The 137,315-nt window shown below is 38.7% G+C and overlaps 1 protein-coding gene across 5 annotated transcripts; it reads right to left on the bottom strand.

Annotated features, from left to right (window-relative positions):
- On the bottom strand, positions 37,642-89,444 carry RBM26 (RNA binding motif protein 26). 5 transcript variants are annotated; one of them, XM_021416903.1, is made up of 22 exons: positions 89,226-89,444; positions 76,391-76,509; positions 75,698-75,834; positions 74,936-75,024; positions 74,133-74,371; positions 72,080-72,340; positions 70,711-70,950; positions 69,314-69,481; positions 68,821-68,961; positions 67,768-67,879; positions 66,811-66,970; positions 65,086-65,250; positions 62,349-62,480; positions 61,375-61,446; positions 58,219-58,347; positions 56,116-56,190; positions 54,225-54,395; positions 49,132-49,236; positions 47,655-47,864; positions 46,489-46,575; positions 41,094-41,207; positions 37,642-38,345 (listed from the first exon to the last, which is right to left on the bottom strand). In XM_021416903.1, the coding sequence occupies exons 1-22, from the start codon at positions 89,294-89,296 to the stop codon at positions 38,256-38,258; spliced, it is 3,087 nt and encodes a 1,028-aa protein (XP_021272578.1). In that variant the 5' UTR covers positions 89,297-89,444; the 3' UTR covers positions 37,642-38,255. The 5 variants fall into 5 exon arrangements, with proteins under 5 accessions (XP_021272578.1, XP_021272594.1, XP_021272586.1 ...); XM_021416919.1 differs by having other exon boundaries at positions 69,341-69,481; XM_021416911.1 differs by having other exon boundaries at positions 74,160-74,371.

Here is a 137,315-nt window from a genome sequence, read left to right as displayed (position 1 = left end):
TTCCCTTCCCTTCCCTTCCCTTCCCTTCCATGTTAAAAAGATAAAGAAATAACATGCACAATAATTTTAGGCAGTCTGACTTTAGAATTTGAATACTATTAATTCAGGAAATGATGGGCACTCGTCCTACAGTCTTTTATATAACTATGTGTATGTATATGTATATGTGCATAACTGTACGATTTTCATGTGATATAGTTAAATGTTCTCTGCTGTGTTTGTTTTCCTTTTGCTGTTAAGTTTGTCACAAATAGCAAATAATTCTAGATAGAATGACTTTATATTCAGCAGTAAGTAGGAGTGTTCTGCTCAGGCCTAACTCACATCCTAGGACAGGATAAAACTAATTTTTGGTTAGCTTTAATGCTAAGCATGGCAAAGCAATCTCCTTAATTTAGATAGTTGTTTCTACTTCACTGGAACAGTTAGGTCTGCTGTTTCCTCAGCAGAAAATAGTGGATATAATCCAAGGTCTCAAAAAATAGAAAACACTATCTAAATTGAGACAAATACACAGTTTTTTCCTTTGAGAACCTTTGGAAACATCTCCATCCCTCCACTAATTTTACTGGAAAATTAAGTAAACATAGCATTTTACCAGACACTATGAAGAAAATCAGATCTGTCTTAGCTGAATCCAGGACACTGCTCTTGTAGGAATGAGTCACTCATAGGGAAATTTCAAGCAAAGGTCAGTGTTAAGCAGATAGTTTTCAATTCTCTGTTTCAACAAGTTATGAAGGTAGAGCCTGGGATGCAAATATACACAAACTCACCCCGTAATAGTTTTTTATTTGTGTACTGATAGATGAAGTCAAAGTGGTCTACACTTTTCTGTCTAACTACTCTTATGGAGGAGACGGAGACTAAAGACATGCTTGGACATGAATCACAGAATCACAGAATCGCAGGGCTTGGAAGGGACCTTAAGAGATCACTGAGTCCAACGCCCCTGCTAATGCAAGTACCCTACAGTAGGTCACACAGGTAGGCATCCAGACAGGTCTTGAATATCTCCGTAGAAGGAGACTCCTCGGCCTCTCTGGGCAACCTGTTCCAGTGCTCTGTTACCCTTACCATAAAGAAGTTATTTTGCATGTTAGTATGGAACTTCCTATGTTTAAGTTTTAGGCCATTACTCCTTGTCCTATCGCTACACACCAGCAAGAGCCTGGCCACATCCATTTGCCTCCCACCTCCCTTTAGATATTTATAAACATTTATCTGATCCCCCCTCAATCTTCTTTTCCCCAGCCAGGAGATGCTCCAGGCTCTTTATCATCTTTGTGGCCCTCCACTGGATTCCTTACAGGATATCCCTGTCTTTTTTGAACTGAGGACCCCAGAAATTGACACAATAGTCTAAATGTGGCCTCATCAGGGCAGAGTAGAGAGGAAGGAGCACCTCGAGGAGCACCTCCCTCGACCTGCTGGCCACAAGATTTTTAATGCAACCCAGAATACCACTGGCCTCCTTGGCCACCAGGGCACACTACTGGCTCATGGCCAACCTGTTGTCTACCAGGACCCCTAGGTCCTTCTCTGCAGACCTCCTCTCCAGCAGATCATCCCCCAACCTATACTGATGCATGTGATTATTCCTCCCCAGGCACAAGACTCAATGCTAGCTCTTGTTAAACCTCATCAGGTTCCTCCCTGCTCAGTTCTCCACTCTGCCCTAGTCTTGTTGAATGGTAGCACAGCCTTCCAGTGTGTCAGCCACACCTCCCAGCTTTGTATCATCAGCAAACTTGTTGAGAGTGGAAACTATCCCTTCGTCCAGGTCACTGAAGAAGATGTTGAACACAGCATGCTGTTGGACCCAGCATGAACCCCTGGGAAACACCGCTAGTTACAGGTCTCCAACCAGACTCTGTGCCACTGATGACAATCCTCTGAGCTCTGCCAGTCAACCAGTTGTCAATCCACCTCATCATCCACTCATTTATCCCACATTTTCTAAGTTTCATGACAAGGACGTTGTAGGAGTAGGTGTCAAACACCTTGCGGAAGTCAAGGTACACAGCATCCACTGCTCTCCTCCCATCTACCCAGCCAGTGATGACATCATAGAAGGCTACTGGGTTGGTCAAGTCCCTTGGTGAATCCATGCTGACTTGGTGTATCTGTAAAAATAATTATTCATCAAAATTACTTGCTATGAGTATCAAAACAGACTATGAAAATCTTTCTAAGAAACATACTGTGTAAATTCACTTCTTATGGATATTTCTGAGGTTAAAAGTTAGCTAAGAAAACAAAATATATTTTCCATGTATTTTAGTTGTAGGATTGACCTACAGTTCTTCGTGGGACTTCACAATGAGGTATTCACTCATTGGCAAACTCCGCAGTCCCTTCAAGTAGTAGACATTCAAAAGACATTACAGAAAGCTTAGGCAAAGCAATTGAAATGGAATTGTTCAAGAAGTACTGCTTTACCTGCAGCAAACCAATACACATTGAGAGGTTTCTGATTTTTGTATTATGCATTTAGCCCTAACATGGGTCAAGAGGAAGTGGACTGGAAAGCGCCCCAAAAATTGTGAATATGGAGGAGAACAGGATGTTACTTTTACATGAGTATGTCTTTTAGTTTGAACAAATGCTCATAAGAGTGAACACTTCTTTTATGAGGTTTGATCTCCTAATTGATGTACCTGTAGAAATGTGAATCCTGCAAATACTTGTGCTCAAGTCTGCTCGATTTCACGCACAAGCAGCAGAGCCAAAATGGGACTAGTAACACCTAGTGTTCAGATTATGGAATGCCTTTGTAGAGCTGGGCACTCTGTGCCTTGTAAGTGAGCCGGCATATAATGCTTGTGCTAAGAGAAGGATGTGAAACACTGGCAGTAGCAAAGACTGCAAGTAATAAAAAGTGCTTTTCTAATTGGCTGCAATGATGTTCAAATTTTCTAATAAAAAACATTCACACACATCACAAATAAGTCCTGGGTGGAATGTTCCAACAGAGGTATTTATTTGGTATACTGAGTAGATTACATTTACAAGGTTATACTTCACAGCAGAGAAATCACTCTATGTGGAGTGACAGGGCAATGACCTTATAACCATACAATCTCTTTTATAGCAAAGCACTTAGGCACGTGAGTATTGATTTCAGTGGAGCAGCTTGAGCTTAGTATTATGGATGTGTATTGCAGAAATGGGTCGTGGAACAGTGCAGAAACAAAGCAACCTTTAGGAAAATATTTATGGCATCCAGGTGGGGATCAAGTTCAAGTGAAAGAGCAACACTGATTGTTTGCTTCCTTTTTCCTAGTACTATCCCCTTATACTGAAGGTGAAACTGTCAGAAAGCTTATATTTTAAATGTGCTAAGAATTACATTCTCCATAAGCGTAAATGTGCAGTCAAGAGAAATATACTGGCAACAATTAATTCATTTTTTAATTAAGAGATTTCATACTATTTGGTATCGTATGCCATGCAGCTGCTAGTGTTTACTGCATCTTTCTCTGTGTGTGTGTTTGGCCCTTTCTTCCTTGAAAATGTTCTCCTCCGAGTATTTCTTTTTTCTCCTGTTCTGTGCAGGGATACATGAGGGACCAAGATGAAACCTGACTAATATTGTTTGGTAATACGGTTGTTTGCAGTTTATTTGTTCTCTGGTGGATTTTATTATAGCTGCTGATTTTTTACTCATTAGTTTAATGGTGGTTATTTTGCAGATTTCTTTTATCCTGTATTTTTTATTGAATCCTTATTCACAATACCACAGTGATTTGAATATGCTCTTCATGATGCAAAATTTAATTAGATACTAAGTAAGTGGCCCATTAAAATATTATTCAGATTGTTCAGGGAAATGTTTTGGTAAACATTTTCTTTAGAAGTTGACTTTTTGGTAAGGGAAATGGAAAAAGACAAATGAATATTACTGTTTATTTTGTCTCTCAGCATGCAAAGGGTGAGACAGATCTGAATTACATCTCCATTTGCGGTGGGGGAAAGGACCTTGCCATTAGAGGAATTCATAGCATCCATTTATTATGCAGTTCAGGTCTAGATTGGCTGTAGCGTAGTCCATCAAAAAGTATTTTAGGGGAAAGATGCTCATAATGTAGCAAGGAGCTCCACTGTTTGAATGATGATGATGATGATGCACTGCAGTTGCTGAAGCCACATAATACACATTGCTGGAAAACATCCTCAGAAAGATTTGAGCTGGTAAGAAAGATATACATTGTGTGTATTTAAGTATGGCTCCATTCACTAACAAGAGAGGCTTTAATTATACATGGGTTTTCACAAACAAGTTAGTTCAGAGAGCGTTCAATTCACAAAGGTCTCTTTCTCTATACTCTGGGCTCCCAGTTCTAAGCAGTTTTGCAGCTATTGAAACAGCTGCACAATTTTTGATTTGGTCATGGATACTTTTAATGTGCACATAAAATGAGAAGGAGAGGGAGGGAACATCTCTCTGCCAGCTCCACGCAGAAAAGTGAGCCAGCTTAGTGTCTGAAGAGTATTGAATGGGACTATACTGACCTCATGGAGCTGCAAATCAGACCTCCCTAAATCACACGCACAGCTTTGATGGCAAACAGTTAGCCAAGTGGCAGCACATCCTTTGGTGGTGAGAGGGAGGGAGGGAGAGATGGAGGCTTGTTAAGTAAAGGGGTGAATGGGAAGAGAAAAGGTCAACTGTTCGAAGGAAAGAAGAGCACTTGAAGCAAAGGGGCTACAAGAAATGTCAGAAATAAGAGGGGGAAAAAATTCTCTCTTAAGACTGTATACTGAAACCTTTAAGCTGCAGCCAGAGGCTGTCCCTCATTCCCCAAATTAATGATTTGTTTTAGTAGCACAAGACTTCTTTCAGCATTAAAGAATGCCCTGCTGTGGAGCATCAGCTGCTCTCTGCTGAGGTGTGGCCATAGGGAAATATAGTCAACATTTTAGTTATAATGATCATGCAGGCACAGTGTGGAAGCATTTGTATCTAGGAAGCATGTCTAAACCAATGCTACAAATAAGGGGAATGTTAAATCAGGAGGCAGAGCTCCAAACTGGAAGACCGCTGTAATCTTTGACAGTACTGTTCAGCAGACCAATAACCCTGCTGTGGGAAAAGCTCATCTGGGACTTGAACTGGAATGAAAGAGAGGATCTTAGGCGGATATGGAAGATGTGAGCCCTTCAGCATGGCTAGTGGGATTTTTTTCTTCGCTGAAGGACATCTTAGTGGACCAAAAAGGAAGGCAGATCCAATAGGATCTGGATAGGCAAGGTGTCAACAACCAGGAAAGATGAAACAAGATACTTATAGCCAAGACTTTCTTCAAAGAACTAACCTTCAGGTTTTCTGGCAGTTCCAAGAACAGGAAGATTTTCCATCATAAGTGAATTCCTCATTTGTTATGAATTTACATCGTCAGGCTCACCTCTCATGAGCCGTCTGTAGTGTCAAGCACTTACATTGCAACCTTTCTCCTCTGGGGCAGGAATAGGAACTCCTAGCTATATCTGTGAACACTTAATTCTACCAAACTTGTAAAAATGAAACACCTTGTCAAATGTGGTTAAAATTGGGTAATATGTTTGAAATTATTAAGGTGAGAATGACAAATACATATGCATACATGTGAAAAATGTGCACATACGTGGATGATCACAGAGATACGTATCCTTGGGAAAACAGATACATTATAACATTTCAGGCTGGAGAGAAGACGAATTTTTTTGTTGTTATTCTGAAATTTTGAGAGTTTTAGTTGTCTCATCTGAATCAATAAGATTGTAACAAATCAAAAAAGTTTGCAAATTAACTGCATGTTTTCTTATATAATGTTTGCAAGACTATCCTGGTATTGCCTGCTTTGGGGTTCTCAGATCCTTCCAAAGCTTTAATGGAAAAATGGCACCTAAATCTGAAAAAAAAAGTCCCCCTTCCTAAAAAGAAAACTAAACAAAAATCAAAACTAAGAGAACATCAGCTATGAATAGAGCTTTCTAGATAGTTTTTCCTCTCTCCCACATCCTACTGCAGCAGTTGGAGTCTCTGGGGAATCAGAACATCTTTCTGCTGTAGGGATTTTATACCAGGACGTAATGCAGTCTTCCCGTGTTTCCTTACACAGATGGACAAGACAGCACTGTTTCTGGAATCAGGTTCTTCTCCATTTCCCTTCTTTATTTTTCCAGAAGTGTGTGGATAAAAAAATTGCATCGTCGGGAATTTGTGCCTGATTGCCATGGGACTCTTTGAAACTGTGTTAGAGAGAACCTGGAAATCATTCTTCTTGTGAGATCCAGATGAGAAAGGCAAAAAGGCATTGCAGGAGATGAAGGTGGAAGAGGGTGACTATTAAGCTCCATCTGATGCTTGCTCCCTCGCTCCCTCTCTCTCCCATGCAAAGATGTTCAGCCAACACGCTTTTTTGGCTTGCATACAGAGAGCAGTGGTTTTCTCTTGTGTGTACTGTTTTAGGATTCAGCAGTGCTTGAGTAGAGTTGCTTTTAAATGTTTATATTTTATTCAGAAAGCTTAATTGGCAGTTTTTCCTATCCTGCTGCAGCTATGGATAAGGAAAAGTTAAAACTGTGAGCAAATTACCACTGGCAAGTAATTCTTAAAGCATGAGGCAGCACAAATTCTCTTTAGAAAACAAGCAGTGGAGGGCCATAGCGAATGAATGGTGAAGTCAGGTTTTCATTGCACTCGTATCACAGTAATATCAGTGAGAAGGGATTCTTGACCTCATATCCCTTTCATTCAGTGTAGTTTAATCAGGTAATTGTCACTCTTTTTATGTTTTGAAGAGAAATGGACTTACTAATGGTGCTTGACATAATCTGTATTGTGATGAGTGTTTTGGGCAGGTCTGCCTCAATATACTCCTTTATAAAATATGTGGGACGCTGCAGATTATATGCTTGAGACATCTGTTCATCTTTCATCAATGATTCCAGCACAACTGTGAGATCATAGAATCATAGCATCCTTAGAGTTGGAAGGGACCTCTGAAGGCCATCTAGTCCAACTCCCCTTCAATGAACAGGGACATCCACAGCTAAATCAGGTTGCCCAGGGCCTTATCCAGCCTCGCCTTGAAAGTCTCCAGGGACAGGGCATCAACCACATTTCTGGGCAACCTGTTCCAGTGCCTCACCACCCTCACTGTAAAAGATTTTTTCCTTATATCTAACCTAAATCTACTGCCTTTGAGCTTGAAGCCATTTCCCCTTGTTCTGTCACAACAGACCCTGCTCAAGAATCTGTCCCTTCTGTCCTGTAGCTCCTCTTTAGATACTGAAAGGCAGCTATCAGGTCACTTCTCAGCCTTCTCTTCTCCAGGCTGAACAGCCCCAGATCTCTCAGCCTGTCCTCATAGGAGAGGTGTTTCATTCTGTGAATCATTTCTGTGGCCCTGCTCTGGACATGCTCCAACAGGTCGATGTCTCTCCTGTACTGAGGTCTCCACATCCGGATGCAGTACTCCAGGTGAGGCCTCATCGGCACAGAGTAGAGGGGCAGGACCACCTTCCTTGCCCTGCTGGCCACGCGTCTTTTGATGCAGCCTGGGATACACTTAGCTTTCTGAGCTGCAAGGGCACATTCCTGGCCCATGTCCAGCTTCCTATCCATCAGTACCTCCAGGTCCTTTTTGGCTAGGCTGCACTCCATCCTTTCATCCCCCAGCTTCTATTGCTAGTGAGGGTTGCCTCAACCCAGGTGCAAGGTCTTGCATTTGGATTTGTTGAACCTCGTAAGGTTCACCTGGGCCCACTGCGCAAGCCTGTCTAGGTCCCAGTTCCTTTTTCTCCTTCCTTCTTTTCTCTTCCCCTATTCCTAGATGTCTGGCAGAATTCTTCATTGAAGACACTGCATCCACAGGGTCTGGTATTCAGTGCTGCAAATGGTTGTTATTCTGCCAAACTTGCCTTTTATACTGAATTATATATCGTAGAAGTGCCTTCTTCAATGAGCTTTGGATGTTTCCCTTGTGGTCTCAGAGTGAAGCTGTGCAAATTATTCTCCCTCCTCAAGAGGAACTTAACCAGAGAGTTTTTAGGGAATGGTTTAGCAATAGGATCAAATGTGAAACTGTGGGGAACTCAAGGATGTTCAGTCAGAACCAGGCCACTTCATTAAATGACTTGGTCAGGTGCACTGTATGTCTCTCTGCTTCTTCCTGTCCCTCTGTACTCTATCATCAAAATTGCTGTGGTGTGCCAAAGCCATGTGTTTTCTGTAAGTTTGAGGAGATGGTTTCTCATGCAGGTTAGCAAAAGTATCCTGCAGAAGTAACTGCCACAGAAATTAGGTAGGTCCCTGTTGAGTCTACCTTGCTCATCCACCTGAGTATCTTGGGATACCCTCATTAAATACACTCCCACTTAGGTCAGTAGATGGTATTGTTACTCCCGTGTTGGAGTACTATGCTATACAATGAGTTCCAAAAAAGTGATTATATTGGTTGTTCTCTTTTTGTGCTTTCTCTTATCTCCTCTTTTGAATTTATTATGAGAGATCAAGTAGGAACACTAAAACCTAGGGGCTGATTTGGGAGCTAATCCAAAACACAGGCCTTTGTGTTAAAACTTATACTGAGTTATAGTTTGAGGTGCTGGAACTGGCTGCCCAGGAAGGTGGTGGAGTCACCATCTCTGGAGATGTTCAAGAATAGGGTAGATGTCACACTGAGTGACAAGGTCTTTCCAGCCTTAATGATTCTATGATAGGGAAAATCTTAGGAGAAAATGGTTATGTCATACTGCAGCTTTCCAAGTGGTTTCATGTTTTTCTCTTCTCCCTCTAAGTACTTTTGATCTCAAAAGGCGGAGACGTGGGAAACATTTTATTAAATCAATAGGTCGGTAGTTTTCTCTGGAGTCAGGGAAAGACACGATGCTGGCATGTAGCCATTTTAGGTTGTGGAAAAGATAGACGGAATTGCGATCTCGTAGTAATGGTGCTCTCTGCATTTATACTTTAACATACTGCCACTTAGTGATAGGAATGCAGTATGGCAAGAAAAGCAGCTTTGCTTCCACCAAGTAGATGTTTGCTGTTAATTAACTGATTTTTTTTCTCTCTTTTAGGTGTGTTGGTGCAAGGGGAGTGAGTTTGGCTTCATTTCAGTTTGGTTTGGTTTTTTTTTTTTACAGAATTTTTTGTTTCCATTCATCAGAATTTATGAAGCTGGTCCTAGCTGAAGTCAACATATCTCTTACATTGAACTCTTGTAATTGTGTATTTACACATTCTTTTCATTATATCAGATATCTTTCTGTCATGCTTTGCCTACAGCCTGAATCCTTCAGCCCTCTTTTATATTTAAAGTTGGTTGTGGGCCTTATGTATGGAGAAAGGTTGCCTGAAGCTTACCAAATCAGGTGAAAATTAGCCTCAGAAACAGGGCAGAAAAAAACTGAGCTCTTAAATTTTGTCTTGATCTTATTTTGACTCCCAAGGTATGCTCTATGGATTTTATTCTGTGTCAATTTTCCAAGAGTGTAAAAAACCCTTCTAGGAGAGAGAGAAACTGATTTCCTGTTTGACATTATTATCCTGAGCATGAGATTAAATAACTCATCTTGGTTATGTCACAAAAAATGCAATATTCTCTGACTTTATTTTCATTAAGAAAATTTGGAACTAATATGGTCTTCCTGATCTATCAATCCATTGCCATATTACAGAGAGTTACTGGGTAACTTACTTTCCCTCTTGCATGAATTTAACAAGCTTCACATTAAAATTGTTCTTCCAGGGAATCTGCATCCATCCTTCATGCTGGAAAGCTTTCTTTTTATTTCCTGCTGTAATCTGTAGAATAAACTATTGTCATCTCTTGCATACATTTATTATGAGCCACACTTATTTTTATGACAGGGCTGAAACTTAATCTGTTATGTCTCCAGAAGTTACTCTGATACACTTCTAGAAGACAGTCTGTTTTGGTCCTTGCTTCAGTCTTTTAATTTCCTCTCTAAATATGTGCTTAAATCCAATCCTATTGTGTCCTATATTATGATAAAAAAAGTGAAGATTTAGGCTCCCTTCCTTAACGTTCACACAGAAGAAGAACGGGATGAGATAATGTTGCTATTCTGTTTTACATTTGTGTTAGCTCAGTGATGAGATTAAGTATCAAATTTGGGGGCAAGTTCTATTACTTTAGGTTTAGAAATGATAGTAGTCAAAAATATCTCTTCTGATTGCTTTGTACTTTACCATCATTTACTGTAATAATTGCAAAAGTAAGTTGTGTAATAGTTTTAACCCATATTTTATGGGTCACAAATGGGCTTTAAAAACACTGCTGTCTTGCAATTTCATCTAATTATTTGATAATGCCAATAGTAAATTATTTGGTGCTCATATACTTCCTAATATTTGCTACCTACTTCATTTTAAAGAGAAAGTACATTTGAGACTATTTGCTAGCACTTTTAAGAATTGTACACATAATAAGCAGAACATTGCTCCAGCATCGAATGCTCAAAGCTCTACCATTACACATGGTGGATTGGCATCAGATCTACCAACATCACTTCAGATCAAATGTCCTGGAGTTACTGACCTGCACAGAGTTGCCTCCTCATCCCTTACAGATCTCAGCAGAATTGCTTTGGGTTCATTTGGGTGTAAGAGAGGCCAGAAACTGACTTTTTTGTGTCTTTAGCTTCATTGGAGTAGGTAGGTTGGCAGTTCATCTCTTTTGAGAATGCTCTATCTTTTCCCTGAAGAAGAAACCCATCGCTACAATGCGTGCCTTGTGCCCAGCTATTTCCCCTAGGTCTCCTTAAGCGTTGAAGGTACAAAATGATTCAGGTTTTACACTCAGGACAGTTGGTAGCAGCCATCTCACAGAGCTTCAGGAATCAGTAATGAAGAGCAGAGTCAGTTGCCCTGCAATTCCCTTTTTTGTCAGCATTGAAAAGTAGAAACGTCAACGAGTATGTTTCTCCTGAACAGTTTTAAAACTCTCCACTAGAACGGAGGTAATCATGTTCTGCATGTACCAGTATAAGTCCATCAAATATGTGGGAAACTACTGGTTCAGAAATCCTGTTCTGGCTCTGTTTGTTCAGATAACTCCTACCCATCAATGTAGAGCTTATATAAGACTTTTCTTTTTTAAAGTAGAAGTCAAAGAGTGATAGAGAGGCCATAAAATCATTCTGAGAACACAAGCATAAAGGATATAAATTTCCCTCTTCCTGGATAATACTGGAAAACATGAGGGTGTTTATCAACTCATTTTGTAGAAAACTTAATTCACTTGGTGATGACTGGCCTTAAACCATGAATACCAATCACATTACCATCTGTAACTACATGCAGAGTAGATTGTGCACTATATTTCTGATTAAATCCATTTTCTATTTGCTTGTCCACTGCAGAGATGCGAAGACCACCTTTTCTGTTCTAAATTATAATCAATTTGGGCAACTCAAATGTTTCCACACTACCACAGACTCAGCTACCGCCTGTGAAAGAGAAATCCTGACAAAATTGATGGTAAATTAAATCAATCCAAAGTACATTCTTTAAGTCCAATAAAGCAGGATTGGAAAGAAAAAGATGTTGACAAGTTGACAGTAGTTTCACTACTAATGCATTGTGCTAAAAGTTCTGCATAATATTGGTTCTGCCACTGACAAAACAGCTTAGAAGTAATCACCACAAGAGCCAGTGTAGTCTTGACTGAAGCTTTCAGTACTTCTGTGAGCGAGGGTGTTCTGAGAAAGTCTGCAACCAATGTCGTAGCATTTTTAGTAATAGCATCCAAACTCTCTTTGTAGACATTTGTAGACAAATGTTTTCTTGTTAAATCTAGCTAGAGACGTGTCATGTGTCTTTGCATGAGGATCCAGAACCCTTTCAAATTCTAAAAAATCTTCTAAAAATCCTATTACATTGAACAAAGCATGAAAACATAAAAAATATCAGTTTCAATCCTGGCTACCAGTAGAAGTGGCTGAGTCACACTAATCAAATTAATCCTCAAAACTGGGGCTTAAGGAGTTCTCTTCTACAGAAATCAGCACAAGTAGTTGCCTGTTCGGTGTGTTGGGAGAGCACTTTGCATTATCAGAGACATGAAGAAAAGCAAAAAGCAAAAAAAAAAAAAAAAAGTCCCAGATCCAAGGGTAATTGGTATCAGTATCACTTCTTTTCTGGTTCAAACTCCCCTATTTTCACAACATTGCTCAAGCAGATGCCCCTTACTAAAACTGCTGCTGGAGAGCCTGTCAGATGGAGGGGACTCGTCAAAGCTGTGCCTGGAAGCTCACAAGGCGTGTTGGCACGGTATCTGTGTTAGCTAATACCATCAGCATCTCTTTCATGAGTACTTAAATCATCCCAAATTTTTTAAAAGACTTGTCATTGTTTCTCAAGTAGATAAAAGCTTCATTGCATTTCAGGCTACCGGTGCTGCCTTCTTCATGAGTTAGGTGATGTTAAACACCACTAAAAATTGATAAAGAATCAAATCACTGCCTAATTTACAAACTAGCAGTCAACTGACACCGCATTAAAGGGCTGATCAGCCTTCAAAATTATTGCAGCATGTTTATTTTTTAGATCATTTTTAGTCTTTGAAATGTCAAGTGCAGTGATCCATCTGAGCTGCAAACGTGGAGGAACATACACAAGAATGTCATCCGCTTGGAGAAGAGTTGAAAGCAACTGCACATGGATTCATTACAGAACTTACACCTGCTCTGCATAAAATGCATAAAGAACAATGTAACCAGTCAGCGTCAATGCTGTTAATTGGTTTAACTTTTGAGAGGGATACCCACCTTGCAGCTAACATGATGTTCGAGGATGCAGGAGAGCCAGGGAGTGCCCCCTCCTGCTCCTTCTGCTGCTGAAATTCATGAAGCTGCTGCTACAGAGCACGCTCACCCATTTCTGATGCAAATCCAAAGCTATACATGGTATGTGCTTTTAAAACAAGAGTCCCAAGCAAGTGTCCTGAAGCCATGTTCAGGCTTCGTTAAAGAGATGAGCTTCTGCAGACACAGGCATCTGAAATCAAGTGCACATACTCACCAGTACAGAGGTGGCTGGGAAACTGGTGAACGCTGGGAACGTGCAGCTCAGCTTATGGGCTCAGTAGGGATAATTATTTATTGTGAATTGTAATGGTGTTACATGAGAGTGTCCACTGAATTGTGAGGAATTTCTTGAAAGGCTCTGCTCATTACTGGATCTATTGCAGAAGCTCATGCTGTAAAAAACTTAACAGCGTAGCTCTTTGACCTCAAGTGATTTCTGAACAGTGCCTAAAGCTGGGAGAAAACAGAACCAAATTTATACACAAGAGTGAAAGAGTGGAGTACATAAAAGCCCTTCCAGAGTTGAAACTTTGAGTATGGACGACATCTAGAGAAGGTTGTGAAAGTGCTGACAGTGGGTACCAACAAAAAAAAAAAAAAAAAAAGAAAGAAAACAAGGAGAACAACAAAAACATCCAATGATGCTGTGACAAAAGTGAAAGAAGGAAAAAATAAAAGGCAAGGAAGGAAGGAAGGAAAAAAAAAAAAAAAAAAAAGAAAGAAAACAAGGAAGAGGGTGGTCTTATTTCTGAATCATTTTCTTGTTTTTCTAATAGTTTTCTGTTAACTTGGGCAGAAACAATTATAAACTCATACTTGACATAACCTGATACATGATACCTTTATATATATGACTGCATCTGAATGGCAAGTGTAAGATGACACTATTTTCCAGAGTTGAATGTCTTGGTACACTGTGGTTTCTTTGAATGAAATGGCATAGAAACAATTCATTACAAGATCAGCTATTATACTGCGTGAAAAAACAGATCCTCTCTATCCCTAGTATCCCCTTTAAGCAGCTTAGTGTTCTATATGGTTTAAGGAATTTTAAAATGCTGTAAAACAAAATACTGTTTGTATCTTTCAAAGTAATCTGAAAAACTACATTTTTGATCACTCACACAGAGAACAAGTAGAAAATTAATATTAATCAGCAATTTCTAAAAATCATGCAAGCAAGAACAGAATGATATATAACAGAACGATGGATACAGAATTCTGTCTTGGCAGGGCTGAAAACATGCATTCATCATCATTAAAATCTGTTATCGAATGTAGTTAATACATTAAAAATAAAACACTGGTGATACCATTAATGCTACCCAGACAGCTTATATTAAGTTTTGTATATGAGTATCTGTTAAAATCCTGGTGAAATTAATAGGTGTCAAAATCCACGCACAACGTTAAAGATGTGCCTTTGCTGAACGTTATGGACTCAAACATATGCCCTTCTGAGTTTGGGTATCCATGTGATCTTCAATTATTTTTTCAAGTCTTGTAATTACAATACAAAACTACAGATTTAATGGATGTGCAGTTTTGTCCCCAATGTGCTATCATCAATAAATGTTTACCAGAAGCAACAGACTCAAGAGAAGTGTTTTTGGAGGCATCTCCAAATGAAACTCCGTAATTAGTAGCCATTTTATCAAGCGTCTAGAATAAATGTGTTAGAAGCACTAGGTTTAAATGAAACAAAACCAAGAAACAAATAAAACAATCATTTTTTATCCTTAAGTATGAGGTTTAAAATGATAACTATTCTAAGCTTAATTTGAGCTCTTGTCTTTGCTGTGTTTATAACCTAGAGTGTTTGTACTATTTCACAGGAGTAAATATTCACTATGTATTGTTCTGGCAACTTCTGATGACAGTTTCTCCATCGTGGTTCAGATTCTCAGATACTGTCTACTTGAATTTCAGTAAGGCCTTTGACATTCCTGCTTAAGATCCTCATCGAGAAGCTGTTGACATATGGAAGAGCAGACAGTGAGGTAGATTGAGAACTGATAGAAAAGTCATGCCAAGTGGTTGGTGATCAATACTGCAAAGTCTGCTCAAAGACCAGTAACTGCCCCTGGGGTCAATACTGGGTCCAATTCTGCTTAACACCTTCATTAATGATCTGGTTGATGGGGCAGAGTGTACCCCGGCAAGTTTTCATATGACACAAAACTGGGAGGTGTGGTTGATGTGCCAGAGGATCGTGCTACCACCTAGAGAGACCTCAAGAGGCTGAAAAATAGGAAATGAAGATCATCAGGAAATGTAAAGTCATGTCAGTCCTGCACAGGAACAACACCTGGCACCAACACATACTGCATGGAAAGCAGCCTGACAGAAAAGGACCTGGGGGTTGTGGTGAATACCAGAATGAGCTGGCAGCATTCTCTTGCAACAAAGGCAGCTGGTAGTATTCTTGGTTGCATTGGGCAGTGTGGCCAGCAGGTCGAGGGAGATTATTCTGCCCCTCTGCTCAGCACTGGTGAGGCCACATCAGGAGTACTGTGTCAAGTTCTGTGCTCTCCAGTGCAAGAAGGTACCTGGAAATACTGGAAACAGTCAAATGGAGAGGAACCAACATGATGAAGGGTCTGGAGCACCTCTCCTGTGTGGAAAGGCTGAGAGAGCTGTGACTGTCCAGCTTGGGGACAGTCCAGAAGGCTCTGGGGAATCTTATCAACATCTGTAAGTACTGAAGGGAGGATGCAAAGAGAACAGAGCCAGGCTCTTTTCATTGCTGTCCAGTGCCAGGACAAGAGGCAACGGGCATTAACTGGAACACAGGAGGTTCTGTCTGAACACCGGGAAGCTCTTCTGTGCTGTGCAGGTGACTAAGCACTGGCACAGGCTGCCCAGAGAGGCTGTGGAATTTCCTCCTTGGAGATCTTCAAAAGCCACCTGGACAAGGTCATGGGCAGGTGAACACAGGTCTCCTTGCTTGAGTAGGTTGGATGAGATGACATCCAGGAGATGGCATTAGCTATTGTTTTAAATAAAGTTCTTATCTAGGTATGTGACAATGTGCTCACATGAACAGATACATGGATGATTTTTACTTTCAGGTCTCCCAAGTTAAGGAGGAATTACTTTCAAAAGAAACAGGCTTAGTGTGCATTTAAGCACTTAAGAGTTGTTGTCAGTTTTTCAGTGTGCACAAATACTGTTATTTTGACAGATCCTCCAAAGCCTGGAAAATTACAGATATTTACCGCTCAATACAGGAAATGAAGGCATTTAATTTTGTTCATAAGATAGTATGCAGGTGGGTGTATTATTTTCACTTTATGAAGTTAGGAATCAGGTATAGCACACAATCATCAATGGATCACTGACTCAGACTTTTAGAACACTTTTAAGTTTTCCCTTGTTTCCAGCCTGTTGAACTCTTTACTTGTGCTTATTCTTTCTGACATAGAAGGAATGAGCCCCAAAAACATGGGGAGAAAAAAATACACTGGATTTTTCATTTAATTTCATAGAAACATAAGTATACTAGTTTGTGTTGCTCTGTGAATTTCTCTGCCATTGTTACTTTATTCTTTGTCAGCCGTGTTTCACATTTTAGAATCATAGAATCACCAAGGTTGGAAAAGACCTACAACATCATCTAGTCCAACCATCCACCTACCACCAATATAACCCCACTAAACCACGTCCCTCAACACAACGTCTAAACATTCCTTGAACACCTCCAGGGACAGTGACTCAACCACCTCCCTGGGCAGCCCATTCCAGCGCCTGACCACTCTTTCAGAGAAGTAGCATTTCCTAATGTCCAGCCTGAACCTCCCCTGGTGCAACTTGAAGCCATTCCCCCTTGTCCTGTCACTAGTTACATGAGAGAAGAGGCCGACCCCCAGCTCGCTACAACCTCCCTTCAGGTAGTTATAGAGAGTGATAAGGTCTCCCCTGAGCCTCCTCTTCTCCAGACTGAACAATCCCAGCTCCCTCAGCCGCTCCTCATAAGGCCTGTGCTCCAGACTCCTCACAGTTTCATTGCCCTTCTCTGAACACACTCCAGCGCCTCGATGTCGTTCTTGCAGTGAGGGGCCCAAAACTGGACACAGTACTTGAGGTGGGGCCTCACCAGTGCTGTGGTCAGTTTTGCTTAATTAGCCCCCAAATCTCCAGTCTCTTTCTGAGAAGCCTTTTCTTGTCATGCCTACCCTGACCTTCTCGATTCCTACCTGCAACTCTGAATCACGTCAGGAGTGGTGCAGATAGAAAACACGGCATTTTTGAACCAGATGATAGACTCTTTCTGAAGTGATGGAAACAGAGGAGGAACTCACACTGCAGCTTTCTTGTAGTTCAAAGTCAATCAACCATGTGACACAGTTCTATTGGAAATTAGGCTTCATTAGTTCTGGTGCTCATGGAACTACTTGTTTTTAATTAAATTACTAAATGAGGGATTACGTGCAGAGAGTGCACTGATAGTGTAATTGCTTCCAGTGATGAAATTCAAATTTCAAGCCGTGAGCTTCTGTAATACAAATGAATCCTTTATTTAGCCAGAATGTAGAGCTGCAGTCAGTTAAAAATAAGGTAATAGCTTCACTCACAACAAAAGGGCTGCTCTGACATTAGCATGGTGATTGTTCTGTGACCTTTTCAAATAAACACATATTTAAACATGCACTAAATACCAATGCATGAGTGGTACAGACATTAGAGCTAAACAGTTAGCTTTCTTCATTTATAACCAGAGTTTATGAGACTCATAATATTTTAACATTCAGAGTTTTCAAAGGTGGTAAGAGCCACATGAGCACATGTATTCTCACCTCTATAATAATATTGGCTATAGAACTTGACTTGGTGAACTCATGGTTGAATTACAGCTCAGCATTTAGCAAAGTGTTGCAGGAAGAAGGTGCAACAAGCAAAAAACCAAAACATCAGGAAATACAGGAAATGCAAGACTGGAACATGGATTTAGGGATTCATGCAATAGAGAATTGGCTGGGCATTGTTTTTTAAGAAGACATCAAATCTTAATTTAGGAATGTCAATCATCATCTAAATTACCCTTGTTAAAATTCACTCATTGGGTTTGAAGATGTTTCTCTTTTATGCCAAATGTGTCAAGTTACTACTACGCCTTCTTTTTTTTTTTTTTTTTCCTAAAAATAAGAACTGCTTACATCTGTCCATTTAGTAGGTTTTTCATTTTTATTTTTATTTTGGCAATATATTGCCAACCTGTTGTTGTGAGCTGACTGGTCAACAGCTAAGTGCCTCTGGGGTGTTCATTCACTCCACATGTGGTGGGGTGGGGGGGGAGAACTGGAAGAGTAAAGGACAGTTTAGATAAAGACAGTTTAATAAGTGAAGGGGGAAAAGAAGATAAAATAAAAGCACAACAAAAAACAAGTGATACAAAGGCAATCACTCACACCTCCCACCAGCAGACCCATACCCAGAGAGTCTTCGAGTAGCCTTGGGAAGACCACCCCACTGGTGTTAGTGCTGAGCATGACCTGACAAGGACCTGGGCCAGCCAGATCCAGTAAAGATTTTTCTTCTTTTGCTCGTAATAGAAGTAATGAAAATAAGAAAGCTGTGTGTGTTTTACACACCTGGAAGACTTCTAGCTTAAATTCCATCTAAAGGTATGATACATACAGAAGAGTAGAAACAGAGACCTTTGTTTTGTTTCTTCATGTTGAAGTGTCCCCTTTCTTGTATTCCTTCATTAATGCCCTTCTTTCTGACATGTCTATATTCACATCTTAGTTAGAAAAGATATCTGGCAACTTTCTTAGAATATAGTAATGTAAGAACTGCTTTCTCTAAGTTGGTATTCATCTAAGTTCAAAGGCACCTTCAAGCGGGTAAGAACTACCACTGTAACCTATACTGTCTGTTTCTTTACAACATGCATATGTAAATCCAATTTACTTTAGTATATGTATGAACCTCAGCTTATTTTCCTTCTATGTGAGTGTGTTGATTCAGGTATAAATGCATTTTTTTATTATTTAATATGTTTTCTTATTATTCTACCACCTTACAGCCACAGAGGCCCCAGCAGCTTCCATTTCTACTTCTGGCTATTAGCAGCGTTTCAAAGCAATCATTGGGTGCCTGTCCTTTTAGTACCTAATTACACTTTGTAAGGGCTTGATTACCAAAATACATTAAACAATAATTAGATAAGGTTAATTTCCATCTAAACTATAAAGTTGAAAATATCAATATAGCTAGTAATTGGCCTTGATCAAGGTAAATAATGTCCTCTTTTTTTATTTACATTTGGTTTTCCCCATAAACTGCCTACTGGGTTATACAGAAGTAAGAGGCTAGCAAAAATCTGAATCCCCATCCATCAGTATTAATCTCACACTTTACTGAGGCCCCATCCATTTATCTTTCCGACACAAATTAGAAATTCAAGAGTTTTAACAAATGAGCCTGCAAATGTAAACTTATTAGGCCATATATTTTTACTACACACTGTGCAGTGCCCTCCACAAAGCTGTCCCTTCAGAGAGTGTTTTCCTATTTTGTGTTATTGATGGCAGCTAACTAATCACATTTTTAATGTTGTCTTTGGGGAGGGCTGTTTGAGTGAATGTGGAAACTAAACTACCCAGAATAAATCTACCTTATTAAATGCTTGAAATTATGTGTCTTTTACAATAAAGAAACTCTCGAACATTGTTACATTTGCTAACCTTCTTTTTGCAGAAATCAAAAGACTGGGATTAATTAAAATAATACATCAAAACAGGGGTTTGTACAGAATGTGTCTGCATGTGAGAGAAAGGCCAAGAAAGACTGGTTAATTGGTCTCTTCATCCTTGCTCTCTCTCCCCCCATCAAAATATCTTTAAAAATTGCTTTAAAACTAACTTTTTTTTTCCTAATCTGAATGTTGCCATTGTCTAGGCCCGGGGAAAATTTACTTGTGAGTGGATCAAAATGTGAACCTTGAGATGCAGCCCTCCTCCTGCCCTCACTGCACAACTTTGTCAAAGCTCCTGCACGTCAGGAAGATTTTCTGAACAAAGCATTTCAGATTTTACACAATCAAGCTGTTTCACTGACAACTAATTCCTGAAAGTTTCCATTGAGCGGCATGTTCAGCTTCCTGTCTGCTTTTCTCCAGGCATATCTGTTCAAGCAAGTATGTCTTTAAATTTGTAAAATTTAGAAATGCCTAGACAAAGAACAGATTGGAATGACATAGACTATCCTACGAGATCACATTTAGAACTTTCTAAGATGCACAGATAAAAATCTTTGACCAAAGATATCCATGTGGCTTTATCTCATCATTCTTTGCATTTAACAAAACAATGTAATTACTTCAAAGATCTTTATTTGCTAAAAGGTGGGTTAAATCATTTTAACCAATGATCAGTAGAAATGCTAATTATCTTTTTATTGCTCCCTTCCCAGCAGCAAATACAAACACGGGCAATATTTAAAATCTCATTTTTAAAAATCAGGCACATGATCTCTTTCCAAGCTCTGAGCAGTGAAGGACAGCTGGTTGGATTTGACTGGGACCTTTAGGGCTGCTTGAAGTAGAGCATTTCATTAGTAACGCACAGAAAAAGTGGAGATCATTTTCTGGTTTTCAGATACATTGGAAATGAAACAATTTTATTCTTTCGAATGAAAGTATGAATTTTAAACATACTCCCTTATAAAAAGAGAAGCTGATAGTTTTACAAACAAGGCCCAAAATAATAATCAATTTGCTTTACATGTGTAACAGCACAGATGTCTACTTCTGCACAAGGCACCAATCAAAACCATTTCAAATTTGTCGCAGTCAGAGTGGTTCCACAGAAATCTTTATATCCTCCAGGATAACAGCACTGTAACTCTCACTATCAGCCCAAAGGTAAGAGAGACTTTAGCACAGGACAAGAGTGAGCTGTGTGACTTTTATTTCAGTTTTTTTCTAGTCTTTCAAGTATCTTAGTGCAATGGATCAGTTAGTCATCATTTTTCTTTTCTTAAATAGACTTCATATTCTACAGGGCTTGCCAATCAATTATTTGGATTGCTTTGTTTCATCTGTATTTTCATTTTAAACATAAGGTTTTGCAGCTGTTGTGCCAAGCAGATTTGTTAACTACAACTAATTTTTTAGCTAATTAAACCCTATTGCTTGTGCTACAGAGGAGGTCAGGCAGGATGATGGTAACGGTCCCATTTGGTCTTACAATCTGTGAATTTCCAGGGGTTATATATGTGTGTGTATATATATATATATATATATATAGTTTAAGAGTACCCTCAGCATGAGTTTCCCTGTTATAGAGCAGAAATCTGGGAAAGGTTACCTTATGTGTGCCTATATTGTAAGACAGTGGGTAAAACCACACACATTTTACCCATAAAGTAAATCACTTTTCTTTGTTTATGGAAAAAAAAAATGACAGGCAATTTAATGTATCACTTCATTTGCATATACGCACAGACCATGGAGATGTGTATGTGGGACCTCCTTTCTCTGTGTGCTTAGTCATTTGCATTTAGTGATAATCAAGATCTAAACTCATGGAAAGCAGGTCAGCTTTGTGTAATAGAATATATAGGGATGGACAGAACAATCATCTCTCTTACATGCTGATGAAGTTAGTTGCAATCTAAAGCAAAACAAAAAGCAAGTTAATAGGAGTTTGTTTATTCTAACATCCAACCTAAGAGACTGAACTGAGGAGAAACCTTTATTTACCCAAGCAGACCTGGGAAAATGAGAAAATCCCCATGAATTACATGAAGGTACTTACAGAAGCAGGGGAGATTGTTTTTAATCAAACATCAATAGATATCTAGTTGAAAGATAAATGGAAAGTGTACATTTTATGAGAGCTGAGGGAATATGACAGAACATTTTCCATTAATAGTTGTTCAAAATTTTAAACACATTTCCTGCCCTTGCTCTGTTGTGTTTCTCTGACTTGCCTAGCAAAACATTTTAAGGGTAAGGATATGGTCAAGGAGGATATAGAACTTGAAGAAATTCTGCAATATATCTTCTGCAATTATAAATCACACATTTATATAAATCAGGCATTTACATCAACAAATTGTTAGATTCCAGGATTTAATAATAGAACTTCCATGTTTCAGTACCATTAAATCAGAAACAAAGCAAGAAATTCTCATCTTGTGTTCTTGTGAAACCGGAGAAAAAGCACAAGATAGAATGGTAACTTCTTCTATCTGTATGCACAGATCTTCCTAAGAGCAATATGGTGTGTAAATCTAAATATTTAATTCAGCTCTACTGGCTTTAACATATCTATGAGATTTCCAGATCAAATCATTACAGCGTAAGTAGAGACAACAGCTGATCAATACGTATTAAACTCACAGTTTAATAACATGGTAGCTATGGAATTTTTATAATTCTCTTAATATGAATAGAATAAGTTTTGAAACTAGCACTTTCTTTAACAAATAGATAAACCCTCAGCCTCTTTGATCACAAAGATATCTCAGGACACTTCAGCTATCAGGCTGTATATTGAAAATGGGACAAGCTGGAAAAGAATGTTAGTTACACCACAGACCAGTTGAAGGTTACTGGAAGTACCCTCCAAGTTTTAACAATGTCCTGGAAATCTGAAAGCCAGCTCTTTGTCTGAGTCTTCCTACAGAGGTTACAAGAGCTGCTAACTCGCTGATATTCATAATACAATCTGCTAGCAATGTGGTTGTAGTTTGTCAAGTGAAGAATGAAGTTCCTTTGTTAGCTGAAAGTAATTTCTTGAATTTCTTTTGCTCTTCAGTCTGATGCTGTGGGTCTGACATATTAATGAACAGTCTCATTCAAACACTTTTGTCTCCATCTTTTCCAAAAACCTTATTTTGCAAATATAATTTATATATATAACACAACGTATTGGTAAATTTGAGAAAAAGGGCAGAAGAACTCAACATTTGAAAGATGTTAAGAAGAAAGGACAGGAGGTAGTGTGATGTGAAGGAAAGATGTGAAGAAGAAAATCAATACTATTTTAGCAATCACAGATAAGCAAAATGTATTGAGCATACAGTATAGCATGAATTATTTCTCCAGTTGCATTTTTAAGGACAGTAGAATTTGGTGGTAAAAAATGAGAAAAAAAAACAAGACAATGAAGAAGGACAGTGATCTCCAAAACACTAAACTGTGAAAATAATAACTTAAACCACTGCTGTTAAATACATCAGGCTTTGTCCATCAAAGACCTTTAACAGTTTAGCCTGCTTAGCCTAGTAAAATGAAGCCTGTGATGATATATGACAGCTGTTTACGAATGTATCAAGGATACAAGTAGTGAAGGGAGAAAGGCTATTTAAAACACTAGGTAGTTAACTATAGTATACTGGGATGTAAATCAGTTTAGGCTAGAAAACACAGCTGCTCATCATCAGAAAAGACATATGTGTTGTTTGTACAATCCTACGAGAGAAATAGATTAAAATGTCTTGCATTTTAAGAGAGGTCTCTGTCAGCTTCTGAAAGGGATCATGCCTTGTGACTATTGCTGCTACTAGTGAACTGCACTTGACATGAAGGCCACTGTAAGGACCTTCCCGCCTTCAAGAGATGAAAATATATTTAAACGCATTGTAAGCAAAATGATTTAGTATTTATTTTTAAACAATATTTCAGATATACGGTTAATTTGATAAATAATCATTTTCTTCCTTCCAAAGCATTTTTTTAAAATACATTTTAGGGCAGCTAGAAAAAATATCAAATATTTGTGCATTTCTGAATGTCAGTTTTTCTCATCAGGTTCTTTTCAGAGGCTTTTAGCGGTCTTTAAAGATTTGTATGGACCATCCAGCTTCTTAAATGTTGACTAACACAAATACCAAAGAAAGGAATGATTTTGATATGTAAGTGGTTGGTTTTTTTTTCTTGTTGTTGTTTTTTTTTTTTTTTTTTGCATATTTGTATAGATAATCATGTGGCTGAACCTCCTCTCATCAAAAGCAACAAGACATTCAACTGTTTTAATTGGTGACCTTTTGGTATGTGTTATAAGAATGTAAATTGCACAGGTAAGTTAAGAGAAGGTGATTTGAAATAGAAGCTTGACAGCAGTGACCAGCACATTTTGAAAGCTAACTCAAAAAACTGAGTTTTGAAAAATCACAGTAATTTGAACAGTACCTCAGCCATCAGCTTTCAAGCAGTTCAAAAACAAGTATTAAATCCAAATGAATAGAGGACCTCTGTAATGGGCTGCCACAAAAGAAATAAGAATGTGTTTTTATTTACTACTCACCTTTGGAGAAGAAAATCCTAAGTCTTCATTTTGAAATAATATAAATTCCTCCTGCATGTAATCAACAGCAGAGACATTTTCAGGGTTTATAGGAGGACAAGACAAAATGGTGAAATGCAGAGGCATATACCAGTAATAGACTGCAAAATCAATTTAAGAAGTGCAACTGCAGTTGTCTTTCCCAGGTTTTTAATTATGTGTTTGTTTGCCATGGTGGCCTAATTTAGTCAAGTAGATGAGCCAACATTAAAAGCTGGTAGGAGAGGTAAGTAATCCCCAGGGTGGGCTGCTTGTGAAGAGAGTTTAAAAGCTACATGTACAGAAGCAGAAGCCAACGCAAATTTGAGAAGGGGGTCCACATGATAAACGGTAAAAAGCCAGCAAATCAAATTTTTCACAATTAGTTGAACAACAACTGTGACAGGTTTGGCGCTTAGCATTTTCATTTGTGTGCTCAAATTTGGTTATCTGTCCTCTTTTATGCAAATGTGATGTGACAGGAGAAGCTGGGAGCACTCAAGCAGGCCGATCACTCACAACAGGAGCTAGGTCTGTACAGCTGAGAGGCCTGGATTAAATGGACTGAGTGCTGATGGATAAATGACATAAGCCGCGCTGAAAGCCTCATGAAGTGATTTAGAACTTCTTGAAGACGATATCCAGAACACAAATTATACTTTATCCTCAAATTTAAAAAGAGAGGGGAGAGAAACCACCAGCTTCTACCAGTAAATAACCACACTTGTAACCTCACTAAATCTAAGACGCTTGTTGCTTAGTAGAATACAAAAGTTACAAAAACTACCTCTCATGATTGCATACGCACCACCACCTAACTGCAGTCACTACAGTGGTTTCCTGCCTGTGGGGGAGACCCAAAAAGCTGATTAAGCCATTAAAGCATTAGCTCGTGAAATACATGTACAAACACAGAAAACACTTTCACAATGTACGTGCAAGTGGTTTGGTAACAAAAAATATCCAGTCAGAGAATTCTATCCTGCTGCAGAAGGTATAGTAATTAAGGTGATAAATTGTACTTGAAAGCATACTTGCACAGGATAACTTATTTGTGTATAGCTCCTCCTTTGTCAGAAACTGCAATTCTCTAGATGGGTTTGCCAGAAAAATATCACAGCTTGCTCATTTAAGCATAGAATCATGGAATAGTTTTGGTTGGAAGGGGCCTTAAAGGATCCGCCAGTTCCAATCCCCCTGCCAGAGACATCTTCCACTAGACCATGTTGCCCAAAGAACCATCCAACTCAGCAAATAGTCAAAATATCACTCTGCGTCATATGAGGCAATTTGCATTCCTACTGGGTTAATTTTTAAGATTATTGATAATACTTGATAGTTCAAGAGATACCCAATCCTTACAATAATAGGAAATTTTGAATATAGTATTTCAACTTTAAGATTTTTGGGGATCTAAAAGAGAAGAGAGTTGTTTTAAAGAAATTCTTTTTGCTGTTCCTAGCATACAAATAAGTGGCAAATAGTTATCAGAATATTTAGACTGTGGCAGCTCCTGGATTTAATGAAAGTAAAAAATACATCATGATCTTGTGAGATAAAGAGTTGGTAGAAATCTTATACTCTTATGAAAGAAAATCCACAAAAATCTTAAAGTTGGAATACAAATTGTCCATTACATTCAAAACTGGGAGGAAATAAACTGTTAAGTTCTTCAAAAGGCAATGCATACTTTAGCAAATAACACTACATATGACATTTGGGTACCCTGTATAGATATGTATGCATGTTGTTGCAAGACTTGAGATCTCTTTAAACTGATCAGCAGATTCATGGAGATAGCAGAAAACTACTTTTCATTGTATTTTGGAATTCCAACAAAGATTACAGTTTACCTTTCATATTATTTTCATTATTTTTCATTTTGAATGTTTCTAGTTTACCCGATTTTAGAAAGCGGCTACTGAAGAATACACAACTTTTTGCAGATAAGACAATACTTGATAGGGCTCCTAAATCATCAAGTGTTCAGATCACTTGCCAATCTTTCAGAGAGGAAGAGCAAGACAGGACCATTGATTCTTTGGACAGTTGGACAGGTATCTAAAAGGAGTCAGGCAAGAAAATGCTCAGCACAGCAAAAGTGCTCAATTCTAAAAGTTCAATTGACACAAGCTCCTATTAATGCAATCGTAAAAAGTTGGGATTCATACCTTCCAGCTTATTCTGCAGTCATTGTGACCAAACAGGATCCTGTACTCCTATACCACAATAGCTCATCATCATTCATTTCCCCATCTGAAATTACAATTTGTCTATTAAGTTGCTAGTGTAACTGCTTCCCAGCTTGGTCAAAGACAACAGGATTAAACAGTTTAAATAACAGCAAAGATCTATTACTTGGCTTACCCAGGCTAATTGATCTAACTCAAACAAACAGGTTTGCTAGTCTTTCAGAACAGCAACTGCCTACACAACGTACTTCACAGGAGTTCATAACAAACAACAAATTTAGAGACCCCTGAGCCACCCAGGAGGAAATACCAAGGCAAGGTTTATCTAAACTGTTAGGTACCTTGAATGCTCTATTAAAGCTCCAGCTGGAAGCCTCTGTGAAATCACAACACAGAAAAACAGCATTTCTTTGCGCCATTTTGTGGGTTTAGTAGTGTTTCCCAAATGTTTTATAGCAAGAGTTTTCTTCCGCAACAAATTGGGCTGCCTCACACATGAGAAGACAGTAGGTGAACTGTAGGAAGGGAAACATGTACACAACCAGTTGTTTAGCCTGCTTCAGAACTTGAAATCTCAGCTTCCATCTCAGTACCTCCATCTAGGTATTTAACAGTGGTAGTTTATTTCACTCGCACCTGATAAACTTTGACAAAATCGGCCTTGATGCTGTCTAACCTAATCACAAGTCCTATACATCATGCTGCATCCCTATACTTACTCAGCTCTTCCCACCTGGCTTGACTCCCTGCCTGGCTCAGGTCTCTAAATGCCATCAGAATTGCCTAAGTTCCCTTCCAACGGTTTAGCTTGTCTACACAGATCCATTAGTGGAAATGATGCCTTCCTGCTGCAGCTTAGCCTTAGGGCAGTTTTACCCAGCTGGCAAACCTGTGTTCTAGGAAGCAAAGTGCAGGCACTGCAGCTCATTCCTTCAGCTCAGCTTTCCATAGCACAATGGTGTCTGGGAGGAGGAAGCAGCTCATAAGTAGGCTGCTGCTACTGATTTAGCACAGTAATGACACAAGCCACACAGCCATTAACAAGAAACTACTATAAGATATGAAGGGTCTGACAAAATCCTTCCAAGGTTTCTCACACCTCCTCTGGAAGCAACCCTTAAACCATTTAAGAGAACGCCTTCCACACCACCGTCTGGTCAGTACCACAGGTAAATGCTGAAAGAGCAGAGCTACCACCACAGAATCCCTGTTCATAAGGCTATGAAGGCTACCTTTTACTGACTTCCAACTGGGTAAAGAAGGTCAGCTCTCATGCAGGGCCATGCAGCTTTCAATTTTGGAGGTCACTGTTTCACGTTTCTAAGGAGCCTGAGCAAGTGTGATGTTCTACTGTCCCTCTCAGCAATTGCTCTTCTGATCTCCAACTCCACATGCTGCTTGGTAAAAGCTTTATTAAATATTTTATCCTGGATCCTCTAAATAAGGGGGAAGAAAAGAGAAAAAAAAAACAAGAGTTGAAGCCAAACACATGTAACAGAGGGCAGCACCACGGTGCCATGTTTTGTAATGGAAGTAACTCAAGTTGAACCAAAAATGTGGGAAGAACTCTACTGATCCCAGCTGCTCACTCCTGCCCCAGCATACCCCACCATAGATGTCTCTTCAGTCACATGGTGAAGTAGATTAGGAAGATAATTCAGTTAAACTGCCTCATTTTTGAAAGCATAACTCAGCTCCTCAGTCACTATATTATCACACAAATACCCGTCAGGCACAAAAGATAGGCAGGAGGGACTAGTCACACTCTACTTTAATACTAGCGCAGAACACAAGAATGTTCTGTGCAACTTAGTTCTGACCATGAAAGAGTTACTCCTGCTCTACCTAGAAAATGAGTTTTTGAAAAACACTATAAAGATCAGTAGTGGGTAGAAATTATTTAACAAAAAGATTAGAAAGGTAAAAGATAGCTTGGTATTTGTTAATTCAGGGTGGCTCCAGAGAGTAATTCATAAGCTTCCAAATTAGTATTTTTAAGGAGGTCATAAAATGTGAACTTTAGTAACTGCTATAGCCAATCAAGATACCATCAATCCTGCCTTAGACTACTAAAACACTAGTAATTATCTACTCAAATTATTTTAAAGTTTAACAAAAGCTTATCTACGGATCGTTCTGTAGCATGATATACTATCATCTTAAAAATGGCCATGTAGCAAACGCTATTGGTTAAGCCTTTATTATTTCAGATTCTGGTTCTAGAATTTATTCCCCTGATACAAAGTTATTTCTTTGCTATTTTGCTGGTAAGCTATCTTCAATATATTCAGTGCTTAGTAAACATGAAGGAATTGGTAAACTTGAAGTGAAAGGCCGAAACAAGAGTAAACATACCAGTATTCTCCCTACATACAGCATTAAAGTAAATGAGGATGGGAAAAGAAATAGCACTTACTTTAAAACCATTTGAAAGGGTTCTTAGAGAGTTCAATCCAGAAACAATCTAATATTTCTTAGTGATTTTAATATTAATGTTATCAAAACATAATTTTAGCAAAGAAATATGGAACAGCATCGACCTATTACATGTTAACAAAATGTTATGGTGAGTTACATTCTGTGATTTTTCACTGCGTAAGACCACCACCAACAAAAAGTTCAGTTTCATTGTTATACTGACGGTTATACTTACACCCTATATAATTTTTCATAGAAAAATATTTTCATAATTAAAGCCAGGAACTAAATCTACTAACTAGCAGATCATGTGTTAACCAGCTCTCAGCTTCTTCCACCATAAAGGCTCTTTGCTACTTAATCTCACATTTTTCATCAATAGAATACTCCTCCACACACTAAATCTGGCTACATCACAGTGATAAATTTAAGTACACAATGTACAAGCGGGATGTTGGCTATGGGAATGAAAAAAATCTGAGCTCTAAAACCAGAGAATGTGCCTTCTTCAGATTCCAATAGTTTTGAACACTAACCACAGGATAGCCTGTAGGACTGCCAGTGTTCAGATGCCTGAATATTGCGAACAAATATTCACCAATTATTGACTTGGAACTGTAAATAAATTTTTTTTCTTCTGAAAGATACTGAATAAGATACTCCTGCATACTGCAGTAAAAGTGGTTTTCCATTCTATCTGTAAAAGGATTAACTGATTTTAAAGGTGTTCCAGACCATAAGTAGTTACTGTTTGATATCCATCCCATTCAATCAGTTGCATAGCGTATGGAAGCAAAGTTTTGAAGCACGAACAGATAACATTTCTCATCACTGTAATCATTTGAGAAATGGTAGTTTAAAACTCTTCTCTCTTGTCCTATCACATAAAGTAGGGGAGATTTAGATTAGATGTTAGGAGGAAATTTTTTACTCAGAGGGTGATGAGGCACAGGAAGAGGCTTCCCAGAGAAGTTGTGGATGCCCCATCCCTAGAGGCATTGAAGGCCGTGCTGGATGGGGCCCTGGGCAGCTTAATCTAGTGGGTGCAAAGCCAAGACATTTTATTATTCTGTGTTTTATTACTTCGGTACAGAAGGTCCACCCTTTGAGAATATCTGCAGTGAAGTTTTCAAAACCTGCTCACTTACAGCCAACTTCAGTATTTCTGTGTTCTCAATAAAACTTACAAATTAGATTGGCATTACGAAACTTTGCTTTATATGTGAATGATAGTAGTGCATATGGGGAAGTTTCGAAAACTTCGCCAATGAGAAAAATTAAGGCTGTAGAACTTTGCAAAACAAATAGCATCCTACCATTTTTCCCCATTTACTAGGGTAAGATGGAAAAGCATCACTAAAAAGTCTATAAAAATATGTATGAACATACTAAGCCTTTCCTGCTTGCCAAAGTGGTAGAAATACTCCTTGGGAGACGTATGATTTTAAACATTGTCTAATACCTCTCTGAGAACAGCAGCGGGTAAATTTTAAGCATCTATTAAATCTGAATGCAAACAGATAATTGCGATGAATGAAAGAATATTCTTTCAATCAGAATTTTCCCTCTGACAATCACTTCTGGTAAGCAAGGCCTCCATCTTTAAGTGGGCTCAAAGATGCTGACTTTTGAGAAGTTGTCCAGGGCTTTGTGATGCATACTCCACAGCTAACAACATGTCTGCCATCTCATAAGAACAAAAAGAAAGCTTACAGTAATGCCCACTTAGCTGTATTTGTGAGCTAGGAAGGGCATAACAAAATTAGAGATACCCCAGCACTTTCCAATACTGCACATATTTCCTGAAAGGGAAAGGAAAACATCACACAAGTATTCAAATTTGCACCCTTCCACATTGTTGGTCTAAACGTGATTTACGTACATGAATGCTGGACATTAAGAATTCCAGGCACAGAGATGCATAGGCTACAAGTAGCTTCCCAATTCACCCATGCATGACAGTACAAGATATACAACTGTCAGAATGAACAAGTATTTCAAGTTATAGTTAAAAAATTGCTTTGTGTAGTTATACTGCACCAGTTGGTGGAGTTACAATAGTAATTCTTTGATGTATTTAGCACGAGGCTACCATAAAACAAAGATAATTGGCTACATTGGTGAAATTACTTCACACTGTGTTAGACTGGTAATTTCTTTTGTAGTTTATACAAAAATAACACCATCTGCCCCACCCCACTCCTTTCCAACAATTAAATGTTGCTTACTTTATATGCCCTACTCCAGAGTATAAACAGAAAAGATTTTTTATGTAAGTCTTTGACAAACAAGATGGAGCTACACAAAGTTTTCTATAACTTCATCTGCAATCTATGAAAAGCTAATTCAACTCCCAGGGCAGAAAAGCAGGTGGATATATCCCTCTTGTAACACAGAAACATGGCTTTGTTTTATGAAGATTTAAACACCTGGAGTCATGTTTTTATCACTGGTACCTAAATCCGAAGAGAGATACCCTGTTTCAGTTCACACAAACAGAATTTCTGCTGACATGGTAAGGATATATACAGGTTTCTGCAAGAAATGCAAATATTAGCATGAGAACTGAAACAAGAAAAATATTACTGAAGTACTGAAAGGGAAGCAAATTAGTTCTAGTTATTGTCGGTTTCACTGGTGTAGTCATAGTGCCCTCTAGCATTCAGAAGAGAAAATACAGTCCTTTATCCCAATGAAATGAGTATCGAGTCAGAACTGTCCTTGTATAAGCAGGGAAAGGACAGTTTGCAAATGTGATCAAGAATATTTCTTCAGGTTAAAAACAAGGTACTTCGAGGGAATGGACAATCCTCTCAGCTTTTATGCACCATATCTACGGACCTGAGAAGCTCTGTAAAATGTGATTTCTGGCACCTTAAAGGCATTTGTTTACTCTATAGATCTCACATACATGCATTAGCAACATGCATGCGATTTTGACAAAAGGATAGGGATTTTTACATGCATAGATGAACATACATATTTGTGAAGTCTGTGTTTTCCCTACAAAGAGGAAAAATTTTTGTGTAAACGTCTTTATTGCGCAAAATTCTGTGTGAGATGAAGAATAAATGACAACCGTTAAAATCTAAGAAACTTTCTTCATTCCCTAGAGAGCAAATTATTGTATGGAGAAAAGACTTAGTATGCCTAAGAGCGGAAAAATCTTCCACATAGCAGCAAATCATTAGGAAAACATTCTGGAGAAGTTAGCGGTTCATTTTTTTTTTTTTCCTTTGCATTTAAAAAAGCAGGGAGCCTAAGCAGCAGTCATAAATCTTAATGAAATTTATTTCATTATGAAATGGTCCTCTGCACAGTCCAGGTTTTGAAGCCCATAAACAATTTTTTTATTTCAAATAATCTTAGGTAAATAATAGTTTGCTTTTTTCCTTCCTTTTTTTAAAGAAAAGTTTGTGTTAAATGATATAAAAAGATCTGCTTTCAAAATATTTTTACATATTTACCCAAATTATTATCCAAAATCTTAAGTGAAACTACAACATAGAAAATAACCTTTCAATTAGAAAATCAGTTTTTAAAAAAATACACGTATTAAACGATTGGGTGTTGCTAACTTTAAAGATGGTATTACCCTCTCCGCAGCCAAAAGGTCAAAATAAAAGCAAACATAAATAAATAGAATCAAACAACAAAAAAAGTATGTCTACTGCAGACATCTATCAGAAAAATGACTCTTGAAGTGTACAGGCCTCCAAATTTTTTTCTCCTATTTGCTGAAAAATACTAAAATCCTGTTAATCAATTAGTATAGACAGATTTGTTGAATGCAATATTACAGTCATTGCCAGAGAAAGGTAAGAAACTAAATTAACAGAGATTCCAAGGATGGTCCTAGAATTCAAGTATTCAAACTCAAAAAGATCAAAAATATTACAAAAAAACCTAGAGTCAGATTGGTTGATTTTCAAATATAAAATTGGTCTTAACAGCTTGCAATAAGAAGAAAATTAATCTTCACTCATGAGAGTAAAGAAAGACAACATTCAGGAAAACTTTAGCAACAACACGTATAGAAGGAATTTTCAAATAATGATCTATTAAGAAGAAGAATTAAAGAAAAAGTCCTTGTGCAGTAGCATGTTCTTGAAATCCCACTCACTAGCAATCCACGTAGATCTAAAGAGAATTCAAATAAAGACTGAAATCAGAAGAGTCTATTTCCATTACATCTATTTTTGATGCCTACAGATTCAAAGAAGTTCAGAATAACACATGCAAACACTTTAATATAAATAATGAAAATAATTATTTTTAGAACAGTATTTAGGCAACTGTGTGACGAAGACACTGGGGGATTTGCAAAGGTCTACATGAGTCCACAAAAACTACCAGTTCATTTCCACCAACCCTCAGCAAATCTGCAGATGACACCAAGCTGAGTGGTGCAGTCAGTACACTGGAGGGAAGGGAAGCCATCCAGAGGGACCTGGACAGGCTGGAGAAGTGGGCCCATGAGAACATAATGAGGTTCAACAAGGCCAAGTGCAGGGTGCTGCATTTGGGCCGGGGCAATCCCAGGTGTTTATACAGACTGGGGGAAGAACTCCTTGAGAGCAGCCCTGCAGAGAAGGACTTGGGGGTCCTGGTAGATGAGAAGCTGGACATGAGCCAGCAGTGTGTGCTGGCAGCCTGGAAGGCCAACTATGTTCTGGGCTGCATTAAAAGAGGAGTGGCCAGCAGGGAGAGGGAGGTGATTGTCCCCCTCTACTTGGCTCTTGTGAGGCCCCATCTGGAGTACTGCATCCAGGCCTGGGGCCCCCAGCACAAGAAAGATGTGGAGCTCTTGGAACGTGTCCTGAAGAGGGCCACTAAGAAGATCAGAGGGCTGCAGCACCTCTCCTGTGAGGAAAGGTTGAGGGAACTGGGCTTGTTTAGTTTGGAGAAGAGAAGGCTCCGGGGAGACCTCATTGTGGCCTTCCAATACTTGAAGGGAGCATATAAACAGGATGGGGTACAACTGTTTACAAGGGTGGATAGCGATAGGACAAGGGGGAATGGTTTTAAACTGAGACAGGGGAAGTTTAGGTTAGACATTAGGAGGAAGTTTTTCACACAGAGGGTAATGAGGCGCTGGAACAGGTGGCCCAGAGAGGTTGTGGATGCCCCATCCCCGGAGGCATTCAAGGCCAGGCTGGATGTGGCTCTGGGCAGCCTGGTCTAGTGGTTGGCAACCCTGCACTCAGCAGGGGAGTTGAAAATAGATGACCTTTGAGGTCCTTTTCAACCCAGGCCATTCTATGATTCTATTAATTATACTGGCTGAATGGAAAAACAGATTTATTTTTTTCTTTGTGAAATCTTGATCAAGGATGACAAATTTTTCAGACTTAAGAGATTTACTGGAAAGTAACCAAGCGCTGTGTACTAGAGCAGTAAGAAACAGCTCCACCTAGGACAAAATGATGAAGAACCATCAGAACTGTTCACTTTCATAATTAACCCCATTACTTTTTTTTCCCCAAAAAAATCTCAGATTTCTGATACTTGTTTCAGTTTTTCAAATTTTAATTTGTTAATTTAAACTTATAAATTGCAATAAAATTTAGGAGTACAAGATTATATCTGACCATAACATCTTCTGTTGCAACATTACAACAATGCTGAGTTACAAAAATGCAATGTGTCATTGAAGGTCTGCGTTTCTTTATGTTACTTGGTATAGTGGTACAACAGTGTTCTAAGTCAGTCGGAAAAGAAAAAAACCAAGTATGCCTCTGCTCATATCTGTATTTTGTGAGACCTTCTAGTTGAAGATTCCACATAAAAAAAATACAGGAGATATAAGAAGCTTCCATTCAAAACAGTTACTTTCAGTCAAAATTTCTTCCACAACTTTTGGTGATCTTTTATGTTTATGAGACAACCGACACTTAGAACTGTGTCCACTTCATCTAAATAAGTAAATAAAATGAATTAGATAAATGTATGGTTATTAAAAGCTATCCAAAAGCCAACAAAAATAGTAAGCTTGCCTAGTTTGGGGATCTCTGCACAGTAGGCTGTCAGCAACAAAACTGAACCTTTTAAGGTAGGGAAAATTGTGCTGCACTGTTATCAGACACCTAAGTTACCTGTATAATATTTTTGGAGTCCTTGTCTAGTTAAGGAAGAGAAACTGTTTTCAGGGAGTTGTTTAGAAAATAAGCCTATTTTAAATGCCTAAAGTTGTACTAATACTTTTCAACAAGTTCTTCTTCTATATAAGAAATAGACTTGCTATGACTTGGCTGGCAAGTCAGTCATTTGCCTTTGTGTTCTGGTAAGAAATATGAGTTTTCCAATTTGAAATAAGTGAGTTTTAAGAGAAAAATAACTACAACACTGGTAATAAGTAATACTTGAAAGAGGCATTCTTGCTGTTTTACTGCTTTGTAGACAGTAACTCTGAATTACTGACTCCCATTACATAACATTTTCTGTAATTTAACCAAATGTGGTTTACTACTATACTGCCATTTAAATGCATATTAGAACACAACTTATTCAAGTACTTCACCACCTAGCTTGAAAAGAAAATACTTTCTTAAATGTTTACCTTATTTTCCAAAGAAATTTGGAAAAGCTTTCTGGGCAAAACCAGTGTAGCCCGTTCCTGGTGTTTCAGAGTAGGAAAATCCATCCGCAGAACTGTTAAAAAAAACATACAATTATTTAAGCTAAGCACAGATGAGGCATACTTAAGAATGCGTTCAGAAGGATCAACTAAAAAAAGAAAGAAATGAAAATCAGCAGGATGGTTGGTTTGTTCAGTCAAACAAGCAAAGATGTAGCTCCAAATGACAAGAAACGTCACCTGAATACTATCCTAATAAAGATCTCACTGGACTGAACAGAAATTACAAGAGTTGGTTAAGGTAGTAGCAAAGGAAAGAGCAAAGCCAGGCAAGGAATACCAGAACAAAATAAAAACAAAAAGAAGAAAAAAAAGAGTTAAATCAAGAAAGTAATTTGATAGAGACAGAAATACATAGGGGCATCAATTTAGATTGCAATCAGAACATCGTTACCTTATGCAGAATGCCATCCAATTACAGATTAGTTGTGACTGAAACAAGCATTTGGATTGTTTTTTTTATGATCCAGGTGGTTTTCAATCATTCAAAATGACATAAAATAACAGCAGGAGATAAAAGAAATGACAGCGAGCATTTCCCCTGACAACTTTCTCTGATGAAAGTTTAGGTAAGGAAGGTGCTGAAAACATATTCCTCCTACAGCTAGACCAGGTTGCAGGCAATTATTACGAAATGAATCTTGCATGGATCTGTTACCATGCTGAATTCAAAACAAGCAAGAAAATATGGAATAATAATTTTTAAATTAGATGATATTCAGATGCTTCATAATAAGCATCCACGGAAAGTATACACGAGTACTTATCATTAGCTTGCGTTATGATTTACTGCCACTGAAAAGCCATGGTTGAGCCATAGAAAAAGTACACACACCAACCTTAAGGTAGTATGCACACTTGTTTCCCATGCTGTACCTTTTCTGCATGACAACATACTGAAAAATTCCACCTTCTGGACTGACAATCTGGCAGTCTTCAGAGGTACTAAATTATTAACAAAGAAAAGTAGAAACACTTGTATTTAACTCAGTGAACTAGAAGAACTCATTGTATTAAAAAGTTCTTAAAATATTTTATTTTGCCTTAAATTCACTGTAAAAGGAAACCACTTTCTCAAATACAATTTGTTAAGGCAAGATTTTGAACTTACTGTAACAAGCATGGCAGTCAATTGTGGTATTTCAATGTGAAACTAAGTCTGTACAAAAAAATTAAGTGCATATTTTTGCAGGAAGATATGCATACACACGGGAATGTAAAAAGAAACAGGATCTAGGCCTCAGAAAACCCTCCAACATCTAAAAAGCACAGAACAAAATGTCTACAGTGTGACCTCTTCTCTCTGGGATACTGCTATTTCTAATTTCCTCTGTTCCTATTTTGGAATTAAAAAAAAAAAAAAAACGGGGGGCGGGGGGTCGGGGGCGGAATTGCAGCTCTCCCTCACCTCTCCTCCAAAATGGAGGAACAGAAGGACTAAAGAAAAAAGACTCAAATACTATTCCCTGCGTCTTTTTGTCAGATAAGATTTTGCACTGTACTCATTAACGAGTTGATGGAAATAAAAAAGAACTAGTATTTAACAAACGCTTTTTCTTTTGCTAACGCAGCAGCAGAACGCCACCGAAAGGAAAAAGAAAGTCTGTTACTGCAAAGAGCTAGCAAGTTCCCCTTCCTAAGAAAAGGAGAAGCTTCAGATCCTACACAACACAATGCCCTCTTGCAGCCAATTAAGTATTTCTACAGAGTACATTTCATGTATGTACATTTTCACATAACAAAAGTACACTACAGTATGAACTCACTATCTGCCAAATACTACTTATGAAAAACATCATGATAGAACTACAGAAATAGAGGGATAAAAAAGTGTATTAGTGTGTGTGATCAAAGTTTTTACACTCATATCAACCAAATATTCCACTTCTTGTAGTCTGTATTCCTAAACTACATTGAAGTAGTGCACATGCTTTTGTGGACCAAGTTTTCTTCTGCAGCTGTACAGTGCAGGATAAAGAATAAATTCCTTACTGTTGAATCATTATTCTACTTAAAGTTTGACTTAAAACAGCTTTAAAATTCAGAAGACATCCAAAACCTTTGTACATCTGTGAGTTCAATTAAATGAAACTTCATTCTTTCAAGATTTTTTTTTTAATATTCAACACCATTTTAATGTGAAAGTGATTAGAGCTCTTTTTGTGAGTATGGGGGTGGGGTTGCCATTTGAAATGGTCTTTTTTCTTTTCTTTTTTTTTTTCTTTTCTTTTTTTTTTTTCATTATGAAGGACCATTGCCTTATCTTTTTTGGTTATTGCTTTTTTTTTTCTTTTTCTTTTTTTTTTTTTTGAAGACCATTCCATTTATTTATTTTTTAACATCTTAAAGTCATAAGGACTTATATGCAAAGCAGTCATACACTTTATCATTAAAACCCATAGGTAAAATACGTACACAAATCCAACAAAAGGCTAGTACATAGTAAAGCCTAAGCATACTACTATGCAATATTATGAATACATAACTTTAGAGACTTCAGTTTAGTACTGTTATCTATTCATTTCTGAAAACATTCACAAAGATTTTAAATGCAAATTTTCATTCCGTATCTGGAATAGAACAAAAATGATCTATGTTATAACAACTTCTGGTCATTTGTGCTTGACCAATTCAGTAAATTACAAAGAACCCAAAGAATTCTGTAACTTTCCGTAGAACTATGTAATAAAAACATTGCATATGTTCCTAGTATGATGTCTTTAGCAATCATTTTCTGAAATGTAACTCAAACATCAATCTCTCAAAACGTGTAACTGATCAGCTTCTTTTTAGTCTATATCCGAATTCAACTTCATCACAAAACCCCTTTTAATACAAAGATGCAGAAGTACATTAGGTAATACTAATGCAACACAGGTGCAGTTCTAGCACTGTCGTCGATCAGCTGAATCATCTTCTCCAGGAACGAGATTCATTATCTTCCTCCTCTTCGTCATCATCTTGAAGAAGAGAGTCATCCACCAAAGACTCTTCCTGAAACTTCAAGAGATAAATGTGATAGTCTGTTAATGTCAGAAAAGGTAAGAGACTGAAAGACAAAATACAATCCAGTTCCTTAAAATTTAAGGAAGAACATGCTAATTTATTTTTAATAGGTAAATAGTAATGCTTTCAAAAAGTATACAGTGTGTATAAAATATACATATAATTAATACATGATAAATGCAGCTGCTTTTTTTCCTTTTTTTAGTGAACTTTAAAATGATCACATAGTTCAAGAGATCTTCTGATTCTTCAGCATGTCCTCATGCCCAAACTTTAACATCTTGATGAAATTTAAGATGCTATACTGAAAACTAATGTTAGCTTGCCCTAGTTTATACTAACTATGCCTCTTTTAATCTAAGAGCTTATTCCACCACTGTATCAAAAAAATTAAATATTTTAATCAAGCTTAAATCCAGTATGCTCGATATCATAAAGATTTCAAAGTGTATTTACATAAATTTAAAATAAACATAAATGTTTTCAGATATGTCTAAAATGACAACACAGTATCTTGACAGACTTCACAAAACACTCTTCAAGTTAGGCTCTTCAGTTAAAACAAAGAAAATAAGAAGATTGGCAGATGAGCTACATCATACTTTTGCCTAAATACAGACACAGAGGTGTATATACAAACTTTTCCCTGTCTCAGAACTTTTTCTGATGACTGCACTTATCACTGCAATTTCTGCACTAAAGGACAAACTCAAGATCTCTGTCCCTAACAAAGTCTCCCAGCTGTTTAATTACACGTCTGTTCTTTCTTGCTTGTTTTTCTTGTCCCCGTAATTCTAGTTTTTGCTACACAATATCCAAATTCAGCAAGAGGAGTGAAGATTCATTTGTGAAGTTAGTGAAACCCTGGAAAATATGAGCCTGTAGGCTGAGGAATGCCAAGAGCTAAGCCTTCCTTCTCTTCAGTAAGCTCTTTTATACGAGGGAAAAACTACTATCTTCCTTCATTACTTTTGCCTACAGAAAGCAGCTCTTTTAACATCATGCCTATCAATATACGCAGAGTACTCTGAACTAGACTAAGACATAGCAGGCTTCTAAGGACTGAGTCTTTTCCACTAGTGTCTGGATGCCCAGCAGACTAAAATATGATAGCACTGCTGAAAAGGAGGAGTTCTGCACTATGCAAATGCAGAACTCTATGTGCACAAGGCTGACTGGCAGCAGAGATGATCGTAAAACCTGTAACGATTTCCTTACAGTGAACACATAGAGGGAGTATAAATCTCTGGACTGGAGAAAACGTGACTAAGAGGATGTATCTTTATCTAAAGTGCAGAAAAACATTTTTTTTTTAAATGATGGATTCAAAATATCAAAATCAAACACACAGATGGAAGATATGTCCAGTACACTTATTCCTGGTATTCACATTTAAACAATAGCATTCCCCATCATAGGATGTTATAGATGCTAAGTCCACTCACATTCCAAAGAAACCTATCAAATTAATGAAAGAAACACCTAGAATGGGCTTCCAACTGCAAAAACACCATACCTGACTCAAAAGGTCAAAAGAACTGCAAACCAATGATGATTAATGCTTCTCTACCTATGACTCTCAACACTTCTCCTAGGCATTGGTTGTTGATTCAGTATAGTCAACTTTTTGTTAGGCACTTGGATGCAGAAAGTAAGGCATCTATGAAATTCAGGTGCTTTCATAATGAAGTGGCTAATCACAAGGGATTTTCAGCAGCATGCAAGTCTAAAAGACCTGCCTCACAATGTTAGAAAAGACTAAAAGCCCTATTTCAGTATTGCTACAGAACGTCAGTATGCTGAATAATTCACTCCCCTCACCCCTTACAAAAGTAACCCTCCCATGCCTCCAAAACAGCAAACAAAAATAAAAAACAGAAACAAACCCACAAAAAAAACAACAACAAAACAAAAAAGATCCATCAATGAATTCTTCATTTCATTTCAGTCTTAAGCCCTTTTAGGTGAACTGACAAAATTTACACGTGGAAAAAAGATGGAAACCTTCAAGCTTATATAATACTGGCTATAAAACAAATTTATATGAACAGCATGATCAACTGTAAGCAGACAGAAACTTGATATATCTTACACAGGTAAGACTGAAATTCAGGCTGGTGACTACAGGTATCTCCACCACCCTGATCTCATCCTGCATAAGTAACAAATTTTAAACAACAAAACTACACAGAATTTTTGTTTTGTTTTGTTTTAACCAGCAAATTAATCTGGAGTTCTTGAACTCGTCCATCCAGGACCTGGAGATTCCAGCATCAGACTTCAATATTAACTTAAACAAATGCTGCAACCAATACAAATCTCACACAAACAATGACATTTAAATGCAAAATTTCCCAAGGACTGTTGAAAGAAAATCCATTACATTAAGACATTTTGTGAACATCAAGGGGATTAATTCAGCTGTAGAGAATTCAAATAAAATTCCACCCATGGTTTGGACAAATTCCTCAGTATTTCTCATGTAAGTTCAAACACACCCCACCTATTTTATTTTCTAGATATACACGCTAGAAATGAAACATGCTTGCAATGAATAGTGAAGTATTTAGACTGTCAATAGCCTGGAAAACAAGATTTTTTTTTTTAAATAAATAAATGCACTTTTCTATACTAAAACGTGAGTCAGATTCCAGATGTATGAATCAACAGATAATTTTCATTAAAAAAAAAAAAACAACATTTAATTTTAAGAAATAAATATGAGAAAAAAAGCAAGCTTACTTCTTCTTCGTCAGGTTCAGCTTCTTCTGTTTCAACAGCTGACATACTAGCAACAGGCTTGTTCCATGCCAACTTTAACTCCTGTCCTTTAAACCGAGACCCATGAATTGCAGCCTAAAACAAGTTTAGTCTTTTAGTTAAGTGTGTTTCAGGAGAAAAAATAACTTCATTAATACTTAAATGCCAGAAACAAGCCAACAGTCTGCTTTTTTTTTTTTTGAAGAAAATCCCAGTTTTAATATGTTAATATTGAATTACTGTTAATTGTCTAAAACAAAACTTTATTAACTACACATGGAATTCACACATCCTTTCAGGAAAAAGATCAAAACGTATTCACACAAAATAAGCATTGAAAAATCATCAATCATTTGGTGATACAACATACTGACCTTAATATTTTCCTCAGTTTTTAATCCTACACTGATGGGTACTTCACCTTTTGAAGACTGACACAAAACTATTAACACATTACTTACTGGAAGAAACAAGATATCCCACAAATACAAATAATTAAATATTAAAAAAAAAAAAAAACCTTTGTGATTACAACTTAATCTACTGGAAAGTGTTTCACTTCCTGTATAGCCCTTGTAATTGAAATATAAAAATTTTTAACTTATGGGATATTCATGCCTTTCTAAGTACCAGATCTATTAAGTGGCTGCTTTGGAAATAGTATGTTCAAATTAAAGTAACATGAACTAGCATAAATCAGCGTTAGCAACATTCCAAAATAACCGTCATAGTCACAAAAGATTTATAGTGCAATCTGAAAGCACAGCATAATGTGAAATGTAGAAACAATTACATGTTCAATGACATCTGAACATGAATTGTGTGATATTAAAGTCCCCAGGTATAAATTTTAAATCTGTACATATAAATTTATGATAAATTTAAAAGATTCTATGCCTATTAAAATGCAGCTCAGGAGCTTTTTGTCCATGGTCTCATCACAATATCACATAACTAGAATTTTTAAAAGCACTTATACGTGACATTTAGATCCAGAAACAACTTGTAATCTTTGGATGAAATTACTACTACATAAAACTCAACATTTTACAACAGGGAATCCTCCTCTTCCTTTTGGACTAGAAGAGATATGATCATAAAGCTTAAGCATTTTTTCATTTAAGAAAGTAAAATATTAGAAGCGTTTACTTCAAAATTGGCGTCAGCAGAGGTTTTTAAATGATTACATTCTATATCTACAATTTCTTCAATTACCAGCCTTAGAGTCTGCTTTACTAATAAAAACAAAAATTCCACTGCAAGTATACTAAGTATATAAGAATACCTTAAGAAAAAAAAACGTGACACTTCACTGTATTTGACCTAGCACAGTTTTGTAAGATTTTCATTTAATAATGATCATGGCATGGATAATCTCAGGAGCCATCATGAATCAATTAAAGGTCAACCAGGGAATCAGGCCCAGTCAGCATGGGTTCATGAATGGTAGATCCTGTTTGACAAACCTGATTTCGTTCTATGACAAGGTGACCCACTTAGTGGATGAAGGTAAGGCTGTCAATGTGGTCTACCTGGACTTCACTAAGGCCTTTGACACTGTCCCCCACAGCATCCTTGTGGAGAAGCTGGCTGCCCATGGTTTGGATGGGCACACACTGCTGGGTGAAACACTGGCTGGATGGTCAGGCCCAAAGAGTTGTGGTGAATGGAGTTAAATCCAGTTGGCAGCCAGTCATGAGTGGTGTCCCCCAGGGCTCAGTACTGAGGCTGCTTCTATTCAACATCTTTATCAGTGATCTTGATGAGGGGATTGAGTGCCCCCTCAGTCAGTTTGCAGACTTGCGGTTGTGTTTGCGGTCGCGTTGTTACGGGATAAAATCTCATTGTTTATGGGGAGGGGGAAATGTTGTAGTAGGCGTGTTGCGGACCTCGGTTTGTAACGCGGAAAGGCCCTTCCCCATAAGCTTGTTATTGGTTCGCCTGAGAGGCCGAGCCTGTGTCGTGGACACAGGGGATTGAGCTTCTTAGGAGCACAACAACTCCGTGTATGGCCTGTAGGAAGTGACAGGTCAGAAGCGGGAGATTCAATATGATTGGCCAGGAGCACCGCGTGAGCTTCTGGAACAGTCTAGCAAGAAGATAAGAAACACTATATATTTCTTTAGCTTTTACCAATAAACGCCATTTTGCTGCACATCATATTGATGTTGTGTGTGGTATTTGGCCAGGACCGGGTTTAGGTTCCTTTCGTGCAAGAACAATACAAAAAGGGGTCGCCGGAGCTCGGTAACAACACCAAGTTGGGAGAGAGTGTTGATCTGCCGGAGGGTACAAAGGCACTACAGAGGGACCTGGATAGACTGAATCAATGGACCAAGGTAAACTGTATGAGTTTCAATAGGGCCAAGTGTCGGGTCCTGCATTTTGGTCACAACCACCCCAGGCAACCCTACAGGCTTGGGGAAGAGAGGCTGGAAAGCTGCCTGACGGAAAGGGAGCTTGGTGTGCTGATGGACAGTTGGCTGAATATGAGCCAGCAGTGTGCCCAGGTGGCCAAGAAGGCCAATGGCATCCTGGCTTGGATCAGGAATGGTGTGGTGATCAGGACTAGGGAAGTCATCCTGCCCCTGTACTCAGCACTGGTGAGGCCCCACCTCAAGTACTATGTTCAGTTTTGGGCTCCTCAGTACAGAATGGACATGGAGGTGCTGGAGCAGATCCAAAGAAGAGAAGCAAGGCTTGTGAAGGGCTTGAAGATCATGCCCTACAAAGAGCGACTAAAGGAACTGGGACTGTTTAGTCTGGGGAAGAGGAGGCTGAGGGGAGACGTTATTGCTCTCTTCAAATACCTGAAAGGTGACTGCAGTGAGAGCAGGGTTGGTCTCTTCTCACTGGTGACAGGTGACAGGACAAGGGGAAATGGCCTCAAGTTGCCCTAGGGGAGGTTTAGGTTGGATATCAGGAAAAACTTCTTTCCAGAAAGGGTTGTTAAGCACTGGAACAGGCTCCCCAGGGAGGTGGTTGAGTCACCATCCCTGACTGTGTTTAAAAACCGTTTGGATGTGGTGCTCAAGGACATGATTTAGCGGTGGGTTGTTAGAGTTAGGGTAGTAAGGTTGTGGTTAGACTTGATGATGCTGAAGGTCTCTTCCAACCTGAGCAATTCTATGATTCTATGCAATTAGACACAGTTACACGAAAATTGAGAAGTTTTAATGTTAGCTGGACTGTGGATGTATCACACATGGATAATGAATTCGAATCCAATCCAAATCTCTCCACTTTCCACAGAACATTCCAAACTTCACCTCAAACAAATCTTCACCTTGAATACTTAATATTTTTCTATACCAGTGAAATGTATCATGGAAAAAGAACAAGCGCACACAATGTTAACTGGAATTGTTCTACCAACCATGTCTCCCTTCCATGCGTCCCTTCTCCTTTGCCAACACCTTTCTGCACTATTCTCTTTCTTCATTTCATATATATATAGACTTCTGCATTTGCTTCCAAAGTATTACTGAACTTTGCTTTTTGGTTACAGAAATTTAGCTATGACTGAAATGACTCTCCATGCCAATTTTTCTCAAGAAGTTTAAAAAATAAAACCCGTATTTTGTTGATAAACAGGTATCTGTAATATGATCTGTTAATCTTTTTGTTGTAAATCATACTCCATCTGGGAGTAGAGATGTCATCTGGACAGTCCATAAAAACAGATGATTGTTCTATGTCACCTATTTTTATTTTCAAAGAAGTCTATGTAAGAAATACTATAACTATTTAGACTACAACTGTAACACTAAATAATATGAAGGCACAAAATCAAATATCCTATGTTAGGAAGCATCAAAATAAAACATTCCAACCGTAACTCAATCCCCTCGAGAGCACAGTAATTATTACAGCCTTTATTTGTGATCTCATATTTCCCACTCCTCACAGAACTTTTGTTTACTATTTGTGTTTGTTCAATACAGACATACAGTAAAGCTGTGTATTCCATGCCAGTCATTATATACCATTTACCATTAATTACACTTCCTTTTTTACAGAATAATTTAGTCTCTGTACAGTCAGAGCTCTACACTGTTGCATATGAATGTTTCACATGCAGTAATTCGGTTTCTTTGAGACATCTTTGGCACGTGAATCAAATTATTTCTCAAAGTATTTAACCATTATGATATTGTAAGTTGTCAGAACTACTGCTCTTATTGGCTTCATTTCCACTGTACATATTTCTGTCCATCAGGTCATTGATCTCTTTGCAGATAAAGCAGAAGAGTTTGGTCAGGTATGAAAATTCTGTTCAAATAACCTCCAAAAGATGAGCTTTGTGCAAAAATATCATCTTTATTCAAAATACAACTATGAAATAAAATCTTTCTATACAACCATACCGTATATATTAATCTGCTCTTTTTCTTTCTGGAAACCCTGTTACTTTCAGGATACTCCTTCCCAACAGCGATGCAAGGATTTTAGAGAAAACAAAATAATTTGCAGTACAACTATGTTCACCATTTTGTGCAGGTTCATACACTGTTTGCACTATCAACTGAGTAAGGCAAGAATCCTGTTAAGCCAGATATGTAAAGTCCTAATAATCCATATTTAAGGTCGATGAATTACAACATACCTCAATGTTGAATTTTATAACTCTCTAAGAATTACTTCTATAATTCTATACTTCTGTAACTTCATTAAGAAATATGCTTTGGGAAAAGAAAAATCTTCATGCATAAAATTACATTTATACTGTCATTAATTTCCAGGCAAAGCTAAATCCAACTGATACCCACCAAAAATATAGACTCAGTCTGTAGGCTGTCAGTGAAACTACAGAGACCGAGTTCTTCACGTGAAAATAAATGGCAGTTAAATAAGGATATCTACCTATGCGTTCCCATATAACTACCTTGATTTCCCTCTAACATCCCGCTTTGTTCTAAGTATCCTCATATCCTAAGAGGTTCAGTAATCATAGAATCAAAGAATCACCAAGGTTGGAAAAGACTTCAGATCATCCAGTCCAACCATACACCTATTGCCAATACTTCCCCACTAAACCATGTCCCTCAGTACAACATCTAAACATTTCTTGAACACCTCCAGGGATGGTGACTTAATAGCCCATTCCTGGAAACGGCCACCAGCAACAGGTACGACTCTCCAGTTGCTCCATGTCATGTTCCTCTAGCATCACTGCCTGAAAAGTCCCCTCCCTGGACCACAGGCAAGGTCACTCTGCCTGCGTAACTTTTGACAGATTTCTTTAATCTAGAATTAAGACTTCAGTACTAGAATTCTTTAAAATGTTTCCGTGTAATTAGCTGCATTAAATTTAATCAAATATTAGAGTATATCGCAGTTGAATGCTGCCAATTATTTTCAATGAAACTATACTCACAGCTTCAGCTTCCGCTCTCGTCTTGAAGGTAATCACTGCGTGGAGAGAAGAGTCATCTATCTGGCAATCTTCAATTTCACCGTATTGCTTTTAGTATGAAAAAAAGAAGGAAAGAAAAAAAAGCTTAGTAAAACAGCCCTCTTCCTCTGCCCTCCCCCTCTAAAAATGACGTCCTAAATGAAATGCCTCAAAAAGCACATAAAGTTAGAACAGTGTACCCTTTCACAGTCTTAATGCCAATCAGAGTTCTTTGCAAGAAACAGTGTTACTTTTCTTTGCATTTTTAAAACACGACGTACCACAGTTTACATTTTCTAATTGTAAACATACAAGTATGAAGTAAAATTATGACAGAGAAGAGAGGTTCTTCTGCTTCAGTGCTTCTCTCTCGATAAGCAAAAAGGAGATCCTGAGATTACTCCGCTGGTTTATTATGAAACACTTCTACAAAAAGATGAGATATGGGAGAGGTAGCCAAAGTTTCCAACTTAGCTTGATTTCCGCATTTTAACTTCTAGCCCAATAAACTCTTGTAATGGTCTCTATGGTACTTTAATGCAGCCAACAGTGTAAGCTCCAATACCCAATGTATATGTACAGGTGGAGTGCACTGCTGAAGTACAGAGGACACGTGATAACACAGAAGCAACAGTCTTCTGGCAGACTCAAGCATAATATAAGGCTGTGGATTAAAAATAAGTTTATAATTCTTCACTGAGACTGGATTCCAAATGTCTTATGCCTGACCAAGTAGATTGTTGCTGTTGATCAACAGTAACAAAAAAAACCCTCATCTTAGACAGATTAATACATGAAACCTTTGGACGCCCTGCCGACATTTGTCAGTAGACACACGGTCCTCATCTGATTGTCCAAATCAGAATGGCAGAAACACTGAAAAAATTTTACATCACCTTGAAACTCCCCTCAAAAAAACACCACCAATCCTGACAAACTGTCTGTTGTTTCAGTTACAAGCAGTTGAATTAACAGTGTAATTTCTGTTTCACCTTTTTCCGCTTTTTTTTCTATAAATCATGAACAGGTATATCGCGTTATAGAGTCATTCCTCAATAATATTTCCAGATGAATTGAATCAAGCAAAAACAAGTCATTGGACAGAAGAACACCATCCCATGAACAGAAAAAGTGAAATTACAACATACCGCAAAATGAGGAAGAAGATCTTCTCTATCACTTTCTGTAAATGCAGAAATTTCTAATGCCCTAGGTCGATGATCCACAACAGCATGCACAGGAACTCCTCTGCCTCTACCCCGTCCACGTATTCCTCTACCTCTGCTACGTGATGCACCTCGACCTCTTGCATGAACCCCTCTACCACGAACTGAAGAAAGAATTCCTCGTTTGGCAGCCTAAGATATTTACACATATTGTGAATTTTAATAAATCAATCTAAATACTTAGTCAAAATTAACAAACACATATTCTGACATTTCCTAAAAAATGCATCCCCAAAGAAGATTTAGAGTAGCTCTAAGATCTTAAAACAGTATGTTAAAATAAGATGTTAATTAATAATGCTCATTGTTAACCAATTCAAAAATAGTACTGGAACAGAAAAAACAAAATATTAAAACAAAATAAGTCAAAAGAGGACAAATGCCAATGATATCCATCCATGAGGAGATCAATCTATTAATCTATGTCTGCTGTATTAATAAAATCATTCAGGGCACCTATGAAATATTATTCACCATCAGAATAATTATTGTAGCCGTTTGTTTTTGAATCATCACAGTTCAACTGGCTTGGCTTATTAGCAAACCTATTTTCACAATCATCAAAGCTGCACAACAACCTAAAGTACAATTTTAATGCAAACTAGCTGCACGTACATGCACTGTGTCCACATGCAGTTATACATAAAATACAACCAAACTTCATTAAGAGGGATTTATTTAAGCAACACACCACTCTGCTTTAGAGTAGAAAAAACGTAAGAGTATTATCCAATTAAGTAGCTACTACACAGTCACACAGGCATGATAGAATATAAAACAGAATTATTATCCAACCAATACTATTCATTATTTCTTAAACTAAGACACAAAGAATCTAGCACAGCCTCCTGTATTTTATTTTTTTTAGAAGCAAGTCCTTCAACAAAAAATACATTTCTGGACATTGAATGCTCATGAGACACTGTATTTGCTTTTTGGAGAGTTCATCTTCTCTCAAAAGTAATGCTGTGTTAACATTACTTTTTGGCTCTTCGGCCTTTTTGGTTAATGTCACTGAAAGGATGTTGATACTACAAAAAAAAATAGATCAGGCTGTGTTTTTTATTCTTTTGTACTCAATCACAGCACCAACTATAAACAACAACTTAAAAATACTCTTATGTCCTCAAGGATGTATTACTATCTTAAATCTGTAAAATACCATCTCATCTAAAGCTTCAGAATTTAAATAAATTAGTGATCCAAATTCAATCCAGTACTTTTTCTGCACTGAAGAAAAACCGAGAAAGTTTTTTTTTTTTAATACTATTGCTAACTGCCTCCATCTATAATATGCAACATAATATTGCACTGAACTGTTTGATACAATTCACAAGCCAGCAAAAATATATGAAAATACTTCATTAAAAGACAGACACAAAAGATGAGAGAAACATACTTCCAGCTGCAGCTCTGTGTATTTCCGTCTTAATTCAGTAACTTCCTCCCCAGCTTGCATCTTCTTGTATAAATCCAGTTCAGTATCTAGTAACTCTTTCTGCATCTAAGAAATTGTCACACCAAATTATTAGTTCCACAGTTTACGTTCTCTAGTGAGGAAGCAATCTTCTGATGAAACCCAAGAATCTCTTGCTATTCTCCTATCAGCAGGCTATTTCAGAAACAGTGCTTTAAAGATTGGCCAGGGTTGGCCTCCAGGTAAGCGGAAAGTCTGCCACCACGCTTCTACCCGGAAAACAAATTCCTAGAAACTCTACGGAAGGGGAACTTTGAAACTAGAATGCAGAGTGGAATTCTAAACTTAGCCAAGATGTGGCTTATTGATTCAGATCACAGCTGTAACTTTGGAGGTAAACTGCTTACAACTCTAGGATTGCACTTTAAAAAAATAAACCAAGCACAAGCTTAGGAGCCTTAAAGAGGCAAGATAAAACATCAACGAGTAGCAGCATGTTTTTGAGCTTAGTGACGTCAAAGCTTTTAGTCCAGCAAACAAAGCCAAAAGAATTTGTTCTAAACTAGAGATACCCAAGATAGAAAATGCAAAATTATATGATAGTAATGAAGTGATAAAAAGGAACTCTACAGGAAGGGAAAAAAAAAAGCATCATTATGAATGAATACACAATCTATACTCAGTAATGAGAAAATGCTCTTAAGATTATCACAATTTCATAATGAAAAAGCACAAATGGTAGTTCTGTTCAGACTGTAGTAGAAAAAACCACAGTAATAGTATCTCTGCTAACAAACGGTTGGTCCCTGATGCGCCAAGAGTTGCCCTTCAGCACGCAGTACCTTAAAAATAATGAGGAAGTTCAAAAATATGTAAAACACTGAAAGGTGTCTATTAATCCAAATTTATACACAGTCACTGTAACTGCAGAGGTGCAGGTGTCGGTACAGGTGCAGAAAAGAGCTTCATGAGACTATGAAAATTTTATTTGAAGTTTTGTTCCAAATTGGAAACTTGTTTTGTTTTTAATGGAAAAAGCGGCAATCAAATGTTCTAATGACATCACAAATGAAGGAGGAAATTATATAAATGACTATGAAATAGTTTTACATTTACACCCGTTGATTCAAAACCACAGCATGTAATGTATTCAAAGGCTGGTTGTCAAGAGATGAAGGTTTCGCAGTTGTGACAGTTGGAAACCAAGTATCACCACTGAATGATAAAGAAGGGATTTTTTTGTGTGTTTCTTTGTTTTTTTTCCTGGAAGCTTTAAAAGAAAAAAAGCCGGATTATTCAACTGGCAACTTCAATCTGAACCCCTTTCAGCCCCATTTTCTGATATCTACAGCAACCATAAAAATTCATCTCCTGTATAATGATTTCCACAGTTTTCAGAATTGCAAGCTGTTTCTCAAATCCCACAGTGTTGTAAAGCACCAAAGACTTCACAAAAATAGCCACATCTGAAATTTTAAAACGATCAGTAGTTAGAACTCACAAAGCAGCCAGTGACTCTGGTGTCAGAAAATCTCTAGGCTTTTGAGGTTTATTTCTAGTGCTCGTAATGAAGATTTCCCTTTTCACAGAGTTGTGCTTGACCTCAATAAGAAAATGCCTCCTTCAAGACATACCAGGAGGCAGCAAAGGTTTCTACACTCACGGGGAAGGGTGTTTTGTAATATGCATGATCTGGAACAAGACAAAAATAAGTGAAAACTACAATCACACGAAGACCAAGTTGACAAAAAAATAGGAATGTGGACTGCAGAGATCTCAAGATCAACACAAAGAGTTGAAGGCAGACAACCTCAAGCATGCACATACCAATACAAACAGGGGAGTACCTACAGAATAGAAACGAAGGGGAAGATCTCATTTATTTTCTGGAAAATCAGTGCCCCTCTGAAAAGCCTGTAAACCAATAAAATATTATGGGAAGCAAAGAGGAGGAATTAGATGTCTATGCAGTTCCAGGGCTACAATCTCACGGAGATTGCACAGAATGGCTTTGGTGGGAGGGGACCTTAAAGATCATCTCATTACAACTCTCCACTGTAGGGTAGCTCACGTAACTGGAGTGCTGCAGTGGACAGATGCTAGCTCTTTAGGAAGGCCAAGTCAGGATGCTGAGAAGGAGACACTGCCCTTTATGTCAGAGAGAGCAGCATGAAAGAATGTAGCTATGCCTAGGGCCATACGATGAGTTATTTTCAAGTTTCTAAGTCTAAAGTCTTTGTCCCCCAAGTTGCAAAACATGCAGGAAATAATCAGCAGGAGGCCTGCATGAACAAATAAAGAGCTCCTAACAAAATTTAAATCTAAAAACAAAGCGTAAGAGGTAGAAGCAGGCTCAGATCACGCAGAAGCAATACAGACTGCCTGCCTGAGCATGCAGGTACCTAGTCTGGAAAGCCAAAGCCCTCCTGGAGTGGAATGATCTGGCAAGGTGGCAAGGAACAAGAAATTTTTATGTAGCTGTATCAACAGCAAAAGGAAGACTTTGCCATGAAAAATACAGGGCCACTGCTCAATGTGGAAAGTGGCCTAGCAACAAAGGAAATGGGAACAGCCAAGGTACTCAATGTCTTTTTCTCCTCAGTCTCTACTGGCAACACTTGCCCTCAGCAATCCCAGGTTCTGAGACTGGTGGAAAAGTCTGCAGTGAGGAAGACTTACCTTTGTTAGAACAGATTCAACTTAGTCAACATTTAAGCAAACTGGACGTACTCAAGTCCCTGGGAACTGATAGGATGCAACCACAAGTACTGAGGGAGCTTTCTGAAGTCTCTGCAAGGCCAATCTCAATTATCTTTGAAAGGTCATGGCATTTGGGGGAGGTTCCTCAGAACTGAGAAAAACCAAATGTCACTCTGACCTTCAAGAAGGGCAAAGAAGATCTGAGGAAGTACATGACAGTCAGCCTCGTCACAATCCCTGAGAGTGTAATGGAGCAAATACTCTTGGAACCCATTTCCAAGCATGCTAAGAACAAGAAGGAGACTGGGGAAAGAAAATCAAAAGCAGCTCTGAAAATATTGCCAATTCCTAGGACTTTTGTAGTTCAAATTCACTCTGCAGGAATAACTTTTTTTTTTTTTTAATCTACGACCTCTAATAAATGTTCTCTCACTACACAGCCCAATTCTCTCTCAAACGTCAAAAATCCTTCCATCATCTCCAAAGAATACATATTTAAACTTATTATAGCAGTCGTTGAAGTTTGGAGTTATTACTTCTTGTTCCCCCACTATAACAGTTATTCCACTACAGCTGTAATTATTTTAAGAGATGGAAACCAACTTCCAGAAATCATAGTGTATGGCTCATTTTCAGAACAAAAATGCGCAGCTTCAATTTTTTCCTGACTGACTAATGAGATAAGAAGTTACAGTGAAGTAAGTACATACAAGTCATTCCAGTATTTATTTTTGGTATTCCCCCCCCCTCCATCTGCACATCACTGTAATTTATACTGCAACTACTTTTAATGCCCATATTTTTATGCAAAATGAAGTACCATTTCTTCTGCTTCAAACTGAAAACTTATAAACCATTTAAACTAAATCTGGTTTGTAACATTGAGCAGCCTTTTAAAATAGAATCCCAAACCTTGCAAGAGATGATTAAGCATTCTGAAAATTTAAGAACTGAATGAAAGCAGCAAGGAAATCTTAAGTGTTTTTCTGTTCTACTGGAAAATACACTACAGAAAAATCTGGCCTTTTATTATTATGTACATCATCATTTTGCAAGCTTTTAAAAATTCAATTTTATGCCTTTTATAGAAGTACCTGTTCCTGAAATTGTCACTTTCAGGCTCATATTGGTTCAACTGGTGCCAACAAACTTGCTGTCATGGTTTTAAGATTTTTGTTATTGGTATTCCACATCATAACATCATGTAGTGCACTGGAAGTAAAAGAGTTAATGCTCCAGTTCCATGGATTGTTGATAGTCTCTGGGTGCCTTTCTCAGAAGAGAAGAACTACAAATCGAGGAAGACTTCACTAGACTGTCCTTTCTTTTTCTGCTTGTCTCTGCGGCGTGCACTTCCTAGCTGTCTGAACTTCAGCATTAGAGTAAGGCCTTCAGTTTTGGACACACTCTCTCTCTCATTTATTTATTAGCTTCAATTTCAACTGGATTATATTGTGTTATCTCACATTCCGTTATCATATTTAGTAATTAGTTTTCTCCCTTAGCTCATTGCCGCTGTTCGGTTTTCAGGCCCACCTCCCTGCCTTTTCCCCATCCTCCTTCCCCCTATCTTGGCGCATGGGTCCGTGGGTACCCCCACCACATTTAGTCACTGAACCAGGCCAAACTGAGCATGAACCTTCTGACACTTCCCTTCAGGAACAAATACTTCTATGAAAAGCATATAATTGAATTTTTCAAAGCTAACAAAATTGCACTTGAAAGCAGAATCAAGAAATTGGTTACAGTAATACATGAGCAGAAAGTATAGGAGATAAGAGGAACTCCTCTCACAGGTTCAACTCAAATATTGATATCCAGATTAAAGGAAAACTAACCGGTATGATCTTATTTCTGAAAAATTCAGCAAATGTTTCAATTTCAGTAACATAAAAGAACAAGCAAACAAAAACATATGCACCAGTCTAGTAGTGAACTAGCTTCATTGAAGCAGTTAGTTTAGGTAGTACATGTGAACAGTGAATACCTCTGTTGCATAATGATTATCTTTTTGCACAATAAATACTCTTTTCATTATTTCTGTTAACAACCATTACAACAGCAACTGTCTATTACAAAAGCAATAGACTACACACAAAAGACTGAATAGGGCAAAAGGCAATCAGATTTCTATTTTGCTCTCTTCAAAATAACACAGTATCTGTGTAGCAGTGGCTCAAACTTTTAGGCAACAGCACAGTTTTTAAATTAATTATGTTCCTTCAAAAAAAGGGCAAAACCAACCTCAGTTCACAGAAGACTTCAAGATTAAAACAGCATATTTCCAAACACTTCTGATATGGCTGTATATTTTCATTATACTGACATAAGTATGTAAATTCATCTTATTAGAAAGCTGATCAAAACGTGAGTACCTGAGTCTTCGTTTTCATGCTTTTTAGAGGAGTCCCTCCTCCTGACGACACACCTTTTAATTCATCCTTTAACTTAGTAATGCTATTAGTTAAAATCTCCAGTGTTTTCATGATTTCTGCTTTGTCTTCTGATTTCATGGCTTTGTTTTTCTCCAGCTTTGAAATCAGCATCTGTCCAATTTAAACAAACAAAACAATGTTGCAATTTCCATTACAGACCTGTTTTTGAGTAATTACTATTAACTAATGGAAAAACAGAGTATTGTATTTCTTCTGATATCGTAGAATCAGAGGGGTTGGAAGGGACCTCTGGAGATCGACACCAACCCCCCTATACTAAAAGCAGGTTCCCTACAGCTGGCTGAGCAGGAAAGCATCCAGATGGGTCTTGAATATCTCCGAAGAAGAATCCACAACGTCTCCAGGCAACCTGTTCCAAAGCTCCGTCAACCTCACAGTAATTAAGTTCTTTTGCACGTTTGCATGGAACTTCCTGCGTTTCAGTTTTTGCCTGTTGCCCCTTGTCCTATCAGTAGGCACCACTGAAAGGAACCTGGCCCCAACCATTTAACACCCACAGTTTAGATATTTATAAACATCGATGAGACCACATCTCAGTCCTCCCCAGGTTGAACAGATCTAGGTCTCTACGCCTCTCCTCACACAGGAGATCTCCAGGCCCTTATTCATATTTGTGGACCTCTGCTAACTTCTTCTAGATGATCCCTACCTTTTTTGATCTGAGAAGCCCAGAACTGGACACAGTATTCCACATGTGGCCTCACCAGTGCAGAGTAGAGAGGGAAGATAACATCCCTCGACCTGCTAGCCATGGTGCTATGATCTTCAAAACTCAATAAAGGTGGCTTTTAACATCTTATATTCAGGTACTTAATCTTTGATTAATGGATTTGCTAATGAACATCTGGGGTTTCCATTTTATTTGCTCAAGATACTGAAATTATTTCAATAAAAATATTCAATCTAAATGACGTTTTTGCTTTTTTTCTCCTCCTAAGCTTGTGAGCAGTCATGTATACTTTTCTATATCAACTTCTCCACTTGTAAAGTACAGACTTCTCTTACACTTCTCCTAAAGAAGTACACATTCTGCACCTAAACCACATAATTTCAGCTAAAACTGTACCTAATTGTAGATGCTTGGAGTTTAAATGAAACTAAAATGAACATGACAAGCCAGATTAAATCTCTAAACATAATGTGATAATATCATTTCAGGTGACAACATGCTTATTTTATTCCAAAAATAATGTCTCCTATTTTATTATGTTGGCCTACAACATCAGAGGCAGACGGTGGTGGTATGGTAGTAGAGGTTGAACCTTCCCACCAATATTCCATCACATGTTGTTGCCGTGTGACAGATGGCAGCTGAGGGGCAGTCTGACCAAATGGCGCCTGATACGGGAGTGCAGATAAAGCCAAGGTGTGTCACTGAATTTTTACATGCAGAAAAAATGGCACCCACTGACACTCGCTGAACATTTATGGAGACCAAACAGTGAATGTGAGCACAGTGAAGCAGTAGGCAGTGTATTTCAGCAATGACGCAGTCATAGCAGCTATGAAACAGTGCATCACCTCCACCAGTGCAGATTTTTACAAGCACAGCACACAGGCATTTCACTGCTGGCAAGAATGCACAGGTAATGGAGTTGACTGTGTTGAAAGGTAGTGCTTTGTAGTTGAGAATCTGTTCTATCAAACAGTGTCACTGCACTATCAGTTGTAGTTTCCAAGGAAATAAACAGGAGGCATTCCTTTTGGAGCAACCTACATATATATCAATTTTGTAGCTTATTCTGAATTATTTTCAAGAGGATAAATTTTACAACTGAACTGCTGGCCTTCGCCAACGCTAGCAGTTTACCTTTTGTGTTTCAATGTGCTTCTCTAAGATTTCTTGCTTCTTTTTTCTCACATCTTGTTGAAGTCTCAGTGCTTCCTAAAAACATTAAAAAAAAACACAAAGTTTCCAGATTTTGCAAAACAATTTCAGAAGAATAATATACTGTATCTCAGAACTGTAAAGTACTAACTTAAAATACCAGGAAAAAGTAGTAACAAACTCAACCCTGAAGGGAATATTTAAAATTGTATCTTGGAAAACAAAGTGTCACCAAATAAGTGAAGAATCTAATGATCTTTATTTGCATAACTGTATACAACGTAAGTGGAAAGGTAAAATAACATACTACCACAAGATATACAACATGCAAGAGTTCAAACTTGCAAGGATGGTATCTTGAAAGAAACTGTGAATCTAGCCAATAAATCAAACAACCTCTTCAATGCAGTTCCAGACCAAAAAAAAACAATGTTACCCTCAGAAAACCATCTATTTTGCATCCACTAAAAACAGAATTGTGATGATGCAATGAGCAAATCAAAATGAATTAAATCTGATTAATTTGTGACATTCTGCACTCAGAAGGAAAAGCAGATCGCCATAGCTGCTGTGTTCAGGTCTTAACTAATTCTTCTTGAGAGAAAGCAATTGCTGCTTGCTCTCAGATAGAGAACATAAAACATCTTAGGCACCAGGGTAGTTGCAAGAAACTATAAAGAGCTTTGATACCAACATATTAAATAAGATAAACGAGGATTGGCAAAAGATGAATTTGCACTTCTCAATCACCAATCAACTATCAAACTGCAAGTGGATTACCATATACGAAGTGTAAGTGCACAAAAGCCACAAAAAAAGAAGTAGTAACAAGGTCTGTACGTGTCTCCTCAAATACTGACAAATTCTGCTGCGTGAAATGTTAGTTTTGCAATATAGTGTGCAATCATTTTTCTGCAAGGAAAGGGGAGATAAGACAAGGGGACAAATGTTCAGAAAAACTAGGGAGACAGAAAGAAAGAAGGGAATGAGTCCCACAAAATCATGTTTTTCCGCAAGTGCTAGTATATTATAATAGAAATTTCTGGAGACAGGGAAGAGCACAAGAGTAAAGAACCAACAATTTGGCATGTCTTCAATGTTTTCTCTCAAAAAACCCCCCAACAAACCACGGGTTTTAAGTCAGTAATTTCATTCCAAGTGTTTTTGTTTTGTTTTTGTTTGTTTGTTGTTTTTTGCCATTTAACAAACATTCAGTTTCTTATCTTGAAAGCTAAAGGCTCTGATTCTGAAAAAACATGTTTTGGGGGACAAGTATGAAATGAAATCCTCAAATCAGGAGTAATTTCTTTAAATTCTGGACCAATGTCACAACTGACATGCAGCAACTTCAAATTATATTAAACATTAGGCTTATATCTAAATATAACCTAATATTTAACTCATAATATGCAACTTAAAGCCAGTGAGATAAATATTTAGTTTTAATAAAGTGTAAGAATAAAGCCGGAATAGGAGCCTTACTGGGCTCTGAAAATCCAAAGCAAGCTAAACTACAATTAGAGTGATTCACTTAAGGCCAAATTTATGGCATTTATGTTTCACTCTCTCTTCAATACCACACAGAATTTAAAACAGATTAAAGAGAACTATAGTTTGGAAAAATAAAATGCCACGTCACATAGTTCTCAGTTTTCAGGTGAATAAATGATACTGTCACTAGAAGTGCAAAATATAACAAGAACAAAAAGCCTGTTTAATGAGAATAAAGGTCAGCTCCAGAAAGGCTTAAGAGGGAATACTGACTATACTATGACTATTCTACACTGCCCTCTCACTCACAATAGACAATTCATGCCTCAACATGGAGATTCTGTTTCCAGGAAAAAGTGTTCCACATTTTAAACTTCTAGAGTTTTAAATCTGCTTATACTGCCTGAACATGCACTGAAAAAGTAATAAAACAATAATGAATTTTCTTGACCTCTGTAAAGAAACCATTATAGTAAATTTAATCTTGCAACTAATATTATCTATGCTCAAGATAAATATATATAAGTGGACTATCTCTAGTGGTCACAAGTTCCCAATCTAGGTCCATTTTATAAAGAAGTATATTTAATTTACCTGTTTTTTCTTCTGTGCTTCATTAGAGTCTAGCACGGAAGTGGAAACAACAGGCAAAGATTTCTGTGCTGCCTTCAAAGCAGCAGGGTTGTACACAGTTTTTGTCAAGCCAGTAGAAGTGGATAAAACCTACAGAAGGAAATCATTTTATTTTTTTTGCCATTGAATTTCAATTTAAAAAAGAAAACATGACTGTCTAAATATATAAGTGTATTTTCTTTTGTCTGTTTTGATGGTATGAAATACAAAAATTTGGTGAAATAATTTTATTTGGAGTTGCTGAAGTTAAACAACTTTTGAAGAGGTAGCATCACATCAAATATATAAAAATTCTGACTATCAGTTTATAAATTCTTTCCACTGAGATTTCATATTTACTTCAAAGTCTAAAGATGTATAAAACTGTATGTATTTGAGCATAATTAAGGAAGCAGACCACCAAGATTTGCTCAAGAATAAATGATTTTTTTCTTTTTAATATTTTTAAGTTTAAAATACAATTTTATATAGCTGCATGAATTTTCTTGGCAAAATTCAACAATTGTAGAAAGTAAGGTCCAAAGTAGATAAAATAGCTCCTTCTCATAGGCAGTTTCTGCAAAGTACTGCTTGCACAATCAACATGAGGCAAGACATGCAGGGAAGTGGTGTTCATTATACAGCAAAGAGACTCCTATGCCTTACTTTTTCCTGTATGACGTATGGGTATTTCTCCATGACTTACTGAGAGCACAGCTGTCTGCTTTGCAACCTCTCTAGCATTTACTATTTACTTCTCTACAGTACGTGAGGACTTGGAATGTTATATTTCTTGCAACGTTTCCTAAAATACATTTTGGCCATTGGTCAGTATTAAAAAAATCCATGATTAACAACTGGAGATGATAAAGGCATAATCTTGTCTGCCTTGTTAGCAAATCACAACATTTTCAGGAGTTAAAAATATCTTATACATATGGAAAACTAAAAGACGCATGCAGAGTCTATTGGTCACCATGCAATCCATAAAACAGATACCATGCCCAGGAGCAGAAGAAACAGAAAGGACAGCCAACATTAGAAAGCCAGAAAAGATCAAGAGATCAGAAAGGACGCTTCACATAAAAGATTTTCATGTAATTATGCTATTGAGACTATTTCTTCCCCATATATAAGAATTTTCTAGAGTAGATAGTCAGACAGAAAAAAAAAAATCAAAGCATGTTATATATTATAAAAGCTGATATAAAATGTTCTAAGCAGGCAATCAAAAGAGAGAGGAAATTGTTTTTAAACTTATTAAAGCACATCAACATATGCACATCCCAACCATGTAGCTCCTCTTACAAAGTAGCTTTAAGACAGGTCACATTAAAAAGAGCTGACCAAGTAAAGAACAAAAACAGAGACACATTCCGTGTGCCCTGAACTCTCTTCATGGCAGAATGAACCACACTTAGTCATCTCCAAAAGTAAGAAGAGATGCTACAGCAGATGTACCTGCATTAACTAATAAAGAAGAGCAAGAAGCAACGCATTAACATCGTACGTCTTCTAATGCTACTCAAGAGGGAGAACACTGTGAATCTCTTCCTAAGTTCATGAACTGCAAATCCCTACTCAGATTTGAAAAGGCCTCACAATGGCTGTTTCATCACACTTCCCTCCTTAAGAGGCAAAGATACCTACTTTTTTATTGTGAAGTTCTTTTCATTTCCTGCATTCAGTCAGAAGCAGAAAAAACATCTACATTTCTGACAGCTGTCAATCTACTGATTTCTAATGGTCACAGAGCACTGTTAGAGTAACCTAAGCAAGGCATTCTCTTGCAGAAGGGAAGTAGTAGGTAAAACAAAGTCAAAACAAGTTTCAGACCTCTACTAAAAACGCAAAGGAAACTGTTGCTTCACCATCAGACCACTGAACAGCTCAGCACCCAACCCAAAGGAGCGTACTGTAAGGTAACAGTGGAAAAGCCTTTCGTAGCATGAATTCACTCTTTGTAGAAAGTTGTTTCAGGATAAATTAACTCTTGCAAGAAGTGGAAAAAAGTATTCCCACTCAAACTGAAGCAAACTTCCAATTTCTAAAGTAGGCATATAGCATATATGTAAAATGTTGCTCTCTGCAACTAATTTAGGTCAACAAGAATCCAACAGAATACAGCCAAGAAGCCAAGACCAGTACGTTTAGGCAGAATGCTTAGCTTGGCTTGACAAAAATTCAAAAGACATCTGTATTTAAAACTAAACATTAAATGTTGTTACATTTGTGTACAAAGCATAGCATTGTATATTTGTAGATTAAATGTTGTTACATTTGTGTACAAAGCATAGCATTGTATATTTGTAGTTAAGTTTACTATCAGCATGAACGGATAAACTGTAAGAGGAAAAAATGCAGTGGATGCTTCATTCATTGCATGTCAAGCCAATTCAGAATAGAAAAGGTACATAACTAGGCAAAGGAACCTCATTACTGGGTAAAACTTCCTGCTTCCAAATGCTGTCTCAAATGAACATTACCAATTACGGGGAAGCCCCTGCCCTAAGGTGCTAAACAGATCTGGAAACCAGCATTATGAACTTTACTACAACAGTAGCAAACTCCAACAACATCAATAACAGTTCTGAAAATTGCTACTACTGGGCAAAATATATAACTCATAACTACTGTTCAGATGCACCTCTCCCACCTTACCTCTCTTTGTCCTCTCTGTACTGATTAATTTTTACAAGTACTGCAAATCATAAGATCAAGTAAGACAGTAAATGTTTACAGCATCAGCTCTTAGGGAACACAAAAGTCCAAAAGCAGCTGTTTGGTGGCTTTGTGTTTATGTTTTGCATTTTAAAATATAAAAATTTACTTGATTTTTGAAATGTATTTCTGCATTTGTCTAACAACTCAGGATCTTGGAGCATTTGTGATCGTTTCCTTGACTGAAAAAATAGATGTACCATATTAAAACAAAAAACACAGCTTCTGTCCTAGTACATTTACTTACCCTCAGTTAATCTGAGCTTCTGTATATTAAACACTGTAAAACTAACCTTTAACAAATGACTTTATTCACACTTCTGAAATAAACTGCGTATTAACAGAAGGGCTTTCATTATGAAAGTAATTCTTTTGGAATTGAATGCGAGAGGAAGGTAATACGAGATATTCCCTTACCTTTTCAGTTGCTGGAGTAACTGGCTTTGACACAAAACCCAGTCTATCCTTCACAGATAATTTAGTCACATTCTAAGAAAACAACATAAAATTATCCCTCAAATATGTTTATGAATACTGTAAGTTATGGTTTCCTGTACAATTTTGAAAGTTAGGAATTTAGAAAAAAACAGGTTTACTTAGTAAAATCATAACAGTTCTGAACAACAACAAAATAATACCAAAGCTGTTGGAAAATGCATTTGCTAACAGAGTACTGCCTACAGATGCCCTTTTAAATACATTTCAGTTTCTGTGCTTTTATAAGCTGCTATTTGCAAGCATCATTTGCAGGAAATTGGGGTTTGAATTTAAATTCACAAATTCAAACCTTTTGAACTGAGAAAGTGCAGTGCTCTTCAGAAGGAAAACTGAAGTAGTGGCATAGTGCTATTTATGAGATACTTCCATCAAAATTTAAAGGCTATTTCATATGTGAGTAACATGTCAGATTCTGCCACGATGTGCATTGGTACTACAGCTTTCTTCTTTCTTAAGGGTGGTGTACAGATACTGAAAACACATTCAGATGACCAACTGTCTCAAGGGTTTAGCTGTTTAACAGATAGGAAATTAAAGAAGGATAGCTTTAAAGTTCTTAAGAGAGAAATTAACTTTAGTTTGAAATCTGAAAACTGCACTTTAACACAATACTAATGAAACATTTTCAGTCCTGTTTTTTAAACTATAGTACTTAATTTTTGTAACGTAATTTGGTTAAGAAAGCCAAATATCAGCGCACTTAGGAAAAACTGATACTGAAACATCACTCAATCAAATTATATGCACTTATAAGCAGTCAATGTCTATTTACACTGTATGAGTAACTTCCATTGATAGACATACTGGCATATATTTATACACTACGACCCGATCATAGAAAGAAAAAATTAGCGTGTGTGTGACTTTTATTCTTTTTGATGGATCTTACATACCTGAGTGACTTCTGTATTGGCACTCTGTGCTTCTGTAGGTTCAATATTACTTGCAGGTACTGGACCTAATCGCTCCTTGACTGACTGTTTCACTACTGGTAAGCTCGGTTGTTGAACTAAGGGCTGTATTACCTGTAACACCCCCCACCCCAAAAAGAGCACATTGTAATATCAGAAACAAAGGACTACTACATATGCAGTTCAACAAATGCAAAAAATTCCTGCAACAGCATTTAGATTTACATTTTTTCCTATCCATCAATAGGTTTTCACCTGACAGCAAATATAAACACATCATGAGATTTGGGATGTTGTATCGACTACAGTGCATACAGCTGTAACATTTATTTGGCATGTGCAGCTCACAACAGAGTTTCCATTAATTACATCTACTTAAGACTACCTTAATGTCCACGTCAGAACTGAATAAAAAATGGTATATGTGATTCCCTTCACAAATCTGTTTTATCAGCAGTTTACAGACAAGGGCAGAACACAAACCGGCATCATAAAGATTCTCACTTCTTACACTGATAGATCATCCCTTACCTTCTAAAAGGAAGACCAGAAGACTAGTGGGGCTGATGAAACAGAACAGAGCCTCTGAACATGGTATGTTCAGAACCTCTGAACATACCATGGCTATACCCTGACAGCGAACGTCTTTTAATTTGACAAAAACATTACAGTTAAATACCTAATACCAAAAAAAGAAAAAAAGAAAAAAAAAAACAAACACCTGACACTTTTGACCAAGTTTCCCACCCTATTTATGGCAAAAAAACCAGAACTAGGAGAAACCATCCAGATGTCACCTAATCCATTCCTCCACTAACAGAGCCAAGTCAGCTATGCCTGAAGTACTTTAAGAAAAGAGAATTCATACTAAGTGTAGCTATGATATAAAATATTAATTTAAATAAAAAGAGAAGTTAATGTTCACCCCCCCCCCCCCAAAAGCTTACAAATTTAAAAAAATACATGTTTATTCATTCAAGAATTTGCTGATTTTTGTATTTTGGTGTACAAGAATAAGCAAGTCCTGCATTTAGAATTTTAATTTCCTGTTTCTACCTTTTTGCCACTGACATAAATTCTCCATCTCCCACACTAGACTTCAAATGGTAGTTTCCTGACACAGTATGTCACCAGACATCAGGAGGAATTCTGTCAAACCACCAAGGTTCACACGCCAGAGTTGGTGTGCTGGGAAACTAGTGACTTGACATAAAAATCCTAAGAATATTTACAGCTGTATATTTGTGATTTTGCAAAAACATAACAAGTACGTTATTTCACGTTACAAGCCAGATATTTGGTTTTCAATACATTTAACGCTCTAAGCTGGGTGACATTATCAGCAAATAAGCTGATGGCAATAACTTTGCAACCTATGCTATTCAAGAGCTCGTGTCTGTACCCACATAAATGATATACAGCACTGCCCTCTGCTGGCTAATCATATGTAAATAAAGCTTAGAAAAAAATTATTTTGAGTTACACAGCTTCAGATCAAGAAACAAGGATATTTATAAATGTGAATCTGAACTCAAACCTAAAGAATGTCACACTAGGGAGATAGTGAGGTGGGTCTTCACCCCAAAAGAGCAGTTTTAGTACACAGTACATTTGTTATAAAATAAGGAGACAGAGGAAACTGTTACCTAAAATGCCTTACAGCAGGATTGCTCTTGAAAACTGAACGATGCTGACATACATCATCAAGAGAAAGGAAGGAATTCGAAACTAAGAACAGCAGATGAAAGAATCTTCTAAAAAGTCAACTGTTTATTACATAAATGTACATAAATACATCAATATTTCTTCTACAAAGGCTGTGTCATGTTCTCTAAGTGTAGAACATACTGTTCCACACTGCCGGTAAATCCATTAAGGTAGGATACAATTAGAAGGGAATTGCTATGCTGGAAGCTAACTGACAAGACTCTCCAACCGTGGCTTGGGAGAATCCAATTATGTTTTAGTGGAATTGAGGCCTGCTAACACATCCAATTTGACTTGCAGCAGGTTATGAACCAAAGCTCCATAACAGTGATTAGATTCATAGTCTTAAAAACTTGTTAATGCTGTAACTATGTACTTCATAACTACCAATAGGTGCTCCACTAAGCAAGTCAGTCCAAAAATGTGGAATGTCCCTATCTGTTCCCACAAAATTAGGCTAATGCTGCAAACTCCACTGTGAGAGCATTTCCTCTCCCTCTCTACATATAAGATATGAAGATAAGTAATTAAAAATATAGACATCTTTGGGTAAAACCAACTCTACTGCTAACTTCTTTAGCTGTATTCAAGTTGAAGAGGAAAAGAGACTAAAAGAGCAGCATATTTTGGGGAAAAAAATGGAGGTTGCCTTCCAAGAAAATAAATCTAACTTTACCACCTGTCTTAGACTCGCCAGAAGAAAAAAATAAAGAAAAACCTATACTAGTTAATACATTATTCAGATAGTAGTATCAAGCCTTATTTACATAAGATGACACCAGAGCTGCATTCTCCTAACTCAGACAAGGGTTTTCTTTCAGTACCTTACAGTCATACTTCTGATCTGAATTGAAAGAATCAACAATTAAAGAGTAATTTTGGAAAAGAATGACACCAAGTATTCCGTATTTTAAAAGTATTTGGCTTACTCCTTCTACAAACGTTTTAAAATAATGTTTAGAAGTAATTATTTTACATAAGATTCTAGATAGAACAGACTTCGATCCTCTACCTTCTGCGTGGTAGTTTGGATTTGCGGTGCACCTCCTTCTCGATGCCAGTAAACTTTGATGAAGCGATTATTCAGTACTGCCTCTGTACTTGATATAGCTTTCTTGGCTTCCTCATGTGTGGCAAACTGAATAAGGGCACCTTCTGGATCACCTTGATATGCAACCTAAGAGTTAAAACAGAAGAATTAAAAAACTTACTGTATACAGAATTTTTATTTGTGTTACTACAGTTACTACAAAATCACTAGTTCCAGAGACTCAGAAGTTTACAATTTTAAGCCAGTATGGCTCAGTAGATTTCTCATTCGTGATTCTGCTTGAAACATCTGGTGTCAAGAAGAAACCTTGAGATGACGCTAATAAACTTTAATACGCTTAAGTACAAAATCTCAGCAAACAATTTCGAAATGCAAATGTGTAGCTGTTTGAAAGATGAGGAAGAATCACTGGATGTGAACAAACACAGTGTCATATTCAGTATCAGAGCTAAACAACAAAGTTCAATTTAGTTTCCCTCCCTTGGACACGAACATATTACCTCAGATACCTTCGAAGAACAAAATTACATCTTCTGGAGGACAAGCACAGTTTGCAATCTCTGTCCCTCCATACCGTCTTTTTCACACCCTCTTTCCCTCCCTCTTCCCCCCCTCATTTCTTTCCTTACTGAATCATACTACCTGCTAGTACACATGTACTCACAAATATTTACTTAGCCATTCAATACTGTAAAAGCAATTAAGAGAGATTTCATAGAATCATAGAATGATAGAATGGCTTGGGTTGAAAAGGACCTCAAAGATCATCAAGTCTCAACCCCCCTGCCAAGTGCAGGGTCGCCAACCACTAGACCAGGCTGCCCAGAGCCACGTCCAGTCTGGCCTTGAATGCCTCCAGGCACTTCATTTTCCTCCAGGAATTTCAATTCCCTACATGTTCAGATGGGCATAGGAAGCTCATTCTCTATTGTATCAGTGTACACAGAAATATTCTATTACACCTCTTCACTCAATCTTTCATTCCAAACAAGGAAGTGTACACGAAAGCACTAGCATCTGAAACTTCTTGTTGATAAAAAGAGGATGAAAGATCAGACTGAGTAGTTTAGAGATTAGGTATGAAATACTGACATTACACACAGTCTACAATATGTAACATCAAAGCTAAACCTTAGTTATTTGCATCTCTTCTGTATGTTTCTCTAATTTTTTGCTTATTTATATTAATAAATATCTGTTTAAAAAAAAAAAACGTGAGTCACTCAGATACATTAGGAAGTAACTGTCAGGGACAAAACACCACAATTATGAGACTAGAAAGCAATTGTTACCCAGGGATTGTTTTCTGGATGAGAAACACGGGTTTCCTGTAATTAAAATTTACCTAAAAAAAATACAGGTTTACATTACATCCATACTTATGGAAAAGGAAGAAGGAAAAAACATTCCAAAAAATTTAAATGTTTTACATAAATTACATTAGAAGCCTTATCTGTGAGAAGAAAACAAAACATTTTTCAAACCTAAATAAGAACTGGAACATTTAATTTCTGCTTCACCAATGATAATTTCATTAAAACAGGGAGATTATGTTTAAGAAACAAGTTAGGAAAATAAGAAGAGCGGTTTCAGGAAACTTCTTACAAAGCATTTGGCATTCTCCTTTTAGTAATTACTCCTAGCATTAAGCCAAAGCATATTTGTCTTCTCTTTGTTGACTCTTACCTGCAAGTTGACCAAATTTCCGAATTTACTGAAGTGCTCATTAAGTTTGCTGATATTGTTAAGTTCTGGAGGAACCTTCCTCAATTCAAGTTTTGTGTTTTCATTTCCAAACTGTACCTTCTTCTGGAAACCTGGACTATTTGTTCTGTTAAAATTTTGCCTGGAACGAATAAAAAAAACAAGCCAGAAATCCACAGTAAGCCACCAAATACAATGTGAAATTTTGTACGTTTACTCTGGATTGTGTGTGTCGCACAGAAAGTTTGGCAGATGAATAAATTCAAATCCCATACAATTTTAGAAAAGCATAGAAGAGTACAGTACACAGGCCTCCATACCTGCACTTTTGCTCACTCATACTCTCACCATGACTCACCACTAAAATCTCTAAGATAATTCATGATAGTTTGATTACATCAGTAACTCCTGACTATGCCACAGTAACTCTCTCCAAATGCTGCTGCTTCTCAATCATTCCCTTGAATCTCTTCACCATCATCACAAACTCCTAATACTTCCAGGCTCTCCTCAACTGATCGCAGCAACGTCTTAAAATCCCTTCCAAACTTCTGTCATCCCAAGTATATCGGACACTGAGCACCACATTCCACATTTTATGTCAGTGACACACCTGACAACTTAATCCAAAATAGTAATGATAAAATTAAAAACCAAATCCAGTTATCTCTAGTAAGCATCATACTGCAAGTCTCTGTATCTTACATCATTTCAGCTTTCAGAGACCAAATTTAATCCAAAGTAACTCTAGCTGTATTTGTAGCGCCTCTGAGAGATGACAGCCAATTACAGTCCTCTCTATAGTACAATTTATTTTAATACAGTCCGCTTGTTCACACTTTAATTTGCTTGCAATTTATGTAATTTATATACATTTCAGAACGCAGAAAAGATCTACACTGCAACTATTAAGCCAACCTTGTGTTAATGACCACTCACTTGTCAAACCAAGTCTTCTTTGTAGGAACTCCACCATCTCCTGCACCAATTGTTCTTTTCCTGGATTCAGCATCTACCACTATTCTCATACTGCTTTTATTAGGAGGTTTTTCTGTAAACAGATGAAAACGTTAATTTTTGTATTTTTTATTTGCATTGAAAAAACACAACTGATCTTGTTCAAAAACTGCATCAAATCTTGGTTGCAGACTAATCTTCTTAATCTCCAGCAGATGCTAAAAATATCTAATAGCTTTCACTTTGTCACGTCAACATCACACAAAAGGAAAACAAAAGAAGTGTGACAGAAGACATCTGCCTCCATTTACGATGTCCCATACAGTATCCTGAGGTTGGCACCATTTTTGTTAACAGCTCCATTCTACTATCAAACAGCACACACAAAAATACTAATGACAGGAAACGTAGGAGACTCCAGAACCCTGACAACTATGAACTAGACAGCGGGGTAAGGGGGAAAGGAAGCAGCACTTTCTGAAGAGTGGGAATCACACTGAATGGATGGGGGGGAGGAAAGGGGGCACCTCCCTGAAAACACATCAGCAAAAACCCAAGATTAAATACAAATACATACTGATGTGATTAAATCCACATTCAAAACAACTCTTTTCATTTCTCTTCCTTTCTCACTTTGTATGCTGCTACTTCTTTCTCAGGGCCATGGGAACTATGAGTTTAAGATTACTGATGTTTAACTGTCTACTACCAGATAAAAATGACTTCCTCTTCTCCACAGCGAAGAAAAAAACAGTAAGACTTATTACAAAAAGATTTTCTTTATAAAAGATGTAGAAAGTGACCAGTTATTACGCCCAAGTGTATATCTGTAGGATATTTTAGTAATAGATTTCATTTTATCCGCCAAAAAACACACAAACTAGGAATAAGCAAAATTTCCTGTTTAAACAAACTTCTCTTACCTACAGAAGATTTTTTAAAAATGCAACATTTTCCAGTGTTAGATTCTCTGAAAAGTTCTTCAATTTACATTAATGTAAGAAATCCAGCTAAACTAAGTATAGCTTTGCATACCTCTGGGTGGTAGATCCATATCACCTGATGTGAGTCCTATCAAATTTGGTCTTTGAGCATGTACTCTATGTCTATACATAGGTCTGGAAGTGTTTGTTATACTTGGAGCTTCTGGATTATAGCCATCTGTGTCGTACGTTTCTGGTAACAAATAAATTGTCTAATTAAAATAAATTGCAGTTAAAAAAAAAAAGGTTGCAAATATTATATTTCAACTAATTACAAGAAACAGTTAAAATGGAAAAGTCTGTTTTATATAAACTATCCTAAAAAACTACCATGCCATGCTATTATCACAATGAAAACACTATTCCATAGTCAAGATTCACGTTTTACATGCATACTTTTGACTTTCGTCCCGAAATAAATTAGAAAAAAAAGCGTGAAGTAACAGTCACGGTCTAAAAATGATACAAATTTATTATCCCAAACTATGACATTATCATCTCTAAACACACTATAATATGAATCAACGTTATTCTATTTAGCAAACCTTGTGGGCAAAGCCTCAGTACTACACCTGCTGTAAAAAGAGAGGGTGGAGCAGGAGGCGGCTGGTGATGAATACCCGTTGTAACAACAGTAGGAACTGAGCTAGTTGCTGAATTTGGGGGAGCATCCATGCCAGCAGGCTGCAATGGGGGAAGAGGAGGGGGTGGTCCTGCAAAAAAGAAAGAAAAACAACGTATTAGTGTGTTATCCACTAGATGTTACACTCAAACTAACTCATATGGAAATGTTCTTAAGATTATTAAAAAACCAAAACATTAATTCCTATGAAACCATTCCCACTGGCAGATGGCTCTAAACTCAGATCACAGACAAAAGCATTTCAATACTCAACATATTTCCAATTAACTTTATTCTGTAAAGCAAAATCTCACTGCTAACCCAGTATTTATCTTCACCAGCAGAAGTTCTTTAAAGTTGTATAAAACTCTCTCAGGGAAACACATTTCTTAGCGTATTCTAACACTATTGAGCTTCTTTATTTCTACAAAAGGTAATGCGACACTTTCAAAGCTAAAGAGTCAACCTTGGCCTTCAAATTTATTATTGGTAAACAACATTTTGGAAAAAGACACAAAACCTTGTATCTGGACTTCGCAGACAGACCTGGAAACCCTCACTGAGGCAGAACCGATGATGCCAGCAAGACAGTTACTCTCCACAGTAAGTGAAATAAATAAATTCAGTTCTTACGTAAAGATACCGTTAACTGAAAATCAAGTTTAAAAAGCTTTCAAGCAATATCAAATGCCACTTATTCTTGAGCAATTTACCAAGTGAAATATTTAAGTTGATTAAAAGGAAAAGAAAAAAAAGGAATAGCCACATTAAATTAACACATCACACAGTTTTTAAACCATGCGAGGGATGTGAACACTAAATTGCCATTTAAAAATGGCAGCTAGGACATAAGTCTTTTTCATAAGTAATTTTCAGTGCTTGAACCAAAGCACTTTCTAATGAATGAGTAAACACACAGGAGAATTTTGTTTAGGTTTCAAATTCTTGACAAATTATGTTTTTAGGTGTAAATTTAACGTAGTCATGCATTCTCATTAATGTTAGTACTACAAAGGAAATGACCAGTAGCTATTTCTTCCCAGGGTTTTCCCTTCTTCTCTAAGAGTAGTCATTTTTATACAATTTCTCCTAAACTCAGGGAACTGGGTTTTGCTATGCCATGCCATGCTTTTGCTTAAACACAATTGAAATATCATTTCTTATTCAAGACTCACACTTTATGTGCAAATTGTACAATGGACACTGCAACAATTGCCATAAAAACCAGTACTGAGAACACTGTACAAATTTTTAAAAACAGAATTAACATTGTTAGAACAGCTTTTTGCGCTGCATGCTTTTATTTTTTTTCTAAACTACCTGTTACAGGTGGAAGGCTAGGTGGTAAGGGGCCCGGTGGTGGTACTGGAGGTCTAAGGTTAACAGGAGGAGGACTCAGAATTGGTGGAGGGGGAGGAAGTCCAGGAGGAGGTGGTCCTTCGACAACAGGGGGTTGTGCTGGAAAAGGCAGAATGCCAGGAAGATTCACATCTTCTACCACTACTGGATCGCTTCCATGATCAAAAGGGCACATATCTCCTCTCATACAGAAACCCTTTTCTGAAACATCAAAAACAAAAAGAATTGTTAGTATTCAAGAGCTGTATGTACTACCTCAGCTTCAGCAAAAGTAACAGAACATAGAAACTGAAAAGCTAAGGAAAAATATAAATTTCACAGAGGGGCAACTATAAAATGTGAAACTGAAGACAGGAGGTGAAGCATGCTGTAAATTAGCTTGCCAGGAAAAGTTTGAGGATAGCCATATCATAGTTTTCCAACAAAGTACTATTTGCTTCATACCCAAAAAGTGGAAATAGTAAGCTGCTATATAATATGATCTTTAAAAGATACAAAGTTTCAGTCACGCTTGGACATGTTATTTTAGAAGTATATCCATCTGCAAATCTGAATCTTTCTCAAAATCCTCTAGAGCTATAGACTACAACACAGCACTCTGCAGCTCATCCTGCATTAGAAGAAAACTTTGAAACAGTTACGCTTTTACAACTAGGCGTTCCCATGAGTTATACCTGCAAACCTGAGTCATTAGCCAACTATTTTCTTTTAAAAAACCATGCTATTATCCTAAGCAGAGCTCTTAACATAAACTAACCTAGATCTTAGACTTGTCATTGTGATATATAGCAGAAAAAAAAGCCTCAGAAAAACACATTAGGGGGAAATTATACTCCGTTAACAGGTTGACTGGCTGGACTTAGATTAAGTTAGTGCAAACTGCAACAGTCTTTTGCACTGGTTAGACATGGAAAAAGACAGTATAAGATCTAGGTAAGCACAAAAGAGTACTCAATTTTACGAAATATATAATCTGTAAAAAACAGTTTCACATAAGTCTAAGAAGTTACAGCTCTTAAGTCTTCTAGTACATTAATCTCTCTTAGGGTGGAATAAAATCAAAAAAACGATGACATCAGTGAGGTTCTAATTATGGCCAAAACAATCAAGTATAATACTTGGCTTGAACAAAAGATAAATCAAGAAAAGCGGGTAAAAGTCCACTAGTATTTATATAAAAATCAATACAATATCCTTTATCTATATAAAATAAATCTAATAAGTAAACACAGAAGTATTAAGGAAGAACATGAAAAGAAATAACGACCTTTACCTTTTGAGAAAAAAGGCTACCACAGCTGCAGCCAGCCATTAAAAAATCTAGACTTACCATCATAATCTCTACAGCGTTTCTTTGGCAGTGGAGGTCTTCCATAGGAGTTGTGGTCCAGCTGCTCTTCATGGAACTCTGACCAGCTTTCAGTAGTGTTATTTCCATGATGAGCAGGAGCAATAACAGTAATAGTGCTGCTCAGCGTAGGGACAGGATAGTGGCCAGATGAAATATTTGTTACAGAAGAAACTGGAGTATAATTGTTTTCTAACGGATCTGTTCTATCCATATCATATTTTGGCTTTCCCAAATCTCTTTCTGAAAAGAAGAGGGGAGAAAAAAAAGTTAACTGGATGATTGCACACATTTTCACCAGAAACACTGAAATCATCGAGTTTATTTACTCAAAGTCAATTCATCTCAAAATATAAAAATAGTAACTGAAATGTTCTGCTCGTTGCCCAGAGTTGAGCCTCCAGTCTTGGATCTGTTTATAACTTGACTGAATAGAGTCCTGAGCAACCTGTTCCAGTTTGTCTGCTTTGAGAACAGGTACTGGACTAGAAGTTTTTCAGGGGCCTCTTCCAGCCTCAACTATACCATGATTCTACATTCCCAAGTTTTAATCAGAAAAAAAAAGATAATCTTAAAATTTCATAGTCAACCACCAGGGTACACCGTACCCATAATAAAATAGAAAGTTTATTTAACTTCAAGCGTAGTAGATCATCTGTAGCAATCCATATATTCTAGGAACTGCATTTGGAAAGCTATCCTTGATAAAGGGAAACAACAAAAAGTAATCACCACTTGAAAAATATCATAAAAGTGATATATCTTTAATGTTTCAAGAGGCTATATAACTGTTGCATCTTCATGTTGTTAATATTCATTTTGTCTGCATCCAACTGCATGCATAGAATCAAATACAAAGCCTTGTCATGACTGGAGAAATAATAATATTTGACAGGTGTGGAACATTCCTGGCCATATACAGCAGCAGCATGATTTTTTATTCTAAATACATACAAACTATTAATTTTCTAACATTACCATCAATTAAATAGCAAGCAGCCAGATGAAGACAGTAGAGTCCTGCCATGAAGTAAGCTAGCAGACTCAACAGCACATTAAAGAAACATTAATGAAAATGTCTTAAAAGTGGCAGACGAGCATGGCTAAAACAGACTTTTCCTTATGTCCTTACAAAGAGGAACACAGGTTTTACTGTCAGATACCATCTGTAAGACATTACAATTGTAGTAAAAGTAAGATATTCCTTAAATTAAGATTTAATCACATTGTAATACAGCTATGGAACTCATGAATAAGCTGTTTGAAAAATTTCTGCTTGCTAATTTTCAGGAACCCTGCATTCCTACTTAGAACGCCATGTTAGAAAAGCTCATTCTTCACAAAGGAAAATAATAAATAGGAGATCTACGCTACAGTATTTTAACTTCTGTATTCTTTAAGTCAGGATAAAGAGGTCGTACAACTCTCAGTGCTGTTTTTCGATTTATCAGTAACAACTATAGCGGAAAAGCATTCTTATCAGACAAACAAACAGCTTTATATTTGAAGAAGCTTAATTTGAAGAGCAAAACTACAGTACTGAATGAAGCCTTAAGTCCTACAGCTATGTGTGCTAACGCACGTATTTACTATAGTAATTTCATCGTCTTCCCAAGACACCAAAGGGGGAACAACACAAAAAGAACAGAATGTACAATGCTGTTTAACAAGCAGTTCGCTGACAAACTGGTAGTTTCTGCCTGTCCTACCTCTGTATACCTCAGTATTAATCTCTGCATATTCCGATATCAGATTCTGAGTTTCCTAGAACTTAACAAAATGCAATTAACTTGGATTTTTCTGCCTTTTCTGCCTGTCTCACAACATTTAGAAATGGCCAACACAATCCAAGTTGTTAGAAAAGAATTGATGGAAAGAAGGGAAAGGAAGAACTGAGAACATAATCACATAAATTTTATATCCACAGTAAACAAAGCTAAAAGTTAACAATAAAACAAGAACACTAAGGGAAATTTTGGTACATCTCAAACACAGTGTTTTAGTCTAGTGTCTAAATTTTGTAAGCAGCATTCACCGTATTTTAGAGACCAACTGTTGGTACCTCTGCTTCGTGTTCTACTTCGGCTTCTGCTCCGGTCTCGATCCCTGTCCCGCAATCTCTCTTTGCTCCAGCTCCTACTTCGACTCCTGCTGTAGCTTCGACTTCTCCCTCTTCTTCTGTTGTATCGATCCCTATAGGAATCTCTTCTGGGAGGATTTCGGTCATAATCTCTCTTCCGAGAACGTTCATCTTTTTTCCTTTCATCGCGGCTTCTAAACATGTAATTTTGCTGACTGTTACTTACAAGAATTAAAAATCTAAAAATATGGCAATGGTAAATAACATAAAAGACACAAAAACTATGGTCCTTCCTTTCTCATCAAGGTACTATTAAAATACCTTTATTTGGTTTACGCATTTTACATTTATCATCCAGCACATTTTTAAATGTAAAATATTGTTTTTGCCCCAAAATGAACCTTCTGCAAATTGAAAATATCAGAAAGATTAACTGAAGGGAAAGCTTGTAAATTAAAATTACAACTATTCAAATTCAACGGTGAGCAGAGTAAGTGCTGTAATTTAAACTACAAATCAATCTAACATTAAAAATCCAAAAAAGTCCAAACTAATAGTTATAAACTTATAGACAGCTTACCCAGTTTCTTGTAGCACAGACAATTTAAATATGTTTGCATAAAAGTTGCAACCATTTTAGACTTAATAGGTGACTATACGTAAAGGAAATATTTAAATCATTAATGTGATAAAAATCCAATCTATCTAATTACAGACACAATACAAGATTAATTACAAAATTAAGAAAAATTTATTACCTGGTATCTCTGTAGCGCGAACTTGACTGAGGAGGGCTGTGATTGAGTCTCCTGGAGAACTTCTTCTCTCGCTCTTCCTCTTTAACTATCTGAATTTCAATTACATACATTAGAACAAAGCCTTAGTGTATTATACTAAAGTTTTCTGCACAACCAAATAAAAACAAGAACAACCACAAACACTGAACAAAGTCTGCAGCAACATTTGAAATGAAACAAGATTTTTACTTTTAATACGATACTAAATTTCTCATTTCATTGGGAGAAAATGAAGTAGTATAAGAGATGTTAATCATGCTGCACTGACAATACGTCTACTTTCAATACAGGTGGAGAAATCCATACTGAGGTACAGTGAATGACCTGGATGCACAGGAATGTTCCATGAGTGGCATAATAATGTCCTTCCAGCAGGTTACCTTGTTCACATAATGGTTAAACACTCATGCAACCAAACCTATGCAGCTGTTGAAAAAGGGCTAACCTACTCTCCTCTGGGTCACAGAACCATATAAACACCAGTGCCAGAATGTTTCCAGGATCAAACAGCTGAAGGAATGAGGACTGTCACTTGGAATGGCAAATTAAAAGGGCAGCATTAATTAGAGCAGTCTCCCGAGCAAAGAACTAATGCAGGCTGTACCATACTTTCTACAGTACCAATAGTACTTGTTGAGCACTACAGTGTGCTCAACATATGAGGCATGAACCCTCAGCCATGGGAACGAAGAAAAAAGGTACGTAGTTAATGTCAATGCTTACCTCTTCTTTTTTCGTCTCCTTTTCCTGGTGCTGAAAGAACTCTACTTTTAGGCTTCCTGACGATGGCTGTTCTGGTGGAGGTAGATAGCTTTTTGTATTCACAGCATCAAACAGTTTTTCCACAAATATCTGAGTTTCTAAAAGTAAAGAATAAAAATGAATATTCAGTATTCAAAACTTCTGTTAATATTTGCTTTTAAAGAAGTTCACCAGAAAGTTGAAACAGTGAATCGCACTTTTTTTTTTTTTTTTTTTTAAAGACTTTGCTTCTATACTTTATATTTTGAAAGGACTTTTACAAGGTTGAGAAACATGTAGATAACGACAATGTTCCAGATAGGCTATCAATTGCACTATTTTCAATGTCTTCTTATCAACCACCTAGGAGAATATTTTTTAATGTAGAGAGAGATTCAGCGCTTCTAATTCAGGCAGTAATTCTTAACATTCTTAATTTTCTTCCAGGAAAAAAAGCAGACAAAAATACACTTTGAAAAAAAAAAAACCACAACCATAAATTGTGCCATACACCTGTGGTTTTGTCTTTTTTTTAATTACTTCATGCAAATTGAATTACATACTTCCAAGTAACAAAGCTGACAAAGAAATAAACATGGGATTCTACACAAAAAGTTTGTTTGAAATAAACAAAAATTTTTCACTCACAATTAATAGTTACAACAAACACCATACCTTTCTGAAGAAATACATCCAGCTGATCAACACACAATGCCTTCAGCTCCTTTTCACTTTTATCCTTCTTTACCAAAGCCAGAACATATTTAGCTAGGGCAGATGGATCTGCATCACATCTGCAAACAGATCAACAAAAACACACAGAAGAGATTAAGTTAAAGAAGTGAACGGCTGAAACTGGTATCACCAATACCAATATCACACAGAGGATCAAAATCTTTCCTAGTGAAGTAACTGAAAAATATCCAGGGGTATTTTCTAAGAGTGAGTCCAGAGATGAAAGATCACTAAGCACCACGTTTTTATCCAGAGAAATGATCCCCTAGAAGTGAGATTTCCAAACAATACTCCACAGACCATTTCAGAGCAAACTAGAAAGCACTATTTAGGGTAAAACAGCTTCAACTGCCAAACAGTCCTGAAGAGTAATAAAAGCTACAATAAGTACTTCCATAATTTCTCAATTATGAAATCAGTGAAGATACACTTGTAGTACTAAGTAACTCTTAATGCTGTAAAGTTAGCCTATGTAGTTAGAAATGAATGCAGTAATACAGCAGAAGTGACGCTACTGAAAAGGAAAATAAAGGCAGATTTACCACATGCACACTGATGACGTGCCATAGACAGCTAGCTCGTCTGGGCAATGATCAAAGTTAATACTACTGCTTAAGTAAATAGTTTTAAGAAACTAACGAGGAAAGACAATTGCACTGATGCACCCTAATGGTAGATTCTATCAAAAAAAAATGAAATGAGCAAAACTACAATATAGACAGGGAGTTGCACCGAATTCGAGTATTATATAAATAACGTTCCAGTGAATAAGTCCACAATGACTGAACAGAACAGAATCATAGAATTGCTCAGGTTGGAAAAGACCCTTAAAATCATCAAGTCCAACCACAACCTAACTACACTACCCTAACTCTAACAACCCACCACTAGATCATGGCCCTGAGCACCACCACATCCAAACGGTTTTTAAACACATTCAGGGATGGTGACTCAACCACCTCCCTGCAGAGCCTACTCCAGTGCTTAACAACCCTTTCCATAAAGAAGTTTTTCCTGATATCCAACCTAAAGCTCCCCTGGCACAACTTGAGGCCATTTCTCCTTGTCCTGTCACCAGTGAAGAGACCAACCCCACTCTCACTGCAATCACCTTTCAGGTGATTAAAGAGAGCAATGAGGTCTCCCCTCAGCCTCCTCTTCCCCAGACTAAACAGCCCCAGTTCCTTTAGTCACTCCTCGTAGGGCATGATCTCCAAGCCCTTCACAAGCCTTGCTGCCCTTCTTTGGACCTGCTCCAGCACCTCCATGTCCATTCTGTATTGAGGTGCCCAAAACTGAACACAATACTCGAGGTGGGGCCTCACCAATGCTGAGTCCAGGGGCAGGATGACCTCCCTAGTCCTGCTCACCACACCATTCCTGATACAAGCCAGGATGCCACTGGCCTTCTTGGCCACCTGGGCACACTGCTGGCTCATATTCAGCTGACTGTCCAGCACACCAAGCTCCCTTTCCATCAGGCAGCTTTCCAGCCTCCCTTTCCCAAGCCTGTCGGGTTGCCTGGGGTTGTTGTGAACAAAATGCAGGACCTGACATTTGCCCCTACTGACACTCATACAGTTTACCTTGGTCCACTGATTCAGTCTATCCAGGTCCCTCTGTAGTGCCTTTCTACCCTCCAGTAGATCAACACTCTCTCCCAACTTGGTGTCATCTGCAAACTGACTGAGGGGGCACTCAATCCCCTCATCAAGATCACCGATAAAGATGTTGAATAGGAGTGGCCCCAGTACCAAGCCCTGGGGGACACCATGCGTGACTGGCCGCCAACTGGATTTAACTCCACTGACCAACAGAACAGCCACTCTCAATCTCTTCTACATTAAAACAAATGAAATTTCAGCACTGAGGCTTACTTACAAGTCTGACTGTTGGTAACTTAAATGACATGTGTTTTAGGTACTGAAAACATATCCTTCACAATATCATGCTAGATATCAAGCTACATAATTCCTCTCCTCAAAGAAGCAATCTCCGGCACCACATCCTCCACACAAACATATCCATTAAGTGAAGGATATAGATCTGTCAGCAATCTGTCTTAAGTAGACCCTCTGGATACCCTGGGCTCAGAATAGCGTGCTCTGAAGTTAGAGGTCAAATCTTCAAACATAACTCAGTACCATGCAGAATGCAGGCAATAGCAGTATTTCATGCTGCAAAAGCAACGTGAGCTGCTAGAGGACACAGCACAATTTTCTGTTAGTCTGCATTATTCATAGATATAGGAGATGAGAGTTTACAATCAGTTTCAACTCCAAAAGAATCTGCAGACACAGAACCAACAAAACACAAACGCGTACCGCCAACTGAACAAGAGGCTGCACAATGACTGAAAATTGTTCAGAAAATTTTTCTTCTGAGTATCACATCTGGTTTACCCCAGTTCAGATCTAATAATTCTTCACCTCCAAGAAGAATGCTGTCCAAGCACCAAGTCATCTTGGAAACAGGAACATAACTTCGTACATCGAGATCAGCAGAACTGCTCTTGCACTGCTAGCACCTGAGCACGTCATCCACCCAGATCATCTGGAAGCTCACACCTAACAAGCTGTCTGTGCAATGAGGTAGCTTGAATGAGACTCCTCACTGCTAGAAGGCCCCATGGGGGCTTAAATTCTACCACCTCTCCGCTTCTGAATGCATAATTTTGAAAAATGTTACTGTTCCTTAATCTGACTTCAATGTCGCTACAGAGGATTTACATTCTTCTCCAAGTTTAAAGCTGAATGATGCCTCAGAAAATTGCAGTGCTATTTTCGTATTTTCTACCAACAGTCATAAAGGGAAAGCAGTTTGGGGGGGGGGGGAAAGGGGTGGGAATTTCACATGATAATCCTTTTTTTTTTTTTTGCTGTTTCTTCTCCTTTCTGTCCTTCACCAATATTAGATAAAACATTATAAGCTGAATTTTTATTTGAATTCCATTTTTTTTGTAACACAAAGAAGTCATGAATGTGTCATGACACATGTGTGCAGCCATAATTATTCAGTGAACAACAGCAACAACAAAAAGGAGTTAGTCAAAAAGTAAAAAGCCACTGATGTCAGTTACTGCAGTTTATTAAACCTCCAGCTGCTACAGTAGTGACTATAAGACAGCCTCATATTCAGCTTAAAATAATTCCTTTCCCATAAGCAGGATAGAAAATACAAAATCTTGTCTGGAAAGCCATCTAGATTCCAAAAGGTTTAATACTAACACATACTACACGCACACACAGTCACTGCTTTTTCTCCCCTCGTGCCACACAGATGCTGTCCCTCATGCAGTGATCTCAGAATGTCATTCCATCCACTGAACTAACTCCATGATGCCCTCAAGAAAATATCCCCAATAAAAACGTACCTTAATTTCCAAAAGACAGAATCACCTTCTCCTGTGACACTGTTTTGTAGTTTATCATTCCATATGTGGTATTACCACATATAAACGAAACAAATGGACAGGATTCCAACATTACTATTCAATACATAAGTATAGAAATTCTCCTATACATAACCAGGAGAACATATCTGCTATCAGAGTAAAAATATGCATTTATTTTTGGCCATTCAAAAAAAGTTTTTGAGAAATACTAGCACAGATGAATTACTCCATAATGTACTTTGTAGTAGAATGAGATGGAGAAAATCTTTCTGTAAACTAACAGCATACTAGTTACTTCAGATATATTTACAGTATGTTTACAGTAAGTTTGCAGCATGATCTTTCATTTACACTGGTTTTCAGAGTTTTTTTTGCCCTCAAGATGATAGAAAAATTAAATTGCTAGCAACATGAATTAGCAGGAGAGAGGAATAAGAAATCACTACAAAAACCTGTTTTACTTTACAAAACTGTGGCTACAGCCTGATAATTTCTGTTGTCTAGCTATTAGAGTTCTGAGGGAGGGTTGCTTTCACAAAAAGCAATTCCTTCGTGCTTTCTCACTCCCAGCAGAATTCTGAAATACTGCGTATTAATTCTCCATCCTCAGTTCTGTCAGTATCCGCTGGGTTGGATTACAGGAGGCTTGCTGGTCCGCAATTCGTACATCCTCTCGTTTCACAATCTTTTCTTACAGAATGGGAGTCTGCGTGTGTAAATAATACCCAATATACTTGCAGTATCTTTACTGTGCATGCATGAATGTTTCATTCATTTTGAGCTAGCTTTATCAGCTTTCCTAAGCTCTTTCACTTGCATTTTATACTCTTATGGATGACAATGCTTTATTAAGCAATGGCACTTCAATGAAAATAGGAAAGGCACCCATGCTGACAGCAGCCGAATATACTGTGCAGCACAACGGATTCATCATAGAGCATAAAGCATATTGTCTTCTTGTACGCTAAAAAGATCAACAACGTGAGGAAGGTACGTAACCGACTGTTCAGAACACGTTAGAAAAATGAGATTACTACCTACGCATTTCAAATCATTTAAGCAGCACTTCAAATTTTAAGATAAATGTATACTTCAGTTACAGCATTCACTGAGTATTACACATTTTTAATTGCTGAGTACAGGTTTGAACCCTTAGCTTAACCTGAATATGGCGCAGGACATCAAAGACCTGAGCAAGAATCAAATGTATGCAGTACAAGTCCGACAAGTTCCCATTTAACTTCATTCTTATGCTAAGATTCGGTTACTAGAAAAATATTCACATCCATTTAAACAAGTAAAATTTCTCAACTTTAAGTGTTCTACCTATGTTCCCCTCAAGTTTTCATAGGCCTGGGCTATACACAACAATTATCACAGAAATTTCTCCTCCTGTCTTCTTATTTTTTTAAAATGAGCAAGCAAAGAGCATTTGGTTGAAGTAATACGAGCCAACTTCCACTGCAGGATGTACATCCCAATGCTTCCTACAATTAAACATCGCAGCACATTTTCTTACACCTACTTTCCAGATACATGATCTTGATCAGAAACGCCGAATGTTTTCACCTCCAGCAATGCTTTTTTGCACGGCCTACTACGTTAGTCAAACATACTGTGTCTACCACTCTATGCTAGACAAGGGAGACTGCTCTAGAAATCCTGCTTTAGTAAACACTACCTAGCATTTGGGCACACACACACAAAAACTCTTGCTACATGTTCTTCAAGGAATGATCTGGGTACCTCTAACCACTGGAAAAAAGTTTCAGAAAGCAAGGTCATGTCCAATCAAACACTCTGCTCCACTGCAGAAGAGCTTACAGCTACAACAAAACTCAAAGAAAATTTCAAAATCCCTCTTTGTAATTCCATTGTTTCCAATCTCATCCTTTTTTTTGCTGAAATTACTCCAAATTATCATTTCAAATACAGAAAAAGCAGCACAAGAAAACTGAACTTGTGAAAGTAAGTTTAAGCCATAAAAAGATTTAAGTACTACATATTAGAGAATGTATGAGTAACTTGGTTGAAAAGGAGTTCCTTCCCTGTACAGACTTTTTTTTCCACCTCTAATTTAGCTTTTATTTAAAATTGTAGCTTAATTGTTTGCAATTCTTTAAGCAACATTCAACCTATCAGATTCCAATATTCAGATTTACATATTTTAAAACATAAAATACTTATCACGGAATCATAGAATGGCTTGAGCTGGAAGGGACCTCAAGGATCATCAAGCTCCAACCCCCCTGCTGCAGGCAGGGCCACCAACCTCCACATCTAATACTAGACCAGGCTGCCCAGGGCCCCATCCAACCTGGCCTTGAACACCTCCAGGGACGGGGCATCCACAAACTCTCTGGGCAGTCTGTTCCAGCACCCCACTACTCTCTTGGTAAAGAACTTCCCCCTGATATCCAACCTAAATCTTCCCTCCTTCAACTTAAAACCGTTTCCCTTTGTCCTGCCAGTATCTATCCTTGTGAAGAGTTGACTCCCCTCCTGTTTGTAGGCTCTCTTAAGGTACTGCAAGGCTGCAATGAGATCACCCCAGGGCATTCTCTTCTCCAGGCTGAACAAGCCCAGCTCCCTCAGCCTGACTCAGTAGGGGAGGTGCTCCAGCCCTCTGATCATCTTTGTGGCCCTCATCTGGACCCTCTCCAACAGCTCCCTGTCTTTCTTGGCCCAAGGCCTGCACACAGTACTCCAGATGGGGCCTTAGGAGGGCAGAGTAGAGAGGGACAATCACCTCCCCCTCCCTGCTGGCCACCCCGCTTCTGATAAAGGAAGTTCTGAGAACTCACTTTAACCTTTATAAGCACATTTAATTAGAAGAATCAAAATTAATCCTTAAATTCAGGGAGTGTGTAACATATGCAAGTTGTTTGCGGAGAAATTTCACTGCTGTAGCTAGCTAGCTGTACATAAAAGAACCTCTTATTAACAAAGTTTATACTGACTATTTATAAAGACTACAGCAAAATAGCTAAAAGTAATTCAGCACAGCAAATAAGCTAAATCGGCAAAATACCTCTGTACACAAATACTGCATAACCATTTTATAACATACAGAGTAGAAATATACAGTAAATACCTTCCGAAGTAGTAAGAAAGAATAAACAAACTTTGACTACACTAAGAACGTATTTTGCAAGGTTAGTGTGTTTAAGCAAAGTCTGCTCTCTGTTGAGAGTGTTTGGCTCTTCCATGCAAATTCTGAAGGGAACAATCCCCATGTGGTGTTTAACTATAGGGTATTTAACCATTTTACCCACAATTTCCCAAACTGCAGCTAGCCAACTGTAACCTGACAGTTTTCACAAAGGGAACACGGTTACACACATGGGGGGGGGGAATGATTGAGGAAGAGCGGGGAACAAGAAGAGCAACTTCCATCAGCTCTCCCTGTATCCAAAACACTATGCGTTAATTTCACATATATTTATGTATTTCAATCTAACGCCTAGAAACTCAATCTAAAGTTCACTTAGGAGACAGTTAGGGCACACACCACTTTTTTAAAGAGGTAAAAGAAGCTACAAGGTTTTTGTTTCGGTTTTTTTTTTTTGTTTTTTTTTTTTAGAATGAATGTACCTTTAAAAGAAGGTGCTGCAAGTCCTGAAACTAGCTTCTTGACAAATTTAAACTACCACAGTACACTGAAACCACAAAAGCATGCCTAAAAACCTCCAGGCAGTGAATTATCTTTCCGTAAAGGAAGTAACATGTAGGTGCATGTTATTTGCCTCACCTTGATCCTCAGAAATCACAACTTTAACTTCGCAATCCAGTTCTGTTGCCTAAAATTAATATTCATACTTCTCTAGCACAGTTTGCTCCTTGACATTAACCACGGTGGATGTGGCTGTTTGAGAGCTTCGCATTTGCGGGCATGAGTGTGTGCAGAAGCGGCTTGCTGCTCACTGGGCAAAGCAACTAGTCTAAAGAAGGTATCTGACTGTGTTGCTACAAGATTCTGTGCTCAAAAATCTGTAAAAAGCTACAGTTCTCAGAAATTCAAGGAATGACAGGCTCATCCAGCAAGGTCTGACCTATCTTGAGACACTATTCTTGTAATGCCCACTTTCGACAGCTCTTTATAAGCACGGAAGTATGCTGAGGAATGCAACAGCCGCCAGTGCTCTTATACAAGATACTGATGACATTACTGTAGTTCTAAAATATGATATCCCAATCTGACAGGCTCATACAGCTGCAACCAGCAACCAACAGCTTAAAATGCCATCTTCTAGACACAAAACAACTCTCAAGAGGCAGAACTGCTGTTAGTTTGCTGGCTGTTCAGCACACATTCAGCGCAGGAAGCAAGAATCATCATTTTACCTGCGACTTGTGATGCAGCCAAGGGGATCCATTTCACAGGTGGTGATGTACAGAGTAACAACTAGGAAGGTCCAACAAAATAAGAATAATTTTCTCCTATTTTACTTTTCTGATTTCAAGTACCCCTTCTTATAATCCCAATTCTGTAACTCTGTCACAGTACCTTTTCCAAATAAGCGTTAACAGTATCAGCACTGATAGTTAGGCATATTCAACTCCCAAACTCTGCAGCTCCCCATGAGTTACATGAACAACTATCAAATTTAATGGATGCAGAGGAGAAACTTCACAGTATAAAGTGATACAACAGTGACGTGCACCCATGCTTCACTTACATTAGTTATACTTTACGTTAAAGTGTTAACAGTAAATTAAACAAACTTTTTGTTATGCTTTCGAACATCTGAGGAAGTTTCTGGGAAATTAAAGTGAAACCTCCTGGTGGGTTAAGTCTTTCTGGTAGGACAGTGCAGGCCATGAACATATAAAGGAATGTCAAAGATTTTCACTTCAACTTCTGTTCTTTCAGTACCTTGGGTCATCATCATATTCTTTACACCATTGTTAAACCCCCTTTATTCACTTTTCTTAAGCTAGCGGGTGAAGGGACTAACCAGTAACCTATTAATAATTAAGCAAGACCCAAACACATAAGATACACGATGAAATTTAACAACAAAAGGTTGAAAAGCACTACAAGCAGGAAAAGAGTGAAGGTATAGGTGAATACCAGCACATTCTGTTTCCCAGAAAATATTCCAATGACAAATATACTCAAAATATTCTTCAAACAATTTGGATTTTTTTCTGTCAAAATAGTTCCAATGCCATTATCATTTACAGAATTAAATGCTGCAAAAAGGCCTTTCAATTTGAATGAGGGGTGCCTAAATATTGCACAAACATTGTTTCAGATTTTTTTTTCATCTTCTTTGCAAGTCTGACTTAGCAACTGAACAAATGTTTTCGGAAAACTAAATACAGCAAAGAGGAAAAAAACAGATACAGGAAGCTCACTGAACTTGTAAGTAAAATTCAGTGTGCCAGCAGAAGATTTTAATTACACTTATTTTACACAAAGTAATTAAAAACAAGATAATTTTCCACTGCAAAGAATTAGGGCAAGGGGGAGCATATTACAGTGTCTTATAAAGGCGAGGTGTTTGAGCGCAGCGTTTGTGCAAAGCAGCTAGCAACAAAACGAAGAAGACCTGCCTCCTTACCACCTTGCCAAGCCAGATCCTGACATACTAGCAGGCATATATACACAGTTTATACAGGATCTAGAACAGACTTGCAGAAAAGAAATCCACCACAGTAGAAATGGCTTAGCAAAGTCTTTGTTAGTACAAAACGTAGAGGTGATAGACATGAGGTTATACTTCAAGTTTAACGTTACTTTCACATACATTACAGGAGCCATACCATGGATGAGAAACAATTATGTAATACTAGAAAGCAAGCACACTGCAATCTGCAAGCAGCAAAGACGACTGCTGACACACGTATCTTCTGCACAGAGATAGCTTGAGTTAAACATACAAGATAGTTCTAGTCAAATACAAAGCAGCCATAGCACAACAGTACCTCTACTTTGTTTACACTGCTACTGCATCCACACGCACGTATCGTTAATGCTTGTGTGCACGTTATGTAATTCTCTGTGAACCCACGCAGTTTTTTCAAAGTGATTTCCAAAATCACACGCACCGAAGGAAAAAAAAGGCCTATACTTCAAAGACCAGCAGAAAGTCAGTGGAGAAGCACCCCCCCCTCAAGCAGAGCTGGAATGCATGCATATATGCTCCAGCACAGCAGCACTTGCCATTTCTGCCTTTCTGCAACACAACCCATCTCAGATAGAGCATTTGTATGGAGGGCCACCAAGGCTTTGACAAAGACATAAGAACACTCCAGGAAGTAAACAAATAAATTCTGTAATCTATATTCCAACATTCACCCTCCCCCCCCCCGCCAAAAAAAAAAACATTCTTATCTATGAACACTACTTCCCAGAGACACCATGTGCAAGTAATCCAACCACATCCAGTCTACACAAAAATATTCAACACTTGTTTCATTATACTTAAAAAGTTCACACTCTTGCTGATGCTTAGTAATATTTCAAAGATAAAAATTTCTAGTTAAAGGAAACAACTTTCATGGATATTACCATTTTCTAGTTCTGAAACATATGTTTAAGGACTATGCATGCTACAGCCTTTGCAACAAATTATACACCAAGACTGACAAGTTCTGGATACTTCGAAATGGACAACTTGGAAACCAGCAGCTAACTACCTAGCTCTAGATATCTAGCACACAAATACAGACATACATAGAGGTGTGTAGGAAGTGTCTTTACTTATCTTCTTAAAAATATTTCACACTTTACAACCATCAAAACACCACCATAAGGGTATGACGATATGTTTCTTAGTCAAACTGGGAAATTCAGTTGCCTATCTCACAGCTAAAGGTCTCAGGAAGAGTCACGAGACGTACACGCTTGACACAGTTATGTTTAATTAAAAGGCAAAGAAAAGTAAAAAAAGTTATTTTCAGGCTACAGTAACGCCTCCAGGTGACCGGCACTTAGGGCCTCATCGTGCTAGTATAACATCAGCAGTTCTAAAGAAGTAACTGCATAGTAGAATTTTCATACAGCCAGAAGCTATGGCTATAGGCATGCATTTCAGGTACCTGAGATAAGAAGCATCTCCAAGGTATTTGACTGATGGGAAATGACAATAACTCTACACTCAATCCAGTGTGTAATGGGACAATGCAGCTGGATAGAACACAGCACAAAACTCAATGACAGCTGAGTTTAACAGCTCCTGCTGGCTTTTTTCCTCCCAAACTAAAAATTCCGAAAACTCAGCATCTTCCAGGACAGCAATTACCCAGCCCACAACATACTTTTCAAACATGAGAACCATATCTGAACTATTCACATGTTACAATTAGTTTAACGGAAATATCTTGGTGCCTTAAGTGATTAAAAACAGAAAATCACACTGATCTCAAACCCTGAGAATTCCAGTTTCAGCCTTTAACTGTTGACTGTTGCTAGCAGACAGCAGACAAACAAACACTGTGCATCCCAGGCTTCTTACCATGATGAGAAGTTACCACTGTTCACCATGCATGAATGAAGGCTGAGGAGAGCTGAGGAACCATACTGACCTCTTGCTAAATCCTATCTGGCAAATTTTTGATGCTTTTTAGATTGTTCATAGGAAATCTAAAATAAACCGGTAAAGTCAAGCTTCAGCTTCTGATGTGCAATACTCAAAAGCAGAAAAGCCTCTGGATACAGACCCGTAAAATCAAGATAACCTAGTACATATACTCAATAATGAATGCGATTTTGAAGTCAATTGAAGCCCTACTGCAAACGTCAACAGTGGATTTCCAGTCTCACAGAATTTGACAATACTCCTAAATTGTTTGAAGGTAACACATCAGTACCCAGCAGCTGCCTAACTGAGAGGGAATCATGCACCACCTATCATTTTGAACTACCAGCATTTATGAGGGTACTACAAGACTTTCCAAAGTTAAGCACTACCTACAAATCTACTACTTACAAATCTGAACAGCATGCTCTAAAGACGCATCAAACTGCCCACTATTATTAACAGAAGTTTCACTGAGAAAACACTCAGATACTAACACGAAATATTCTGCATCAGAAGACTATTGCCAGTAATAGGTCAGCTAGATCTATTACCACAGAACAGAGTATGCTTTGTTATTTCAGTAACACCTTACATTTACGCAAGAGGAAGATTAGTTCACCTCCTTCGTAAGAAAGACACTTTTCCCAAATAAAACTTAAAATAAAATCCTACCACGGTATAAAGGATTACATCTTTTGTACAAGTGCACTCACAGAAATTTGTTGCAGGCCTAATTCAAAGTCCACAGGAACTAAGTTCAAGAGTCACCTACTTCAGCGTTGTTTTGATCAGGTCTTACGGAAAAAAGAACCACCTCTCTCCAGTTCCTGACCCTTATTCAGGCTATTTCAACACGAGCCATACAAACTGTGCGTGTACCTACATATACTTGTCTAATACCTATAGAAACCATAGAGCTGATCCCCCTCTCCACCTCAATCCAACAGCGTCAGAGTAAAGCCCACCATGGACAAGTAACTCAAAAGAAAAGTTAACGTTGGAGTTCATTTATAAGCTCTGGTTATACTGACTCAAATCATGCTCCAACAACTTAATACAGACAAGTTGGAGTGGTGTTTTGTAATGCCCAGACAAGAGCTTGCCCTGATCCAAAATGTTTACAGGCACCATACTTCCAGAACATGAAACATTTAAAACCAAGTTTCCATATCAACGCTACCAGAATATTATCCAGTGAAGAAAGATTAGTACTCCACGGTCTGACTATGTGCAGAAGAGTCCTTATTACTAGCATGAATGCTACGCTCAGAGGCCAAGCAGGAATTCACAAACAGGCAAATTACTCTCTGGGGCTCCTACTTCCCAGAGCTCTATGCAACTGATGCAATTTTTAGTTGGGGGGGGTGGAGGGGAGAAATACTAGTGTACCAAACGTTCAAAACAACCGCGAACGATGTAGGTAACAGTCAGAAACCCCCGAGCTGCACGGGAGCCCTCTCAGAGCCTCAGAACGGCAGCCGGTGGCCATTCCCCTGGCCTCGATGGGGCGAGCTGCGCGGGCCGCAATCGCAGACATTACCTCCGCTCACTACAAAGAGAAGAAGCACGGGCGCTAGCGACGAACGCGGTCGCTAGGGGGAGAAGCTGCATCCTCACGAGAAGGACGGCGTTGCCTCCCCGCCGAGGACCGCGCCGAGAGAAGCGGGGGCACGGCACGGCACGGCACAGCCCTGCGGTGCCCGACGGAGGCGGGGAAGAAGGGCGCGCCGAGGGCACCTGCCGGAACGCCGCCCCGGAGCTCTGCCTCACGGCGCTCCCCTGCCCGACCTGTCCCGTCTTTTCCCAGGGAGGGTTGTTCAGGAGGGAGAGAGGCAGGGTCGCGGCTACTCACATGGGCTCCAACGTTTTGCTGAGCCAGGATTTCAGCGCCTCGAAGTTTTCTATGATCATTTTAACCACCATCCAGAGCGGCCCTGGCCCCGCGCCTCCCCGGCAGCAGCAGCACCACCACCAGCGACGGCGGCGGGCTCCGTGCCGCCCCGCCGGCCGGGACCCCGGCTCCCGCCGCGCCTCCCCCTGCCCCCCGAGGCCGCCTCCCGGTTCGGCAGAGGCCGCTCGGCAGGGGCAGGAGGCCCAGCGCCACGAAGGGGGCGGAACCAGCCGAGCGGCGGCTGCTCCCCGCGGGCCCCGCTCTCGCTTCTCCTTGGCCGGGAAACGCGGCCCGGCCGCCCCGCGGCTCCCTTCTTCCCGCTCCTCGGCAGCGGCCGGCGGGCCCCGAACGCGGCCCCGAAACGCGCCGCCCCCCCTCGCCCCTCAGCCGTAGAGCGAGGCAGAACGAAGGGACGATCGAGCGAGCAGGTAAGATGGCGGCGCGCCGCTGTCGCGAGCATAAGGAGTCTCGCGAGAACAGGTGGCGCGCGAGGCCTGCCGGGAGGCGGGGCCCAGCCCGGCTGCGCGGCGGCCGTGGGGGGTGGTGATGGCGGCCATGGCTGCTTGGCCGTGCTAGTTCGCTCTGCCCACAGTGGGTGGAGGCGGCTCTTGGCGGGGAAGAGAGCCTCCTGGGAAGTCGACAGGACGCTGTAATAACGAAGCGCGTCTCGGAGAAACAAAACGTGGGGGAGTGTTTCCCCCCTTCCCTGTGATGCAAAGTCTCATAACTGTCAACAGCTGGAAAGTTGTTTAAAATCGCTTTAAAAAAATGATACAGTTCTCAGCACTTTCTCGGCCAATTCATCACAGCCAATGTTTATAAACACTGCTGTTATATACCTCACTCCTGTCTACAGGGTTGTATTTTAGACCCTACAGAGCTGACATCTGGGTGAAAATGCCAATATGGGCACCATGTAAAGCATATGGGCACCATCCTGGCATCGGGATGATGTTGCTCTTAGGGGTAAGATCCTGGGAAGCACCCATGTCACCTCTGCTGACCTTGGAATGGCAGATGTTCCCACAGCTCAGACCCATCTCCCTTGGGTGGTTGAGCCCCCATAGCAATTCTGAGTTGTCCTGTGAGATACCTGAAATAGCAGTAAGTGCTGGGTTTTTTTTTCAGTACCCCACGTTTGCTGAGTACGGAACAATACGGCTGATGTGATTTTATCTGCCTAGATTCAGTAGACTTACGACAGACCAGCACCTAACCCCAGGTTGTGAGCTGTTTTAGATAGTCATTAAACGGAGGCAGATATTCCAAGGAAGTAGTTGACTGTCTGTCTGAGGGCAGAGCAGACAGGTGACTGTTGAGCTGCCTTCCTGTTTCTCACAGCTATAGAGTTTGGGTAATCAGGCTAGACGGGACAGCAACTTTGATCTTGACCAGTCTGTCAATATGTCAGCATCCTGATATCCTACCTATGTTATGTGGAATCAGGATAATAGCAGAAGTAGTCTTGGAGTGCACCGGTGAAGACAAGGTATGTTTGGGCGCAGGAGTGCCTGGCTGCTTTCCTGGCCTGGGAACTCCTTCAAGATTCATCTCTATCTTCACTCCGCTTGTAGCAGCCCACCACAGACCCTTAGCACCTACTTCCCTCCCGAAAAATCTTTACCTCTCTGAACCTGTAGTCGAACAAGGACCATAATCTATTACAGTCCTTATTTTTTTTCTTCATGCTTCTGCGTAGAACTTTGCCTCTGCAGAGGAGATGTCAAGTATCCAACACAGGTAAATAAGCCAACCAGTAAAACTACCAGTTTTGCAGGTAGTTCTGTGAGGTCTTTCCAATTTCAAGATATACTTTGATTTCTCTACATAGTGGAGAGTGAGCAGCGCATCCAGTCGGTAGACAAAAAGTCATCAGCATGTGAAATTCTTTGGAGGTTTTTTATACACGTAAAAAAGTCCTTGGCTTGCAGTCACTAAGTTGTAAGTTAATTCCCCTTGAATATGTGAAAGTGTTATTAAGCTTGGGTGTGATCTGTCTTTGAAGGGACTGGCACATAGAAATCAGGCATTGTGATAAGAATCTGGCCTTTAATCCTTTGCAAAAACCAGAGTCTAGTAGAAATAATTCAGGAAAACACTGTGTCAGTCTGCTTCACTATCATCTTGGTAACTACCTTTGATCCTAAAATATACAAGCCAGCAAAAAAACATTGCCTCCACTTCTTCCCCTCATAAAGTGTTTGCATATAATGACGGTAGCAACTTTACTGTGTCTGGCACCTCATTTTCTAAACTGCTGTCAAACTATTCCGAAGCACACGGTTGTAAGTAAATGAAATTTGTGATCCACAAATGTATTTCACAAGTACATTTTATGCACTTTGTCTGCATGTAATTTATGAACATTATGATGCTGATAGAAGCATGCATTATCACCCTTCTGTGGCAATATTAACCATAGTAAATACATTTATAGCTTCTGACATTTCCTCTTTCAGCATTTGCAGAGTAAACTTCAGGCCTTACAAAGTTTTAGAACCAACATCTTCAGAAGTTGCCACAATGTTCTGTAGCACTTTTAAAGCAATTTTCATTTAATTTCATGGCAGGAATTAGAGGAAACCAAAGTGAAAAAGTATTTATTGAATCTAAGAATAACATCTCCTCTGACATATAAGGTAGCTTCTTTACATAAGATGGCTTCTATTTAAGACACAACATCCTAAAAATCTTAGTAGTTTACTAAGAAGTAGTCTTTGCTTAAACTGTAGTTGCACATGAAATCAGCACTTTAATTGAAAAAAATCTTGAAAATCATATTTCATTTAATGCAACACAATAGAGAATCTGTGCAGAGGGTCAAAGTAATTATTAACTTGTCATATTTCTGTGAGACAAATAACCTACTATTTCTCCTGTACCTGTTCAGTGTAAAGTTCATAAACTGTCCAAGAGAAAAAAAAAACATAAATGTCATCCCTACCTATACAATGAAAGTCAGTAAGAAGATACCAAGGGAAAGAATGAATTTTTGAAAAGATTGGAAAGCAGCAAATGAAGAATTTAAAATACTCTTCTTAGGTTTCAACAATTTTACCATCTTTGTTTGGAAAATCAGTTCCTGTTGCTGAATGACAGCGATGCACTGTATCATGAATATGATCTGTAGAGACCAAACATTGAATTGGAATTAAATCACAGATATTGCAAAATATGAAAATAGACAGATACGTGCTTTGAATTAATATAGAAAGTGCATTTTGACATCAACAATCTTAAAGTATAAATAAATTGTCATGTTAATAAAGAAATACAAATCTCATTCTCTTATTTATTCATGCATCAGAATTATTGATTCCTACTAGCACTTTTAGCTTATAAAGACACTATTAAGTTCTTTCGAGTAGTACAGATGTTTTCATATATAATAACTCCCAAGTTCATAAGTTTAGTGTGTGCCTAGTTTGCAGTAGTCTTATCTAACTCTTTCATTCATCTAAAAATAATAATATGCACATTTTCACTGTTTCAGCCACTTACGTTGGAGATGAATATTGCCAACCAAGACAACGATACGTCTTTTTTTTTCTTTTTTTTTCTCCCAATTCTTAACCAACGGCTCTCCAAAGCCATAGGGGTTTTAATCATACACACTCTTTGTCAATGTCTAAAGGTTGGATTTTTAAGAATTAAAGACCTTTCTTTGAAAGTTGACATTTTCTTGATTATCCATTAGCTTCTTTTTAACTCATATTTGATCTTCAATGTTTTTTGAAACAAGAAATAATTAATAGTTGAGAACAACTTTTGGAGAACGTCTATCTTCTTGCCAGGCCTCTCTCACTTTTACCAGACAGTGTCTTTGTAATAGATAGAGTATTAATTTGTGTTTTTGTTTGTTTTCTTCTATGTGAGTTTATTTTTTTTAAGCTGCCAGACTGATCTACAGCATTATTAAATTATTCAATCTACCCAGCTAATGCTTCACTTTGATTTGTTTTGTTTTTAATAGGAAAGTGAGGTAGTATTTGCTATTGTATAACCATTCTTCTCTGACTGTAGGTTTTCCACTAATGTTAAATGTGATTCTGGTTTGGCATGGTGGACCCACCAGTTCCAGACATGAAGCCCCTAGTATCTTCCTGAAATCCAAACAAATAAAAGCACTTAAGCACTACAGGCCTCAGAAGTATCTGAGTAGATGATCTGGAGATAGAGGGTTTCACTTCCCTGCAGCGTGCCACAAATCACAGCACCACAGCATTGGCTGAAATAGCAGGGTCAGTGAAATTGAATGGCATCAGGATGGCTTTATGGAACAAAAATATCTTTGTTGTTCAGATTTTTTGTTTGCACTTCCCGTGAGTTTGGGCTTTTGCTGTTATTTGCTATTTCAATATTTGTAGATACACATTTGTATGTCTGTAGGTGTACACAGTTACTATGTTCTCTTCCTTTGCCTAACTTACAGGTAGAGAATCAATTTCATGCATCTGTAGTTTTAGAATCGGCAGCTGGCTCTTCTTGTGTGATCCCAATATATTGGATTCCCAGATGAATGTATTAGTGGATATTTCTAAACGTGTCTATGATCTCATCCTTCTTCAGTGTTCACATGTGTAAGCTAGGGTCATTAGAGACGGAATGAAAATCTCTCTGTGAGTTATTATTTTTATTTTTAATTTTCCACACACACGAGCAACAGGTCTTTTAGGTATTTGTAGCTCATGATGTAGCATTTAGCCTGAGATTACAAGACACAGAGCGGAGCATTGCTTTTTCAAACTGACATTAACACTTGTTAAACAGGTTTTCTTGAAAGCCTAAGTCAGAACTAGTGTTGCAGTCAAGAGTCAAATCTACAAACTCTGTGTGTTACTATTGCTTAAATATAGTAAGAGACATTACCAGTAGTGGATATTTAACAACAAACTTCACACTTACCAAGTCATACTATATACTAAGTCTATATGGTATATTTCTAAATGGCATTGTGTATTAAAAAATGAAATGGGTCAGTTTTGTATTACAAGATACTCATGCTGTGGAGCCTCATTAGTAGCCTCATTGTACTAATATGAGGACAGCTTGCTGTGGATTGCTCCATTTTGCTAATGGCATCAAAATGAAGCTTAGCCCCTACCTATGCTATGGGAACGATGACTGAAAAAGGGCCTGGGCTGTAATTAATACATCCTCTTCTTCCCAAAATGAGGTGGAGCAGGAAGGGAAATACATAGTTCATAACTCTGTCCCTATGACACCAACCAGCAAAGCTTCATCTTCCAGAAGGCATCTTGGTACAGTCAGCAAGTACCAGCTGTGTCACTGTGGTCTCTGTGTGAGCAAACAATTACAGGACAGAGCCACACCTGGATTTGTGCCTCCAAGTGGGGGTAAGTGGCTGCCCATGTTCCCAAATTCCCTTTCAAGAACGCGCACTGGATGAGCCTGGTTGAGACAGGATGCAGCTGTGATGCTGATGACTGCACTTACTCTCATTTTTTGTCTCAGCATGTTCTCTGTATGTACGATTTCTGGAGAAGAGACACCAGCTTGCTTACATCCATCCCAAATGTCATTTCCAAATTCCTGTTTTATGTGCTTACATAACCAGCTAATGCTCTGACCCATTTTTGGCCATAAATGTACATTTTTGCACCACGTTGCACAGCACATGGACTGTTGACTCTTGACTGTGCCAGATTTGGTGGCACAACCAGGTGGTACCACCTAGTGTATTTTGGTACACAGATTCTATAAAGAAATGGAAGGCATAGTATCCTTTGAGTGTCAGATGTTAATCACACATAAACCATGGGGGAAGCAAGCAAGAGCTTAATTTTTCCCTTCCTGTTATTTGTTATGCTCATCCCACCTTGCTGTTAAATTGAACAAAAGTGGAGGAGAATTATTTTGCCAAATAAGTGTTTGTGTAGGACACGTCACGCTGGAGTTAAGACATTCCTGAGGCATGGCATGGTCTTCTGCCTCTTAGCTCTATAAGGTCATAGTTGAACTTGTAGTATATGGAAAAACAATGTACATTTTCCATCTATCTTGAAACCACTAACTTATTTTTATTTATAAATAAACGCTTGTTTCATTTAAATCTTATTGCCAGCCATCTTGAAATGCTGCTCAGACAGACCACATGACTGATCCAACAAAGATGGCTTCACGCCACAAATGGAAGAACTATGTATTATTCAACAGATTCAAAACACTGCCAAAGAATTTTGAAGGCTACATACCTACTGGAGAGGAAGGTTATATTGTTCAGAGTACTGATTCTTCTTCATGATAGACTACTGTATGTAGAATCCAGTATAGTGAAGCAGTGAAATCTTATTTGTGTGAGTTCTTCCTACAGAAATACTCGAGTAAATCAGCCCCAAGATGATTTTATTCTTTTTTTTCTTTTATACTTTAATTCTTTGCACTGGGGGAGTTATTGGGTTTACTGAGTTATCAATTAAGAATTAATCTATTTTTAGCATTAAAAAGGTTATTTAAATCTTCTTCGTGAAGAATTTATTCAATGAACTATATTATTTTACAATTTTCAGATTGCCCAACACAGAGATCAGATTTTGATAATGTGATGGATTATTAAAGATTACTTCAGTATTGCTAATGCTGAGAAAATGCTGTCATCCATTGTGCAAGGCATTTTTATATTTTTTCAACCGTAGATCTTGGAAAGAAATCAGAAAGCTTGGAAATAAAATCTATTTTTGTAATGGTTTCCATGTGAAAGAAACAACTTTCAATTTTTCTTTTCCCTTTTAAGGAAGCTGAAGCAATACGATGCTTTACATTTGTATTTTCTCTGTTGCTATTCATGTAGTTGGGATTAGTTTTAGGCGGATGCTGCTGCAGAGCCAGTAGAGGGAGCACAAACATTGTTTCCTGCGTCGGTGACGCTGTACGGGCAATGTGGATTATTTCTCCGGGGAAAGTCAGTAAATCTGTTTTTTAGAGGATATTTTTTTAGAAAACTTTCAAAATCGTTTTTTTACAAAATTCAGTGAAGACTAAATTAACAACTAGATACTTCCAGCAATTCTTGTCAAGCATAAAAGCTGTTCATAGTGTTATGAATAGCTAGTAAATAAATGGATTCCCAGTCATAGCCCATTTTAGAGAGATTTTTAAAAATTTTCTTCTGCAGCCACCGGTAAAGGGGGAAATTATCAGAATCCAAATATACTAGAAATGTTTGCATCACTTCAGTCTAATATTAATGTCCTTAAACGTGTTATTAAACCTGCCCATTGCGAGCTATATTTGTATTCTACCTTCAGAGCATATTAATGTCATATTTACTTGCTAAGAAATTTTCAGAAATTATTGTATTTAAAAAGTAATTTAAAGACACAAAGCATACATAAGTATTCCAGTTTTTAAATGCTAATTGTTACAATTTCTCATACCACTTAGATGTTCCTGACTTTACAGACAAAGTCATCAGAAAATGACTTGATAGACATAGAAGCATAGAATCACCAAGGTTGGAAAAGACCTACAAGGTCATCCAGTCCAACCATCCACCTACCACCAATAACCCCACTAAACCATGTCTCTCAACACGATGTCTAAACGTTCCTTGAACACCTCCAGGGTCGGTGACTCCACCACCTCCCTGGGCAGCCCATTCCAGTGCCTGACCACTCTTTCAGAAAAGTTGTGTTTCCTAATGTCCAGCCTGAACCTCCCCTGGCACAACTTGAGGCCATTCCCCCTCGTCCTATCACTAGTTACAAGAGAGAAAAGGCCGACCTCCAGCTCACTACAACCTCCCTTCAGGTAGTTATAGAGTGATAAGCTCTCCCCTGAGCCTCCTCTTCTCCAGACTGAACAATCCCAGCTCCCTCAGCCACTTCTCATAAGGCCTGTGCTCCAGACCCCTCACCAGCTTCATCGCCCTCCTCTGGACATGCTCCAGGGCCTCAATGTCTTTCTTGCAGTGAGGGGCCCAAAACTGGACACGGTACTCAAGGTGTGGCCTCACCAGTTCTGAAATTTCTACATTTCTACTCATTTATCTACTTGCAAGGGAGTCACACTATTTTCCTGTAACAGGAGCTACATGAAGGGTTTTTTTTTAATGAATTCACTGAATGAAAATAAAATGTATAATCTGTGTGGCAGCTTCGTGCTACTGAAGAAGAGAAATGAAATGAAATTGCTTTTATGCCTTTTTTTTTGCTTAAAATGGCTTTTATTTACTAAGGTATGTTATATATCATTTTCAGCTGCTACTAGTTACATTATCTTTTTTTTTTTTTTTTGTCTGCAAGCTGTTTTATTTTGACCATGAATGACGTTTGACCTTGCTTGAGAAAACATTTGACCCCTTGATCTCAAGAGGTTCCTTCCAACTGCAACGAGACTGGCATTCTGTCATTTTCTAATAGTTGTTTAAGAAAACATTTTTTAAAAATCCTTCCAAACACACATTCAGATATGAACTAATTAAATATTATGATACAGCATGTAGAAACAGGAAAAATATCTTCAGATTACCTGTTGGCCTTCTCCATTAAAATACTTTCTGCAAACTCTGAATTGTACACTTCCTTTATTAAATTCCTGACCTGTTGTTCTTTTATGGCACTGAATAATACTACTGTTTCTTTAAGTAGCTCCATTTGCTTTAATGCAGACTTTCAAGAAGTGTAATATTTTTCACTGTAAAGAAGCCAAGACATTTCTCTAGGAGCCAATACTAGTTAATGCTTCCAGTCTTCAGGGTACTGGCCATAAACAGCAGGATAAGGGAGCATGAGAGGAGGACCTGAGATCTTCTTTCCAAGAGTGAACACTGCAAAGTGTGTGTGGTGTTATGACCTTGTTCTTGTCCTCTTGGTTAAGCATAGTGCTATTAAATTTAGCAATAAATTTAAGTTAAACTTGCTTTATTTTTTCCCATATTTTCTTTCAGCTCTTATCTTTTGAACGTGTGTTACTTCAAATCTCTTTCTGAAGTCAGTGTTCTCTGCAGACCTGCGAGTGGTCAAATCATTAATGAAGTTTATTTGCATTTCAAGTTAATCTTTATAAATCATATAGAATGCCATCTCTGAAAGGAATTAACTCAGGAAAACATAACTAGAATTTTTTTAGTGGGCATCAAAATAAGATTTGGGGAATATTACTTATTCTGTATGTGATGTTGAATGGATTCAGCTTCTTGAGCATAATTGAATTTACTCAAAATACTGCAAGAACACAGAACTTTCTCAAAGGCTCATCGAAAACTGTGAAATTACTTCCTAAAAGAACCAATAACTATGACAGTATTTCCTACTTACGTTATGCAAAAAGGTGCAGAATTTTGCCATAAAAAAAAGATGCAGCACATTAGGTATAACAGCTCTACAACTTTTTTTTCCTTTCAAACTGGAGAGCGAATAAAGAATCACATGCAGAGGGTAATAATCACCACATTTTGCACAGTTCCTTAAAGCACTCTGATCAGGCCTGATCTGCACTGATTGTTTGCACCTAGCTTGTGATTATTCGGGCAAAACACCCTTTTTTCTTTCCTCTCCCCTATTGCAGCAATGGCCTATCGTGCCTTTCAGTTGTGCGGTATAACAGAAAAAAAAAAAACCTTTCCAGAACCCTTACTGTTGTCTCACCAGAGGGCTCTCCCAAAATACTTAGGGAAGATAGCTCCAGTGACAGACTCTTCTAGTAGCATGATGGGCATAGCAATGGCTAGCCTGCAATGAAATCAAATCAAATCTCTGCCAGGTTTTGCAAAAATAAATGTATGTTGATATTTGCTTATTGTTTTAATGTGGATATGTACTTGCTGGGATTTTAACTCAATAAAACATGCACAGTCTGAGATGTGAAACTGGTGAAATTTTTGATATTTAGATCTTGGAAACGAAAGAATAAATGCAATTTTTAAACAAGTATTGGACATCTTCGTTATCACTCATAGCAAGATGTCTGTAAAGTTGTTTGCTCAGAAAAACCTTACTGAGTTACAAATCTGAAACTAAACACTTGCACCAGCGCTCAGTAAATATGCTGCTTAACTAAAAATAGAAGTTACTGTCATCAGCAGGGGGTGTCCGTGAGGGAGTGATATTTCCTATAAATATACTAAGATACATGTGGGTTAGTTTAATCTAACAAGGGAGATGTAAACAAACCAAACAACAGAACACTGAATGGACAAAGTAGGATGCATAGGAAATAATCAAGGGAAACTACTCTGCTAGTTGAGATCCTTGATTTTATACTGTTTCAGAAAAATAAAAAATTTCTTGTTTGTTGAGCAACTATTGAATTGAGATTTTGTGTAATACTATAAGAATTTATTGGGAAGAATTTTATGAAGAATTTAATCCAAGCCAGGATATCTTCTTAGAATCATAGAATGGCCTGGGTTGAAAAGGACCTCAAAGATCATCGAGTTTCAACCCTTCCGCTGTGTGCAGGGTTGCCAACCACTAGACCAGGCTGCCCAGACCACATCCAGCCTGGCCTTGAATGCCTTCAGGGATGGGCATGTCACAGGAGAATCCACTTCAGTCCCATAACTGTTCATTCATGATGAGGAGTGTATGATGGAATGTAGCATCTGCATCATCCAGTTCTCTCAGAATATTCCTTAATAGAGAATTCACAAAACGCAGAGTTTCTCCTATCCAGTAGAGCAGTACAATCTATTATTTCCAGGCCTTCAGTTGATTTCAGCTGACCGTTGCAAACCAACTGGTTGACTTTATTCAGATAGATAATTGCCATCATTTGATCAGAGAATTAAAAGGCAGATCTTTATTCAATACATATTTATAACCTACCATCTTAAGTGGTAGGTTATCTGGTCATCTGCAAGTGAAATCAGCAAGTTTTTTTCTATAATATCTTAAAAATGAATTAGTCCATGCACTAACCTTAAGGAGATTCTACTGTTGATAATTTTGGTTCCATGCACACCTTCACAGCCACAGCAATCTCCTGAGATAAGACGGTGTGTCAGATTTTGGTCCATGTAATTGCATTCTTTTATGAGCCCTTGGAATCCATAGACATAGCAATAGCTTCTCTCATTGCAGGAATCACCTCCAGTAATTCTTTAAAAAATAAACTATAAAGATCTATTTTGAAATTCATAGAATCACAGAATCATAGAATCACCAAGGTTGGAAAAGACCTACAATATCATCCAGTCCAACCGTCCACCTATCACCAATAGTTCTCACTAAACCACGTCCCTCAACACAACGTCTAAATGTCCCTTGAACGCCTTCAAGGTCGGTGACTCCACCACCTCCCTGGACAGCCCATTCCAGCGCCTGACCACTCTTTCAGAAAAGTAGAATTTCCTAATGTCCAGCCTGAATCTCTCCTGGCACAACTTGAGGCCATTCCCTCCAGTCCTATCACTGGTTACAAGAGAGAAGAGGCCGATCCCCAGCTCACTACAACCTCCCTTCAGGTAGTTATAGAGAGCAATAAGGTCTCCCCTGAGCCTCCTCTTCTCCAGACTGAACAATCCCAGCTCCCTCAGCCACTCCTCATAAGGCCTGTGCTCCAGACCCCTCACCAGCTTCGTTGCCATTCTGTGGACACGCTCCAGGGCCTCGATGTCTTTCTTGCAATGAGGAGCATAAAGCTAACCACAGTACTCGAGGTGCAGCCTCACCAGTGCTGAGTATAGAGGGACAATTACTTCTCTGCTCCTGCTGGCAACACTATTTCTGATACAAGCCAGGATGCCATTGGCCTTCTTGGCCACCTGGGCACACTGCTGGTTCGTGTTCAGCCAAGTACTGACCAGTACCCTCAGGTCTGTTTCCTCCACACAGTCCTCCAGCCACTCTGCCCCAAGCCTGTAGCATTGACTGGGGTCGCTGTGGCCAAAGTGCAGGACCCAGCACTTGGTCTTGTTGAACCTCATCCCATTGGCTTCAGCCCAGAGATCCAGCCTGTCCAGATCTCTCTGTAGGGCCTTGCTAACCCCAGGCAGATCAACACTTCCTGCCAGCTTGGTGTCATCTGCAAACTTACTGAGGGTGCTCTCAATGCCCTCATCCAGGTTAACAATGAAGATATTGAAGAGGACAGGCCCCAGCACCGACCCCTGGGGAACACTACTCGTGACCGGTCGCCAGCTGGATTTAACTCCGTTCACCATCAATCTCTGGGCCTGGCCCTCCAGCCAGCTTCTTACCCAGCAAAGAGTGTACCTGTCCAAGCCACAGGCTGCCAGCTTCTCCAGGAGAATACTGTGGGAGACGGTGTTGAAGGCTTTGCTGAAGTCCAGGTAGACCACATCAGCAGCCTTTCCCTCATCCACCAGGCGGGTCACTCGATCATAGAAGGAGATCAGGTTGGTCAAGCAGGACCTGCCTTTCATGAACCCATGCTGGCTAGGCCTGATCCCCTGGTTGTCCCACACATGCCATGTGATCTCCCTCAAGACAATCTGCTCCATCGCCTTCCCTGGCACCGAGGTCAGGCTGACAGGCCTGTAGAACTAAAGAACTGACAGGCCTGCCCATGAACTAGAACTGACAGAACTAAGCAGAAAAGATCCAGAAATTATTTTTCCCAAAGCAAATAAATGTTTAATGTTTATACTCAAAACTTCCCTACAGACATGGTCAGTTAGACTAATAAAGATATTTCATGTATATAAGAATTACCAAAATCTTTATTCTTGTTTATCTATAAGTCTTCATATTCAGACTATGCAAAGGACTACGCATCAATTTTGAGACTCCATACTCCATTTGAAACTGTAAAATATTAAAATGTCTGTGTGACATCAGTAATACAATTACCAAATGAGTAACACCTGGCAAAGTAGAAAGACATAACAGAAAGGTTACACGTTCATATATACTGACAATTAATTTTAAGTTTTTTAATTGGGCAGTATAAAAAAGAAGATTAGTATGTTATTAGAGCACAACAATGGAAATGGTAAGTAACAAGCACAGTCATTACAGAAGTATTATTTTTCTAAAAAATAAGTGAGAGTCTTGCAGCAGCAGTAGTACTAGTAGTAGCAGTAGTACTCATAAAAATCTGGCAAGGAGCTCTACCTTAATTTCTAGTAAACTTTTCTGTATAAATCAGTAATGAAATCCATGTTTCTAAGCATCCTTCATCTCTCAAATGTTCATAGGAAGTGACAGTTCCTTGATCAACAGTCATTTTCTATGTTATTGTAGCATATATTTTGCAGAGAAGGGATAACCAACTGTATGGGAGTAATTGCTTCCATATTTGAGCAATATCTGCTCTAATAACTAAGGACAGGAATATCAGTTTTACCAATCTTTTCATCAAAACAAGCAAGGCTTGGATGAGAGCATATTTTAATGCTATTGACTTTCAGTTTTGCCTTTCAAGTAGGTGATTATTCCACACAGAGTCACAAAAGTACTGATTGGTACAATATAGTAGAAAGAGAAGCTGAAGAGTTCCATTTTTAGACACAGCTCACACTGAACACTGAATTAAGTAAAAACTACAAATAAATATAACAGAAGGCTGAGCATACTGTATTTGCTGTGAATTTTGACATTTTTTTCTGTGAATGTCTACCTGAAATGCATTCAGTTATGTAACATATTATAGTTGTAAGAAAAATATAAAGGAGGAAGAAAAGTCTTTGAATCCTAAACGAATAATTAAAATGGCAGCATGAAAAAAGTAAACGGGCTAGCGAGGCCTGTCCTAGGCCATTCATGGAGAAGTCAATATCTCAAAGTAATATTCCGGATAGAACAAGAGACATAACAGTAATTTTGCTGAGTGATAGATACACTAGAAGTTCCTACAAAGAAAATGTGACAAGTCTGCAGTTTTCTTTAGCCAAATACCTAAAGTGTGGCATATGCTCCAATGAAAACCTTGCAACAATGAAAGCATTAATGTTGCTAAGTAATTACAATAATGAAAAAGATAATTTTGAAAAGTATTTGCTTTTTCTCACATCTGTGGTATAATATATAAAAATATATAATGATAGATAAGAATACATAGATATTGAGTAAAGCAAGCAGGAAGGAAATTTGTAAAATATAGTTTTAGTACTTCAAAACTTCTTCAACAAGGCTTATCCTGCACAGATTTTCTCCAAGTGTTACTTTTACATGGGAATAGTACTTTTTATGCCAGTTTTATTTAGATGTCCGAAACTGAAGCACATATATAAATGTTTTGAAGACTGAAGACCAAAATTAGGACAATATGACTTTTGAAGGCATACATGATCACGAAGTTAAAAAATGAAAAATAGCATTATTTATAATGGATAGCTAAGATGTTATTTTACCTACTCAGTAGTTAAAGATTTGTGGTAGATGCGCACATCTATAGTTGAGGTGCTGAAAATAACCAGTGGTAGTCAGTCTTCATTTCTGTGCTCAGAAATCTTAACTTTGCACCCTTCTGCGAATTCAAAATGCAAAAAAATCTTCAAAAGAAACTATGCATTCTCAAGGCTCAAACATATGCGTGTCTTGGGGTACTAATGCTTGAAGACAAAGTACACCACGCAGTAGCAAGAATTGTGTCAGGAATACCTACATTGTTGAATGCACATTCTTGCTTTCAATTAGTACGAACAAAGATGTTTGCTGTTTGAATTGCAAAGGAGAACAGTGCTAGCAAGCTATGTGATAGAAAACAAACAGCATAAACTAAGCTGTCTTAGTGCAAGGAATATATTAAAAAAAAAGGGTCATAAATCACAGAACATAAATAAGGCAGGAAAAACCATGGCAATAACTAGGCTAAAGGCATAATTTTGAAAAGGCTACAAATTAGAGTGTTATAGACACACCATGGGATTTATTTATAATAAAAATAGCCAAGAACAGCAAGGTTAACTTTCTCCTGCATAGGAGCTCTGAAAATTGAAATGGATTGAAAACTACGAAACTTTTTCTAATACATAACCTGAATGGAGTAATCAAGGGAAAAATCAACAGTATTATACCTATTATCATATACTGATGTACTTAATTTTACTGTTTGTTTCCAACATGTTATTAGTAACATAAATAAGCATTGTGATGTTTTTATGGTTATAGATACCGCTATAAAATGTATTTGTAAACATAAACAGATTACGTCAGTTATACTGGCAAAATGTGCAAGATAATGTGATAGCATAAATGGTATTTCTGTAGTCTACTTACAAATTATGTGAAGGTTGTGTGAAGAAAGCAGGTCCCAGTAGATGCGCATGAACGAGCTTTTTTTCCTAATTTTTCTGGTGCTGAGACAAGTTAGTAGTAGACTTATTAGCAGCTAGACTCTCCATTTCCTGAAGAAAAGGGAAAACTAGACTTGCAGTTTGCTCAGGAAGAAGCCATGGTTTGTTCTGTCATGGTGTGAGAGAGCCCAGTGTGTGGTGCACAGTGCACAGTGCACAGCCCAGCAAAGTATAGAGGGTCAGAGAAAGAAGCACAGAATTGTAGGTGTTGGAAGGGACATCTGGAGATCATCTAGTCCAACTCCCTGCTAAACCTGATTCCTTATGGTAGGACAAGCTCTAACCAGATCCTCCTCAACCAAGGGGAGGACTTCCTTTCCCCAGACTCTCTCTCTTACCTCCAGGGTCTTGGATTCCCAAGGGATACTCTTAGCAGTAAAGACTGAAGTAAGGAAGGCAGTAACTCCACCTTCTCAGTGTCCTGAGTGAACCGGGCAAGAAATCAGAATGAACAGAGAGATGCAGAAATCCATACTATGCATATGTATTTGTTTTGTATCAATGAGGTTTTGGATTAAAAAACAAAAATTGGAGGAGTCCAGATTTCAGATGACTTTCCTTTTGGGCAAGTATTATAGCTGCTATGGCACTACACAGAAATAACTTCTTCCTTTCTCTCCCTCATGTCTAGCTGAGGCCTTCAGAGAGCTGGGAACAGACACTCAGGGTAGGATCCACCAAATCGGAGTCAAAGAATGGCTGAGGCTGGCAGGGACTTCTGGGTTCATCTGGCCCAATCCCTGCTCAAGCAGGAATACCTACAGCAGGTTGCCCAGGATCATATCCAACCATATCCCCATATCATATCCAGTAGCTTCTGAAGATCTCCAAGGAAGAGGCTCCACAAACTCCCTATGCAACCTGTGCCATGGTCCCAACACACATACAGTAAGGTGCTTCCTCATATTTTGATGGAAAATCTGACCTAATTTTAGATACTTCACATGCTGATAATTAGATCTGAGTGTCTGTGCTATCTTCATAGTGAAGAAACAGGCAGTTGTACATCAACATTCCTCTCATAATTAGGTCAAATTTATCATATTCTAGAAATGTTGTTAATCATAAAGAGAACCCAAGGTGACTAAGGTCATAATATGTAGGTCATAAACACACAGGATACTTCAGGCTAGGAGGGACCTCAGTAAATCTCCATTCCAATGTCTTGCTCACTGTGGTCAGAACAGGTTCATCTGGGCTTCGTCCAGTCAGGTCATGAATCATAGAATCATAGAACCATTTTTGTTGGAAGGGACCCTAAAAGGTCATCTAGTCCAACTCCTTTGATGAAGACCAGCAAGGATGGAAAGAGTGCAGCCTCTCTTGGCAACAAGTTCCACTGCCTGACAGTCCTCATAGGGAAAAATTCCTCCTTATATCCAGTCTGATTCAGTCTGTTCCAGTTTGTGCCACTGTCTCAGCAATCTCCATGCACTGCTGTAAAGGGCTTGGCTGTATCTCCTTGTTCACCTCCCCATCGGTACTGGGGTCTGCTGTTGGTGCCCTGGAAGCTGTCTGTTCTCCAGACTGAAGAAGCCTTGCTCCCTCAGCCTCTCTTCACTTCGAAAGTGCTTCAGTCTTAGACATCTTGGTGGCCTTCCACTGATCTCATCCCAGTTTATCAGTGTCTTTCCTATACTGGGGAGCCCAAAACTGCACACAGCGTTTAGATGTGATCTAACAAGTGCTAAGTAAAGCTGGGGATAATCAGTTCCCTTGACCTACTGAGCTGCTGTTAACACTGCCCTGTATCTGCTAGCTTCCCTGCTACACGAGTTCAGCTCGCTGTCTTGCAGAGCCTTCTCCCCAGAGCTGCTGCTTCCCCACCTTTATCACTGCCGTGGAGTCTTCCTTCCTAGGGGCAGGAGTTTGCATTTGTTCTTGCTGAGTTTAATGAAGTTCCTGTAAGCACATTTTCACAACCTGTCTAGGTATCTGGTGAACAGAGCCCTGCCTTCCAGCTCATCTGCTGGTCACCTCCAGTTTGCTAGCATATGCTAAATCTCATCATCTCCTCCATGTCACTGGTAAAGTTGTTAAGTGAGAAAGATCCCAGCACTGATCGTTGCCAGCTTCCACAGAGGAGTACACTCTCAAACTAGTCATCCAACCAGTTCTTCACTCCTCTGGCTGCTCATCCATCTAGATCATGATTTCCTAATGTGGATACAAGAATATTATGGGAGAAAGAACATCCAGAGGAGCGCCACAGAAATGATCCAAGGGATGGCACAGGTTGCCCAGAGAGGTGGTGGGTGTCCTGTCCCTGGAGACACTCCAGGTCATCCCTGAAGGTGCTCAAGAACTGTTTAGATGTTGTACTAAGAGACACGGTTTATTGGGAAAATATCGGTGGTAGGTGGAAGGTTGGACTGGATGATCTTGGAGGTCATTTCCAACCTTGGTGACCCTGTGATCCTGTGAAAGCATCAATCAGCCATGAAGGCGCAGTGGTAGGAGGTGGGGTGTAGCCAGGACAGGTGCCTGAATTAGGCAAGGGATTATTCCATACCATGTGACATCAAGTGGAAGGCCATAAAGTTTGTGGGGAGTTGGCTAGGAATGGGGTGTGGGGAGAGAAAAGGGAAGGAGGAGAAGGTGCTGCTTGGGGGTTGGCTGGGCATTGGTTGGCAAGAGGTGAGATGTTGCATTGCTGGCAGGGCATTGGTTGGTGAGCAGCTGTACTGTTAGCTGGGTGTTGGTCAGCAGGTGGCGAGTAATTGCACAGTGGATATAAATATATATTGTTATAATTGCATTTTTTTTTCCTTTTCTGTCTTAGTAAATAGTTTTTATCTCAATCCTCAAGTTCCATTTTGTTTCCAGTTCTCTCCTTCATCCCACTTGGGGGCAAGTAAGCAAACAGCTGCGTGGTGCTGAGTTGCTGCTGGGTTTATACCACAACAGCAGGAGCTAAATCCAGGATGAAGGAGGCATTAAATACATGTCTGCTTCATTTTTCTATTACGTTATGACCAGAAAAGTCTTGAAGCTCTTATAAATCTTTAGAACATCGAAGATATTTGAATGAACTGATCTATGACTTCATGCAAATCTCTATTTTTGCTGTCTTTCTTTTTTTAAAAAACCTTTTCTCTGCTTGCACTTCACAGCCTCGGTAACCTGAACTGTCACATATAATGTATTTGTTTGGAGCCCATAGTCATTTGGGATCTCTGGACATCTCAAAATTATAACAGCGATCAGTAATATATAATGTGCATGCATTTAATAAACTACTATCACTTATAGCACTTTTCGTACTTTATGTTATATAGTGTCCTTAAAAATTTATAAAACACAATGTCTAATTTATAGCACATGTGGATACCAACCTCCACAGATTAATTGGAGATGCAGGGTTAGACTGTTATAGCTTTTATAGGTTATAAACCATTCCAAAATTAGCTTAGTTTTTAGCATCTGCAGGCAGCATTAATACACAGAACACACAGATCCAGAAATATTTTGCATCACGGATGATATGTCAGCAACTCTCCTCAGTTTTTAGCATATAATGTTGAGATGAAAGTATGTTTTACCATTTGGAGGGCTCTGTTACACACAGTTATTAAACAAATCAGCTAGTTAATTTGCATTTAATTGAAAGTCCACTGTGTATACTTAAAATAAAATGAGACCACAAAGCAATGAGGCTACTGATGCTAGAGCTGTCATCAACTGACAGTTTATTCCTCTTGCATGTTGTAGTGATGTCTTTTGCTTTGCCCACTTGAAAAATTACCATTACACTTCCTCCTAGAAATTTGAGGAAAAAGATAGTAGAAATGAAATCTAGATGCTCGTGTTTTGCCCTGTGATCATTGCATGCAGCAGGAAGGGGCTAAATGGTATTGGGAAAAACAAGGGACTTGAGGAAAAGCTTTAATTCAACAAGCATCTCTGTTCAAGATAGGACACAGACAACCACGTAAGTCTTTTTCTCTATGTTTAGACTGACCTATTGGGGTCATGCTGTGGGGGCCTAAACTCCCAATATAACAGACATGCAGGCCACTACAGCTTTCTGCTTTCTCTTTGGTCTCAATATCTCTTTCTTTTCCCCAAAAACAAGGGTCTACAAGTAGATAGGGATGCCAGTACATGCCTGTGTCTCGTAGCTGGCTGTGCAGCTGGCCTGAGGAACACGAAAATATCACCAAGTCTGACAGTATAAACACTACTGTTGCATTCACACACAGCTCAAGTAGCAAATATGTTTCCTATGGCTTGCTCAAAGCATGGGAGTCCTCCAACACTGACAACATATCAGTGTCATGGCAGCTTCCAGCTGGGAATACCCAGTTGTTGGTCATTACCAGGGAAGCTGTCCATCAGCCAAATGACAGACAAAAGGCTAGTCTGGCACATAGACTACTAAACTGAGTTCAAGTCCTGTTTCTGATAAAAAGTCTTGTATAATTCACAGCAAGTTCTCTTCCTCACTTTACAATAAGGCTAATAATACTTGTCTTTTTTATTTGTCTTGTAAACTTTTCCACTGCCACCTTTCAGCATGCATTGACATTCGAACTTACAAAGTTCTCAGTGTCAGCTGGAATTCACAGGTATTTTGAAAGCAGAAACGACTGAGAAATCAGCACTGTAGCATTTAGGCATGTTGCTGGCAACAGCACTGTTCCAATACATGATGAAATGTTATCTAATAACAAAGAAACTGTACAATACCATTATTTCAATGCCTGCAGGAATCTTTTTCTGATCTACTTATCCATTCTATCAGGGCTCTAACCTTGAGCTGACTTCATCACTTTGGACTCACCTGGTGATCAGTGAATGATGGCTGACCGCAGCTGCTATCAGGCATGATCCCTATCCACTGATCTTGCTTCCAGCTTGGCCTCAGACCCACCTCACCACTGCAGGCTTGCCCACAGACCTGGACAGTTGGCTGGTCTGGGACCCATCTCCTCTTTGCTTTGTTCAGATGCCACGAGCTGCTGCGCTGCAGTCCCCCCATCACTTCCAACAGCTATCTTTACCCTTGTGGATCAAAGTACAGAAACAAACACACATTTGAGGATTAGTAAATAACAAAAGTATGACCTCTAACAGCTGGAAAATGCCAAAATTATAGTGAAAAAGGGCCAAGTATAGAAAGTATTTCTGGCCAATAATTTTTTTACAGTCTACCTGTATGAAAGTCCTTTATCTATTCTTCCTAGTGATTATCCTTCAGAAGAACAATAATCCAATATATATTGGATTATTTTGGATATATAGATGTTGGGCTATATATAGCCCAGTATAAGCTTAGGCTATACCTTTGAGAATATCAATACAAAATGCCTGCAGGTTTTTTTTAGTGTGTTAAATCCTAAGATGCCACTATTTTATCTTCATTTATTAAAATGGTTAGTTGGGTGCAGGAAGGAGATTAACTGTACTCTATATAAATCACAATTTAGTTAGCTTTTAACTATCACTAAGGAAAAATAAGATTATCTCTTCCAGAGGTATTTTGTGCCACTTTTTAAGACTGCCCACTGACTCTAAATACAAGCTGATTTTAACAAGGTCACACATGAACTAATTTAACCCACTTAAATCTGGCTGGGCTTCAAAGCTGGTCGGTATTTCTGTTGCACTGAACAGTTGAGAGCTCTTCAGTCAGCTAATCTGGGTGTTTCTCATGTTCCCTCGTGAGTGGGCACTGCACCTATCCAAGGGTTTTCCACAACCCCCACTCACTTGGAATAAATAGTGATGAACACTGCTTTTTACACTGAAGAGATTACAAAAAATGTTGACAGAAGTCAAACTCTGCAGCTTAAAGAGCTCTGTCTCTGTGTCTCGTGTCTTTGCCTTTATGAAAAATAATTGATAAAATTCTTGATATTTTTCTCACACCATGGGCACTCTGGCCCAAAAGTATCTGATCAGTTTCTCTGAACTCTTTCTCCTGGCCAAACATGGGACAGTTGTACTGTATAGCCCTGGCCCAAAGACTGCGAACGGTCAGCAGACTGATTTTTTTTTTAACGTAGGAGTTCTGCCTTGATTCTCTGAATAATTATCCAATTTAGAGCAGTCATTTCCTGATTACTGATAAATTTGAAAACATGAAAAGGCTTATAGCAGGAAAATAAGTTAGTCTTTATTAAAATGTTATCATGACTTGAACTTCATGGCCTAAATGTAAAGTGTCAACAATTATTCTGAATGAGTTTTTGGGAAGCTCACCTGAGTTGCAAATGTATGTTCATGAGAAAATGCTGCAATAACAAAATGCTACGCAATAATCCTCTGAAAATTTGCCCCTTTCCGGGCATCACAGAAATAAAATTAAAATTTAGGTACTTGAAACCAGGTTGACATTTGAAAATGTAAGATAAGTATAGAAAAATATACTCCTCCTTTACCAGGGGAACCCAGAACTAACAGAGCAGGCCAGAGAGTGGCTGAGGTAACGTGGGCATTGCCAGGGCAACAGCGGGAGATTTAAACGGGCAGCTATAACCACTGACAGACGGATTAGATACATGAAATGACAATAAACTGACTGAATGGGAGAGGGAGAGAGGAGGAGGGTGAGAGTGAGGGAGGTTCATTAGCTATAGAAGAGAGCAAAAATACATGAATTATTAATGAAGTGGCATGCAGCAACTTGTGTGGATGCTTCCTGGTCACTGTCATGGGGCCTGGCGCTGGCCTTGCTTGCAGAGATCACAGTTGGGTTTTGGAGCAGGCACAGGAGGTGATTTGGCACTGGCTTCCAAGTAGGTCCCAGAAGAGATCAAAGTTGGCTGTCCTAAAATCCAGGGTGGCAATCCTACTTTTTGGTTTGCTTCTTCCACTCAAGATCTTGAACTCCACCATCTCATGATTGCTGCATCCCAAGCCGCCCCTGACCTTCACTTCCCTAACAAGCCCATCCTTATTAGTAAGAACAAGGTCCACTAACACCCCACCCCTTGTCGGCTCTTCCACCTCCTGCATCAGAAAGTTATCTTCAACACATTGCAGGAACCGTCTGGAGCACACATGCCTGGCCATATTCCTTACCCAAGCATCGTTGTCCTTGAAAATGCAGTCTTCTCAAGCTGCAGTTTTTAATGGTCTCTTGCCTTAGCATACTGTATTTAGTCTTTGCGTCTTATGTGCAGCAAGCATCAGTCTTTGCAGAGTACGCATTCTTTAACTCTCTTCATTCTGTGAGTCTTACAGCCCTGTTTGCTGCTGTCGCTGAGGAGATATAAAATGTTTAATGCAAGATATTATGTGACTATGTGATGTGTTTTCACAATTGCTAACTATATAGAAAAGCTAACTTGTGAAGATACTGGGTGACATTCCTAATAAATAGTCAGTGAAAGCTAAGGTTGATAGTAAAAACAATTACACAAAGAATCCTGAAACCTGTAGCTGTTTGCTTGGTTGCTTGGTGGTTTTTCAGAAAAAGATGGTCATCCCAAATAAGTAAAAAATAAAAATATAAAAATAATAGCAATTAAAGAAAACACCTCCCCTTATCTTTTTCTGTGATGACGTTTCTTCCTGGGCCTTTTCAATCTTCCAAACAAGTGGTTTCAGCTCATTCATATTCAGCCAAATATGTTAGGATTTTTTTTTTACAGAATACATTAAATTCTGTAAAAAAATTTTTTTTAATGTGTTCTTTTCTGTTAAAACTCAGCTTAAACCTCTCCTTGGTATTAGCTTTTGTTCATTAAAATCAAAACTGAAACTACCATGTCCTTAGGGTTTTTGCACAGCACTATTTTGATGTGTCCAACTGGGAGCTTTATTATGAAGAAGCAATGGAAAGTCACAGGACAGCTTCCAGGCGTTTCAAACCCAGGTAAAGCAGTATTTTGTATGGATGGAATCTGCCCATTCTACCAAACTTCTGTTCTGGCCTTTGCTCAGAGTCAGTTGTGAAACTAGAAGCAGAAATTCTCACTCACTTTGCCTGAGCCCCATGAACTACTTTAGAGTCACAGAATCACAGAATCCCCAAGGTTGGAAAAGAGCTCCAGGGTCACCCAGCCCAACCATCCACCCACCACCAACAGTTCCCACTAAGCCACGTCCCTCAGCACAGTATCTACATGCTAATACTCTCACTGTATTTCTGTGCTGGTCTGGAGCAGTTCTAAACAAAATGATGAAGTTCAGGTGCTATTAGAAATTAATTACAGGATACTGTAATGAATACCAGATTTTCATGATTTTCATGATTTTCATGACAGCGGGTGTTCTAAATAAACTTGTCTTTGGGGAAGAAAAATAAATATTATATATCTAGAGAGTTTTCAAAGTACTGATTATATGACATATTGATTCAGATCAACGAAGAGTATTAATTTACACTATAGGAGGGGCAAATACTTCATGTATTACTTAACTGCTAAGAATGTACCTGTCCTACTACATTGATCTGAACACCTCACTACACAACAACTGGGACAGATCTGAATTCAAGGAAAATGTGAATAAAAAAAGCAGCTCACGTTTCAGGAGAAGAATACAGAGAGTGTTAAGACTCTTCAGCCTGAAGAAGAGGAGGTTGAGGGGTGACCTTGTCAATGTCTCAAAAAAGCTGAAGGGCAGCTGATAAGAAGATTGTGTCGGGCTCTTGTCAGCAGGTGACAGAGCACTGTCACAGGAGGCCTGGTGAGTTTGCAGTCTCCCTCCTCAGAGATCTTCAGAAGCTGCCTGGACACGGTCCTGGGCAACCTGCTCTGGATGACACTGCTCGAGCAGGGGTTTTGCACTAGATGGCTTCAAGAGTTAAGCTCAAAGGGAAGAAGAAGGTCTATGAGGTGTGCGAAAAGGGCCTGTCCTCTTGGGAGGAGTCTAGGAGTGTTGTCAGGGCCTGCAGGGAAGCGATGAGGAAGGCTGAAGCCAACCTGGAGCTGAAGCTGGCAAAGGAGACGAAGGATAATAAGAAGGGTTTTTTAAGTATGTCAACAGTAAAAGGAAGACTAGGGATAGCGTGGGTCCTCTACTAAATGAGGGGGTGTCCTGGTAATGGAGGATACCAAGAAGGCGGAGATACTGAATCCCTTCTTTGTTTCTATCTTCACTGCAAAGACTGCCCCTCAGGAATCCTGGACCCTGGAGGGAAGAGAGAGAGTCTGGGAAATGGAGAGCTTCCCTCCGGGTGAGGAGGGGGTGGTCCAGGAGTATCTAGGCGGGATCAATGTGCACAAATTCATGGGCCCTGAAGGTATGCATCCACGTGTGCTGAAGGAGCTGGCAGAGGTGACTGCTGAACTGCTCTCCATCATCTTTGAGAGGTCTTGGAGAATGGGAGAGGTGCCTGAAGACTGGAGGATAGCCATTGTCACTCTGGTCTTCAAAAAGGGCAAGAAGGAGGATCCAGGAAACTACAGGCCAGTCAGCCTCACCTCTGCCTGGAAAGGTGATGGAACAGCTTGTTCTGGATGCCATCTCCAGGCAACTGGAAGAGAAGAAGGTTATCAGGAGTAGTCAGCATGGGTTTACCAAAGGGAAAATAGTGCTTGACAACCCTGGTAGCCTTCTACGATGGCATCACCACTGGGTGGATGGGAGGAGAGCAGTGGATGTCATCTACCTTGATTGCAGCGAGGCATTTGATGTTGTCTCCCACAACATCATTATAAGGAAGCTGAGGCAGTGTGGGATAGATGAGTGGACGGTGAGATGGACTGAGAACTGACTGACTGGCAAAGCTCAGAGCATTGTGATCAACAGTGCAGAGTGCATTAGGAGGCCTATATTTAGCGGTATTCCCCAGGGGTCGGTGCTGGCTATGGTCTTGTTCAACATCTACATCAGTGACCTTGATGAGGGGATAGTGTCCACCCTCAGCAAGTTTGGTGATGATACGAAGCTGGGACGAGTGGCTGACACACCAGAAGGCTGTGCTACCATTCAGTGAGGCCTGGACTGGCTGCAGAGTTGGGCAGGGAGGAACCAGCTGAGGTTTAACAAGAGCAAGTGTAGTCTTGCACCTAGGGAGGAATAACTGCATGCAACAGTACAGGCTGGGGGATGACCTGCTGGAGAGGAGCTCTGCAGAGAGGGACCTGGGGGTCCTGGTGGACGACAGGTTAGTTGTGAGCCAGCAGTGTGCCCTGGTGGCCAAAAAGGCCAATGGTGTCCTGGGGTGCATTAAAAAGCTTGTGGCCAGCAGGTCAAGGGAGGTGATCCTACCCCTCTGCTCTGCCCTGATCAGGCCTCACCTGGAGTATTGTGTTCAGTTCTGGGCTCCTCGGTACAAAAAGACAGGGAAATCCAGTAAGGAGTCCAATGGAGGGCCACAAAGATGATAAAGAGCCTGGAGCATCTCCCCTGTGAGGAAAGGCTGAGTGACCTGGGTTTGTTAGCCTTGAGAAAAGACTCAGAGAGGATCTGATCAATGTCTATAAATATGTAAGGTGTGGGAGGCAAAGGGACTAGGCCAGACTCTTTTCACCAGTGCATGGAGATAGGACAAGGGAAAATGGCCATAAACTGAAGCATGGGAAGTTCTGCACAAATGTGCATAAGAAGTTCTTCACAGTGAGGGTGACGGAGCACTGGAACAGGCTGCCCAGGGAGGTTGTGGAGTCTCCTTCTGGAGATATTCAAGAGATATTCAAGACCCGCCTGGACACCTGCCTGTGCAGCCTGCTGTAGGGAGCCTGCTGTGCAGGGGTTCAACTCGATGATCTCTGGAGGTCCTTTCCAACCCCCACAATTATGTGATCCTGTGATTCTGAGCAGAGGCTCCTTCCAACTTGAATCGTTCTGTGCCTCTGGAAATCTGGAAACAAGAAAGAACAGTCGCTGGCAGCTGAGAAAAACACAAATTTTGTCTTTGGATTTGTCAACTGTACTCAAACAGCACTAGCTCCATGGTAAGACATTCTGGTGAGATCTCTTACATGTTGGCTTTGTTTATCCACACTGGAGGAAGATGGAACCAAACTGACAGGTGGAGCGAAGGACCTCTGTGGTAGTTGAGGAAGCAGAAGGTCTGTGACATGAGGAGAAACTGGGCTTGGTGAGAGCAGTGGCACACAGGCTGACAAGGGGTGGCTGCCCATCAACTCAGCCAAGAGTAAAGACAAGAGGAGGGAAATTATAATATTGGTACAGCAACAGATGGATACAATACATAAGTTTGGCCTAGAAATTGGATGGCCACTGGTAACTCTATCAAGAGACCAAAGAGACTCAGCTTTTTCACTGAGTAATGCAGCGAAAAACAAAATATCAACAACTGAAAACAAAGTGGGGCAGCACTATGAGGCAGCGGTATGGGGTGATGATATGGGGCGACACTATAAGGCAGCACTCTGGGGTGTCGCTATGTGGTGATGCTATCAGGCAGTGGTACTGGGGACATTTCATGGCTGAGCTATGGGGCATCACTATGGCATGATACTATGGGATGGCACCAATGGGTGATTTCTATGGGACAACACTATGGGGCAGTGCTATGGAGCGATGCTATGGGGCAACAGTATATAGGTTGATGCTGTGGGGGCAGCATTATGGGGTGACATTATGGGACAGTGCTATAAAGCAGCACTAGGGGGTGATTCTATGGGGTGACGCTATGGGGCAGCACTATGCATTGATGCTATCTGGTGACTGTATGGGATAGTGACGCTATGGGTGATGCAATGGGGTGATGCTATGGTTTGACCTTATGGGGTAGTGCTATGTGGTGACGCTTTGGGGTTATGCTTTGGGGCAGCACACTGGGGTGACATTATGGGTTGATGTTATGGTGTGACACCATGGGTTAGAACTATGGGATTACATTATGGGGTGATGTTGTGGGGTGATGCTATAGGGTGATGCTATGGGGCCGCACTATGGGGTGACGCTATGAGGCAGCGCTGTGGGGTGTCGCTATGCAGTGGTGCTCTGGAGCAGCGCTATGGGGGACATTTTGTGGCTGAGCTTTGGGGCAGTGCACTGGGGCAATGCTATCGGACAGCACTATGGCATGATCCTATGGGATGGGACCATTGGGTGATTCCATGGGACAACGCTATGGGGCAGTGCTATGGAGTCATGCTATGGAGCAAGAGTATTGTTCAGTCTGGAGAAGAGGAGGCTTAGAGGAGACCATATCACTCTCTATAACTACCTGAAGGGAGGTTGTAGTGAACTGGGGGTTGGCCTCTTCTCTCGTGAAACCAGTGACAGGACTGGAGGGAATGGCCTCAAGTTGCACCAGGGGATATTCAGGCTGGACATTAGGAAATTCTACTTTTCTGAAAGAGTGGTCAGGCGCTGGAATGGGCTGCCCAGGGAGGTGGTGGAGTCACCGACCCTGGAGGTGTTCAAGGAACGTTTAGACGTTGTGTTGAGGGACATGGTTTATTGAGAACTGTTGGGATAGGTGGATGGTTGGATTGGATGACCTTGTAGGTCTTTTCCAACCTTGGTGATTCTATGATTCTATGATTCCAAATAGCAGAGAAAAATATGCTAAATATTTCCCACATCCTTTTTCTATGTTTATATAACTGATATATCTAGAGTATGGGGGCAACTCAACTGGAGATGTAAACATAATAGGCAATCACTCTAATAATTGTACCAAATGCTTAAAGCTTCTCCTCAAAGTACTGTTAAGATCTATTTTTTTCCCCATTGACTGAAAGATCCTAAGGCTTGCTATACTCGCAATAGAGATGAGTGTATTTTTACTTATGGAGGAAACTGATGCTTTCATCCTAGTTTTTGTTATCATTTGGCTGCTCTCTTTTACAATATTTTAGAACTCAGATACATGGTATCAAGATCTCCTGTGTAGATAACACCATCCTTAAATGGATACCAGAAGAAGTAGCTCTGACAAAATGCACTTTTTGACAAAAAAAATCACAAAAATAGAAGCTCCTTTTATGAATTTTTGTGGTAGACTGTTTTTTTCTTTCTTAGACTTCTGAAGTATTAGAGAGAAGCAATTTTGAAAGATCTGAGGTCTAAAAGAATATTGTTTTCCTGATCCACGTGATGAGACTGATTCAACTGTTCAGTGCCCGTTAAATGTAGGAATTTTCCTGCCCCTATGTTTCCTTTCACATGATCCTGATGGCACTGCTGAGAATTGTCTTTTGACTCATCTTTCTGCCCTTGGATGATGTAATCCACATCTGTACGTCTCATGCCATCCCGTCATGCTGGTCCTTGCCTGTAGATAGTGGGGGGAATAATGATACATCTCCTCCTACAAACAACGCAGCAATTCACAAAGCCAACTGTGTAACAGTACTGTGGGAAGTTCACAACATTTTGTCTTTCAAACAAAACAGCTATGCACATATATTTGCTAAAAAGCGTAAAGGCTCATGAGGAGGTATAAGTACTTGGTTGAATAATATTTTTTTTTCCTATAGTTCTGGTTTTACCACAGACGTATTTAATTTTTAACCTATATACCAGCAATGTGATCTATTTTTAATTTCCCTTGTTGATTTACTACATTGTGAAATGTTTGAAGTTTCAACTGCCATGTGACAGGGACCAGAAAAATCAGAGAACTGTGGAAAATAAGGTGGGAATGACTCCCAGCAAGTATCTATACCAGGGTTTTTTTCACCATTGTTAATTCCACGGGATATTCCACTGATAACAGTGGACTGCTCAAAATCAGTTATTCCTTACTGCGAGGCAGTATATCATAGTATGGCTGTCTAAAACGGACAAGGAATAGGATTGAATTTCTTAAGTATTGCTCCAGACCGGTTCTAACTTTCCAAAGTTAATGTGTAATCGCTTATCTAAGAAAGGAAGGTGGTGAAAAGCTGGAAAGAACTTCCTAGCTTAGTGGGAAAGATGTGAAGGCAATGGGAAGGTCTTTTCTCGCTGATATCAATGAAGGAAAAAGGTTGCTTTTGCAGAGGAGTAACTCCCTCCCCCCCCCCCCAAAAAAAAAAAACCAAACACCAAAGCAACCAACCAAAATACAAACAAACAAAAACAACCGAGAGGCCTTGTTTTTAGAAATCCTGAGCTATCTGTTGTTGTACTAGCAGTTTTCAAAGGCCAGGGAGCATCTCAGGCACTGTAACTTAGTGGTTTAATCATTAAACTGCACGTACTATCCCTGGAGTTCCCTATGATCCCTAACTGTTCCTAGGCACATTGTTTGGGAATTAACATGGGTGAGAGACCATTCCCAATAGGGACTTTAGGTCAGGACACCCTATTCCGGAGAGTCTAGTGGTGTAAGTAAGGGAGTGGGAAGCTTCTCCATGCCAGTTGCCTTTGTTGCCAGAGAACAGTCCGTGGTACATTTGATTACTTAACATAGACTAGCCAGCTGATGTGGAAATTTCTGGATGCTTGACAGTTCCAAAAGTATGTTTACTTAAGTTGAATGTATAGATTTGGAGCCTAATTATGGACTTCTTTTTAAAAACATGTTGGCCTGAATAACTGAAGAAGAGCAGGGCAAAGCGTTCTTCCTTACTGCTGAAGGAAAACTGATGGCTGGAGACATGCCAGCTTCCAGCTGGATCACCCTGAACCCTGTATAGGCTTTTCCATCCTCCACTGGCTGCTCGCTAAGTGCCCTGAAATGCCCTTTCCATTGCCCATTTCTACATAATTTATTCACACCAAAAGACAGATTATAACCAGCAAGCAGCTGTGATAAAACTAACAGCATGGATGACTTGACTTGGTTTGCTTATACTCCCTTATCCCCTTTGCTACAGTACTACACTTTTCCAATTACTGCAGAATGATGGTTCTTTAACATTCCACAGTAAAAAGAAATGCTCAATTAAAGTGAAAGAATGAGCCAGCTTCCTAGGAGATTGGTTAGGTTGTATCACCCAGACATTTTCCTCTGTGCCCTTCCTTTGGAATCGCTTTACTGTTCCAAGGTATTCTGGAAGAAAGGATGGAAAATTCAAATGATGATTAGGTTCCCATCAATTTAATGGAAAAAAATGAAAAAAAAAAGAATATTTTCTATAAGAGACAATCTTTCACAATTGATTTTTTTTGTGCTAAAATTGTCTGAAGAAAAAAGAAAAGATTTCCACTTCTGCATCGAGGCCGTAATTTACAGATAATTCCAAAGAAATGCTTGTATGTATTTAAATTGCTTTAACTTACAGATATTTATGCTTACAGGCTGGCTGTTAATAGCATTTGTCAGGTTACAACAGTAAGTTCGTTTTTCAGTGTGTTGATCTTGACTCCTTTTTCCTTATCCAATAGCATATTCATGAACTGATATCAAAACAGATATTTCCTTGCCTAACTAAATCGGATATCGTTTCAGTTCCAAGCATCTAATTGATCACATAGATGTTTTATTTTAGATTCCAAAATTTTCATCAAAGCTCAGGGCTATTTTACAGAATGTCATGATGTGTGTTGTTATTATTTTTAGCTTGGATCAAATCAATATATTTCATTGCCTATTTCATGTTTTTCTTGAGCAGCTGACAAATTAGAAATATTTTATCCCCAAGAGTACCTTTATTCTAAATCCCACATTGATGTTCCCTTCTCGTTTCCTTTGTTTTTGAGATAGTGTAACAAAGATGGTATAAATAGTAGAGGTGACATGATAATCTTTAGATTTAATCTTGTCATGCTTTCTCATAATTTATTATATTAATGTTTTTTCTGTTCCACTGAGATACTTGCAGTCTGCTTAACCTAGCTTGCTTTTTGTTACCTTGTGTGTTTAATAATTAATCAAGAAATTTGCCAACGTCTGTTAATGTTCTGCTCCCAAGAAACTCACTCTTTTCTTCAATTTCTTCAAAAAATTATTTATCCTGGTTTTACTTCCAGAAGGAGTTTGCCCTTAAGGTAATTAAGAAGCTCACTCAAATCTTCCCTCAGTTGTTCAGTAACAGTATTCTCTAAAACAAAATCATTCCCATTTTCGTTCTCTGTCAGATCAACTTCTCTAGTTCAGTGGTAGTATCTTCCCATATTTCTTTTGTCTACTCCATCTCTTCCACATACCCGCACACTTTTATGACCGGCTTTTCAGTGCCTCTTTCAATACCAGGCCTAGAAGGTCTGAAAAAGAGAACACCCGGTTGAGGTATAATAGCAGTCTATGCATGTAGGGTGGAGAGCATGAATAGAAAGCTATTGCTTATTGTTTTTTAAAAAAAAGAAAAAAAAAAGTTTATCCAATGAAGCCAGTAGGTGACAGATTAAAAACATAGGAACGCTTCTTCACACAGTGTAGAACACTTGGCCATTTGGCACTGGAATATTAAAGGTTTACTAGGGTTCAAAAGGCAATGATTACATTTATTGAAGAAAATTCTACTAAGGCCTATTAGATACAGAGCTCTTGCCTGTGCTTGGTAAGCCACCGGCTCCTGGAATCTGAGCAAATATGCTGGGGATGTATTACTACATGCTTGCCTTATTCTTGCCCTCTTCTCTTTGCATCTACTACTGGCAGCTATGGGGAGCAAGATACAGGGGCCTGGGACATGTGTGACTTGGTAAGGCTGGCCTTGTCCTCTCTCCTTTATCACATTTTGCAGAGATTGTGTTTCTGAAAACACATGATCTTTGACACATATTAATTCTCAGTTAATGTTTTCCAATCTTTATCAAAACCCTATTCATAACATTCCTGTAGCCACAATGACAGCCTATGTGTTTGCATCAAGGTCAGCCATAACTTTCACAGTTTTAAAATCCACGTCTGTTTTATTACTATTACTTGATCTCCCTACCTTTATTTGGATTCCTCAAAAACATTATGAGAAACTGAGCTATTTATTTTTCCCCATTCTTTATTGTGCCATGTTTTTGGTTTTGGCTTTTCACTGCCTTGCAGCTTCAGACAAGTTCCTTTATTAGTATTCTGGCAGACAAAAGTTAAGTGTCCTAGCTGGCTTCATACTTTGTCGAAGCATTTTCTGAACTTGTAATTTTGCTTATGTAGAACATATCTATATGTTCTAAATATCTAATACAGAAAACAAGTCAACATGAGTAATGCAAGCTAAAAGCTTTCCTTATACAAAATATTTCCTTATACAAAACGGTTGAGAAGTAGAGGCTGTAAGACTAGTGTAATTACTGTCAATAGCTTTTGGTTTTCATTAACACTAGATTGGAACCCAATTAGTTCCCAGGAAAAAATATTATATGACTGAATATTATATGAAGAAATATTATTATTCAACAAATCCCTGGAAAAAGAAGTTATTTCATGTGGGGCAAGACAAGAGAACTTCAATTCAGTTGCCCTTTCAGAGCCCTCAGATTTCTCAGATGGATGCTGTCTGACACTTGAAAAAGTTGAGCCCAAGTTCTGCCAGCCCAATTGGGATGTCTTCAGTATCATACGAGGGCATTTCAAGTGACCCTCACCTAGGGTCTCAAATGCTTGAAAAGTGCATTTGGACTTGGTTTTTTTTGTTTGTTTGTTTGGTTGGTTGGTTGGTTTGGTCTGATTTGGTTTGTTGGTTGGTTTTTAACTTAGCACTTCCAATCTTTTTGGTAAGTTGTGTAGTACAACTATAACGTGAAGGGAGACAACAAAAGAAAAGAACTGCCTTAATCCAGCCATACTTTTCCATGAACTGAAGACAAATTGTAAATTAATTCTGTCTTTCGACTTTTTTTTTTTTAATTCTAAATGCCCGTGGTTTACATTCTGATTCATGGGTTATCCATACTATGCTGGAAAATAATTAAAAAAAAATACATTTTGGAACAATATAGCACTTTAATGACACCTGAGAATTTCTTTCAGAGGGAGTTACGAATCCTGTTTTTACAGCTGCTTCACACCTTTGGGCAGATCTAAACACTTAGGGACATGCAAAGTGTCTGGCCCTTACAGGTTAGAGATGTTTATTTTAGCTCTGCTTATTTTAACCTTAGGAAGTTCTGCTATTGTGTTACTAACTGTTGTTGCAAAAGGCACTATTATCTTATTCTAGGCTTGTTTAAATAGAAATGATTATGATTCACTGAAGGAATTATTCAAACTGGCTGAAGTGACAATGTGTGATTGTATCAGGATACAGGAAAATACAAAACTGTGTTTGTTCTTTAGCTTTGGACACTAGGGTATTTAAAAAAAAAATACCAATGTGTACTTTGGCAAAAAATCATTTGTGTCTCCCTCTGACAAAAGGTGACATAAGAGCTTTCATGCAGCCTCTGTGTAGACAAGGACACCACTGCAGGGGAATGCCAAACAATATAGTAGCTCTTCTACAGTAGCCAGGGAAAACACTTCAGCACATTACAGTTAGCTTCGAAGTAGACTTGTTTTTATCCTCTGTCCTTTTTAACTACCCAGTTCTGCTCTCATTTAGGTGAATGAGATCTTTCACAGGAAATTTGCTTTTGTTCCATAGAAATGTAAAGGAAGGAAATGAGGCTTCAGGAAAAGTACATTTCTGTGCCTTTAAGAATTTTCTTTTGCACGGTTCATACCAACAGCATTTCCACTGCCTTTGCCTGAAATTCAGAATTAACCTTAAACATTCATTGCTGTCAACTGCGCATATTTATGTTTAGCTGTCTAAAATTCAAGCAAGACATGAAGGATCCTCCTATGGCCTTAGAAGAACAATGTTATGTGCTTCCAAAAAACACCAAAAAAACTTTTATTTATGTCTTTTTGCATTCATTGCCACCCTCTTAATGAAATACCTAGTGCCCAGGTACTGCGTATCAGATGCCCCTGATTGTTTTGCTCTCCTGAAGGGGAACTGGACAGTCTTTATCATTGCCCGAATACTTCTACAGAAGAAAACTAGATTACAGTTTGCACTTTGAAGCAGAAAGAAGAGAAAGGTGTGGCAGATTTTACATTATACAAGAGATACTGAAATGTGGAGGGACTATTCAAAAATCATTAGCAACTGTTACACTCACTTTGCAAGCTTTAAAAGAGGAGTGGCCAGCAGGGAGAGGTAGGTGACTGTCCCCCTCTACTCAGCTGTTGCGACGCCCCATCTGGAGTACTGTGTCCAGGCCTGGGGCCCCCAGCACAAGAAATATGCAGAGCTCTTGGAATGGGTCCAGAGGAGGGCCACTAAGATGATCAAAGGGCTGGAGCACCTCTCCAATGAAGACAGGCTGAGGGAATTGGCTTGTTTAGTTTGGAGGAGAGAAGGCTCTGGGGAGGCCTCATTGTGGCCTTCCAATACTTGAAGGGAGCGTATAAACCAGATGGGGAATGACTGTTTACATGGGTGGATAGCGACAGGACAAGGGGGAAAGGTTTTAAACTGAGACAGGGGAGTTTTAGGTTAGACATTAGGAGGAAGTTTTTCACACAGAGGGTGGTGACGCACTGGAACAGGTTACCCAGGGGGGTTATGGATGCCCCATCCCTGGAGGCATTCAAGGCCAGGCTGGATGTGGCTCCGGGCAGCCTGGTCTCGTGGATGGCGACCCTGCACTCAGCAGAGCGGTTGAAACTTGATGATCTTTGAGGTCCTTTTCAACCCAGGCCATTTTATGATTCTATGATTCTATGCTTCATTTTCTGAAAACAGCAGAGAGCAGTTGTGGTTCTGCATCTTTTTCTTGGTTATCATGGGCGTAAATCAATGACAGATTTGGAGGAAGGTATCTCAAATCTGCATGACATTCAGTACAAAGCCAACATACAATGGTTTATTTTTCTGAATAATCAAGTTTGAGCACTTGTTTATGAGTATTCCAGCTTTGGTATACATACTGAAGTGCCCATACTTATGACAGATTTCAGCTAGCAATGTCTGTTGGGATTGTGCTTGTGCTCTGAATATTGCCAGGCTCTGTACTGAACACATGATGAATGAAAGAAGCCTCGTCACTGATTCGTGGTTTCTTTATTTTCTGTTCATGTCAGTGGGAAGTAAGCCAGTCAGTGCCACTTGCTGTTGGACTCGATATTTTTGCCCTAGTCACTTCTTTTTGCATGGAATTTTTTTTTTCTGGTACTTAAATTGAAGCTCAGTTTTTGGGTTTTAAGAGCTGTATAGCATAGCTGTGGCACAGTGATCACACAAACCAATTCTAATGAAGTTTACAAACAGAGGCACTAAATATAGTTACTCACCTTTAGTAGCAACAGTACTAATAGTGAAATAGCAACATGCTCTATTGGGTATATTCATTTGCCAGCTAGATTTAGACAAAATAACTTTAAAAGAGTGTGGCATTAACATCTTTATGTTTAAAGATAGAGGACATCAGTACTGATTTCCTGAATATTGACGGATTCTCTGTTGTTCTCTGTGATATATCACTCACTATTACATTTTACACTAACAAATGTCAGCCATAATGCTAGGGAACAACAGAGTAACAGATTACAGAAAAGATTCACATTTCTTTTTCCTTGTCTAAATTTGAACTTCTGTATCAGTTCTCTCTACTGTGGTGAGAAACAGCCTTCTCAAAATTAGTATATGCTAATTCTGTAATACATTCTTAGACACCCATTACAAAAACCTCACTCCTACTTAAGTAAAGTAGTGCTTTTCTTTTTGTGCTTTTCTTTTTGTGCTTTAGAGGAAAGCCGGAAAACATGTATTTTTTCCTTTCTTAGCTCTGTTGTTGTAGACATCTGGTTCAGATGTAGTAAAGGGTCTTCTAGTTCATTCAAACATCTGGTGCTATAAACATTCATGTTTTGGTAGGATTCCAAATTTTTGTGTCCATTGGCTTATTTTCCTAAAGAAATACTCATGTGATCCTCCTGAAACTAGGAGTTTATGTAAGGGGAGATTTTTCCTAACCGGGTGCTCACTCAGAGTTATCAGTGTATCTCCAAAAAATGCTGAAGAAAAATTAACATTGCATGAAGCATTAAATAGCTATACTGAATAAGACAGAAATTAAAAAAAAAAAAAAAAAGATGGGCATCCCCTCACTAACACTGATCAAAAACACATGGCACATTAGGCAGTGCTTGCATGATGATACACTGAATTTTTCAGCTGTTCATCAGGTTTTGTCTAAAGTTCACAAAAAAGCCCTTCTTACGGACAACAGAGAGAATGGTGTAGATGTGGTCTCCAGTTTAAACAGATTTTTTATACTTGGAGTTATCCCAAATTTGACAGGGCAGAGCCTGAATAACTTCATCTGACTGGGCCTGTTCTTAGCAGAGGATTGGAATAGCTGACCTTCGTGTGCCCTTTCTAACCCCTGCGAATCTGTGATTCTGTCTTTTCTAGTTAGAATCCATCCATCTCTAATCCTTTGGTAGGAGAGAACCAAATCCTTCTAGCACTCCACAAGGATCTTCTCAGTTATGAAATATGAACATCAAAACAGACATTCTGTAGCATCTTGAAAGCACACAGGCTAGACCTACTAGCTGATTTTAAGTGAATTCTGATGTGCTGCCCAGCAAATGTAAGAAAGAGATATTGAAGGACTGACTAAAAGAATCATAGCCAGTAGCAACAACTTGTTGACAGATTGATAGTTTTCCTTCTGCTCTCAAGTCCTTTATGTTAGGAGATGACTATAGCTTCTTCTATCTGATAGTAACAAAAGTTCACGGATATTTCTTTCAAAGTGATGTACTTGAATGATAACTAAATGTAGTTGTCTACATATGAGCTAGATGCCTAAATTCCCATTACAATCTCTGGAAATCAAGTCAATACACTCAACAGTTGCACTAAATTTTAACGATGTAGGTTGCCCACATTCTCTATAAACTTGTTTCTAATTTGTTATATTTAAATTACAGCTTAGGTTGCTCCTGCCAATTTGATGTGCTGTAACTTACGCTGTTAATGTGGGTCACACAGGTTTTATGCAGAGCTGGGAATTTACTGCTATTCTAATTAAAGTCTTGACAGTCTAATCAAAGAATTATTATTAGTCCAGGTGCAATGATACTAACAATTATAGTTCCAGTTATGCAACTATTACAGCTTATCCCATGATGAATACCCAGAATATACAAACTTTCTAGTAGTTGTTCATTTTTCTTCTGTCATGTTCACCCTTCCATTGCCACTCTAGTGACACAGAGATCACCTCCTCAGGCTGAAGGTTTTAGTCCTGGACTAAGGCAAGTTACCAGCATCGTGCCCTTCACTGGAAGAGGTGCAATGTTGGGGCATTCCTCCTCCTTTCTGGAAACACGATGAAGGTATTGAAGGTGTTGAAAGTTTCTTCCTCCTCATTCTTGGGCCTGTCTTTTGTCATCATCATATACTGGCTAACACAATCCACTTGCTCCTTATTTATTGGTACAGTATTCCATATTACATCCAGATCTTCTATGTATGGTATTTTTTACATGTTTCACATAACTGTTCCATGTACTTTTTGTTACCGCTGAGTCGTTTTACTCAGCTCCCAAGGTTGCATTCCTCTGATGGACAGTAGCTAACTACTGCTGAGTTGTTTATGACCCAGGGGCCTCTGTTATCACCCCGTGTCTGCATTTTCAAGGCTCCAGTTATCATCCCATGCCTGTACTTCTCTACATTGCATTTTTATTCTGTCATCATAGTTTATTAAAAAGAAAAACTATATGCGGTTAATATCTATTACTTATAAAAGTGTAAATTGCAATAATTCTTACACCATTCAATTGTACAAAGCTAAGCAAAGGCAAATCAAAGTTGTCAAGCTACTGTTGTTACAGCTAAACAAACCAAAACCAAGCTCCAGGTCAGGCTAGAGCTGCCGAGATAAACCCTGTTTTGTCTGAAGACCTGTGTTGCCAGCTGAACAGTGACCCTGCAGCCTGTTACTGCTAATGGGAACACTGCATGTGCCAAGCTGTACAGCTGAAGGGCCTACAGAGCTGTTCAGCTCACCCTGCAGCAGATGCCTCAGCTCAGACACAGGAGTAGTGTCCTGAATGTTTTTGAATCCTTGAATCCTGATTCCTTGATCTTCAAGAAGAGTGAATTATTAACATTTTCTTTCTTTCTCTAGTTTTGATAGTGCTAAAACCAGATTTATTTTTCTAGAAATCTTCCTGAAAAGCAAATGGCTGGCAAAACTGTTTTGAAACACAAACACCATGGTTTTTCCTACAAATGCTTTGCCTCTCTGAGATTTCATGTCAGAACAGCTGGTACATTACACATTTGGAACCAGATTTTCAATCACTTCATAAATTTGATGTTGCACAAATATGCCCAATAATTATTCCATCTCTTTGATGACTGGTATATTGGCCTCAGAGTAGAAATAGCCCAGATCAGTATGTTCTTCTAAATAGACATTGGTGTGCTGAGTTAAGCAACATTCTCTATTGCCTGCTAACACATGAATTCCAGTCATACTCTTGCAGTACCTGCTGACTTTTTGCTATACCTGCTATGAGAAGATTCACTTTTGCTGGGATTCTTGCGCAAACTCAGGTCTTCTCCAGTGATATATAGCTGAAAAAAAAATGGTGGAAAACACTATGGCTCCCATTCAGCCTCCAATTCTGGGCTTAATTTCTATTTAAACTTGGCATAAGGTAGGAAATTTGCTGCGATGCATGCCTTGAGTCTGTCCTTGAAGTAGATCTGGGACATGATCAGGAAAAAAAAAGCCTAGTAAAGTGATGTTCATTTCATTAGCACAGAGAGCAAAAGACAATTTCTTAGTCATAATCAAACTTCCTCAAACTGTCGGCCAACATCCTAGGCAATACGGTTTCTCACATCTGTTATTTTCTAAGTTATTAAAGGTTCTTGCAAATCATTTTTCTCCTGTTTCCTCACTGTTCGGTATCTTCTCTTCTTTCTGAGACTTAAGAATGCCTACGGATTTCACCAGGGGCTCCCATTTTCAGCACCCACCATCTTGCTTCTTATTACATTTGTCAGTGCAAACAACTTAGTAAGAGGATTACCAGCACATGATTTGGCATTTCTGAAAGCTCTCACTGCACAGCATTCCAGAAGACAATGAAATAAGCTCATTTAACTTATACTTAATCTGTTAACTTGTACACTTATCTGCTGGAATACACTGTGGTTCTGATCTTTGGTCACTCTTCTCCTGCCTGAGGATGATACCTGTTCTGTGTACATACTGCAGAACTAGCACGGTGGTTGATGCCCATAAGTTTTTGACCTCCAAGAGAATATGGTTAGCATGTGGACATAGTTCCAGAAGTAGATAAGACTAGTCTCCTATGCCTAGAATTAGATGTTTTCCTTTCCCCATTTATCTTCTCCCTCTTATTTCATGATGAGCAAAATTAGCTCTAAAGTGGCTTTTTCATCATCTTTCCAGCCAGAAATACACAGAAATATCGCTATTACATCTGCTTAGAGTTCATACATTTAGAGGAAGACTTCAAAGCCTTTGAAGGCTGCGGGAACAGATTCGATGAACTATGGAAACTAAAACAAGGTGCTACTAGGATATATTAGGAGCTAATCATTTAAAATATCCTACCAAAAAAAAAAAAAAAAAAAGAAAAAAAGATTCAACACCGATACGAAGTTGCTTCTGCTGTTTTTCTAAGATGTCATGTCAAGGATATATTTCACACTCAACTTCCCCTGCTTCCACATTTTGTGCACTTTCTTTTTATGTCTGAGTTAAGTTCAGAACTCCTTGCTCCTTCATGGAGGCCTCTTGCTGCCTTTGATCTCCACATTGTCAGGATAGACTTTTCTTGAGCTTGGACATGATCTTTAATATCAACCAGCTTTTCTGAGATCCCATGGAATTATTTCTTCCAGGCAGGTCTCTGAAGAGGTTGAAGTCTGCTATACTGAAATGAAGGGTGGTAGTTTGGATTTTTGTCCTGCTCCCTTTTCTTGGGATTCTGAACTCCACCATCACATGATCACTGCAGACAAGGCTGCCCGTGACTTCCACATTCCTGATCTGTTTTTCCTTGTTTATAGCTGTTTTATGTGGTCCAGAAGAACACCTTTCCTTGTTGGCTCCTTGAGGTTGATAGTACTGGACTGCTGGGATTGTTCAGCCTGAAGAAGGGAAGGCTCAGAAGAGATCTAAGCAATGTGTATAAATGCTTGATGGGAGGGAATGAGGAAGAGACTGTCAGGCTGCTTTCAGTGGTGCCTGCGGACAGGACAGGAGCCAATGGGCACAAACTGAAGCAGGTGAGATTTCTGAGATTTCCCAAACACTGAAAAACAGCTCTTTTTACTGCAGAGATGTTCAAACTTGTCATACTGTGAGGAAGACAGGTTGCCAAGAGTGACTGTGGAGTTTACATCTGTGGAGATATTCAAAAGTCAACTGAATGTGGTCCTGAGCAATATTCTCCAGGTGAGCCTGGGTGAGCAGGAAGGTTAGATTAGGAGATTTCAAGAAGTCCTTTCCAAACTCAGCCGTTTTGCAATTCCATAATTCTGATTCAGTGGTTCTGTAATGCACAGAGCAGTCAGGTTTCTCTATCTACTTTCTGTGGCATTTGTCCTTGTAACAGAATTGGGCAGAGCTGATACTCCTTTTAGCAGAACAATCTCTTGGTCCCCACCTAAGGTCACTACTTGTGAATAAAGAAAATCAGTGAAGATCAAGCCCCTTAAGGAAGGACCACTTATTTACTTCAGTGTGCTTTTAGATATCTGGGCCCTTAGGTTTTGCTCATGGAGATGGGACGCAGACTGTCCCTTCTGATGTCCAAGAACTGTCTAGTTCTGTAGAGATCTATATGATTTACTCTCTTCTTATTAAGCCTTATAAATTAATATTGTTTTGGCCAATTAATTGGTATATGGTTGAATTCAACACTTATAACCTTGGCAAGAAGCACAAAGGAACTAAGTGGTTGTACATATCCTCATACTCTTTTGGCATATAGGCAATAAGTAAGATTAATTTTACCAAATGCTGTAGATCTACTGTATCTACACCTACAGCTAGCTAAGCTAATCATCAGAGACTGCATTTGTAGTCATGAGTGTGAAACAGACTCTTAGTAAGAGCAATTCAGCTGACTGATTTTAGACATTTATCTTAGAATGAGAAGAACTGCATGCTGAAAGTGCCTGCTTTTCTCCACTGAGCATAAAAAATGTCCAAGTATCTAGATCAAATGCTGACACCCATAACAGAAGCATCAACATTTAGGTGAACTAAATTCTCTGTAGTGGAATAAATCTGGGCAATACAGCTGACAATGTATTAATGTAAGTGTTCTTCCTTCAGTTTAGCTGAACTCATGTAATCCTGTGCAGAATCAAATGCTTACTGAGCTTTTGAGTTTATTAGAGTACATCTAAACTCAGCAGTACTTAAGGCCCTCAAGCATAGAACTGTCTTTTTTTTTTTGCTTCAAAGCTGTCAGGAACGCTGAAATATCACGCCCAAAGCTATAGACATGCTATAAATCAGGCATGTCCAACCCATGGCCCACAGGCCGAGTGTGGCCCAGTGGAGCCTGTAATGAGGCCCACCCCCTGCTGCCAGGCCCTCATGGAGGCGGTTCTACTCCACCAAGCAGCCCAGTCTGGCCCCTAAGCACCAATGGAACATTGGTGCACTATTAACCTTATCTGGGCTAAAAACCAGGGCATGGGGTGCAGTGCAGTGCTAGGTCAAGGGATGGCAAATAAGTTTATGGATTTTCATACACTGGCTAAACACAGACCTGTGAAGAGAAAAAAAACATGTGGCTGTGCTTTCTGTTTTGATAACAGAATATGGGAATAGGTTTCAAGATTGTAAAAAAAATCATCAGTTTTTTTGTTTATTTGCAATTCCATTTTCAGTCAGCATAACTACATTACTTGCACATTTTCAAATGGAATGTATAGAGCTGCAATTAAAAATTTGATCGTCTTTCTTTGCCAGACTTTTATAAGCCCTCACTTACCAGAGAGAACTATCCCTCACTTCACAGTTGCACCTTACTCATGTCACTGCATTTTGGCAGTACGTACATTTGTGAACAAATCTTTTCAGGGATGAAACACATGAAGCATAAAATTTCATGAATAATCTCTTATGATCACCTTGAAATCTCACTGAGAATTGCAACCACTGCCGTTGGACCAGCCTGAAGTGCTAGTTTCACAAAAACAGTCATGTATCCCACTGCTTTTGTGTTTTTTGTTGCTCTCTTTTTCTCTATGTTTTAATAAAAAATATTAGAAATTAAAATAACTTCTGTTACTTTACGTACATTGCCTGTATTATATATTTAAGGGGAGCTGCTCTGAAAGCAATGTCTCCTATGTTATTCTGTTTGCCCACGATGTCAAGAGGCAGATATTGATGCTATGGTGGTAGAGGTTGAACCTTCTCACCAGTATTCCATTACATGTTGTTGCCTTGTGACAGATGGCAGCAGAGGGGCAGTCTGACAAAATAGCATCTGACCTGGAAGTGCATATGGAGCAAAGGTGTGTCACTGAATTCCTCAGTACAGAAAAAATGGTGCCCGTTGACATTCACTGATGCTTGCTGAGCATTTGTGGAGATCAAACAGTGGGTGTGAGCACAGTGAGGTGGTGGGTCGTGCGTTTCAGCAGTGACAAATGCAACAGTGGATTACCTCTGCTGGTACAGATTTTTACAAGCATGACACGCAGGCTCTTGTTCATCGCTGGTGAAAATGCATAGCTAATGGTGGTGACTATGTGGAAAAATAGCATTTTGTACCCAAAAATTTGCTCAGTCAGTGTTATTGTGCTCTTTTTATCTGTTTTAATGTCCATGGAAATAAATAGGAGGCATTACTTTCGGAGCAACCTGTGGGCCAAGACACTTCCTCTTCATTCAGTGTGGCCCAGACAAGCCAAAAAGTTGGCCACTCATGCTATAAATAATAAAAGCTAGATTCAGTGGAAGTTTACGGTGAAGATTGTTCCTCAAAATTCTGTTTTACTTTCTGCCACTGCAGTCCTGAGTCAGTGCAGATGTTGTAGGATACTTCCACACAGATCCAGTGTATTCGGCATTTTTTTTTTTGTAGTAACCTACATGCTTTTGAAAAAGCAAGTATGCAAAGTCTTGAGAAATTTTAATTACAGTTGTGACTCTGTGTTTGAGTATTGCTAGCTCCTGAGGTGTGTCTGTATAAACTTTGGGTGACTGCCACAACTTCACTGAAATAGTACAATGGATTCTGACACTGTAATAATACATGTTGTTTGACTGTTAACCTGCTAGTCCAGTGAAAAAGATGTCCATGTTTAACAAGTTGCTTGTTGAAATAAGCAGTCATACTCAGCTTCAAGTCCCATCTAAGTTCATGGTCTGAATTAATAGAGAAAGCCATGTATGCCCCAAATTCTCGAAATGTCTTTTGAAGGGCTTTGCAAGGTACAGAATGCTTTTGGGCTACCAAGAGAAAACTCAAGGCAGGAGGCCTTAGGCAAAATTTATTCTTAGTGTTGCAGCTGGCTAGATTTGGTTTATGATATGGTAGTTAATTATATGGTAATCCTACATTTTTGTTTTTATTCTTGACTTACTTCCAAAGGAAGCTAAGTTAGCATTATATAGAGCCACAGTGCAGCATTGTATGTTTTTTAATGCCGTTGTATTATAAACAGAATAAAATAGTGGTGACTAATGCGAGAGGTTTATAATTTATGAGGAACTTTATTTTATATAGAAGAAAATCAATTTGTGCATAAAGCTTGCTCAAGACCTGTTTATATGTGAAGCATAAATAACGGTGACCAAAATGAATGTTGTCTAGAACAAAACCATTATCTGTTCTGTGCAGGACAATATGTCACAGGACATCTTATTTGAATCATTAGCATTGTTTTGGTAATAAAAAATTCATTTTATAGCTTTTTCCAAGCAGATTCTTGTATTGTATTATAAGTGCTAGGAGAAATGCCAGCACATTAAACTTACTGACCTTGTAGTAACTTAATTGTGAACATATATTCAGCTTCCTTCTGTTCCTGTAGGGCAAAGACCATGCACTATGGTTAACATTTCAAAGCAACATTGGCACTACAAGAGCAAAGAGTTACTTGTGTATCTATTCCTCAGACTCTCCAGTTCTCATATAACAAAACGATTTTCAGCTAACACCCAGGCCTTTACTGCTTAGATTTATCACTTTGATTTATCGCTCTCTATAACTACCTGAAGGGAGGTTGTAGTGAGCTGGGGATCGGCCTCTTCTCTCTTATAACTAGTGACAGGACTGGAGGGAATGGCCTCAAGTTGCCAGGGGAGATTCAGGCTGGACATTAGGAAATTCTACTTTTCTGAAAGAGTGGTCAGGCGCTGGAATGGGCTGCCCAGGGAGGTGGTTGAGTCACTGACGCTGGAGGTGTTCAAGGAACGTTTAGACATTGTGTTGAGGGACGTGGTTTAGTTGGGTGGTAGGTGGATGGTTGGACTGGATGATCTTGTAGGTCTTTTCCAACCTAGCTAATTCTATGATTCTATGATTCTACTTGTTCTTGTGTAATTACATTCAATGTGTGTTAACACACAGACCGTGTTCTCTTCATTCTGATGAGACTGAGAATCAGTTTTAGAAAAGTAACTTTCGGATTATGGGTGAACAAATATTTCAATAATCAACTTCCTAAGGAATACACAGCAAAACTATTTTCTACTTAGTTATACCAAATTGTTAGTAAAAAAATAAAAGCATTGCCAAGATAATGGAGTATTTTCTCCAAATAGGACTTCACAATAGCAGTGGATTTCTTTTCAGAGTATCCATCTGTATTGATTGTCAGTGCACAAAGTACATTGCCACCTGTATTTCCTACCTTTTCTTCCATTTTTCTCATCATATCTCAAGGTTTTTTTTTTTTTTTTTTTTTTTTTTTTGTTCACTGTTTTCTAACTGGAGGTATTTCCCCACGTTTACCACATTACTTCACAGTTTGTTGTATATTTACATTCTTTATTCTGCATTTCTGCTTTTCTGTCATCGCTTTTATTGACTCTGACTGACTTATGCACATTCCATTCAGCTCTGTTTGTTAAACAGAAACTTCAAAGTCATATGGGGATTTTTTAAAAACATTGTTATTTCCGTAACAGCAGATATTAGGTATTGCCAAGACTAGGGCTTTAACATCATATCTGTATCTGAAAAAACACTGAAAAAACTGCACTGTACCAATTTTTTAAAATTGAAATTAATTCAGGGATGTATTTTTGTTACACACAAATATTTATATGATTATATTTTATTACAAGTTACTTTAAAAAGATACGAACTCGGAAATTTTAAACCAGTTTTAAAGATAAAAAAAAATTAAATTTGCACAGTCAAATATTTACTCCTGTAATTTTTCTCTTGAAGCACACATACCTCAGATGAGGTGAAACTTAGCAGATCCTTCTTGCTCACTGTTTGAACCTCCTCTGCCGCCTGTGTGAAACTTAGCTTTTGTCTTTGCTTTTCATAACAACATTCAGTTTGTGTTGCATTATGTGAACTTTTTAAGAACCCATTCTCAGAGACAGTCATACACTGCAGTAGCCTCCACTGAAGGACTCAGTACAATTTCCTCAGGATTCACAGCTTAATCCACAAAATTATGCAAGAGAATTTATCTCAAGTGGCAGCTTGCTACCTTTTTCTTTTCTCTTTTCTTTTCTTTTCTTTTCTTTTCTTTTCTTTTCTTTTCTTTTCTTTTTTTTCTTTTCTTTTCTTTTCTTTTCTTTTCTTTTCTTTTNTTCTTTTCTTTTCTTTTCTTTTCTTTTCTTTTCTTTTCTTTTCTTTTCTTTTCTTTTCTTTTCTTTTCTTTTCTTTTCTTTTCTTTTCTTTTTCCTTTCTTTTTCCTTTCTTTTCTTTTTTTCTTTTCCCCTTTCTTTCCTTTTCTTTTGCAAAACCACCAAGATATGCTGAAGAAGCTGCACCAATGCTACTGTGAGTGTTGGCTTTCTGAATTTGCTTTAAGCATAGCTATGTCTGTTTGGCAGATAAGTTTCCTTCACTTCTACGGTTTCTTGTTTTAACCATGCTCATGGCCAGCAAAGGTAATTAGCGTAAGCAGACTCAGAATCACATAGAGGTCTGACCATGCTACAAGTTTCGACAAAGTATAATTTGTACAGCTGTGACAAGCTTGTCAGGATATACCTGAACTAGTTTTAAACCATCTCTGTGACTAACAGGAAATAGCTGTGGCAACAGAGAGATTGGTGCAGACTGCAAAATTCATCCTAGACCAAGGCAAATATTTGAGATGTTTCCCACACTGAGTCTGTGCTGCAGAAATTACAGTTAAAGCTTGTTCAGGTGTATCTGCATGGTATTTGGACATATCTAAGGGCCAGGACTGCAAGACTTTATGCATGTCTATACACACTGAACAAGCAGGATGGCAATGTAATTAAAAATCTGTGTTCAGCTAGGAAATCTAAAATCCTGTTAAGGATGGCTCTGGCATTGCCTGTGTTGCCTAGAAAAGAAAAATAGATGGAGAAAACCAAGCTGTTTCTTTCTAAGAATTAAATGGTAGTGGTTTTTTTAAGCCAACTTCCTGCTTAACATGGCTATCTAAATCCACATAGAGTTCAGACATTTTATCCTGGTGTGCCTGAATTCGGATCACATCCTTAAGTCAATTTTTCGCAGATTAGCTCTTGCAACAATTGTTACTACCAAGAACTCCTTTGTTGGCTCAGTTGCATGCTAGGGCAAAGTTTGAACTGTTGCAAACTTACTGACTAAAATCAAATAGGTTTGTTCTTTCTCCAAACAAACCTAAAGGAATGTTTTTGTTTGTTTGTTTGTTTGTTAGATTTCATTTTTACACTATTTTCTTTATACGATGAGCATGTTCCATAAACAGCTCTTTTACAGTAAACAATTTACTACATGATCCAGAAAACTGTGATCATATAATCACAGAATCATAGAATGGCTTGGTTTGGAAGGGACCTCAAGGATCATCAAGCTCCAACCTCCCTGCTGCAGGCAAGGCTGCCAGCCTCCACATCTAATACCAGACCAGGCTGCCCAGGGCCCCATCCAACCTGGCCTTGAACACCTCCAGGGACGGGGCATCCACAGCCTCTCTGGGCAGCCTGTGCCAGCACCTCACTGTTCTCTTGGTAAAGAACTTCCCCCTGACATCCAACCTAAATCTTCCCTCCCTCAACTTAAAACCATTTCCCCTTGTCCTGCCATTATCTACCCTTCTAAAGAGTTGACTCCCCTCCTGTTTGTAGGCTCCACCATAGGCCCTTAAACTGTAAGAAAGTCAAGCTGAAAATGTAAATATTAAAACTAATATTAAAGTGTTTTAGTCAACATGCCTTGTTCATCAAAGTCTGAATTGTTCTGAAGTGAAAGTCTCACCCACATTATATACTCAAAGTTGTTTTAGTGCTTGCTCATTACTTTGCAATACAGATTTATACTATGCAATAGTCAAAACCTCTGGAACCAATCAGTTAAATAAAAAATATAGAGATACCACTGTTTTGAAAATACAAAGACCTGCCAAAGATGTGATGTGGGCACTTCAGAAGTTTACTTTTTGGAAATTTGTTCCTAAAAGTACAGAAGATATTGGAAATTAAATCTATTACATAGATTTTATATATATATATACATTACTATATATATATACATTACTAAATTTCATTTGACATGAAATCTGCTAATACAATTAAGAGATTTGCCTTACATTACGTAACAGAAGCACTGTACAGTACTCTGTGCACACTATTTTTAAAATCAACATGACCTTTGCTACTTTACTAATAACTGTTCCTTTTAAGAGAGAATAATGAAACATAGAAACTTTCATTATGTGTAGAGTTAAAGAGGAAAAAGGAGGAAATCCTGCTAGGACAATAATAACGCTAATCCATTTCTACCCTATATTCTCGGCCAACTTTGTTTCCAAGCTGCTGGGGCTTTCCATGCCCAACAAAGTTCTCCTATGAAAAGCAGTAAGCAACACAACAGAGCACTGCAGGTCCCACATTCCCAAACCAGGTTGGCTGGGGCAGCTTACTGAGTGCCA

Source organism: Numida meleagris, chromosome 1 (assembly GCF_002078875.1).
Source record: "Numida meleagris isolate 19003 breed g44 Domestic line chromosome 1, NumMel1.0, whole genome shotgun sequence".
Classification (NCBI taxonomy): Eukaryota; Metazoa; Chordata; class Aves; order Galliformes; family Numididae; genus Numida; species Numida meleagris.
The sequence above is the reverse complement of the archived record's forward strand: the minus strand, read 5'-3'. Positions and strand labels throughout refer to the sequence as shown.

Coding starts and splice junctions, on each gene's coding strand:
- RBM26 (XM_021416903.1), bottom strand. CDS start 89,296: ATGGTGGTTAAAATGATCATAGAAAACTTCGAGGCGCTGAAATCCTGG. Junction 75,025..75,697: donor AGGAGACGAAAAAAGAAGAG/GTAAGCATTGAC, acceptor ATTGAAATTCAG/ATAGTTAAAGAGGAAGAGCG. Junction 41,208..46,488: donor CGAGAGCGGAAGCTGAAGCT/GTGAGTATAGTT, acceptor AACTTGTTTTAG/GCTGCAATTCATGGGTCTCG.